This window comes from Homalodisca vitripennis, chromosome X, assembly GCF_021130785.1.
Source record: "Homalodisca vitripennis isolate AUS2020 chromosome X, UT_GWSS_2.1, whole genome shotgun sequence".
Lineage (NCBI taxonomy): Eukaryota > Metazoa > Arthropoda > Insecta > Hemiptera > Cicadellidae > Homalodisca > Homalodisca vitripennis.
In genome coordinates this window covers 58,375,148-58,519,326 of record NC_060215.1, presented here as the reverse complement: position 1 = coordinate 58,519,326, position 144,179 = coordinate 58,375,148, and the positions used below count along the sequence as shown (strand labels likewise).

At 33.6% G+C, this 144,179-nt stretch overlaps 1 protein-coding gene across 4 annotated transcripts; it reads right to left on the bottom strand.

Annotated features, from left to right (window-relative positions):
• Positions 1-34,622: 34,622 nt before the first annotated feature.
• LOC124369044 (Fanconi anemia group J protein homolog) lies at positions 34,623-115,093 on the bottom strand. Of its 4 annotated transcripts, none has more exons than XM_046826732.1 (20): positions 115,017-115,093; positions 106,074-106,297; positions 96,846-96,957; positions 93,745-93,777; positions 91,839-91,877; positions 87,138-87,212; positions 85,578-85,639; positions 84,671-84,816; positions 77,479-77,571; positions 71,574-71,676; positions 62,417-62,635; positions 60,746-60,919; positions 58,194-58,352; positions 57,684-57,878; positions 52,857-53,099; positions 51,249-51,433; positions 47,359-47,587; positions 40,474-40,589; positions 37,202-37,328; positions 34,623-35,776 (listed from the first exon to the last, which is right to left on the bottom strand). In XM_046826732.1, the coding sequence occupies exons 2-20, from the start codon at positions 106,221-106,223 to the stop codon at positions 35,678-35,680; spliced, it is 2,559 nt and encodes an 852-aa protein (XP_046682688.1). In that variant the 5' UTR covers positions 106,224-106,297; positions 115,017-115,093; the 3' UTR covers positions 34,623-35,677. The 4 variants fall into 4 exon arrangements, with proteins under 4 accessions (XP_046682688.1, XP_046682686.1, XP_046682685.1 ...); XM_046826730.1 differs by having other exon boundaries at positions 106,074-106,736; positions 115,017-115,046; XM_046826729.1 differs by lacking the exon at positions 115,017-115,093 and having other exon boundaries at positions 106,074-108,174.
• Positions 115,094-144,179: the final 29,086 nt, after the last annotated feature.

Sequence of the window (144,179 nt, the reverse complement as noted above, 5' to 3'; positions counted from 1 at the left end):
AATTATGGCTAATTCTTTCCTGCAATAAAGAATATTATTATTACTATCAATAAAGGCGCTGCACTAGAGAGAGGGAAAAGTATAGAGTTCGTTCTATCCCGCAGAAGAAGAAAGAAATCAAAGCAGAATAAGAAAGTTAAAGCGGAAGAAGATAGACTATTACAGGGATCTAGGGTACTACAGACGGGGAATAGCCCCCGGACGAATCCTGAGCTCAACGGTTTATCAAGGAAAGTTAACAAGTCAGACAGACTACACCCAGCTATCCGTTGGCATGGCGCAGCTACCACGGATGCGTCCCACCACTCCAAGGAATCACCTTGTGTAAAGGCCAAGCAAACGCACCCTAGGACACCGCGGACTGGACCGGTTTTACACGATCTTTTTTATTACATTTTACTGGGCAAGTCAATCACTTCGATCTTAGCCAAAAGGTCGAGAAGCGAGCACACTCTGCATCTCCAAACCCTCCTTTCTTAATCATTCTTTCAAGAAATCCCCGCCTACTTGTAACAAGAAAACTGTATGCCAATCAAGGATAGCTTCTGCTTGTAGTACCAGCAAGAATCAATCGACAACAAGCTAATTATCCGGCTCAGCCTTCTGTGTCAGCAAACGTTGTATCTAATGAAACATCTACAGTATTCTACTACCAGGCTCAACATACTTACTAGCTTCCATCAATTAGGAGGTCCAAACTGATAAATGTGTAGACAAAAGTGACTAAAAAAATTAGACGCTCTCACCTATACCGGAGTAAACGCTGACTATCCTGGATAAGGAATCCTTTATCTATCCCAGAGAGAGGTTAGATTTAATACAATTATTCTTCTGAGAGAGCAAAGTCAATTGTAATTACAACTACTTTAATAAGACCGGCTTCGGCAAAAGAGGACTGTACATGACGAACCCTCCTCCTTCTGGGACAGACTCTGTGAGGAACAAGAGGGTGACACCTCGATTAACCCTAGAGGAGCTGAGTCTCTTTCGTCTTATTACGAGTAACAAGACAAATAATCGAGTAGCTTGGAGCAGATCCATTGTCAGGACAAAAGGAACACAAGTGGCATTGCAGCATCAACAGATGATAACACAAACAGGCTATTTGACCATCAACTACATTTATGCCACTTGCATTCCGTTTGCCTGTTACGTAAAGATGAACTTATTTTAAGATTTATGAATTATTAACAGGAAATCAATCCTGAGAGAAATCCTTAACCAAAACTATGCGAACGATACAATATCTCTACAATTAGAGTATTTAAAATATGCTCCTGATAATTAAACATGATCAATTCCATCCAATAAAAATTGGCGAGTGCTTCGGATAATTGATCTTCTTACTAATCTTCACACTAAGGACCATTACCGTCAAGATCTTTAACTAAACAGTTCTAGCCATTTCAGCTGTGCACGGTGTATCAAAGCGTACAAAGTATTACTACATGGAGAATGTTTGACATGGATAGACTGGAAAGATTTATTGTTCTATATAAGTCGTGAATGAAGAATAAAATAGCAATTGATATTGGACAAGGGAATAATTTACCCGAATGCTACAAATCATACATCTAAAGAAGGAACTTCGTAATTTGCTGTTAAATGAAGCCAAAATAGAAGTTTGACTTAGAAAATTTAACTAAAATCCTTCGGGGAGGCTTCAAACCAGGATGGTACAACGCCATCCTTATATCTATACTTAATCTGAGTGTTGACAATTGTAACGGGAAAATTACTTTTAGTGAACCATAGAACATACTTAGAAGGAATATCATGCAAGGAACTGACCAACGCCATAAGCGTCGGGAAGTATAATCCTCAACAACATGGGTACTTGGCCGAGGGCCAACCTGTGTAAGTCCTATTGAAAGAGATAACTTCGGATTTAAAGAATTTTATCTTCGTTATTCCGAAATTACCGGTACCGAAAAACGATAGTTGATCGGTGAAAAAACATATTTATTATTCACTATACCAACAATGTAGCAGATTGGAAATGGAAACATATTATGTCTAATCTGTTATATCCCATCGTTGGGAACCATCCTGTTACTTGACCAATGTATCTACATTACTGTAAATCGAAAAGCGAACCACTTAAATTAGTACAATTCAAAATAAATACTTATTGGTGTTGAAGATTATGATAAAGCACAATTCAAATTCAAATTCCTTTAATGTCGTAAGACAACTTTTGTTGTATGACAGAGTCAAGTACATGCTGTATATACATAGCTTATAAAGTAAAACAATAAAAATACAATGGTTAAACAACAGTAAGTATTATACTAAAAATTTTTTATTAGTACACATAATTATAATTATTGTAAAAAAACTAAAAATGTAAAACGAGTCACAACTTTACAATTGTTAGTTTACGCCCGATTAAAAAGAAGTTTACAATTCCAACTAATAATGCAAGAAAAACAAAACAATATTATACTAGAAACTCTCCCACCGTGTAAAAACAACCCGCCACTAAATGCTCCTTTAGTTTTCTTTTAAATTCTTCCTTATTTTGGATGCACTTCAGCGGTTCAGGAAGTCTCCAAAAGCACCTGGCACCGACATTGTGCGGTAAACTCGCTGCCCAAACGGTCTGGTGTGGAGTTTGGCGGAGGTTTACTCGAGCCCGGGTGTTGTGCTCGTGTACTGCGGATCCATCAGTAACTGCTACACTGTTAAATCTTGCAAACATTATTGTTTCAAATATATACAATGACGGTAGCGTTAAGAGGTTCAATTCTTTAAAAGCAATTTTGCATGATTCTCGTTTTTTCAGTCCAGCGAGTACACGAACAGCACGTTTTTGCAACACAAACTCTCTATTAATTTGTGCTAGTGTAGCTGAGCCCCAGACCAGCAGGCCATATCTCAAGCGAGACTCAACCAGAGAGAGCAGTATACAAGTTTAAGAAGAAACTTGTTACGGTATTTGGCAAGTTGGGACATTAGGAATACAGTCGAAGACAGCGACTGACATACACAGTTGATATGAGTACGCCAGCTGAGGTCATCATCTATTTATACCCCCAAATATTTGATACACCTTCTTTGTTGTACTACTGAATTATTAATTAGAATAAAAGGTGAATTATCTTTCATACGTTTAGAAAATTCAAAAAAAAACTGTTTTTTTGAAGTTCAAATGCAAATTTAAATTATTTAAAAATTGGTACAGCTGTGTCAAAACTATATGACTATTAATTTCTAAGTCCTCGACTGTCCCGCTAGAAAACCCGAGGGCTATGTCGTCAGCGTACATAACAAGCTGGTTATGTGGGATCGCCTGGGGTAAGTTGTTTACATATAGGTTGTAGAGTACTGGTCCCAAGATCGAACCCTGAGGGACACCAAAATTGACTGGAGCCCACGATGAACGATTACCCTCAACCTGCACACACTGCTCTCTCTGAGTTAGGTAAGAGCTCAGCCACTATAGAGCCAAGCGCCCCAGACCGAGACACCTTAGACACTCCAGAAGCTGTGGGTGACCGACACAGTCGAACGCTTTTGTCAAATCCATCATCACCCCCACAGTCCGCCGATTTTGATCCAGCTCGGTCACAATATCCGACACGAAAAAACTTATTGCCTCTCCGGTACTTTTACCCGTCGTGAATCCAAATTGTTTCTTATGTAGAAGTTCATTCGAACTCAAGAAAAAATTTAATCGGCCAAGAAAAATTAGCTCAAAAACCTTACTAAAGGTAGAAATTTGAGAAATGGGACGATAAGAATCCAGAGTATTACAATGCCCACCCTTGTGTATTGGAATCGCAACTGTGCTCTTCAGTGCCTGAGGGTACCGGCCCTGTCCGAAAGAAGCTGAAAACTATGTTAGACAAAGGTTGGCTTATGGTTTGAATGCAAGATTTTACTACTTTACTTGATATACCGTTATGTCTAATAAACAAATGAAGTGTTTTATTGGATATTTCTAATTCAATCACCTTATCGATCCTGTACATTGTGACTTACTGTACATTGCCTTGTAGATTTCTTTAACAATATGTTATCGTAGGGCTGAATTCTAATATTACCATGAGATTAAAATGGTCTTATATATCATGGGTACAGGATTTGAGTAGTATATTTATTATGGCAAGAGAATGTTTTAATGTTGGAAGGGATGCTACCTTATACTTTATTTATGTACATAGAGTAGCACTCGTGAGGGAGGATTTTACAATCTGTTCTATCACTCTGGAAATTAACACAGTAGGTAGATGAAAATGACAGTTTAAAATTTTTATAAAACAATTTTGTAACCCATGTCTCTTTATATTGAAGGAAACCCGTTGTGAGAAATTATTATTTGCTAGTCTTTTGCGAGGAGCGTTTGACTCTGAAAGAAACGATAAAGTTACCGGTAGTTGCAAAATAGCTCAAACAATTCATTTAAATTTAGTATATTGTTTAACTTTGAATATTTTTAAAACGGCTTAATTATTAAATTACCTAAAAATTATAAATTTTCTCAGAAGAATAATTAAGCAGAGAAGCAGGAAAGCATCAACTGTAAAAAATAAAGCACAGTGATACTTATACCCTCATTCATCAGCAGATCATCTAACATTTAGTCTGTGATCAGACGAGGATACAAAATTCGTATACACTTCCCGTTATATTTGAGCCGTGTTAAAATTCATTTTAGAAGGTAAGATAAAAATGACATGCTAGAGATCCCAAGTTGGCAAGAAAGGTTAAAATCTCTCTTGGGCAAAACATTTTAATGATCAGTGGAAATATTTATAACTTCCATATATAGTACTACAGAAATGTCTGGATGATGCAGATTACGTACTAAGAGATGTGAAGAAATTTATTACAAAAAATGTAGATGATGAGAATTTATAAGATATGAATAGGCATTCAGTGTTCATATTTTATGGTGCAATCTGCGTACAAGCAATATGACAAAGAATAGCAATCGATGTTCCACCTTTACTGATTTTAGCGAGATTGATCCTATAGCATCTGAAGGGAGAAAACCTGTGAAACTAATTTCAGCGTCATTGTTTGGTGTAAAATTTGTTTCAAAGATGAAAATAGCGTCATAAGAGCAAGTTGGTGCATTTAGGAAATGTGGTTAGCTTGCTCATTAGACAACCAACATTCTGAAATTTCCATGGAATTGGGCCGCCACCGTTGGGATAGTTTTTTTACACTTTGATTATAGATGAAACATTGTTTTAAAATTTCATTATACAATTTTCTTTCAACTCTATCTTTAATGATTTCATAAGTTTCTGCTCTTGTGAAGTCCTATTCTTACCAACCTTGGCTGAAGAGAAAATTTGTTTAGTATTAATTGAAGCTTCAAGAAAAAAGTTCAAGACAAGACGCATTCTAACTTTTTAAAATAATATTTTCTAAGCTTTATGTACCGTATTGAACCTTGGCGATACGAAACATTTTGGCATATTTACTGTAAAAATTGGGTTGGAACGATTTCACCAAGTCTGTTATGAGAATAAGGTGATCAGATATTCTGTTTTTGACAATAAAGTTGTCATATTCAGAGAGTCTATAGACCATCACATTTGAGCCATATCGCGCTGGATCATTGATATCAGCCTTAATGCATTCTAAATCAAGTGTTTGTACATTTGAGGGTTCTTTATCATTTTATCCTCTAGGCAGTTAATTTTAGTTTCATTATCAGATCCATTTGTCAAGCGTTATTAGCGATTTGTCAGGTCGTCTACATTTTCATTAAAGTGATCTATTTAACAGGGGAGAGATAAACATATCAACTCTTCTGGTGAGATCACTAATATTAGTAATTATTACCTAGATGGCTATAAATGGAAGAAATATACAAGATTATGACTGATGGAGAAAATGGTATTTTTGATAATACTTGTCATCTCACAGTAGCTACCTAGTTCATCATTATAAAGCATCGACGTGCAAAGCCTAATTCTTCTCAATGAGAAAGACTACAGGCTTGACAGGCACACGAATGCCAAGCCAACCACCATAATACCGGTATATGTCCAACATCCTAATGAGCATGAAATGCAAATAGTATTGGTGAACAGTAGTATGGGCTGTCTTCTGCTTACAATGATAAGGAACATAACTCTTGTACTCAGACAAACACGAAAAAGTGAAGCACGGATTTCAATCAACTCAAACACACTTCCCAGAAGGTCACCCCATAGAAATTTAAAAGCATCATCGCTAAAACTACTGTTGTGATTATCATTTTAAAATGTTGTTCAGAGACTAAATTAGCTTTTAGTTGAACCTGAACTTGTAAATGAAGGCAAAAATCCAAATAATGTGATATCAACGAAGACAAGAGAATATATCCACAGTACTTCCCCTTTCACATATCCATCTTTATACACATTTCATACAGTACCGGGTTAGATAATATAAGACCGTCACGTCATATCAAGATGGAAACATTTCGTGTGAAAAGTAGGTGGGTGGGGGCATTCGAATCCATTGCGTGACATGGAAGAAACGTAGCTGAACATAAAAACCTGGCCCGTTAATACTAAGAAGATATTTATGGGACACAGCGAATACTGAAGGATTATACTATCCGTCCATCCAGATAGAGACTATAAGCGGGTCATAAGACAGTCTCGTAATAGAAACTGGTTGGATCCACCATCATTTAGTCTTAAAAATATAATTCGGATATGGAGAGGCATAAATGGCAACGCCACCAAATGAACAGTCAACTAGGATGGTAACAATAATAATACTAATTTATAATACCAATATCTTTGTAGATGATATAAAACGAGTTTATTTTAATCATAGATATAATATATAACATGATTATCTAAGAATAAATTTCATATAATATGTGCATTACAAACACGTAAACGTGGTCATAGTATATCATAGTGATACAGTTTTATTCAACATCTTCACTGCAACCCTATACTGAGTGGTCCTGATTCCACGTAATAGTTTATGGCACACTTGCGGTCAATCGCAATGGTTTTAATATTACTTATTTGCTATCTAATAACAGAATTGGTGAGAAACTTATCAATACAATACAATATGTTTTAAACCATTTTCATTTAAAGAATCAATGCTTGGGCTGCACTTATTTATTGATTCTAGAAGTAGTTACAATATTTTGGCCGAAGAAAGGTATATTTTCTAAAACACTTTAGCATCATAAATGGGTACAAGAAGAATATCCATGTGTCTCGTGAGATACTAGTATTGATGTCCTGGAAAGTTATGTAAATTTGTATTGTATACAGTGAAACGGAGAATGTAAAGAGCGATGAAAATATTGCTCTACCCTTCAAGCTCATATACTGGCTCAGTATCTTTAAACATACACCAACTGCCTTCATGTTTAGTCTTACGATTCTGGTAAGTCAACTTAAGAATTTCTTTCTCCAGAAAGAGTAAATATATCTAAAGAAAAAAATACAACTAGTCAACCCTGAGCAAAGTTAATCAATGTGTCCACCACTCCACATTCCATAATTGATACTTCATCAACTACTGCAACCATTCCTGATTGAGTCTAATGAGGACAAAGCTATTACCTTAGTTTTAGGTCAATTTTCAGTTTTAAATGTTCAGACGACAACCAAGCGTTTATAAATGTAGAAGATATTTTCTTTGCAAGAACTTATGATAATTTTGTGTGAACAACAATGTTGTATTTCTCGTATTTTGAAAATTAGAACGTGTATGTAATTTATTAATATACACAAAGTGAGTCTAAGGATTGAGCTTTGTGGTATGCCATGAAAAATAGGCAAATAATCGGATATAGATTTTCATAACGGTTAACGATTTGAAACATCGTTGTCAGCCAGAAAGATACGAGAAACAGTTGAAGACCAACCATGGTATTTCAAAGTACGTCAGCAGCAAACACACGGTTAAACTCTCTTGGAAGTCAAAGGATGATGGTTCATCTCTGTTTAATATAATCCGAGGTGTTCTTGAACCTTCAATCGATGAACGTTTAGTTTAAAACCTGGGAACGGGGTAATGGTTTGCATACAAGAGTACATATCCGAATGACCAGCTTTCACAGAGGACGGTGTCAGCCAAGAACATATTTTTGTTCAGATCTGATCAAAAATGTCGGACCTGGGAACAACACTGCAGAAAAGATTTGAAATAATGCTACTTATGTGGTATAAGGTCTACTGTATCATAGACACCCCCAAATAATGCTACTTATGTGGTATAAGGTCTACTGTATCATGGATACCCCGAAATAATGCTACTTATGTGGTATAAGGTCTACTGTATCATGGACACCCCGAAATAATGCTACTTATGTGGTATAAGGTCTACTGTATCATGGACACCCAGAAATAATGCTACTTATGTGGTATAAGGTCTACTGTATCATGGACACCCCGAAATAATGCTACTTATGTGGTATAAGGTCTACTGTATCATGGACACCCCGAAATAATGTTACTTATGTGGTATAAGGTCTACTGTATCATGGATACCCCGAAATAATGCTACTTATGTGGTATAAGGTCTACTGTATCATGGACACCCCGAAATAATGTTACTTGTGTGGTATAAGGTCTACTGTGTCATGGATACCCCGAAATAATGCTACTTATGTGGTATAAGGTCTACTGTATCATGGACACCCCGAAATAATGTTACTTATGTGGTATAAGGTCTACTGTATCATGGACACCCCGAAATAATGCTACTTATGTGGTATAAGGTCTACTGTATCATGGACACCCCGAAATAATGTTACTTGTGTGGTATAAGGTCTACTGTGTCATGGATACCCCGAAATAATGCTACTTATGTGGTATAAGGTCTACTGTATCATGGACACCCCGAAATAATGTTACTTATGTGGTATAAGGTCTACTGTATCATGGATACCCCGAAATAATGCTACTTATGTGGTATAAGGTCTACTGTATCATGGACACCCCGAAATAACAATATGAGAGTACTTCGACTTTGCATGACACAGATTCTGCGACGACACCAACTGCGACATCTTTTACTGGCAAAGTTCTGGCTTGCGAGCAACTTCCTGAATTTTTCCTTCACCACGTCGCACAACAGAAACATTTATTGGGGATTGTGCGTGGAATGTAAAATGCACAAGCAAACAAAATCCCTTTCCCTCCTATTGCCAGGACCTAAAAATCTGATCCTACTTAATATGTCCTATTAACACCAACATGATTTTTTTCTTGACCCTATCCATTAACTCCTTGAATTGTGTAAAAGTTATTTTAATACATTATATTAGACCACACTTTACCACATAAGGGAACGTCGTGGTCTGTGGTGGCTTACAGAATCAAAAACAATTATTTGAAATAAACATACAAAATCTTGTATCCCCACAAATTACAGATAATTTATCGTTGCGTTCCCATTTTTACTGTAAAAAATACCCTAATACAAATTCTTTCTAATTTACGAAAAGAACGCGCTTCTGGCGTCGATGCTTGCAGCCATTAACAATGGATGGTAGCCTATATTTTCGAAAACTATGCTGGTTTAAAAATTTTATTGTTATTTTCTTCCAAGTATCTGTTTAAATAAGATGCAACGTATTTCTTGAATACTTTATCCACAACCGATAAAAAAGCTATAGGTCGATAATTTGATATTAAGCTTTTGGATCTAGACTTGAAAATTGGTCTTATAATATGAACTATATCCAGGATCCTTTAGCTAGGATCGGATCTAATCTAAACATGGTCGATGCACGATGAGACCAAAACGTTATTTCAAATTTCTTCTCTTGTGTTAATATCGATGCAATTCACGAGTCCATAAGAGGTTAAAATCTATTCATTTTTAACTATTGTGAGGTGATACAGCATGATTTAAATTAAGCATGATTTAATGTCGCCGACTAATATAAGCCTCTCCTTGATGTCACATCAACTCAACAACATATTTATACCATCCAAAAATGACCATTCATTGGTGTCTGATTGTCTGTAGCTGTGTATAATTTGTTTGAATTGGTTTTTTTAAATTTACATTAACCGCCATGAACTCACATTTAGTTATGTTGATATCAGACAAAACCGGAGAAACAGTTTTTTTTATGAATTTGCGCAGCTGGCCCCCTCCACTTCTTGATTCTCTGCATCTAAACCAACAGTTATAATCCGGTATTTGGAAGATATCGGTTAGCGATGAATCGATGTTAATTTCTGATATTAACAACACAACAAAGTTACACCCATGTAAGAAAACCCTTAGGTCGTCAAAATGCTTCCGAATAGACCGCAAATTTGTGTGTAATATTAGTGGAGAACCAATTAATGCTTCGTTAGTTGATAAGAAAGAACCAATATCAGGGTAATAACGGCATTTATCTATATTTAAATCAGAGAGTTCATCCTCAGTAATTATGTGGCGTCTGTCATGTGTTTTAATTATCTAACGACCAGCGACGTGATCGTGTCCCTGACCTGTCTCTGGTGCCTGTAAGTTAAACATACACATATACCTACTCATTTGAATATTGATTAGTATTTTTGTTACTACATGCCGTAGTTACAAAAATACAGCATGTATAAACTATTTTAACTATATATCTTTGCCATACATTACACTAAAAACTAATATACATTTTATTGTTATTATTTGGACAGATTCCTACATCAATAGCATAAATTATGCTATGATGGCCCCTAAATTTACCAGTGGTGAACAATTTTCTTATAGAATAAGTTAGTTCTACTAGGAATGTACATTGATAGAAGGCTGACTTGGAGTGATCACATCGACGTGCTATATTCCATAATTGCCAATTACATATCTTTGCTCTACGGAACCTAGCAAACTTTTGGTCTGAAAATGTTATTCAAATATTCTATTAGGGGCTAGTATACCCACACTTTTCTTTGAGGGGTGGTTGCGCAAAATAAAAATTTAAAAAAATTCTTTCGGCTCCAAAAGAAGGCAGTCAGATTCATTGCAAATTTAAAATTTAGAGAGTTGTGCAGAGATGTCTTCAGGAGTTTGGGATTACTGAATTTGCCCTGCCTCTATATCCTGCATGTGGCCCTGTATTGTAGATACAAATGCGATTTGACACAGGGTGCTGACGTCCACGGATATATTACGAATAGAAGGGACAACTTAAGAATTCAGTTTCACAGAACGATGGCTTATGGACAACTCTCATCTCAGGTTGGCATCAAAGTGATCAACTGACTCCCGGAGTGCACCAAAGAATTGGCAACAAAGAAAAGTTTCAAAGCTCGATTAAGAGACCTTTTAGTGTCGAGTGCATTTATTTCCGTTGATTTCATGACGAATCACTGGAAACAATTTTTTTTTTATTCTGTTGCCGAAATAAACGAAATTTTGATATTAACGATTATAAAAAAGAGTGGTGCAATTAATGCAACTTGAGTCAAAATGAATGTTTTATACTTAACACAAATATACATAATTGCGTTGATATAAATTATATGACAGACGTATACAATATAATATTGTATAAATTGTCTAATGCAGTACAATTTTAATTGAATTTTCGTTAAAAACTTTTGCCTTCTTTAAGCCAATTTTTGAAGTGTGCATGTCTGTTATGATTGTAGAGATTAAATATCTGGATTCTCTATTAACATGAATTAGGTATTTTACGCCGAAATCTAAATTGTGCACTCTATTTTACTCTACTTCTATTTTACACTACTTGGATTTTAAATCTCTTGCATTGATACTGAAAATGTGTTAACGAAACTCGGCCAGTGCAGGAAACAGTTAACTTACGTACTGGACAAGTTGGAATAGAATGATGGAACATGTCCAGCGTTCCAATACTAAATAGAGTGGTGACCACAAACGTAATCCATCATTAGGATCAGTTCATTTCAGGCTTTTAGTTTGAACACTGACTCTCTCTCTCTTTTCATGACCATCCGATAATGGATGTTTCCATATAACAGAATAGAACTAGGGGATACCTCTGCAATCCTTTCGTTACCATTCTCATATCGATTATAGAACAAAACCCATGAAAATATGCAATCAAGTTATTAACAATGTTTGTGGATTATTGACAGTTTTGTTGATAATATGACAAATCTTGAACAAACGTAATCAAACTCCTTAACAAAAATTCATATTTTAGTAAAGTTGGGATTGGTTTATCAAGTTTTCATTGAATTTGATCACATTTCTATCAGATACGATATATATTTCATTTTTCATTGGATATATAGAATCAAGTTTTAATACCTTAAGATACTTATGAATTAAATTTTAAGCCTTAGTATTAAATCATTTAATTTGTGTGTGCTTTTTCTTTCCAGACAGGTCATTCCTATTTCTGCTCAACAAGTTATTAAAAAAGGCTTTTGTTCGAAAATGTGAGAGGAAGAGACGCTGTCTATTTAGCGAAGAGTGGCATAGAGGATGCAGGTCAGGTGCCGAGCACGCAAGGGTAAGTATTCATAGCACACTTTTGTACATAATAACATTACTGACTTTGGACTCATTGTTCCGTACGGGTGGCATTTTGTTCATTTGTTATACATCTTATCATTCTATATTCAAATTTTTAAGACAATCGTATCAGACTCACCTTGCAAATTGCACTTATAAATTTTGTTAGTATATTAAAATAGTGTTACATCGCTTTCATGTGGAAGTTCGCAATGTAGAGGTAATTCAGTAGCAATGAGGAGTAACACGAGGATTATAACAATAAAAAAAATTTGCGATTAAAAGAAGTAGCTCAGATTCATGAAGCTGATTCACAAAACAGGTAAATCATAATTATTAGCTGTGTTCTCATCATAGCCTACGATTTTAGATAATTAGCTAGGCTTGCACTAGCAGGGTGATCGGGTGCGTGTATGTCTTTAGCAAGAGGTTAAGATTGAAATTGGAATGACGAGGAAGGACTAAGGTAGCAAAACATTTTATATTACATTACTGACTAGTTTTGGGATTGAGCCCATGATCACAGTCGTAGTAATAGCCTCAGCATATAATAAGAAATGTAAGAAACAAATAACATTAATACACATGTTGGATTAAACTATGGGGTTAAGTCAGTAGAATTTTATGTTGGTCTAAAAGATGCAATTATTAAAGGCTTTGATATAAATACAGCTGTGTACGCTGGTGCTGTGGGTGACGCTAAAGCGTTAGTAAAGTGCGATCCGTGTTACATGTGAAGAGGTGACGCAAGATGACGTAGCAAGATGAAAGAAGACGGGGACAAAAGGGCCATTTGAAAAGACACTCAGAAGAGAAAGTAGACGCTAAACAATGGGGACGCACTCTAGGTGTAAGAATGATAATCCCGGGGTCGTATATGTGACGCTGGGAACTAGTGATATCAATGGAAGCATCCTAACAAAGGTCTCAATATCGGAATGCGAGGCAGGCAGAGGGAAGTCAACGCAAGAACAGTGAAGGTGAGATTACGAGTTTAGAAAACAAACGAAAAAATATAGAATAAACTGAATTATGGCAATAAATTTAACTTAAAGTTAAATTATAGCTATTTAATTTTACAATACATGTTCATTATTTACCTTGACTATTTTTCATTTATCTTGGATAGATTAATACGTTTTTGTTCCTTTCAATACGACTGTGAAATATCTGATTAGATCTTCATTTTTGAATTAAAATTAACTTGAAACTTTAATACAAAGGTAATGTCAGCTTTATTTCGTTCTTCTTACATAGCATTTTAAACTTTAATCTTTTAATTTTTGAAACTTATTTTTTTTACGCAAAGTTTTAGGTCTGAGTCTTAGCGAGTGAAAATAATCATTAATACATGGTAAATTTAGAAAGTACGCAATTAATGTAACGCAATCGTAAAAACTGCACTTCACGAAGATTGAAATTTTCTTATTGACAAGATAAAAAATAGATGATTTAGCTTTTGAATTGTATTGTTATATTTATATTAATTACAGTATTAACTAAAACTGGGGTTTTACAATTCAAGGATACACAATTCGGTTCCTAATTAATAATCCTACATTACCATATGGTTAAGTAACATCACCCTCAAAGAATAATTAGCATATTGTAAATCAATTTTGTTTAGGGCTGTAAATAATTTTGGGGAAATGGGTACTTGACAACTGAGTCTTGGAACAAATGGGCAAATCATACTATTCCCATACAGTCATCACGTAAAATGTCATGTTGCTATACAGATTTGATTAGTTGGAGCTCCACATTTTTCTAAGTTTGACCTGAATAGTGTAAAAGACATACAATACAAAACAAGATACAGATCGCAGTGACAAAATACATTTACGTTCTTTACACATATCGTAACTCGCTTTTCGGTGCCACAAAGCAAATTCCATAAGGGAATATAAACAGAATCAATGTAGCTGTAAGATAATATATTTTCACTGTCAAACGTCTCTATCTTTTTCATATTTATAGATGAAATTTTTAAAACATACATAATTACAGATGTTACAGATGCACAAAACTACTGAGATACGTGACCTCGAACTCGTCGCAGAAATACAATGTTCGTTTTCTTGCTCAATTTTGTTGCTCAGAATGCACATATGCTTCATTATACTCGTACAAAATGAGTGTTTAAAAATTCTAGAATTCTAATAAAAATTAATATTTAAGAGATAGCCCTTTCCGGCATGTTTAACCAATGAATACAAAAAAGGTTTGTATTCATTGGTTTAACCTTCTTTTAATAGCTCAGTCAATAAAGGCCAAAAACCACTCAATTTTAACAATTTTTCGGGAAGGTAATAATAATGATCTATCTATTATTTATGACTTCACCCTTGTGTTTTAAAGATACATTATTTAAAAAAATTCCCCGCTTTACTGTATCACTCATAAATCGGTTATTTTTTCGTAGTGGGTTAGTCGTTTTTTTATTATTCTATGTATTAAATTTTATAACTATAATTTTATCAAAAATTGTTCTTAAATTATATAAAAAAAGAATATAACACTATCATTAGTCTAAATTTTATTATTATTATTTTTTTATTTATTTTTTAAGGCAAAGCAATTGCAAATCTTAAAATGTAGGCTGCATAGAGAGAGCGATTGCTCATACCTCCGGGTAGAGTGAATTTTTATTTTTACAGTAACAATCAAGTTACATCTTGTGAATCGTAATGCAATTTGTAATATCTCTAGGAGTAATAGACATTACATGAATATTACTTACTTGGTTCATTTCTACGCTCCTTAATGACTGCATTATGAAACGAAACAGTTTCTTTTATTATAAAGGCAGTAATTAGCCTAAAAATATTTTAAAAGTTCTCTTTAATTTATTTGTTATGAATAATTATTTATGAATTATTCTTTAATCTTGAAAACATTTAGATCTTATTACCATTGATATTTAAGAATGGCCGGTGCGAAATTATTTGTTGTGCTTTCTTTAATACAACTTTATAGCGATTTACCAGTTCTCACGGGATGCTGAGAAACGGGAACTATTAATGAATCAATACTAAGAAGAAACACTGTTTACTTGATAACTGAAAGAAAGAAAGTCGACTGGAGTTCATGACTATTGCAGGAAATATAATAACCAAAATATACTAGGCCTTCAATAATTCAAGTATCGCTGCTTTCAGAACCATCAGCTTCATCTGATACTGTATCACTCTCATAAGCACCGAAAGAAATGTTCAGTTCAAAAGTTATTGGTTTTATGTGGAGATGAAGCTGTCGTCGACTCAAAGTACAGTAAGCGAGTCACAAGATGACCCCTCTGCATACCGGCAAATTCAAGTCTAATCACTTTTCTTGAGACTAACTAAATCGTGTGTGCACTAAAATGTTGCACTGACTTAAGTGCCTGCAAAATAATGTGATACCGCTACAATACACAGCTGTATCGTGTACGACCAGTGGTCGTATCATAACAGTACCATCACATAGACAATCTACATAATGTAGAGTTACTTCACAAATAAGGCAGTCAGTATTAAGACAATGCAATTTCTGAGATAACGAATGGGGAAAAAGAGTAAAAGCCAGGATTCTAAATGCTAAATGACTTGGTGAAACGTGAAGCTCGTTATCGTAGTTAATGTAATACACAATTTTTTTAATGGGGAAACTTGAATTATTTTAGTTAGACCAGCAAATGCAGCATAGTTTAAGGTACTTTGTTTTCAGACGTTTGTAGATATATTTAAAATATTGATAACTTCCAGTTTGCACTAAAAACGCAAAGATGTTATAAAAAATATAATCCAAAGAAAATTAAATACGTGAACCTACAGTTCCTACTACTATTTAAAAATATGTCTTTACAAATTTTAAGAGATTCGTAATTTCAGACATAAAGGAAATGTGAATTTTTTGTCTGAAATAATAGAAATGTGGTACAAAGATAATATAAACAAACGACGGAAAATTTTACAGACAGCTTCTAACATCTTATGATGTTACGTATTCAACAACATATTCAGAAAAGATCTATGATTCGATAGGGTATCAAGATTTAGAGTAAATAAAATCATGTGGCAAAACTTTTGTTCCGCAATCACTGAAACCTTTTACAAAAAGTATTTTAAACATAGGTCTTTAGAACAGCTGTCGAGGATAAAAATATATATTGTCATCAACCGTGCAATAATATCGGGGTTTCGGCCAAGGGCATTTTTATCCCTTGTTTCAATCGGACTTCCTTTGACTCTTCGTCGTATGTATGGATCAAAACACCTTATTGATCTGCTATCATCAATGGGCATATGCACCATATCATGAGACTTCCACTTGCCTTATCCCTATCATACGTGCAGGATTGCATGAAGTTAAAGACGTCGGATGTTGTAGCACGTTTACTATAATTCTGATGTCGACATGCACACCTTAGATGGTTTGAATATACTCCACGCCAATGTGTAATTCAGTTCATAGTACAGGGACAAATAGTAGGTAATCAAAGTTGCACAATATATTCTGATTAGTTTGATTGTAGCAAAACAACAAAGCGGGTCTTGCCTTATAAAAAAAGAAAACCTTTTTACGTTTACTAGTGGAAGACGTTTATGATTAGAGGTAATCACTTATTTAAAAGTTCGGTAGTGACGATTCCATGTTGGTGGACGATGGCAAGACACAGAGGACAGCCCCTCCCACACGAATCAAAACTGGCATTCAACAGTGTTGCTAACTACTCTTAGTTTATACTTACTTAATATTCATAAAAATAAACCCTTCCTGTGAAGTAATTTAACATAAATACTGTGACGATTCCATGTTGGTGGACGATGGCAAGACACAGAGGACAGCCCCTCCCACACGAATCAAAACTGGCATTCAACAGTGTTGCTAACTACTCTTACTTTATACTTACTTAATATTCATAAAAATAAACCCTTCCTGTGAAGTAATTTAACATAAATACTGTTTAAGCAGTTATTAATGGTAGTAAACTGTTCTTTTTAAAATTATATATATATTTGATACTATTTATTTGGTAATCTGAATTGGCTTTTTGGCTTAAAAATTAGTGTTTAATAAATTGAATAAAACATATTAGTTATATATTGATAATCATCAAACACTTTTTGCCGAACTGCAAAGAAACCCGTACGGCGACGTCTAATTAATTCTACACTAAGCCTAAAATACTAATGGACACAGTCAGAATGAAACCTATATATTTGGAAAGATACAATTAAGTACTACAATTTTGTTTACATATTTTTCTTTAATTTTGTATTGAAAACAAAAAAGCGCGTTATTTCGACGAAAGAGTAATAAATTTCTGGATAGGTATTTTTTCCTCAACCGTTAAAATTTGAGAAAAAAACTATACTATCCCTAAAGTTATAACATTTAATACAGAGTATAGTGCAAACACGACTAGCCCACTACGACTTTTAATATTTGCGTGGGGGGGGGGGAGTTTGCAAAAGGGAAAAGGCAAGTACTTTTGAGAAAATATACCTTTCATAAGAGTATAAGACCTAAGAAATATTCTCAGCTTCCCCGGACTTATTCGACAGAAACCCTTTTACTCGGTTATAAATAATGTAGTATATCCCAGGGAGTAGTATATCCTAGTATATGAAGACTCCCCCATGTAGGGAGTCGTTTAGCTGGTTTAAAGATAATCCGGGATATAATTTCCAAACAGAAATACCTAATCTAGTTATTCGATCGTTATTAGTTTCCGAGAAAATTTTATTTTTATTACTAGGCCCTATATACGAGTAAAATAAACCACGGGACAATTAAATATGACTTTTAATGACTAGTATTATGTACTATAATTTTTATAGAGAGAAATCTGTAAAAACTAAATTGGGCTTAGCCAGCTTCTTTGCCACCTTTATTAATATATTTTACACACATTTAAATTTAGGAATTTGTATTACCGCTAGAATCCGACTCAGAGATATCCCCAAACAGAAAAACTAGTGGCAGATAGAAAGACTGCTATAATGGTAAAAATACACTTTTTCGTCAACATCTGGACCCCAGGAGGGATCACTTCTGGCTGGTTTATACCTGTCGGTAGAACCTATTGGGTGCAACAAACTACTAGTAGCTTACATTTGGATTAAGCAATGACTGTTCAATAGCCTCTAACCACGTAATAATACTAGGGCGGTTTGTTAAGTCAGCAACTTTTTTAATTTCCCGCGCAGTATCTTTAGTACTGCAGTCAACTGTAATCTATCAGTGGACAACTTTATAATTTTGAGCATGTTGCGTCGTGCAGTTGGTGTTTGATAGCCGTTCCAAGCAGACAGCCTCGTGAATGTTCACGGAAAAAAGTGAATTTCGTGTGCTGATTAAGCATTACTTTTTCGTCAAAACTCCGTCACTGAGACTAAGGAAAGACTTGATCGGTACCTTCAATTTCAATGGTTAAGAAGTTGTTTACAGAGTTCCGTTGTGGCGCACTAGCACTGGTGCCGAACGTTCAGGTCGCCCAAAAGAAGTGATCACGCCGGTTATCGTCGATAAAATCCATGGAATTATATTTCATTCTCCGATTGGACGATCGGAGAATGAAAGTGCGTGAATTAGCTGTAGGTATCTCAACCGAATGGGTATATCGCATTTTACACGAATATTTGGACATGAAAAAACTTTTCGCGAGATGGGTGCCGCGATTACTCACACTCGCCACGTTTTGTAACTGTGGACGAAACATGGATTCATCACAACAGGCCAGATATCAAGGAACAATCGAAACAGTGGGTTGCTCGAGGGTGAACGTGGACCAAAGAAGCCCAAGGTGAGTCCGTCAGTCAACAAGTCATGGCCACAGTTTTTGGGATGCATGGGATCTCATTCACGTCGATTACCTTGAGAAGGGTAAAACGATCACTGGCGAATATTATTCAGAGCTTTTGGACAATTTCGACGTTGATTTGAAGCAAAACGCCCGCATTTGGCGAAGAAGTTCCATCCAGACAATGCACGTGTGCATACTTGTCTAGTCACGATAGCAAAAATCCATGAATCCTACGAACTGATACCCCATCCAGCATATTATCCAGATCTAGCCCCCTGCGACTATTTCTGTTTCCAAACCTAAAGAAATGGAGATTTAGGTCGAATGAAGAAGTCATTACTGAAACAAATGCCTATTTTTAGAGCCTTGAAAAAAACATATTATTTGGAGGGAATTAAAAATTAGAAAAACGCTGGGCTAAATGTATCGAGCTAAAAGGTGTTTATGCGGAAAAATAAAATGTTTCTTTGCCGAATAAAATTTATTTCCTTCAAAAAGTCATTGACTTATAAAACCGTCCTCGTAATTAGTCAAACCACATTGAACAACAACTTAAATAATTACGACCAATGCAGAGTCTGTATTCAGCAACTCTATGGTTGGAAAAGAGGAATCAAGACACCGTCAGGAGCAGGAGGCATGTGATGATCATGGGAACACTGCCCTCTGTAGTACAGCGGTTGGCGCGTTCAGCCGAACACCGCGGTATGATATTAACAATGCATGTTCAATTAAAACAGTATCAGAAATTTTCATTTTCAAAATGACACGACCAAGATATTGAATTTAAGAGCTTCATCATAATGACCTATGCCGAATGTTTTGAACTAGCCATTCAAGAATAAAAAGTAAGATGGACAATAATAACAACTTTATATACTGAAATGTACAATTTTAAACTCAGAAAAAAACACATGTAGCTAATTTGTGTAAAATTTAGGTTTTAATCGGATCAGTTATGAATGTTCAAATTTTAATTTTGATTGAAAAGCTCTTAAACTTGTACCAGTTCTCGTTGTCTTCGAAATAAAACTTGAAATTATTGTGTGGAAACTATTTTTGTTACTAAACTCAGAAATAAACAAGTTAAATTTTAATGTAACCATTATTTTTGCTCTACTGGTTAAATTGTGGTTAAATTTCAAACTCAGGTATCTAAGCTATTTGATCCAAGGGTAGTTTTCACTTGATCCAAAGGAAGAACCCAAAAGGAGGAGATCAAAAGGCAGTCATCCCGTCTGTCCGATAACTCTCGATAGAAAGTCCTAGAGACTTGAAACTTTTTACACGTGTTCATCTTGGTCCAAAAGTACCTATTGATTTTGGGGTCAAAGGGCATTTCGTCCGTCAGTGCGATAACTCTTTCGTTACTTACTGTCGGGACCTTAGATCCTCGTTGAGGATGCAGGTCAAGTGCCGAGCACGCAAGGATAAGTATTCATAGCACACTTTTATAAATAATAACTGACTTTGGACTTATTGTTCCGTACGGGTGGCATTTTGTTAATTTGTTATACATCTTATCGTTCTCTATTCAAATTTTTAAGACAATCGTATCAGACTCACCTTGCACATTCCATTTATGCATTTAGTTAATGTATTCAAATATTGTTACGTCCCTTTCATATATGGAAGTGCACAAAGTAAAGATATACTTCAGTCGCAATGGGGAATGATGCGAGGATCATAAAAATAACAAAATTTTGGGATTAAAAGAAGTAGCTCAGTTTCGTAAATCTGATTCACAAAACAGGTTAATTCATTATGGGGGCAGAAGAGCTACTGTTTTAAATCTGATTGTTATGGCCCAGCGATATGCTGTTAGGAATGTTTTTAGTTTGAGGAAATTTGAAAGATCTACAATAGTGTCATATCTATTTATACATAACAATATTTTATATACTAGTATATAGATAGATACGAAATAAAAAGATATAATATCAATACAAGATTATCACACAAAATTTCTATAAAAGTTCCTTGTTATTCCAAAGAAATTGCACGAACACAGTTCAGCAATATGGGCCCCTTGATCATAAACAAATGCTTATCAAATGTGGGAAATGATCAAATTTTTGAAACAAAACCAAAATTTAAAATAAAAATAAAAGAGTATGTTGTAAATAATAGCAAATCAAATTATTGTTTTTATTTTAATTTATTTATTCACTGCAATTGATTTATTATTAGATATTTATTGTTTATTATTTGTTATCTTTTATATTCTTATATATAATTAATGAGTTTGTTAAATATTTATTATTGTTATGTTTACTTTGTTATTCCACTTTATAGGCATGTTGACAGGCCCGTGCGCACGGGGGGGTTCAAACCCCCCCTTGAAGATTGGGATATATCATATTGTTTCCATATATCAGTTTAATTGTGCTCTATTGCGCCGTCAGTTTACGCGCATGCGTGATGTGAACTCAGTATTAGATGAATTTTTTTCTGTACTTCGACGCATCAACTTATTGAAAGAGTAGATCACATATGTTTTTATTTGAAAAAGTTTTTACTTTGTTTAAAGAATGAGTTACAAATGTATTAAAAGTATGTAGTTTTACAATTTTATAATAAACTCATTTTCCATACGTATTAATTTTTAATCTATTACTTATTTAAGTTTCTTCTTTTTTATTTCATAAAATAAGTATAGAACCCCCCCTAAATAAAATTCTGCGCACGGCCCTGCATGTTGATATTGTTAATTTTTTGTTGAATTGGGTAATTTTTAATAATGTGATTGGAGAATGGATACTTGTGTCAGTTTATTGTTAAAGATTTTTTCAAGCCTATAGTGAGGGACAGAACTTCCCCCCCTCCCCCGCTATACGTGAGGGACAGCACTTCTTTGCTGCTTTGACTGTCAGAGGTTGAAACAGAGAAAGCCTCCTCTTTTTCCGAGGTGTCACGATTTAGATAGTAGCCATTACCCATTCTAATGGTGGTTGTACCATGGAATCTCGGCAGCAGGCGGTCCCAATCACCGAACAGAAGACGGTTTAAGTGTATGTGAAGGTTTCCTCAGTTTCTTGTCATAAGTCAATAAAGGATTTCACACGTTAGTCCTAAGCCGGATATCTTCAAGCCAGTACTCTATCATTTCTTGCTGTAACAGTATGGAAACATGTCGCCTCTAGTAGGGGCTAATTTAGATATCTTAGCATATAGTGTGGGATTTCCCCAAGCATTATCAATTTTAGTGATGGCTACCAGGAAAGTAATTCGAATCAATAAGGATTATTAGGGGCAATTTCAGAGAAAACTCCTAATCCAACCACTATTTTGCATTGGGCCGGAAACTCCATACCACAAACTTGGAGAACCGCTAGAAAAAAATCATCATGAGACTCATAATAACATAACAGAAAGCAACGTGAGTTGAGTGGTAATAGTTGGAAGTCCTCACCACCACAACCTCTCTATTCACATGCTTGGGAGCTATAAATGTTCTGAAACCAGTTATGACTTTTGGAAGAAACCACTAAATCCAGACTTTTTAATTCTCCTTGAAATGGAACATATTGTTTATGCAATTGGGACAGATCACAAATTATCGCAAACGGTTAGTTATCTCTAAGAAGTCCTGAGCTAATATCTTATGAGAAATGGTTATAACTGCACTCCATTATGTTTTGCTGCGCCATCATTTTATTCTCGTGGCCTCCAACAGCAACATCAACAGTAATCGCTACTTAGACTACTACATCACTATATGTAGACCAATTTTGATGCGTTAGAAGGAATTTTTATGAATGCACTCCTTCATGTCTTCCTGTGCCAGACTTGGGATGTTCATGGCCTCCAACTGCATTATTAACAGTAACCCTTACTTTGCTCAATCTCTAGACAGTCCTAAGGTCAATGACTAAGTGAAATGCTAATTACTTCATTCCATCATGTTTTGTTGAATCAAGCCTGAGTTCTCGTGGCTTCCAACCGCAAGAACACTTACTTGCACCCTTATTTACCCTGCCACATCCTCAAGTAGATGAAACATTAATGGTTATTATAAATACTCATCACTGCAACTCCACCATGTCTCAATGAAACCAGGCTTGAATTTTCGTGGTCTTAATCAGGACGATCTACATAAATGACCCTTACTTGGTATACCACATCTTCAAGTATACTTCTTCTGTACATGAGAGGATACCTTCAGAATACTCTCGACGTATACTGTGTGGGGTAGAAGGCTGTCCATAAGAAAAGGGCCCTGAATCTTCTCTTCTCCTTGGCCTTTATCAGTAACCAGAAGTATTCTTGATTCTATTCGCGGTGTCTCTTTATACCTTACTATTGTGGGTGTATAATGTTGAAGCGAGCGACCAAGACATCGTGCAGGGTTAGACACGTTAAACGTGCACGATAAGGCCATGGAGCAACCATAATCCTTATTTACATATATTCTCCTGCCAGCTTAGATAAATTAAATAATATTGTATTAAATAAAAAACTAAAAGATTTTAAACCATTAATTAAATCAAAGCGGACAAAATAAGATTACACACACTTACCATCACCACGCCGATCCCAAATTATGTTAAAACCCATCCCTACATATTTTAATTTAGAAAACCAATTAACCCCTCATAATTTTCTGGCACCTACCCCCTCCCTACTAATTAAATTATTTCATAATACTGCTTGTATCTACTATGCAAATAATTAAGGTGGCTTGCGGTATCCTTGGCCTCTGAAATGAAACACCCTAGTCGATCACTCATTCGCGACTGCCCTCTGGTTCCCTCCCCAGATCTCCTTATATGATAAGTCTGGTTCCAAACGTGTATTAGATCCTCTGATATAAGTGGTGATTAGTCACCACATTTTTAACAATCTGTGCTATCTCTCCAACTATTGATCAGCTGCTTCACAAAAAGCTCCTTAAAAGATGATAAAAGCACAAAAAGAGAAAAATGTTTGCTCTAGAGGCTGGGTGGTACGAACCAACAATAGATTGGAAACTAACTCCCACAAGAATGTTCTCCTGCAATACTAATTAGGTGGCTTTTCTCTGTCATGCAAGGATTGCCGGATGTCTTTGGGACCTCCCTTGTACTCTGGTCAAGATGAAATTTAGAGGGGACACCTTATATATAACTTTTGAACCTGAGCTTGGAGGCTCAGCAGGGACAAGTAAGCAGTCCAAAAAAAATTTGATTTTGATTTGTTTTTTGCATGCTGAAAGCAACATATCAAAATTGCCAGAATCTAATTAAGTAAATATGGGCATATTCCTACTCCCTTCTACAGGTGTTATACAGGTTTAGTGCTACCCGAGGAAGTTCAACCTCATTGGCTCAAGACCAGATGAAGATGTTGAACAATTGGCTGTAAGTTCCTACGAACCGTGGAGCCTGGTAGGACCATTTGAAACCAGACTTAATGTAAAGAGAATTAATGAAATCAGAAATGGAATAGTAATGAGGCAGAGGAAGAAGAGAATTCAGAGATGCTGCTGAAAAGTGATACTAGTCTGAGTGTGACTAAGCTAGTGAGGAAGAAGCAGGCTGTAATGGTGTATGAAGTAAAATCATAACTAACTAATCATAAATTAAAGGAAGAAAGGTTTAACAAAAAAATAGAAATAAACAAAATAAGGGAAGATTTCAAAAAAGGATTTTAATACTAAGCATAAACTGAGGAATGCTTACTTGTACTACCATCTCAGTCTTAAGGTCAGTTCTTGGGTGGATAGGTAATCACTCCACTCCATTATATTTCGCTATACGAGGCCCAGATTTTTGCCTTCAAACATATCATTGCACAATACAGATTAATTACATAACACGATTCACACACCAGAATAGGTGAGAAACTTTGGGGGGGGGGATCAATATTGGCATGTTTTATGAAATAGCAATACATCATCTGAAATAAAAATAGGACATCAATAGTAAAGAAGAGGAAAGGACATACCACTTTGCCCGTACATCTTGTTCTTATCTAAAGTCATAATGCATTGTCAAAATTTATTAGATGTGGTTTTTTTATTGTTACAGTTTGTTAGATTTCCTAGTTAATTCTCTTTTTAAATATTGGTAGCCAATCAGGCAAAGTAACTAAAGTAACCCTTATTTGGGCTATGAAATCCCTAATTATATCTGAGGTAAATTATTTTATTATATACAATTTGAGATAACATTTCAGTTAACCAAACTTTTTCTTCAATATTTAGAATTTGTTCAATTGGTGATAATAATTTATGGCGTAAACAAATTGCTTTCTTACTCAATAAATTAAGGAAGCAATACATTTACTCAATTTTACTCAATATATTTACAAATTTCTACTCAATTATAACTTTGTCTCATGTACTTGACCATCACGTTCTAAGACAAGAGTATTTTGCTTATTTCAATTTAATAATATCATATGGTCTGATGTTCTGGAACAACTCCAGTAAGTCTTTTGTATTTCTACTGTAGTCAGGATTCTGGCAAGTTCGAGAACTTTGCAGGCAAATTTTTAAATAAAAAAGAAAACGTTACTACTTTCGTGTGTGCTACTTGTTGCAATGTGTGTTTTTTGTGAGATGTAACTTTGTCCAGTTTTATAACAGGAATCATGAGCATTCCCATTTTACTACAAAATCTTCACTACTAATATCCAATTCACAAAACTAGCTTCTTTGAAAAAATCTCCTCATTACAGCTCCATCACCATGTATAATCATTTCCCAGCCAGAATTAAAAATGAACAATCACTTAAGAAGTTTAAAACAGAAACTTTTTATGTAGAGTATCTCTTTGATCACTGTTTTTATAGTATTGAAAAATATTTGACACTTACATCATAACTATTATCATGCCATGGGGCTGAGACTATTACAACTTTTTAGACATTTAAAATCTTTTAAATTTTAACTTTACATTTTTAAATTTAGAATTTTAATCCTTTTCCTTTAAGTAGGAGACAATTTTTAAATCATAAAAAAAATGTTGTAGCCTTTTTAATATTATTAGTGTTAACCCCACCAACCCTACCATGTTTGCCTTAACAAGAAGGCATCAGTTGGTCGGTATTGGTCTATTCTCAATGATAGGCTCTTCCAATGTGTTAAAGTCTGAGTGAGGTCAAGTACCCGAGTGTCATCCTTGATATGGGTCTGAACTGGGGACCCCATCACGAAAGGGTTGTCACCAGAAGGAAATGGTCCCTGTTGCAATAAAGACGTGATAGGTGGGTATAAGGGACTTAATCCAAAGCTCCTGTATTGGCTTTATGTTTCCTTGTTTTGACTTGCATTGATGTCTGAGGATATTGTCTGGTGTCCAAAGAATGGAGGCCAGAATGGTGGTAGCTAGTCTGGTTAGCACCCAAAGGATGGCTGGCCTTATTATCAATGGGGCCTTTCCAAATTGTACCAGGCACAGCTCTAAACTGCTGTCTCATCCTCTCACCCCTGGACATTGTCATTCAGGCTATAGCCAGTAGGATTGCCTACTGTCTTCAGCAGGTGGGGCTTTGGTTGGCCTCTGACTGTAACAGCAGGTACTGCAAAATTAGCATCCTGATTCAATGGAATGCTTTTTACATGATCTCTGATCAGATGCCTCAAAAATTTTCCTTGGACAAATCCTGTGATATTTTATAGAGAGGCTTGATTGAAGGGAAAGAAACCTCTTCCACCAACAGAGCTTGAAAGGTTTACAGACGGCTCTAAAACAAAGAGTGGCAAAGGCACTGGCACTGGGATTGTGGGAGAGAGACCATGCAAGAAGCTGGTGGTCTCTATCAGTCCCTATCCCACAGTTTTTTTCAGGCAGAAGTCACAGCCATTATGGAATAAGCTTGTGAGAATCTTTGTCTGCAGTATAGAAGTAAGACAATTAGCATTTTTACAGATAGCTAGGCAGCATTGAAGGCGTTGTACTCTTATGTGTTTAACTCCCACCTTGTCTGAGATTGTTATTGTTGTCTCTTACCCTTGGCAGAATTAAAAATGTGACTATTTGGTGGGTTCCTGGTCATGATGGGGTCTGTGAGAGCGAAAGAGCTGATGCTCTGGCCAACGTAGGCTCAGCATCCTGCATGACAAGGTCTCAGCCGTTCTCTGGTATTTCTAGGTATGAATCCTTTAGGGCTATCTCGAAGCAGATTCAAGCTGAACATGAGAGAAAGTGGAGACCATCCGGGTCTAAGGATGAGCAGAATGGTCCTGCAGTCGCCTTGGTCCTGCAGTCGCCTTCCTCCAGAGTGACATCTGACCTTCTCTCATTAAATATATTGGCGTTTTCTCAGATTGTAGGTCTAATTACATAACATGGTCACCTGAGAAGCATCTTCACAGAGTCGGCACTCTCCGGTATGGGAGGATCCACTCTGTAGAATATGTCCACTCTGAAATCTTAAACTAGTTGGCCTCATGGTATACTTCTGGGGTGCACAAAAGGCCCTTGAGGCTTAAGTGCATACCAATAGGCCGCCCCTTAGAAGAAGAATATTATGACATTATTTCAGTTTAGTATATGTATACAAATATATTTATTAAAGTCTGTGATAGCTCTGTATATAAATTAATCTATTTATTTCTTTATCATCATTGACTGTGTCAGATGCATTATGGTACAGAGGCTGAGACTTAAGTTCAATGTCACTTAGTATAGACCAGCATTGAAGGTATTAAAATAGTATGTACATTACTTATAAAATACTAGGTCCATTTCCAAAAACCATAGGATGAATACAGACTGGGAATAATTACTGCAACGTTCATTAAAGACCATGAAAATAACATTACAATTACAATTACTTGATAATACTCTCAAATGTACTTGCCAATGTGTATCTACTTGTCCTTTTTTTTTGAGATGACCTTTCTCAAGTTATCACACATAGGTGTCACTTACTCCGTAGTATTAAAAATATATTAACATTTTTTCTATAGACTAAATTAAACACATTCACAGCACCAATGTTCTCTAATTTAGGACTTCAAGGCAGGTGTAATAAAGGTCAGTTTTAAGTTATATATAAGATTTTCGTCCACTATTATAAATGTATAGAACAAAAATTGTTTTAACAACTGTGATGTGACATTAATATTGGTCAGATCCACAGACCAAGCAACTTACAGCAACCATGGGTCTCCCATATCCCCTCCCCACTAGTTCTGTGTCTTTATAAACTATTACAGGTTTTCCAATGTAATAATGTGTTTTTCCAACACACTGTGTATTTGGAAAAACATTCTTGAAGGACAAAAGGTCAACACCACAAGTGTGCGACATCAATCTATTTCAATATGACCATGAACTGCTAGAGTCTATAGCTAGTTACTGTACATTTACAGCATCTGATCTAATTTCAAACTTTATTTACATGGCAGTAACAAATGTGCTAAAGTTTAAAATTTATTATAGGATATGCTACAATTAAAATTCAGATACTCTATCTATTAAATTGAATGTATGAGGCTAATGCTATCATACATTCCTTTGTTTAATTGACCTGTAACTGGTCAATAGGATCAAAACAAACTAGGCCAAAGATTTAACCCTTTTAACCCCAGCCTATTTTCATAGTATTGCCAAAAAGCCCAGGGTGAGAATGATCTGTAGTGTGGAGTTAAGAAAGAGTACATGTAATGTTCTAATTTTGTACAGTAACTTTTAAATTATAATAAATAAGTGTACTTTTAGATAAAATAATTGAAAATGTAATTTTACAAAAGCATAAATTACAAGTAAAACACTTTACATATACATAAAAAATATATATTTTCAAAAATATTTTTTATACAAAAAGAAGAAAGTGGTTTTTCCTTAAAATTGTTATACAGTTGAACACATATATCTTACTACATATACAAAATTTGAAGGACTGACTTTGATGAATAGAGGAGGTATAGCTAATTCTTTGTATTGCTATGGAAACACTTCTGTATGTATGTATGTATATATATATATATATATATATATATATATATATATATATATATATATATATATATATATATATATTGTCTATCTATATACAGGGTCTACAAAGAGTCCATAAACAACATTTTATTTCTTGAACTATTGCAGATAAATTAACGAAACTTTACACAAAAGTAATAAAAAATCTACTTTTTTAAGCAATCATACTGGGGATGGGCCACAAGGAGACAGAAGAAATCTTAAATGAGAGCATAGGTCAGATTGTACATTCAATTAAAGGTCTCTATTAGGAGAACACAATGACACAAACCTGACCTCAAAAGATTCACCCTAGCCAAAATAGCGGCAGTTTAAAGTTACAAACTTGAGCTTGTTGAATAAAGCTTGGTTTTCATTCCATGTGTTAGATCAAATAATTAAACCCCAAAAACCTCAAAGCATACAAGAAACAATTTTCTGAGTTGTGAATGACTTTATACCACGTTCATAAATTGTCTAGGAGGAAGCCTTTGAGAATTTTCTGCATGTTACAAAATAATAAAACTTTCAGTAGTTCCAAATGAGCTTACTTTTTTTACAATAGATGCTCAAATTGTTTTCCCTCAGCAGTTTCACAGTGAGCAAGGCGGTTGTAGTAGTCATCCATAACACTTTGTAGCATCTTGGCAAACATGACAACTGCTTCATGTAGTATTCTTTGTTAGTGGGCTTAGTCTCATAAACTTTGCTTTTTAAATTACCCCAAAAAAAGTAGTTCAAAGGTAAGTCAGGTGACCTAGCAGGCCATTCAACTAGATCTCTCCCATTGTTCTTGAAACATATGGTTTAAAACATTGCGTTCTACTACATAGTGAGGGGGCGCTCCATCTTATTGGAACCAAACAAAATCACAGTTTAATCCTTCTAAATTCATGTTGGCAGGGATAATTCTATTAACCAACATGTAGTGGTAACCTCCATTCAAATTTCCATAAATAATAAAAATATCAGTAATATTTTGTCCTACAATGCCTGCCCACACATTCAACTTTTGGGGATGCTGGGTATGGAACTCTATCATCCAGTGAGGTTTTGTATCAGCCTAATATCTACTCAATTGACATTTCCTTTAATGTAAAACTTGCTTCATCAGTAAAACCTACGTTGTTCACACAATTCAGGTCTGCACCCGATTTTCGCATCACTGTATTCTATACGCAGATCAAAATTGTCTTCAAATAGTTCATGCTCAAGTAGTACTTTGTAAGGGTGGTATTTGTTACATTTCAAAATATTAACCACAAAACTGTTACTGATGTCATGTTCAGTACAAACTTTTGTAATTGAAGAGTGTGGATCTTCAACGAAATATTGAAGCTCATCATAGCCATCTTATCCCAGGTCCGTTATTTTAGGCCTACCACTGTGATCTTTTATACTTCCAAATTCTACGAAGCGGCATACTGTGGCATAAACTGCATGTTTTGTAAGAGGTGATCTTTTCTTAAATCTAACATTAAATAGATCAGCTACCTGTTGGTATGATATCTGTAGATCATAGTATCCTCTCATAATGAGTACATTAACTGTTTCATCTTCAGATAATGCCATTTTGGTTTTTTATTATTCGACTATTTTCTTGACACTATAAAGTAGAATTAATTACAATAATCAACTAGAGGTGCACACACTCCACAAGAACTAATCAGGATACGAGTAGACGAGAAATTTTCCCCTAAGAACAATGATGTACAATGTACATAATAATAATAATAATAGCAACAATAACAATAATAGCGTATTGTTGGCCACAACCCCAACTGATAAGGAGCATATCTACATCAGTATGTTAAAGATGCCTGATAAAGCCAGGTTGACTGTCGAGTCGATGTTATTTATGTTTATTTTAAAATCGTCAAAACATTTCTTAAATTTGTGATCTAAGTCATAGCTGGCTATGTTATTCTTTTCATGTTGTTTAACTGAAATGGCAGTTTCATTTAAGGCAGCGACCCCCAGAGGGTTCACGAGCTGTTCGGAATGTATTCAATTAATGGTGAACCATCTACTTAAACTTAGACGGCCATCGGGAGTTTAAATTAAATGACTTTTTTTTATTGTTTATTTACAAAATATCAATATATTTGCAGATTTTTTCAAAACAAAACAAAATCATTTAATAATTTTTATATATAATGGTTAATACATTTTAAGGAAAAAAGGCTTCTTTAGTGAGAAACATGGGCCTGTTTTTTGTCAAAAAGTGTCCTAAAATTTGGCTTAGTTTTAGATACGCATACAATTAGATTCTACGTTCAGTCGATTTCTTGCCTTGGTTTTAATGTTTACCAATAAAGAATATCTGAGTTCACAGATGTAGGATGTTGCAAAAAAACATGATGATTCTCAGAGCAACTGATATTAAGTTTGGATACTCAGTTCTTGTTAGTAGCCAGAACTTGTCAACATCTTGGGTGCTGAAGGACAGTTGCAAAGTCTTGTCACAGGATAGCTCAATGAGTATGTCATAAATCAGTGAGTTTAAGACTGCCTCATTCACAACCTGCCCATTTAAGGAGCCAAGTACCCAGTTCCAACCGGTGTGTTGATCATCGGGAATGTAGCTAAGGATCTACTCTCATAGACCTTACAAGTTAGTAGTAACCAGTTCGGACAGGTTGCCAATGTTGGGATAATTGTAATCACTTTGATCAAGTGATGTGATGAGCTCATTTGTCAGTTCTTTTCAAATATATTCTTCTCAAGCCTGGTTGACCAAGTAGCTAATTTCCTTACAAACAAGTTGAATTTGTCTTGTACAAAAAGTATGGTTTTGTCTCTTCTCTGCAAGGAAACGTTGAGATTGTTCAGATGATGAAATATGTGTGTTAATAAGCAAGTTTTAACAGCCATTCATTGTCACTAAAAACCGGTGAGGTCTTTATTTGCAACTTAAAAAAATGTCTTAAGCCCAGAGCGCAAAACGAACACTTGAGAAAACACCTACCCACGTGACAGCCACCTTGCCTCTGTGTGAAGCAAGAGGCATTTGTACTGTGCCTCCACTTCTTCACATAACTGTGAAAACAGTCCACACTTTAATGGCCTTTTACAAAATTAACCAACTTAACAGTTTTGTTTAACACTGTTTTTAGCTCAGTGGGCATGACCTTGGTAGCTAATGCCTGGTGATGCAAACATCAATGAACCCAAGTGACATTAGGCATGAAATTTTTCATCCATCTCATGAAACCGCTGTCTTTCCCAGTCATTGCTTTGGCACCATCACTGCAGATTGAAATACACTTTTGAAAGTCAATTTGAAGCGAATCAGTTGCAGACATGATCAATTTAAACATTTCCTCACCTGTTGCGTGACCAGGTACAGGTTTGCAAAATAAAATGTCTTCTTCCACACTACCCTCTCAAAAATATTCTTATTATATTTATAAATTATTGTTATTAGGTATTAATTATAGTTTTTGGTTCTTATTAAAAATGGAAGTTGTAATATTATTTTGTGTTATGATTGTATAATTATATTTTTATTTATTTTTATTTAGAAGTATCATATTTATAATTTTTTAGTGTTTAGATTAATGTTTAATTTAATGTATTTAGTAAGGTAGATTAGTGTTAATATTAATTTGGTTAATATTTGTTAATAATTATTGATCAGACAGGTTAAGTGTAAGAAAGGGCCATGAGGCCCTAACTTTGCCTGTTTAAATAAACGAATTTTCATTTCATTTCATTTGTCACTTTCAAAGTGAACAAAGCACATAAAATGCACCAAACTCGATACGTCCGTAGACTCGTCAACTTGAATGGAAATGTCCTCACTTTTCTGCAACTTTGTTTTCAACTGATCCTTTATGTCTTGAGCCATTTCGGTAATGCGCCTTTCCATCGAATTGTTCAACACAGGAGTGGTGTGTGGAAAGCTTCTTAACTGCAACCGGCTGATCATAGTTGAAACCATATTCTGAGCAACAGCTAGAATGAGCTCTTCAGCAGTCATGTGTGGCTTATATTTCTTTGCTGTTTATAAAGCCACTTAATACGATGCTAACAAAGCACTTTTGCTCATATTAATTCCACTTAACTGAATTTTTCTGGTAATCTAAAGCAGTTAACTCACATTCAAAAAAGTCTGCTGGCTTATTTTAAAAACTTGGATGTTAACTTTCTAAATGGCGAATCATCTTGGAAGGTTTCATAATCTCGGCCGATAACAACTCGCCGCAAATAACACTGTGGCTGATTTTCGAGCACCGTAAACCCATACTTGATATACACTTAACCACATGACAGCCACCTTGCCTCTGTGTGAAGCAAGAGGCATTTGTACTGTGCCTCCACTTCTTCACATAACTGTGAAAACAGTCCACACTGTTAGTATTCTTTCTCACCTTTCCTTTCTTCTGTTCATGATCACTATAAGAAGTCGAAGGTCATGCACACTTAACAAACTTATTCATAGTTAGAACAAAATCAAACAATACGCGACCGTACAGAACAAGAGATGTATATGATCAAGCCACTACACAACTAGAACTGGATGCTCCCCACCCTGCCAACTGTCTATTCCAGTACCATAGCTAGCCCCTCCAACTCTATCCGCCTTTGTTTTGTTTTGGACAACTCCCCCCCCCCCCACCACCTCACAACCAGGTGCAAGTTATTTACAGTGGGTCGTAGCTAAAGCGTATAGGCTGAAAAGGGTCCTGGAAAGAAAAAGTTCGGTAATTTAAATTAATTTTTGGTAAAGATCTACATTAAAGATTTGCATAGGCCAACTCCTAGACTGTTTCGGAATGAGGAGTAAAGTAATTCACATTTCGGAAACATTGCTGTGAGGTTTAAAGAGTTTCATTCTTTTATCTACCACAAGGAATGACAATCAAGCTTATTAAACTAGTTCAAATTTGTAACTTTAAACTGCCGCCATTTTGGCTAGGGCGAATCTTTGGATGTTAGGTTTGTGGCATTGTGTTCTCCTAATAGAGACCTTCAAATTAATGTACAACACATGCTCTCATTTGAAATTTTCTTCTTAACTTCTTGTGGACCGTCCACAGTATGATAGATACAATTGATATTTAGTTAAAAAAGTATATTTTTAGATATAGTACTTATGTGTAAATTTTGTTGCTTTATCTATAATAGTATAAAATAAAAAAATGCCTTTCCCGAACTTTATGGTCACTGTATTTTATGTATATATTTATATGTATATTTTTAATATTTACATTTTATGTACACAATGTTTATATAGAGCCTAAAGTTTGAATTGAGACTCATTGTTACAATTCTTGCATTCTTCCATTCTTATCTTTACTCACTGGAGATTTTTTCTACAAGGTTTACTCGTATTTCAATAGTAAAAACAAAAGAGGGAATGTGGAGGTATTGCAAGTTAACTTTGCCCTGAATAGGACAAAAGTATAGAAAGACTTAAAAATCTATGTTTACAACTAATCAAAGTCCTAGTTCATAAGCTCGCATGGTCTCATAACTAAGCAAAGGTTTGAAATAGAATATATACATTTTTTTATAAAAACAAGTATTTTTATTCCAAAAATAAAACAATATAGCCTTATGTATAGTATTGTTTGGTCCTTGTAAGGACCTACTTATTTTTAGTATAAAATTAATTACTTACATAAGCTTTAAAAAAGGCCTTATTTTAAACTCAAATTTTTGTTTAACAGTATATATTACAGAGAAGTTTTTTCACACAAGTAATAAAACCACAAATTTTACGGAATAGTACTATTATTTATCAGTTGGATTTTAATGTTCTATCACAACATTTCCATTAACCAAGTGTTATGCTATATTTAATACCCTTTCTAACTATTGCTACTTACTGACTTGTAGTTAAAAATGCCAAGACCCAGATACTCATATGTGGTGTGTCATTATAATTGTCCGATCAGTGTGAGAAAAACTAAGTTTATTACAAATTGTTCTAGTTCAATAACAGTATTTATTTTTTATTACAGTTGTTACAGTAATGTTCTCCACTTTAATTAGGGTATGCAAGGTCAGTAGACACTTGCCTGCCTCAACTTAGCTTGTTGATGGTTTTAAGACTATGACAGCAACTCACTCTATGACTGAAATATAAAATTATAGTGTATTTTACTAACTACAAATACAATTTTTAATTGTGTGACAGAATTCTTCTAAATAATACATGAAAGAAACTTTTGAAAGTGATGCCCACACACCTGATGCTAAGGTTGAGCATTAAGACCCTCACGAGATTTGTGATGTAGGCTAATCATCTTCCCATTCTTTGTAAAACATTACATTAACGATGTAAACAAAGCAACATGCTTCAGATCCGACCTGAGACAAAAGAATCAGCTGTTTGGCTAAACCAATTAACAAAAGCAGAAAATTTACACAATTGACATACTATAAATGATTTGACATTGAAATTATTATACATGTTAGTGCATGAGTAGATAAGACCTAAGGCATCAACCAAGAATACTTAGTTTATAAAAACAAGGAGTAAATACAGAGAAATAAAAGTACCTTTAGTTAATATTATCACAAAAAAGGTTACAACTTCCTTATGCTATAGGTAACATTATAAAAGACTAGATTTTGGTTCATTACTTTGCTGCATCCTTTTGCAAAAAGCTGTTAAGTTCTTCAAATATGTGTCCCAGCTCTGATAATTCTGCAACTACAAAAAGATCAACATTAGCATCAACATTGGCTAGTACATATATTATAAAAATGAAATAAACATTTCTTGCTATTTAAAGAAGTTTACATTAATTTACAGAATAAATTAAAAAGGAATACACCACTGAAAACTCTAAATGAAATATAAACATTTCTATACTTTTTTTGTGATTTTGAAATATATATTGGATTGCTTAAGCTTGATACACATCTCTTCCCCCTCAAATTCCTATTGTGTACGAGATAAATACAAAACTTAAAGACTATATCTGAAAACACATAATTGATGATACCTTGTAACCTTTTTTGCTAGCTTTCTATGAGCTGCCATCAAAACATCATTAGTATTTTCATTCAGTAAGCAGAGGGATATATCACAGAATCATGTGTATATCACCTCTTTGTGGAAAAGGACATCCTATTTGATATTATGTTGTGCCTCTGACATAAATTTATTGTTCCTCTATTTTAACTCAGCTAACTCTACTCTACTTTTATGTATAGTTTGAAAATATTATTAAGATGAGTATTCATAAATAAAATATATAAAAAAACCAAAATTTGTATTTTTACAAAAATTATTCTTTTCAAAACATAGGTAATTTCTTACTGTTGGGTCACAATAACACCATTTGAAATGAAATGAAATATGCCTTTATTTAAGAGGCGAAGGTAGGGCTATTTAGCCCTCTCTACCACTCAACCTCACCATTTGTGTTCTTACATTGTATATGTTAGTGTTCAAAATTATATTTACTATTAAAAATCACAGTTTATAACAATGACTTATAACTGTAACCCTGGAAAAGTACAATTTATTTTGAAATTATAGCATAATGCTTTAATCGCTATCCAAATAACCCAAAGTGCACAGAAAAACTAGTTTCAGGTTACACACACAAAACTCAGAATAAATAAAAAAGTAAGCAATAGTTTTGAATTGTATTTATACATATTTACAAACAATTTAATCAGCTGACTTAAGTATACAGCTGGGGCGTCACGGTCTACTTGACATTTTCCAATGTTCAATCACTCTTAGGTATACTAATTTTATGTTTATTGGTAAAACATAACCATACAGAAAAATAATATGCAAAGCCAATGTAATCTTCCCGTGGCGGACTTCAAATCAAATCTGACGGCCGATCAGATTGGTCTATGTCAATACAAGGGTTAAACCTTACCAGGTTTTTTTTTATTAAATACTCTGTCTTTGGTATAACTTTTTTACATTTTATACGAATGCAGAAGAAAGATAATATTTTTTCATATTGCAGGAAAACATTACTAGAAAAATAGTAAATACAATTATATTAAATATGATCATAAATAAAAAGGTACCAAAACACTCCAACACTAAGAGAACTTTGACTGCCTGTTCAAGGATTAAAGTAATTATATTCTTTTATAAATAACCAACCTGCTGCTGGATCCAATTGGGCAGATTATCCTGCACATCTCTGTTTGAGAATCTAGAGTCCAACAAAATCACAGCTCCCCAGTCATTCTTGTGCCTAATACACCTTCCAAGAGCTTGATTTAAGGCCCTGCAACATTGATAACATTTATTTACGTAATCAAAGTGAACAGAAAAATGTATATACTTTTATACAATAAAAAAAAAACACATGCATAGGTAAATCATGCAAAAATTACTTTTACAGAACTTGATCATTTGTCATAAATGATTAACTATTGCAGAAAATAATGAAATAAATAGGTACAGACGTGTTAGACAGGCAGAAGTAAAGCTCAAAATGAATATGTAGACCTAATTCGACTTAACAATAGCCCTAGATACAAAGATGAATAACTGAATGTAGATGAAAAAGAAAGAAAGAAGAAGAACTGTAGACTTTTATACACTTTTTGTCTGAAGAAGTACACATGTCTGATGTATGAAAATGTATAATTCAACCTAGTTTGGTTCATTTATTTTGTATTTCTTTTAGTATAAACAGGGTATTTGGCAAGTTTTGCAAATTAAAGTTGTTCAAAATCCTTTAAAGGGAAATACTGCAACGGTTTTTTCCTACATAGAAGAAAACTCAAAACTATTGATAGGAATGTTTAAAGGCCAGGGTCCTATTTAAAAACATCTCAGGAGACTCAGAGGTCTGTAGATTTGGTGAAGAGGAAGAGTCAGCAAAATACTGCTAACAGGACTGTCCAGTCATTTCAAGCATCTGTAGAAGTGGATAGAAAAATATTTTCCTAAGCCCTCGGGCGTGAAAGAGGCAGACCCCAGGAAGGTGATTTAATATTGTCTGCAACTTAATACCACTTATTTTAGGAGAACAACAAATGACCCCAGATTGTAATGCTATAGCCAAAACAACTGATACGACAGAAGAGGGAGGAAGAGACACAGGGAAGAGAAGAGAGGAAGAAAGAGATTAAAGAGAGAGTTTGGCAATTGAGTGTCGAATGTATAGGGTAATAACAATACTGGACATTTCCACTCACCATGTTACACTTCAATTGGAGTGACTTCAACTATTAACAGAGAATGATTTACCTGCAAATAACAGTACACAGTTTAAAGGCACTGGATTCTTATTTTCAGGTCAAAACTTATTCAGGAATGCTTTCAGCAGGATCAACACTGTTAAAGTTGCTTGGGTTTCAAGAAGTTTAGTGGAAATTGCTGGTATTTAAGACAGATACTCTGACAAATTTGGACTCAATTCCTTTTTATTTAAGTCCTGTACAGGACCTCTAAAGTTCTATTGAATTCCTAAGTGTGTGGTGTGAGTGGATATACTCAGAATTGGCAAGAAAATGGGAGTCATTACTTTATACAAAGATGAGTAAGCTTTTTCTGCACTCACCATCACAAAAGGTTCCATCTGACATTCTTTGGTCAGGTGTACACCTAAGGGGGTGGGTAAGATCATGGGTCTTGGATGTCACCTTAAAGGGTGTATTTTCACATAGTAAGTATTTTCGTATACAATGAACTTTGAAGACAAAGTAAGAGAAAATTGCATTGTAGCTGTTTAACTGCCCAAACATTTATAGGTAAGACAGGTAAATTGGACTTTGCCACTTAAATAAAGTGGGTCTGACTGACCACCTTACTTGATTTGTTATTTTTAACAAGGTTGTGATTTTCTTCAACAGGACCTAATTAGTTATTTTCTGCGATTCATGGGACTTTTGGAGCTATTATTAAGTAACTCCAACCATTTCTCACATACAGGGTGCGCAATAAACTCTTCTGCAGCTAATATGCAAAAAGTACTACACTGAAGAGGTAGAGAGAGCTTCAGGACATCAAACTCCAGCTCATCAACATCAAAACATACAACATTCAAACATTCAAATCATATAATACATTGTATATAATTTAACATTTCATCCAGCATCAAGAAAACAACAACAGACGCATACCCCTAGAAACTAATCTAAATAACAATACAAGGATAAATAGATAAATAATCTTAATAGTATAAATAAATAACAATACTTATAACAAAGCAAGATACAATTCTTTTAGGTACTTCAGAACATATTTAGATGCTTAGATACAACAGTCATATTCAGCCATAAATTAAAAAAAAAAACTTTTAATGGTTAGGAAATTTAGGACCTCATAGGTAATACCTGCTTTGAGGTTCCCTCAAAAATTAGTTAATTTCTTTTATCAGTACTTTACTTTTATAACAAATTTTTTAAGTTAGTAAAAAACAAAATATAGATTATTCCATAAATTTCCATGTTATTCGTTATTTACTCAATAAAATTTGATTTGATCCCCTTAATGTATAAAAATATGATATGCATAGCAATTCAATATAGTACAGCATAATATAGGAACAATATATGTCTCAATGTATCCTAGAATATATTAGACCCTCAATATCATCCTGCAAGAATAGCCATTTCTTAAGTTCTGTTTTAAATCTCCTACTAGCCTTAATTCTTTTCAAAGGTTCAGGTAATATGTTAAAAATCTTTGGTGCTACATAAAAGTACGTTCTCTGGAAAAAGGTTAAAAACGGTCTTGGAGTTTGCAACAGATTTGGCCTTCTTAGTCTAGATCGATAACTTCCATCATTACTGGGCAAATTTCCACTCTGCATATAAAACATAATTAACACCTTAAATACAAACAAATATCTAACTGGTAATATTTTCATGCTCAAAAAGAGAGGAAAGGATGGTTCATATCTATTTTTCCCTAAAATAATTCTTATTAGCTGCTTCTGCTGAGTGACAATCGGATAAATATTTGAATAGTACGAGCTTCCCCAACAAACAATCAAAACATCTCTGTTAAAAAGGTCTGACATAGAGCTATGTTAAATCGATTGTGAAAATCATCATTAAAAATTATATTCAAGAGAAAATCATTAGTTTTTAATTTGTGTGAAATATTACTTATTAAAATGTTTCATTAATGGTATAAATTTGTGTTAACTGCATAACTGTTGTGTGATTTAAATGATTAAATGACATAAAACAGTGCTTTGCATTAAAAATAAAACTTTGAGTATGTCAAATCATTTGTTAAACAATCGATGTAACAAATAAAGACACATTAACAATCTAATAATAGTATGTAGGTACTTATATTAAAATTATATAATTTAAAATTATTACATTATATTAAAATGCAGCTAGAACTTAAAGCTAAAAGTTGAAGCATAACACTTCTAATGGTCTAAATAATATGAATGGACTAAATACCTGTATGCCTGGATTTTATACCACCGATTTCCATTAATCAAACTTTTATTCTCATCATTGAATTTTATTTTTAGACTTGTTTCATTTACAAATCTATTTTGGTACGGTATTCCCACCTGGAAAAAAAAAAGTAATAAATAGCTTATATAACAATATCTTGAGTTTACATAATTTTCAAATTACTTTTAAAATGATTTTTAGTTTATTAAACACTTAGATACTAATTAAAAAACCAACTGCTTGAAATGAAAAACAAATATATGACTTCCCATTTTAGAGACAGTGCTCAAACGCCTTAAATGTTAAAGGCTACTATAACCCATACATTTACTCAATTACTTTGTGTATTTAGTAATTATGTAATAATCATACGTATCTATATTTGTCAGATTTATGTGCTCTTTTGTGTGACTAATTTATTGAATGTACATACAGTTATTTGTACATAGGTTCCATGTAATTATTTATCTTTAATTTTATTTAACATGTATACGTATATGTATGGTGATATAAAATCGGTAAATATTCTGTTGTGTGCAGTAACAAAATATTTATATGTATAATGTGGCAAAGTATGTAGTTGAAAGCTGCATAATGGAATGATGAATTCAAAGAAATTCAAACAAAATATTAGATCCAATTTTGATATATTATAAGATATCTAAATATTTTAAATTTAAATACAACATTTTCTCAAAATATTAACTGATTTATGTTAATATAAAATTTAAGGCTATTCTACTTTTCAACATTTTAGTAATACAAATACCTCTGTGGTTATAACATATTGAAACCCCTGTTGTTATCAGATTGCTGATGAGTCGGGACCTCTTATCCTCTTATCTCTCTTATCTTCCTTCCAGCCTTATCTGATTGCAAGATTTTACCTATCCAGCTGAGGTTATTACCTGCCATTCTAGTTTTCTTTTATTTGTGCCGCTTACTATTTGTATTATTTAAAAATGTCAGAAAAGTGTGATACAAATTTTGTTGCTTCTGATGTTGTGGCAAAGTGTGTTGAGTGTAAGCGCTGCTTTCACCACGCGTATTAACGTGCCGGTTCGACGCAAACTTTTACGGAGGGCAAGCATAGGTCCCATACATGGAAGTGTGACAAATGTGTGGAGGAAACTGCCTCGGTTTCATCGGTTTGTAGCAACAAGGATGCCGATATAAAAAAAGTCATTACAGAACTTCTTCAGTCTTTCAAAAAAGACGTCAACAAGAAGACAGACAAAAAAATCAACACGGTTTTAGAATTTGTCAATTGTTTATCGGTAGAGGTTAAAAAAATTACAGTCCAGGGTGTTCAAGTTGCAAAATTCTCAGCAGAAGTTGGAAGCCTGTTGCAATGAGTTAGAACAAATAAACAGCAAGCTAAATGGGGAGGTGCACAATTTAAACAATCAGCTACAAGACATCGAGCAGCATTCACGCTCGGCCAACACCAAGATCGTCAGACTGCCAAGTACACATGGAGGAGATATATACTTTTGTCTTCTCGCATCATCAATATCCCCTTCAGAAAAGAGGATTTCTCTATCGCTCACCAGCTGCGTCTCTTATCAAAAATGCAGATCCATCCGTCAATAATCGCGCAGCACCAGGAAGGTGAGAGAAGAATGGTTGACGGCTGCAAGAGACAGGAAGAACATCAACGCCTCTGATATCGTCCCAGCGCTGATCAACAGTCCGGTGTTTATTAATGAGCACTTTACCGCATAACAAGACGATTCTCAGGCGAGCACGGAGACTCCAGCGAGAGAAGATCAGTTTCGCTGGGTTCTTCAACGGAAAGATTCTTGTCAAGGTGTCTGAGGGTGCTGAGACTAAGAGAATTACTTCTCTCGCCGACCTCGACAAGTTTGACCAGTAAATAACTCTATTCCGCACAAGGTACACATTTTAGTTATGTTATTGTATTTTTGTTAATGTTAATTTAAATACCTGGCATACACAATTTTTATTCTATTTGTTTCTATTAACTTAGAGAAAGTTTTTTATCTTTTACAAGAATTAATCGTTTTATTTTGATAAGAATACATATCTGTATAAAAAAGAGTATATTTTATATTATTATTCTTTCATCAATAGTTTAAATAGTTTATTTCAGTCTTTTTAACCATGTGTTTATATTATGTTGTGTCCATTGTTTAGTTTATATTCGCAAATTCTTAGTTTTATTAATTTATGTCAATTGTATTTGATTTGTGTTAAAATATTTGAGTAAATAGCATATAAATAGAATTTTGTTAATTTAAATTAATTTCTTCCTTCAAATTAAATTAATCTCAAACAAAAAGTATAATTAACTTATTAATAATTAATGAATGTTTATATTTATATTTTGTTTGCATTTCATCTTATTTTATGTAATAAGTAAATACTAGTACGAATGCTATCAGTTCGGTTGATGTAAATTTACCATCCAATAATATATATTTTTCAGATCTTACTTATTGTGACTATTTTTTCATAACATTTAACAACTTTATTTATAGCTTTAATTAAGTATATACCTAATGGACTATTTTTTAATATCATATGTAAAACATTCAAGTTCTTAGTCCAATTAAATTTATCTTTATGTACTACGGCTAAACCATACAATCCTATATTTACAACCATAACAGTATATAGACTGATATTAGATGTATTATATTCCAGGACTAATGTTATAGAAAACTTGTTTTTTTAAATGTATTGATGATTACCTCGTTCTTTATTTCATTGTTATATTTAACTGTAAAGGATGATGTGTGCTCAGCTGGGGAGTAGTCTGTGTCGGGGGTCCTCAATTTATTTAAGAGAATCTCGTAAGGAGTTCCATAATCTACACGCAGTGATGGTGAAGGACCGGTTATAGGTTGTGGTTCTGAGTATTGGAATTCTGAGACTTAGTGTTTTTCTTGTGCCACTCCCTGCCAAAAACTGAATGTTTTCAGATAAATATTTTGGTGAATTTGTATTAATAATAGATTTCAACAATGACAATATGAATCAATCTTGAATTGGCTAATTTTAGAATTGATGACTGAATAAAATATAAAAGTGGTTGAAATAAATCACACAAGCAGAGGGAGTATAAAAAAGATTAGATCAGTACCTAAATTTGTCTCACGTGGAGTTCCACAGAGATCAGTATTGGGTCCAGTTTTATTCATGACTTTCCTAACTATATACAAGACTACAGTAAAGGACTTATGTATGCTGATGACACAGTTTTATTACTAGGAGAAAAATTACCAAAAGATCTCGAAGTAAACGTATTTATAGCACTCAACATGGCCATTCAATATTGCCATAGAAATGAATTGGTTGTCAATGAAAGAAAAACAAAACAGTTAGTACTAGGAAAATACAAAGAGGATACAGGGAGGCTGACTGAATTAGAAGAAGTCACTTCCACTAAATACTTAAGACCTCTAGACGATGACCTCTCATGGACTCCACACATTGATTCTGTGTGCAAAAAAATCAACACAGCACTGTATGTAATACGGCGAGTGAAAAGCATAGGTGACTTGGTTACAGCAAAAGTTGCCTACTATGCGCTGCTTGAGACACACCTCCGATATGGAATCATCATATGGGGAGGCACCACAGCAGGAAACATACAAAGGTTACTGGTGCTGCAAAATCGAGCTATAAGAATTCTGGGAAGTCTTCAATACAGGGAAACATGCAGGGATTCCTTCAAACAACTTAGAATACTAACTGTTGTAAATTTATACATCCTAGAAGCTGTGATGTATGTTCACATCAAAGCACCAGAGGCAGATAGGATCTATGCACAAATGCGTCAATATAACACAAGACATGCATCTGATTACATCTGATTTGACTTTGACTTATGGCGTAACATGATCCCTTCAACGTAAATCAAACAGAAAGCGAATGCAGTAATTTTGTGCTCTTTGCAGTTTAGTGCTAAGGGCTACAGTCATGTCATTGATTACAATTGCAGTAGTTAAAGTAGGGAAACACAAGTGATTTGATCAACAGAAGTTTAATGTGAAATGGTAGAAGTTCTTGCATTCGTGTCAGTGTGTGCACAGTAGTGAACACTCTGTTACAGGTGTACACCATTGCATCGGTCCATCTAAGGGTGTTGATTATGATTTGTCCGAGACTATTCACCCTTTCAATGTATGGTAAGTTTTACATCTACAGTTATTTTCAGCATATTTTATAGGTAAATGGAGTTGGCAAGTCATTGATAACAGACAATCATGGGTTGCGTTTTGTCCGGGTTATTTATAGAACACCTCAATGGTTTGGGTTAAATTTATATGATTACTAGCAGTTACCCACGCCTTCCCACACAATTCCATATGGAACAACTGGGACATAGGAGCCATATTTCTTTTGAATGTCTTTATTACTTTCCTGAGATAAATGATAGTCACTGAAAAATATTCCTAGCTCATGAATCATTTAAGGTTTAAATTTAAAACAAGTCTTTATAAGCACCTGTGAAATAACTCGAATTTCTCTACAATATTCTATTACTTTTTTGTGGACACAATTGAACTATATTAGCCCAGCATGGACAGGAATCATAAAGTCGAAGTCATTACCTTTCAGTTAACGCACATACGATGAAATAAATGATGGCGCTCAATGTAATTTTGAAACAAAAGTAGGTATATTTTAGGTACATATTATTACAGTGCTCATGGTTAAGAGCTTCAGATGTTAAGTGAAATTGCGTATGGTTTTTATTTTAGGCTTTGCACGTGTATGAGCACTTCTGGATCAAATTAATTATATTTCCAATACCATGATTGAGCTTGCTTTGTTGTCCCCATCAAGAAAATATGTACACACTAAGTTCTGAGAACCATACTTCGCTCAAAAAACAACTAAGGTGGGTTTTATAACATTCTTTATATTTGTAGCGTAAGATATCTGCATTACTCTACTGATCAAGTATGGGCATAGTTTATATTAGCTAAATTTTACTGTTAAAGGTGTATTTTTACTTAAAATTTGAATTGTATTATCTGGATGGTAAAGTCTGTGCTCAACAGTGATTGCAGGAACAGTTTAAATAAATTGTGTTGTTACTTTAAAGCTTGCTCTAAGTTTTCAAACTATAAATGTAAAGAAATTTAAAATGGTAATTAAATAACGTATACATATAATTATTTTGTGAAACTATATATGTTTACAAAGAACAACGGTTTAAATTTTAACAGGCTTTTTCACTTAATAACATATGTTTGCTGCAATGCATTTCTTATGGATATTTCCGCAACTTTTAGCTGCGCAAGTGGGGCAGAATCCTGTGAACTTTTGTGATATTTTAATACTTATTATCCTATTTACAATGAGGACGAGTCCAAAAACACAAAAATCATAAAAATTGGTCCAACCGTTCTCGAGTTATAAATGGTGTAACTAACACGTTAAAGGAATACACTAGTTGTTATTACACTGTTTTTATATATTGTAATTTATTCACTAACAGGTATTTATGAAGGGTTTCACAAGTATGCTGCTTCTATAATACAAGGTTATAGCGCTTTTTTTTGTGCAAAACTTTCTGGACCTTTACAAAGTTGAATACACTGAATAAAATGCCTAAGTTGTCTATGAGAAAACAGGGGATTTTGCTCCAAAGCTCTAAATACAAGTTTTAAGTAAAAGAATGCATACCATCATACAAGATGGTAGAATTCTATACACAGAATTGAAATAAGGATTCAGGTTGAAAGGACACAAACATATTTCACTGTTGAATTATTGCACAGTTAAACATTGGTACACATTGGAAAGTTACACACATGAGGCTATAGGATACACAAACAGATAACATTACACTGAGTATAGACATTTTCAGGAAATAACAAAAGCAATAAACACTGAACACGCAATCCCAAGAAAACACTAAAAATTGGTTGACTGGAAATTAATGTTGAGAAAATATTTATTCATCAATTCAGAATTCTTTCATAACCTCCAAACATATTCAGCATACAAATTTCTATGTGGTAACAGAATGGTCAGCAACTAGCTGCACGGCAATGTGTCAACATTGTAAAGGGGTAAAACAATTTCCTCATGAATGAAAAGTTCCTATACCATACCTGATGGAGCACTTTATATTACTGGATTCCTTGATACATTATAACTTTTAATGCATCATGTGTAGTACATATAAGATTTCCTTCATTTAAATAAATTTCCAACCAACGTAAATATGATATTGAAATTGCTAATCAAAAGTGAATTTATTAAGTCCTTCCTTGCAGTGATTACTGAATAGTTTTGGTTTTATAATGCCTACATGTGCCATTGTATAGTAAGATTTTTTTGAAAAGATTTAAGATGGAGCAACAAACCATGGTAAAAGGTTACTGGACATGAAAATCTAATTTAACACATATCCAATGACCCGCTACTTCCTCATGGCCCACAAGGAGTCAGAAGAAATCTTAAATGTAAGCATAAGCTGGTGTGTAAATCAAATAAAAGGTCTATTAGTACAGTACAATGCTGAAAACTCAAGCTCAAATAGATAACTAAGCCAGACAAGGGTCTATGTCAATCTGAAGCTGCTATGGTTAAAATTAATTAATCATATTTTAATGTTGTTGACATGTATGACAAAATTCAACTTGTAATAAGATTCATTATAGCAAACAAATGTGACAATAATAATGATCTGAAGTATTAACAAAAAGTTATACTAAGGTCAGTTTATTTAAAAATTACTATATACTTTAGTAAACACTTTTTTTAGCTTTTAGGATATCAAATTTAAATATGTTTTTAATTAATTTTGAAATGTTCCCAAAAAACATTAACCTCTCTTAAGAAATATTTGAATACAGTTTAAAATATAAACAAATAAAAATTAGTATTATTTTGAAACTTTACCGCTATAACAATTCGTGCACTGTCATCACTGAAGTCTATTCCTTCAGCTATTTTTCCACGGAAAACCCCAAACATAATTGCACCAACTTCTTCATTAGGAAATTCAGTGGAAATTTTTATTCTTGCATTGAAGTCATCCATTACAGAGTTCATATCTTGTTTTCTTCTGGGCTCCCAAAATATTTCTTTTACTTCACTTAATTCTTCCAAGAGTCCAGTTGACGTCCATCTTGAAAATAATCAATGTATTAGAAACAATTTTATGAATGATATACATTTAATATTTAATCCATATATACAGGGTGTTCAGAAATTTCTAAACCTATATTCACCAGATGATTTTTTTTTATGTCCAAACTAATAAGTAATGTTATATCATGTAAACAATGAATGCCGTGTTAACTGGGCCACAGTTTTAAGCCATTGATTTTGCCAATAGAATCACTCCCTTTGAACTGGCAGTTTTTTGTAGTTGTTATTTTTACTAAGAATCCACTTATAACGTTCAACAAGAACTGGACAGCGGTAATGCTTCACCAACTCTCAACTCATGACTCAAACTGATTTTACACAGCATGTTTATTCAGTCTTAGCCTATTATAGTGCTATATCCTATTAATTGTTCCACAACCATCCACTGAGTTGACTTTTAAAAAACAGTTCCAGAATAAATCACTAATCCGTTTAGCCCTATACATTTTTAAACTTCAAATAAATACTGGAATTGATCCCCAGAATCAATGTCTAGAGATGCCAGTGTGGTACCGGTTAGAATTTTGTTGTGGATCACTAGATATCACTCCTGGAGAGGGGAGTTTGGCTATGCAGATATAGTTCAGTTGCTATAGTTAACCTATAGAGTGCTTTTCACGTGTTTGTATGTTAACGTTAATATTGTCCATTTAAAAAATGTAATTTAATGAGCAAACATGAAATTATTATACATTGCTAAAGGAATATGCGGATGCTGAGGTTATCAAACAAAATGTGACAGAAACATTGAAAGACATTTCATAATATGAGTTCTAAAAGTGTTTTGAAAGATTGTAAGATCATTGAGAAGTGTATTTGTACAGGAGAGTATTTTGAAGGAATTGGTTAACAAAGTTTTTTATTTTTTTCCAATAAATATATTTAAACTGATTTCAGAAACGTTTTCACTTTACCTCATAGAGGGATTTAAATAATTGGTTTATCCCTTAATAATAGTAATAATCAAAGAAAAATAATCAAATTTATAAAACTTTATTGTAAGTTTTTTGTGATCAAAGTACAGTTAAACATGTCATATCTTAAAATTAAAATTTTAAAATGTGTTGTAATTCACTAGGGGTATTAATTGTCATATCTAGCCTAATTTGGTGATGGGGTACGCTGGCTGGCTATCATTAGAGCCGGATATGGAATTGTGGTATGAAGAATGTTAAGTTACTTGTATAACAAATGCACTACTGTTGTTATTGTTTACTTTTTGAAGGTAGTATTTGTATTTATGAAAATTTTTAATACTGCACTGGAACTTTTTCCATGAAGTTTTATAAATTTATAATACAAAAAAGTGTATTCTATTTCACTTTAAAATTAAACTAAGATGCAAGATAGTTTTAATTTTTGTGGTTACGTATGCACAATAGAATACAATTCATACAGGTATAACTTGAAATTTATTTTAGAAAAATTAAACATTCAGCAATGTAGAATATTTAAAATTCTGACTTAATCTTAATGAAATAGTATATAGCAACTATCGCACCACTGCATGTCTAATTGTATATTAAAAACTTGCACAACAGCACTGATACCAAAATTTCACAAAAGTCATTTTTAGAAATAGCATGAACAAGATCTTTGTAAGAGAAAACTAAGTCCCATCCCTCTCTACACCCTCTCCCGCCCCCACTACACCAGTGTAGAAGAAACTGATCAGCTTCACAGCTTGCCCTAATGGCAATTCTTGCTCATAACACAATTACTAAAGTTTTATTGTTTATCACTAGGCCGGGTAGTGCAGGGCTGGATGTAGCAGGTTGTATTGTATGAATTTAACCTTGTAGATTAGATTGCAAATACACTCTTAATTAGTTAATTATAATGACAACAAAATAAATGGAAAACGATTAAGTAAAAATTATACATATTCCTTATTGACACACCACAACAATCAGTGAAAGCATTGGAGAATAAAACGCAATTTTGTTTTCAAATTGTAGTGTCATTTAAAGAATCATCGAATATCAAACTACTATTTATATTGTTTTTAAGACAATATCAATTTAACTGTTCTTGAATTGGTTATTTTTTTTCTTAGCCCAATACAAGAATCAAGAATCAAGAATCATTTTATTGTCGTCCCACATTACAATGCCATGACAAAGTCAAAGAAATTAGATAATACTAGAATACTAGGTTTAGCACTTATGGTCATAAGTACATGTCAGAAAACATAAAAAACTAAATTAAAATACAATGTCAATACTGCCTGATAACATCTCATCAACAGAATAAAAAGCTACTGTTATTATGCAATGCAGAATAAAAATACATGTTAGGCAATGACAATTGCACTTTATTTTCCATGTTCCATTTAAATAATACACATTTAGAACAACATTTTTTTAATCAGAATATAAAGAGAAACTGAAGATGACTGTGTTAAATTGAGCAATCAGATCAGCCCAATACTGAAGTATACTGTTTATATGGAACTCGTCTAATTTTCAGATTGGGCAGTATGAACCTAATCAACTTAGATCAAATTTACTTCAATTTCAGTTTTGCAGGTTTTGGGGAAAGATGCCTTAAGTTAATTAAGACCAATATCATTAAGCTTTTCATAGTTAATGGCACAATACACTACATAAATTAAAAACGGATAACATAGACTTTGCTCCTTACTAAAATGTTTGCATAGTTTCAGAATATTGACCAAACAATATGGTGCATTCATAAACTGCCAATACCTTATTTGATTATAGCCAACTATTAATCAATTACTGTATGAGAAACGTAAGTGGCTGCTTACAGTATAAATCAACACATTATATGCCACATTTTGGGGATGTACTTTGATATCAACTTCGTTTTCCAACTTTCTTTGTACTTGACCTTTTAGACCAGTGAGGAATGGAATAAAGACTAATTTGTTCCCTGTTACATACATATGGCATATACACTTCAGCCTTTTATTCAGACTATATTGTTAACGGGTTACTGAATTTTTCTTCTACTTTGAGTGCTGGTATATTTACAGGCTACAAATGCAATATCAGGTGTACATATAGGACGAAAACCACAAGACCTATAATATAGCACTTACAAATAGACCTGAAAAAATCAGTGTCAACAAAAAAATAGAATTTGTTTACACAAATACTATTGTATTTGGAAGTAGGACTCTTTCAGTTCCAAAAATTCATGCCCAAGTTATTTGAAGAATTTTTACTGTTTCACTTATGTAGACTTCCTATCATATAGCTAATAGGGGAGTAAAGTTTACTGCATACACATGTTATGTGTGTTTTTTTATGAAGAAAATCTGATACTTTGTGTATTTATGATATTTGTTGTTTCATACACATCTCTGGAGCAATGCATTTGTGTTGTACGGTTGAAATATTTTACTACTACATGCACATATTGACTTGCATGAACAATAACAAACTCTTGTCTTATATTAAATACTGTCTACATATGTTTAATAATAATGTTTTAATGCTAATAAGGTTCTTTAATTACTGAAATTGATTTTATTCTTCTAATCAAAACATTACAACTTCAATCAACTAACATAATTAAGAGCAGTCTTTTATGCTTTTGTAATTATTATTAAATATTAAAATTGGATTCAAACACAAGATTTTAAGTAAAATAGAAAAGCAGATAAATCTAACCTTTGTTGTAGTCTGTCCATTAAAGAGTAAGATGTGAAAAAACATAAAACACCATGGGGAACAACTTTTGAAGTTTCCAGGATAGTCCTCCCTAACTCATCTTGGTAATCATACCTGTTTACATTCTCAAATACACCTTTCAGATCAACTCTTTGTGGACCAGAAGACACAGTTGAAGCAAATAACTGAAACAATACAACCAATTAATTACACTCCACAAAAACAAAGAAAGATTCTGATATGTTAAAGCTCTACATAACTATACTTAGTATTCTTTGTATTGAAGTATTCTTTGCCCACGTTCACTGAACTAAAACTAACATTTTTTAATTACAATATAAAATTAACCCTTTCTGTGCCAATGACCGATTTTAATAAACGTTTTAATATGTGCAAACAGTGTCAGATTTGACTAAATATTTGATAATGGGAGAATATAAAGTCTTCCAATACATATTTAAGATTTCGATTTACATAATTTTGTTCATAAAGAAACAAGTCATTGTTTATTTATCATTTGGTACAAAACAGAGTATGGTTCAAAGATTAAATTAACATCAAACTATGATCACATCATGCACTCACTGATGAACAAGGCAGCTGTTTTGGGGCTTCATTTGTCATGATATTTTTATTTGCAGATGGTTTGTTTAGTATATTTATTTAATTATGCTTCAGCTTATTATTTTATATTGCTCAACATCATTCTTGAGAAAAAAACACAATAAGGAGTGTTGTTTATAACAATAATCTTGATGACAGGGAAGACGAAAAAGTTAATATTGTTTACAATTATACATTGTAAGCTGACAATAGCTTTAACCCATTCTGTGATACATAAATTATAAATACATTTTAGGTGTTTCCATGTGTTTCCTTTGTGATTTTAAGAATTTGGGAAGTTTTACATTTATAAAGTACTTGATGTGCTTCCAACTAAACTTGAAGCTTCATTAAAAGGGTTATGTTTCCAAACAGTTATAATAAATAAAAAAAACAAATATATACAGGTACTTTTTTTACTTCAGTGATATATTACATCATAATAGCTTAATACGTACAAATAAGTACTCATCACTTGAAAGTATAATGATGTGGTGCATCATAGTTCTTGCCATATGGCTATAAATTTGATAAGAAATGCTACTTGGAGGTAATGCGTTGTTTGTGTGAAAAAAATATGAGGAAAACAACCAGAAGCGTGAAAAAACTAGTTGGGTAAAATTCATTACGCTAATGTTTTTACTCATAACTTACTTGTTTCATAATTTTTTTGGCAATTAACATAATTATGTTGCCTCAGTCATCATATTCGCCAATATGACCCCTGCAACTTCTTTTTTGCCATTATTGATCAGATAAATCATAATCATTGAAGAAGCAATACCAAAAAATGAGTTCTAAGATTGAAAATAGTGCTTGCACAAATTCAATACATCTATGGGTGATTGCTTTGAAGGGGACAAAATTAAAATTGATAAGTAGATAAATATTCTTAACAAATAACAAAAATTACCATAATTTTAATTGGTACATTAAAAGCCATTGTACAGTATTTATTTATTTGATTTTTAAAATTTGAACATGTGGATATAAGAAATTACTTACATTTTGCCCTGGTACCACATGTCTTCCCTTGACAACCCAGGGGAACTTGACTGCCAGTTCAGCTTGAAAGGAGTCGAGAGGTGACAGGGTACCAGATGCTAGCACTATAGTTCTCGCTCCCAAAAGTTCGCTGAACACTATATTCGGACTTAGGCACAACAAGTGAAGGGAGTACTTCCATACCCTCTCCTCCTCCCTCCCTGACTGTCCTCTCCTCCCGCTGGGCTTTGTGAACCATTCATTCTGGATAACAGACTTGTGCCACATTATAGGATATCATACAGGCTTTTACCCTTATGATTAGCTATACAATCCCTCTAAAATCTATTATCAATTTGTACATGGAATACTGATAACAATAATCTCGAGAATATACTGCAAGAAAAATATAAAGATACATTATTATTAACTGTAAACAAAATTGTAGTTATTTTTTATAATTAAAATCAAAAATTGTTTATTTCATAGAAGAAAATATATGTAAGATTGATTATTAGCTTTTGCTATTAGGTATTTACTGAAATGTACCTCCCACATAAATATAGCTTGTGGGTGACAAGTGTTACTATCAATTGCATTGTAATTGTTACATGAATTTATAAGACTGCTGCCACATTAAAAAAAGAGGAATGAATGAATGTAAAACGATTGAATAAAGACCGTAATATAGAGGACAGTTATAATCTGTACTAACAGTTGTAAGCTAAGGTGCCAAGAACGTCTGGAAATCAGTTGATAATAAATGAGATAATCTGTTATCTATTACTTAATATTTATTCTATTATGTTTGATTATGAAAGCATGGTGTTTGAGGATAGTAAAATTAAGTACTTATTTATAAAGATAAAAAGTAAACTATTAAAAAAATTCTTAAAATAGCTCATTTCTGTGTTTGAATTTTAATTGTGTAATTAATTATTATTGTAAGTCATAGATAAAATGTGGCTTAAATGCCCTGGCTATATAAGTTTAGATAAATGAATAAAAAACCTCTCTTTCTCTAACCCTGCACTCAGGCTCAATTAAAATGCTTACAAACAAATGAACGAACGCAAATGCACATGTGCACACACACGTCATATGTAGCTATAGCACGCAGTGATCTTCAAGTAATCAAACCCGAAGATGAGGTCCACCATACGGAGTGGTTATTTAACAGAAATGTTCGACACTTTTATTAACTTTGTCCAGGGAACATGCAGATCTACTCAAAATTGTATAAATAAATTTTGTTCTAGTACATAATTTCTTATCTCTATGAGGTCTGGTATGTAAAGAACAGTGTGCACCACGCAGTGATCGATTACAGACCTAGTTGGCTACATTCATATTGAGATCCTGCGGTACGAGGTTGCTAAATTGCTTATCACAATATTGCCCTCACTCCCTGCCTATCCAAGGCCGTAAATCTTGAATGCAAATGGATGTATTCTTGCCCTGATACACATGTATTAACAATGCACAGTTAAACTGGGAACAATGTTACTTTCATTGTTAAGCTTGAGAATTACTACCTCAAAGTATATTACAGTTAATTTGGTATACAACAATGGCAAAGATTTTATATTATGAAGACGTAAATATGGATGGTTTCAACACAAAATAAAGTTAGCATTTTGATAAATTAAAATATAAAAGTTAATTGTTAACAATTATTGCAAAGGTATGTGTAAATAGAACTATTAGATTTTTTCGCTATTTCACATTTAATAATTAATTGTGTTGCAGACAATTATTTACAGTTTACAGGTATTAGCTAAAAAGTGCAAATTAGCTGCATAAACAAACTGTAACTTTGTGGTTTTTTAGTGGTACAAATTTCTTCTAAATAATCTTTGTTAGGTCTTTCAAACCAATAACAAAATCCTTGAATTTTGGAATATTTATACTATGAAAAAATATGTAACAAGTATAACCATTTATATAAATAGAGGACATTTTCATAGTTCAGTTAAAATTAAAATTTAGTACGAAATGTGGAACACATTAGAATAAAAGTGTTTGTATACAACAATAATTAAACACACTCCTGACACAAAAGTAATTTTAAGTTTGTCCTTCAGTTTTTTTGGCTGCCTTCTTACTCTTAAAATAGTAGAGGAATAGGTTCTATGAAGTCTTGAAAAACAAATTCCCACGTTAACTGCAGTCCTCATCTTATACTGATTTGTCACTTGATCAAAAGGTTCCTCTGAATGCTTAAAGATAGCTTTTTGTTTTGTCACTAAAGATTGCATTGTTGTTTTACACGTAACAATTGTTGTTTAATGTGCAGTCCGCTCTCAAAGACAGATGCATATACACACAAAACACTGCTATTCTCAACTCTAATATTAAAAAATTTACCAAGGTGGTAAAATGCAAATATCATTTTCCTTAACTTTTTTGTTTATATTTTAATGATGACTAGGATGGTTTGAAATTGTTCAAATATTTTAAGTTAAAAATATTTTTATTTATTAATCTGCAGCAATTAAATGGCTTCCAGAATATAACAAAAACTTTTTGTATATATTCTGGAACCCCATATTCAGGGTTGCTACAGGAGTCCAATAATGAAATTCCCTGACTTTTCCCTGATTTCCAGACCAAATTTTTCATTTTTCCCTGACTTTTTTCGACGCAATCCCCAGGGTTTTTGGCAATTAATGGGTGGAAAAAAGCGGTGATGAGGCTAACAGGGTGGCAAATATAAAAAAGCAAAAAATAAAGTGAACACAGTTTAATACGTACAAAAAGATTGACTTAAATGATCTTTTACAATACAGCGGCAGTAAGTTTATTTGTGTAAAGGGATTTTATATTTTTCCCTGACCAACATCGAAATTCCCTGACTTTTCCCTGACTTGAGACCGGATTCCCTGACTTTTCCCTGATTTCCAGTCCTGTTTTTTTTCCCTGACTTTTCCCTGACTTCCCTGATTTCCCTGACCTGTAGCATCCCTGATATTATAGTCTATAAAATTAAAGTAGAATGAAGGTGATAAAATATAGCTATTTCTTTGAATCTCTGCAAATCTCTCTACAATCTTTTGTCTCTAGTGAGTGGTATTCTTTAACTACCTTTTATATTATCATACACAAGGTTTTTTGGGGGGGAGAAGGTTAAAATACTTTTTCACACAATGAGAGGCTCATCGTCCCCTCAATAGTGGTGGACTCCACAAGCTGTTTAGCACATTACTTCGGGCTAGCCCTGTGAAGTTATGCCACTAGGGCTTTCCTCATCAGGGGGAATTAGACAGTTAAGGCCTCCTGGCTGATGGTTCTCTGTCATAGAGTTGCAGCCTTTATCACCGCTAATGAGCTCAAACATTTGAGAAGATGCCCCTCCTCCTCCTTCTCCCCAGCAAGAGCAATGACAGCCTCGTAGGGCGTTGGTTTTGCTGACGCCCACTCATGGGGAGGGGGCCTGAAGCCGTGGATTGTGCGGTTACCGAGGAGGGCGGTGTTTCGCCAATACTCAGCGTCTGGTTGGTGTTGACCGGCGATATCGACAACCGGGACCTGCATTCGAAGGGATTTACAATCTCTTCAGCATTCCCGAGTTGACTGGGAGGAGGCGGAGTTGAGAGCTCCTCCCGTGAGGAAGTGTTTGGGGTTAGGGAACCCCGGGATGGTTCTTGCACCTTTTTTATTAAGTAAGCGTCCATAATGTCTGGCTTAGCCCCCACGACTATGCGATTCTTCCTCTTGCACTGTACCCAAATGTGAAAGTCAGAACAGTCAGCCGCAAACGCAACTTAATCTGCATCGAACTGCCTCCAAAACACAGCCAGTCCCGATGAGCAGTGGCCTCGGTAAAGCTCCCCCAAGATCGTAGCATGGCCCTTTACCAGTTGCCAAACAGCACTACTACGACTAAGAGGATTTTTGCGGCAGAAAGGGCAGCCAGGTCATTGCTGGCTAAGCTCACCCGGGTTCCTGTACTATCCAGCAAGCTGGGAAGTGCAAGAAAAACTCAGTTTTTAAGTTGTACCCTCTGCCACACAAAGGTGTTCAAGGTCACGGAGGTTGAATACCACAGAGCTATGCCCGCAAGTAACCGGAACAGTTTTGTGTAGAACGCCAGGCTATTGCGCTATAGTCAGAATATGGAACTTTGAAAAGGATACGCGTGAAACAGACAGGTGCGCTCCGTCCTTTCAGTTGCTTCTTAAGACAAGTTGGAATACTGCTGTCTATTCTAACATGAAGCCGCCCGGGGAACACAGAAGGTTAAACAATTAACAGAAATTGGATTGATGGTAATTTTAATGAAATCATACTGAAATTCGAGAATCAAATTTTTAAGATGTGGAACAGGATTTGAGATTTGAAAATTCTGTATTGACCAAAAGTGTAGTATTTTTACACAATAACGCCCGACCATATTCTGGCCAGTAAATACAATAATTTTAACTATTTTAGAATAAATGTTTAAATCGGTGTTGTGAGCATGTAGAAAATAGCAGAAATACAGTGTTGGAATATAAATACTAAATGTCCCATATATATATATATATATATATATATATATATATATATATATATATATAAACTATAAATATTCTAGTTTTGATTTCATTGTAAGCTAATGGAATTTACTTTCTAGTAAACTGTTTTGCAATATTTGGCATAGTTTTTTTCTGTCCTATTTATTAAATTTAAAAATAAAACATTTGAAGTATGTTTAATATTAATTTACAAGAATTGCATTGATCAAGAAATCAGAACAAAAATGCAATTTATAAACTCACATTTTGAACAAAACTGATTAAATAACCAAAACATACTATCGTGTTACTTAATTTTACTCTATCTATTAATTATTTATAATTATTTTACCTTTTTTTGCTCCTTTCGTTCATTGCTCCCTACTTCTCGGTTCAGGTAAGCTTTATACTTGCTAATGTTCTTGGGATTATACAGATAATTTAGTACCACCACAATGTCATCACATAGTAGTTTAATTTTTCCACTAATTCCGTAATTCAAATCAGGTTGTTCAGCCTTAGTAGTTTCTATTTTCTCCAAATTATCCTGTTCATGAAAACAAAAATCAAATCATTACAATCAAATTGTAAAAACATTTAAAAAAAAACTACTCGTTTTTATGATCAGAACATGTTTCGTACATATATATTTTTCTCCATAGGCATAAGTAGGGGCGATTTAGAGATTTCAACTCCTACTCATAATACCACTGTTAATTGAGTTATTATGCTAGTTTCATTTTTTATAAGATTAAATTTGAGATATAATTAATATTTTTAATAAATTTGAATTATTAGTTATTTAAAAATAAAACTTTCAATTAGTAAGAACTAATAATGAAGTAATATCAAGTTTTATTACCTGAAATATTTGGAAATTTTCTTGTGAAACGTTGCTTAAGTGTAGTCTGTTTACAACATCTTCTCCTGTCATGGTTGTTTTGGCTTCATTCATGTCCGAGTACTGAACAGTGGGTCCTAATGAATCCAACCAAGAGTATAAACTCTGTAGAAAGTCTTCCTGTATGCAATAAGAACTTCAATAATTTATCTTGCTCAACAATTACTTATACCTCCAAATAAATATATTTAAATTTATACGTTATCGAGCCAAGAAATGTTAACTGATATCTGAATTTCTTAGATTTGGTAATAAATTGAAATGTGGATAGTTCAAACTTTTAAAATTATAAATAGCAGATATTTCTAACAATTTCTTCTAGTCCCTGAGTTTTGTACTATGTATAATGTTAAAATAGGGTAGTGAATTTGAATTAATATTTTGTTTTTGATCGTTCAAAATTATTATGTCCATCTTATATTAGTTATGAGGTAGTACTTCTAAGGGTAAACAAAGCATTAAAATGCATTGTTTTATTCTGCAGATGACTCATTATTAGGCTGCATAAGATGATGCTTTATCGACTGAGTAGAGTAAATCACTTCAGGACTATATGTTTAACCCTTCCTCTCACACCACAATGCGAGCAAACTGAATGTATCAAACTTGCCTACCACTGCCGGGCTCACTCTAACCCCTTCAATGAGTAATGCCTCAACACATTTTTGTTTAGGCAAGGACTCCGAACTTGGCACAGTTATGCCTTAATCAGGTAATGATTCGGGTCAATGCCTGGATGACGAGCCATGGACTTGAGCTGGCGGTCGCCAAGACCGAAATTGTTATGCTCACTCGACGGAGAATCCCCACTCTGATCTCTATGAATGTGGGGGGTGTCGAGGTTCGGACAAGGACTGCGGCGAAGTACCTGGGTGTGTTACTCGACTGCCGTCTTCGGTATTGGGAGCACATTCAGGCGGTGTGTGACAAAGCCTCTAAGGTGATTATGTCTCTCGGCAGGCTGATGGCTAACGTAGGAAGCCCTAGGTCAAGTAAGAGACGCCTCCTCATGTCTACTGTAAACTCAACCCTTCTGTAAAACACAGAGGTTTGGGCGGGTGTCATGAGGATAAGGCGATACAGTCAAAAGCTGTTATCGGTTCAGAGAAGAGCGGCACTTTGGGTCGCCTGCGCCTATCGCACCGTTTCCGGTTCGGCCGTGGCAGGGGTGATTCCTATTGATCTGCTGGCCATCGAGAGACAGACCGTCTTCCGGGAGGCTGCCGAGCGGGGTAGAGAAGATGCCTTGGCTGCTGCCAAGGTGGAGACTCTGCAGGTTTGGCAGTGGACGGAAGGATCGGACGGTCGCTGGACCTTCTGTCTCATTCGAGAGCTTCAACCCTGGATAGATCGTGGCCACGGGGAGATAGATTTCTACCTGTGTCAGTTCCTGACAGGGCACGGTTACTTTAGGAAGTACCTCTACAGGATGGGAAAAGTCAGGTCACCTCGGTGTGCTTACTGCCCGGAGGAAAATGATGATGTTCATCACACCTTCTTCGCTTGCGGGCGCTTCACCGAGGCCAGGCGAACGCTCGCCACCACAGCTGGCGATGTTTCGGCAGACGCCATTGTGGAGATGATGCTGCAGAGTGAGGACGCCTGGAATGCAGTCACCACTTATGTACATGGGATCCTTCATCAGAAGCGTGAAGACGGATGCCTGGCTGACCCCTAGCTTCCGAAACAAGTAGTTTTGTCCTGGATGGGACATAAGACACACGGACCAGGCAAGATGTCATCCGAAAGGGTTCCGGCCTGGGCCCTCCATGGCCCGTAGGGGGTTTAGTGGGTAGTCCGCAAGGGAGTCCCACACTCTGTGCGCAAACGCATTCCCCCTATGTTAAAAATTAAAAAACACACATCTTTGTTTCGCTACCACTGTTACAACCCATCTGTCAAAGTGAATACATACGACTCATGAGAAGTGATTTTTTTAATAAATAAGACTAGATTGTGCTTATAGCTTGTTACAGTATATCAAATATATAGTATAAAGAATATTTAACTATGTTTCTAGCAGTAACATTTTTTGCAGCACACACACACACACACACACACACACACATATATATATATATATATATATATATATATATATATATATATATATTAAAATTATTTTAAGACACCTGTATAATTTTAACTTTTGGATAATTATAATTTGTTCACTAGTCCTTTGAGGTTTGAAATATTCATATTCTAGTAGATATATTACAAGGTGGATTCATGCCTAAATTCAGTTATTCCAGGGAACATTTTGGTACATAATACAATGTTATAGTGTAAACATACAAGGTTCAGTGGTAGGGAGGGCTTAATAGCCCTAACTCCACCTCTCTAATAAAGGCATTTTTCATTCATTTTTTCATTTCATTCAAACCTTCAGCAGTTATCATGTGCACAAACACACAAAAAGAATCTGAATCTTCCTATCAATCTGTGGGAGAGGCTTCACTTATGCTCAACCAATAGCTTCACAGGGCATCTTTAAATGGAATAAGAATACTTACAATGATTTTATACTCTTCGGGATTTCTATCTTTCTTAATGTTATCCCTGCATTCCGACATAGCCTCTTCCAGGTCTGATTGCTTCAGTAGAAGGCTTCCTGCCTCTCTACAGATGTCTTCAATATTGTGAGCTTCATCCATTATCACAATGCTCTTGGTTAGGTTTACATTCATCTAAACAGAAATTAAAATGCTAAAAAATGTCTCATGAATATTATGTGTATTACTAAAAAATGTCCAACATTTCATAATTTGTAAAAGGCTACTTAATGTTGTGGAACTTTTTCAATACGAACCGCCAAACATAAACTTGTTATCAATTATATTGAAAGATTAACCCTTTCTGTATCCAATTAACTAAGACCAAGTTATGTGATGAACCGATAAATCTTGTCATTATTAAGTTATTATTTGCAATGAACATTATTTAAGAACAGAACTAAAGTAAAACAACATAGCTTACAACAGGATTGTTAAGATTGCAACATGTCCTGTCACATTCTCCAGTTTTTCACTATGTAATTCTAGTAAAACCTGTCACAAAAATTTCAACCTACATTGGGTAATTAGAATTTAAATGATTTTAAATTAAATTAATTTAATATTAAAACTTTAAATTACCAATGCACAAACATAATAACTGACCTACTTTAACATTTAAAGCTATTAAAAAATCTCTTAAAGCTTAATTATATATGCTGTTATCTGATCTAAATTCAAACTAGCTGATGTTACATTCTGACTATAGACATTACAAAAATAAAATAAATCTATCTCATGTTCAACCCTCCAACATCAGTTTTGTACAAATTTTATCTTGCTGTAGGAAACATTGATTTATCAAAAGAATATTTGTTTTAAATTAGCTATATAATAATAAAAATATAGTTTAATATTGCCAAGATGTTTATCAAACAACTTCAATGGCACATAAGTCAGTAATTTAACCAGAATGTATTCTGGAAAGGGGTATATCAGAGAGATTGTGAGATTCTAAACTCCCACTCTGGATATTTGACGAAGTAAAAATGTGCACACCATGAACAAGGCAATCTATAGAAATAAAACAAACGACTTTAGTACGATCAAATGCTAAACTTGATGTAGCATAAAGATTATAGTACAAATAAAAACGAAACTTGATGAATATGGATGTGCACATTGTAAATAATAGACACAGAACAATTAACCGTTGAAAGAGGAGAGCTGACTTTGAGATAATGCAGTTTTGAATCCTGTCTGTGATTGTCACTCTTTATATCAGCACTGTCAACCTTGTGCTATATTAACAATCCCACCTTATTCCATTTGATAAGATGCTCACACAGGCAAGTGGCCCATGAGGATGGGTAGAGTAAGGCTAAAAAGGGATGGCCCTCTTTTTTTTAAAAAAAAAGGTAATTTTAAACTTACATGAACTTTACGGATTATTTATACCATATCAAGGTTCAGATCTGATTTTTCTGAAAACCAAACCAGACTCAGATCTAATGATCCTGATAATCAAAAGATCAAATATATTCTTAATTAAATAACTCAAAACAAAATGAAAATTATCCAGCAGGCTGAAAATATGATGTACTTATACAATAAGGTGAAACCACTTTCAGAATAAACTTTATTTTAAAACAAAAGGTAATAAGTTAACTACTTAAAGTTTTTCTTACTTACAGATGATCGAATCCTGGGATCTATTAGATAGTTATAAGGACAAAAGATAATGCCCGCTTGAGTAACTAAGTTGCGAAGTGTAAAGTAAGGACAGACTCTCCTTTTCTTCCCTACACAGACCATATCTTCAATGTCATAAACTATGGGAAGACCATAATTTGACAGGGATTCAAAATTTGAAATCTTTGAAGATCCACCATAATATAAACAGCTTACACCCTGAAAAGAAAAGGTTAATAATTGTAAGTCAATACATCGAAAGAGTACAATCATTCTGTTTCTACACATAAAATCTACGTGGTTTATACTTGTTGTAGATTGGCTTAAAAAATTAATTTATGCAAAAAATTATATAAAGAGTTAGGAAAATGTTTAGTCCGAAGCTATTAATTTTATCAAGTAGAATCAAGCATTGACTAGGAATAAAGTAACTGTAAACTAAGAACCAGAATTTATCACTATGTTTCAGTTTGTTCTAGAACCGTATTTAGCTTCAAGCTACCCTTAGGCTATCCTAAGACTTGCAATCCTCCCACACAAACACAATTTACAGATAAGACAACATTTGAACCAATTGTCACTGATGGGGAGAGGGGGAGTAGAGAGATAAAAACATTGCCTTAAAAAAATAGAACTTTGCCAGCTATTTTTGTACCACTTCAACAAACAGGCTGAATTTTTAGAAGTAACTACAACTATTTTATTATTACAGTACGAGACACATCATGGCAAGACTGGCCATATGGACAGTTACTGCACCCCACTTCCCCCTCGCCATGCAGTGTTGCCACATTGTCATATCAGCTGATTTTCAGTATAAGGTGATGCAATGATGTCTAGCTTCATTTTAGTTGCTTACATCCATTTTGTTCTTAGACATTTGATTATTCTGTATTTTTTATATTATTATTATTATTTTTTCTCACGTACTATGTCATAGTGTAAACACATGTTAATTTACATCGTGAAGGTAAAGTATTCAGGAAGACAAATGAGAAGTAAAGATGAGCAATAACAGTCACTTGATTGTTGAATTCAACTGATTAACCCATCACTAGTTATTCTTTTGTTACAGCTGGCAACATAGCAACTACAACCTAGGCTCGCATTGATATGTCTCATACTATAATTGACTAAATGCCTTCTTAAATACGTTTATCTGTTTTTTACCTTCTTAACAGGTTTTTGTTTTACTTTTGGTTATAATCAGTTTTCACCAATAAAAGCCATGTTTCTATTACACATTTTTATGTTGGCTACTATAATAAAAACGTATGATGGACCGGTAAACTTTTTTCATTTTTACTTTACACATCTACATTTTATATACCAAGAAAAATTAAGATACATTTCTTAACTGAAAAAAAATATTTCTTGTATTTGCCTACATACAGTATTATGATGAGCATAAATTTAATAACAACTTCATATAAGATGTATAAGTGATAACTAATATATTTCTTACGTTTACCTAAAATACTATTCATTTTAAAAATATGTTTACCATTGTTACATGTTACCAACAGTAAATTCTTTACAGATTCAAGGTTGCAGGTAACCTGATTTATCTTTTTACCTCTGGTCAGCCTCTTCTAAACCCATTTATATGAAACAAGGAGATCTTTTTATCAATATTCAAGAATTTATTTGGAATCCACTAGAACTGTAGTATACCAGAACTGTGTGTATGCTAGGTAGTATTTATTGGTGATGGGGAAGTGTAGAGTAGAGGAGTACAGCGCAATCTAAGGCCATCTAGGGCCAACCGAGTTTTCTATTCATAATCTAGCTATATTGGAAAGAGTCGATTCAATGTGAATGTTGAGTTTGGCCCCATTTCACCTACCGCTTACAGGAGTGTCATAACTCTAACCCTGTGTAGAAAACCGGGTTGCTAAATCATGCTTGGGGACTGCACATAAAATACTGTAATGCACTCAATTGTGCAACTGTGAGAAAATGAGAACACCTCTTCATCTAGATTACAATAGATGGCTCCTGGGTAAACCAGACATACCACTTTTGTAGTCTAGGTGTTTCTGAAATCGAAACTATGCAGAGATTATCTTAAAGACCATTTTTTTTATATTTTCAGACAGACGTGAACTCCAGATTCCATGAATAAAGTCTGTGACAGTGTCAGATTTTAGATGCTGCATTAAGCAGAAGGTAAAATGAAGCTATAGGATGCTTCCTATATTATTGAATTATTTATAGGGAATATTTTTATTTTTTAATTAAAGAGAATTGTAAACTTTTATAGTAATTGAATTGTAAGATTGTGAACCTTCCAGCAGTGCTGAATTTCTTGTCCAATTCGGGTTCAAGGAATGCTAGAAGCTTCCTTTTGTATGTAGGTATTGAGCACAGGTTACATGTCTGGGTTGGATAGGTACCATTCAACTCAGACATTGTGTTGCTCAATTTTGATTGGCCAATGTTAGCTTGATTAAATGGTGGGAGGGACTTCTAGATCCTTCCGGTGGCTTCAACCGCGTTTTCAGGAGATTCTTTGCTGTGTGCTCAGAGAGTGTAGACGTATTAAGGTTTAGCCTACTCTTGCCGTTTTGATTTTTCGGGAAGAAGGTTTGAGTTTGTTGAGTTGTAAGATTAAAATTTAGTTTCAAAATTTAAAGTCTCAAGTTTGAATTAAATTAATCTATAATAGTCATTTTAGTTACTTGGAGAAGTCTTCAGCAGATGTGCGAGGGTACTGTGAAAGTTAGAATTTAATATTGAAATTAGAAAATTACTTGATGATCTTTTTCCTGTTCAATTTGGTTTAATCAGGAATAATCTACTGCAAAAGAAAATTTATTTAATCTTCTGAGATTCTATATATATTTTAACAAGTTCCTAAATTTAACATTCAAAGCCAAGCGGATAATTCTAGATAATTCAATAATTTGTAAATTGGAAAATTTACAGAAAATAAGTAGTTTGAAATTGATACAATTTTGACTTTAACTGGTTGGACATTGTCTTTGTTCATAAATTAAATATTAATATTATCTTATTTTGTTTTGATTTTTATTTTGAGAAGAAGTCGTATTTTATTATTTGTTGTATTTTTATATTATAAGAAGATTGTTTTATTTTGAAGTTTAATGAAGATTTTTATTTTGAGTTTGTGTTGAAACATTAGCACTGAGAACTTGAAGGACACAATTATTGAATGATTGATTGATTGTTAGTTTTAAAGACTGGACTTGTGAACTTTTGATGGGTTAAAAACATGAAAATAATTGAGAATAAAATTCTAAGTAAAAAAGATAGCTTGGCGTTGCTGTATTATTGATTTTAAATTTTTATTAAAATTACTATTATTTTATACTGAGTTTAATTATTGAATTCCATTGGAACTTGTGCATTCTTAAAATAAAGGGTTATTAGTTCAGAACACAATTAATCGCTCTTATACTAAAACAAAAATAGTTGTGATTTGTTTATAGAAGATAACCTTACTATAGACACGTTACATAATTGCGCCACTCTGCTTGGTATAATTGAGCGGTTGATGTGAAGGAGATTTGAACAGTGATTGGTGTTGTGTGAACTTTTAAGGAAGATTAAATTAATTGATAAATTATTTTTAATAAAAAATAATTCTGTTAGGAATAAACTCTAATATAAAGTGAACTTTTGTGAACAGTACTGAACTTTAATTAGTGAACGATGTCGCTGAAGGTGGACCTACTTAGTAAAGACGAACTTTTGTTTGAAGTTAAACTTAAGGGTGTTTATCGTAAACCGGTCTGTGGTAGTAGAGTCAAGAAAAAGATTATGCCAACTTATTAAATTAAAGGTATTAGTCAATGTGGAACATCTTAGAGGGACATCAATATATATGATTGTTATGGAAGATATGAATATATTCGCTTTGTTCCTTCCACTGCGTGAAATAAGAACAGGTAATGTGATAAGAGCCTTAGAAAAATAGTATTACTTAATAATTACTCATTACCTGAATGTATAGTGAAAGACAAACGCTACTTGTTTAACTGGTGAAAAAATGCAAAGCTTATTTTAATTAAAAGGGGAGTGTCTACCTACGAAGTTTAAATCAAGTTTTAATTGGTTATTATTCTGATAATAAAGGAGGATTGGGAAAAATTTAAATTATCAATAAATTATACATTTAATGAAAGTGTGAAATCGACCCCCTTTGAACTGATGTTTTTAATTATAAACCAAATAATAGTTTAAGTTTGAGGTGGAATCTGAAGGACTTGATAGATAACGAATTACGGGGAAAGAATAAAAATAAATTAATCAGTGCAGTCAAAAATTTGAAGCAACAATGTTTGAAAAATCAGAAACTAAGTAAATTATGGTAACAATGTTAGATTTAAGAAGGGTGATATTGTGTTTTGTAAAGTTAATTTTCAGAGAAAGAAGTTGGATGCCATTTACGAAGGACCCTACAAAATTATTGCAGTAATTTCAGATGTCAGTTTTGTGGTGCAAGATCTGAGAGATGCAAATATATATATAAGCGAGTCACAGCATGAACATGAAGCTGGTAAAACAATGATGGTAAAATGAATATAGGTGTAGAAAGTGTATGGTGTAAATTTCAGGGTAGGACATGGACTGTGAGTCTTTAATACATGAAACTTGTACTATTAATGAATATGTGATAATGTGAGATTTGATAAACAAACCAATTATAGTTATAGATATTACTAATGTTTTATTAAATCTACGTACATTTTGCCATATGAGTGAAAGTACAATGAGACATGTGTGCGATTGGGTTGGACATGGACTGTGAGTGTTTAATACATGAAACTTGTACGATTAATGAGTATGTAATAATGTGGGATTTTATAAACAAACCAATTAGTTTATAGATATTACTAATGTTTTATGAAATCGACATACATGTTACCATATGAGTGAAAGTACAATGAGACATGTGTTTATTTCACGCATACAGACACACTATATATATTTGGTGAATGTGAGTCCTATCCTACCGATTGTAATAACAAATTTGGATGGAAAAATAATCTGTATTTGTTGTGGAAATCCCAGGTTGTGGTCTATAACATGAAATGTTCCAACAACCCTGAGTAAATGTTTACACAGTGAGAGTGAGAAAGAACAACATGATATTACATCATTATAAGCACTAAACTAAGATTAAAATAATTAGTGAAAAAGGATACAGCTTATATATAATTGTTACCTGGATTGGTTATCCATAATAACTTAACAAGTAACTAGCACTGAGTAAAATTAAAATAAAAAGAATTTAACTTGTATTAATTTGCACCACAATGATTACCAAAATTTTTAAAGAAAGAACATTATTTTAACAGAACTGCACTGCACAGTTAAAGATGAGAAGAGATGATCTTGTAGAAAGCTCCTTATGGTAAAGATTTGTGCTGTGGATTGATGAAGTTGTTGACTGACGAAATAAATGTATTTATGAAATAACTTAAACGTTTTGGGGGTATACAAAGAATTCTACTGAGTGAGTAAAAAGGGACATTTGATGATTTAACCTTTACAGATATACTTTTAAAAGGGTTCTAAATAAATGTTTCATATGGAACCATTGCTGAGAACGAGACAAATTCAAAACCAGGGAACGAAGTCATGGGGTGTGAGCGAGGTGAAGGAGATGACCGAGCTGGAACCAGGAGCAGTCTGCAGAATAACCTGCTTCGGAAGGGACTGTCGTTTATCAGCGGGCCTCACAAACAAAGGACCGAGATAAGATTGTTAACTGCTCTCGATCAATAAACCAGGACCGTTATCTACAGACTTTCCATTTCTAAATTCATCGAAATAGTTAGTTTTAGAATACTTACTTTACATTTAAATTAATGAATTATGTAAAAATATGAGTCTTTGTATTTGCTTAAAATGATTTCAAAATTAATCAATTGTTTATGTACTGACTAATATTTTATTGATTGTTGAACTAAAGTTGTAATAATTAAAATAATTACTTCTAAAGATCTTTTAAAATTTTGATTTAATGATAATAAATATAAAACATCATTGTATTTGCATCATTTGTATATTAAATCATTGTATTTGCTTAAATTCATTTTAAAATTAATCAATTGTTTATACACTGACTAGTATCTTATTGATTGTTAAAAGTAAACTTGTTATAATTAAATAATTAGTTTTAAGGATCTTTAAAACTTTTGACTTAATTGTAATAAATTCAAAATAGGTTATTATACTTTATGTACTTTTAAGGTACAAAAAACAAACTTGGAGAATTAAGGTTTTAAAATTCAAAGATTTGTAACAATAAATAATATTTTGTCTAATATTATTAATAGTCTAATTGATGTTAAGAAACATAGTATATATATTTAACTTTCATTAATAATTCTTGTTTGTTTACATTTTAAAACTTTGTTTTTAAACATATGTTCATCAGTTTTGGACTTAACCAAACATTAAATGTAAATATTTGATTTATATATAGCTGAGTCTGTTAGGTAACAAGATTATAGTGATTCTAAAATATTGATTGTTTTTGATGTAGTGTAATTAAATTAACAGAATAAATTATGGTTTTCAATTGAATAATGTTTAGAGAAGTAACTTAGTGTTTTTAAAACTGTAAACTTAATTGATGATGTACTAATTTAAATATTCTGAACTTAAATTGAATTTAACTTGTTTTTATTGTAGGTGATTAGGTAAACATATTGTAAGTAATTGTAAGTAAACATATTGTAGGAAGAAATTATTCTTTGATCTGCTTGGGTTTAAGGGATATTCAAGCTTGAACTTTGTAAGGTGAATGTTGTATAAAAAAATTTTTTTTTTTATTTTCTGGTAAAAGGTAGGTGAGGTCTAAAGCCTCTTGCTAATTGATGTTAGTAGTTTGTCCTCATTATTACTAAAGCCTCTTAGCTAATTGATGTTAGTAGTTTGTCCTCATTATTAATAAAGCCCCCTTGCTAATTGATGTTAGTAGTTTGCCCGTATTATTACTAGAAGCCTTGCTTCTAGCATTGAAGGTAGGAGGATATAGGATGCTTCCTATATTATTGAATTATTTATAGGAATATTTTTATTTTTAATTAAGAGAATTGTAAACTTATATAGTAATTGAATTGTAAGATTGTGAACCTTCCAGCAGTGCTGAATTTTCTTGTCAATTCGGGTTCAAGGAATGCTAGAAGCTTTCCTTTTGTATGTAGGTATTGAGCACAGGTTACATGTCTGGGTTGGATAGGTACCATTCAACTCAGACATTGTGTTGCTCAATTTTGATTGGCCAATGTTAGCTTGATTAAATGGTGGGAGGGACTTCTAGATCCTTTCCGGTGGCTTCAACCGCGTTTTCAGGAGATTCTTTGCTGTGTGCTCAGAGAGTGTAGACGTATTAATGGTTTAGCCTACTCTTGCCGTTTTGATTTTTCGGGGAAGAAGGTTGAGTTTGTTGAGTTGTAAGATTAAAATTTAGTTTCAAAATTTAAAGTCTCAAGTTTGAATTAATTAATCTATAATAGTCATTTTAGTTACTTGGAGAAGTCTTCAGCAGATGTGCGAGGTACTGTGAAAGTTAGAATTTAATATTGAAATAGAAAATTACTTGATGATCTTTTCCTGTTCAATTTGGTTTAATCAGGAATAATCTACTGCAAAAGAAAATTATTTAATCTTCTGAGATTCTATATATATTTTTAACAAGTTCCTAAATTTAACATTCAAAGCCAAGCGGATAATTCTAGATAATTCAATAATTTGTAAATATGGAAATTTACAGAAAATAAGTAGTTTGAAATTGATACAATTTTGACTTTAACTGGTTGGACATTGTCTTTGTTCATAAAATTAAATATTAATATTATCTTATTTTGTTTGATTTTTATTTTGAGAAGAAGTCGTATTTTATTATTTGTTGTATTTTATATATAAGAAGATTGTTTTATTTTGAAGTTTTAATGAAGATTTTTTATTTTGAGTTTTGTGTTGAAACATTAGCACTGAGAACTTGAAGGACACAATTATTGAATGATTGATTGATTGTTAGTTTTAAGACTGGACTTGTGAACTTTTGATGGGTTAAAAACATGAAATAATTGAGAATAAATTCTAAGTAAAAAAGATAGCTTGGCGTTGCTGTATTATTGATTTTAAATTTTATTAAAATTACTATTATTTTATACTGAGTTTAATTATTGAATTCCATTGGAACTTGTGCATTCTTAAAATAAAGGGTTATTAGTTCAGAACACAATTAATCGCTCTTATACTAAAACAAAAATAGTTGTGATTTGTTTATAGAAGATAACCTTACTATAGACACGTTACAGAAGCCAAACTCAATTGCTTGTATTATTGGTCTGTGCTTCGAACACAGCCTGTCACCATGCGTGGCTTGTTGAGCTAGAGGACAGATATCTGTGATTTCACCTCAGCTCTGCAAGACATCAATTACGGCCACAATTAGTGATCTACAGATTCCTAAGGGTTAAATGTTTATACTACTCTCTACTTCCGTCTCAGATGTAGCTATTATTCTGTGTAAGTCTAGATGTTATGACTCTAATACATGGCTGCTTAGTGTTGGCTGCTATGTAGTTTTTTATCCTCAGCTACGTTTGAGAGAAAGTTGTTAAATTCTTCTGCTGTTTCTTCGTACCTCTCTACAGTTTATCTTCCCACACTTATTTTATATCAGGCTTCTTAGGTATTCCTTTCTTTGTATACTTTTGATTCACAATTTTTCAGATATTTTACAATAGTTTGTGTTTAACCAATTGTTTGGTCTTACCGAGTACTATAATATTTAACTCAGATGAAAAGCTAAGTGCTCACACCAGATACATTGCCAAGAGGTGCATTATAGAAGTTAAACCTACCTTACCATTATGAAACTTACACAAGCCCAAAAATATGAAGTAATAGACAAAAAGTAACACCCTATAGCACTTGAAAGGTTTAAAATAATCTAAGTTCTCTATATTTAAGATAGCTTACATTCATATGTTTTTGCTGGGAGTGTTCATTATTTGTATATACATATACTCCTGGAAACCCACTCCACCCCCATTTAAAAATCCTGATTATGCTACTGGTTCACACATCCCTGATTGAATATATCTAACACAACTATATAAATAGTACTAAACTGCTCTGATAAAGATTCAGATTTATCTAAGCTACTGACCATAACAGGGTCAATGGCAGCTTTGCAGAGTTCGGTGACATTTGGTTTACCTCTCACCATGTCATTAACACAGGTGTGGTCTCTAGCTGCTAAGATGGTCATACTGAAACACATACATCTTTGTCAACTCAACATAACTCACTACAAATCAGTAATAAATAACACCTTAAATTATTTTATTTTATTTTCATTATGTTATGGAGTGCTACTTCAACGAAATTTTGCTGTATTGTGAATCAATATATTTCACTACATTACTAGGTTTAGCTTGAAACAAAATTTAACTGTGATAAAATGGTAAACTATAACGTTTGTTTAAACTTGTAGGATCGAATTACATACGACCGGTGTAAAAATGAATAAAGCAAATATTAACTGTATAACTGAGGGTGAGGGCGAGATGTGTATTTTGTGCTTCTGAGAGAAGGAAGAGCATGAGATTTGAAGTAGTGATTGGATAGGGTAAGCTAAAATTAGAAGATATTATGAAGGTATTTAGAGAGATTTGTGACAATCAGATGAAAAAGGTAAAAGACTTCACACTTCCTATGAGGTTTTGAATAACAAATTCCAACAAAACGTTCACCTCATGAATAAACTAAATTAGTAGATAAATAACTGAGCCTGGTTGAATATTTGGCCAAGGAGAATTAGGTGTTGAAGAGAGAGGTTTATGCTCTTAAGAGTCGTATTGAAAACATAGAGCAATATTTTCGCCTGAATACAGTTAAAATTCATGGTATTCCACATTACAAGACCAAATATACTTTTAACATGGTACATAAAATTAGGAAGGCAGTAAGAATGGACATCAATGACTCGTTGATTGACATGTGTCATAAGATGGAAAGTAAAGGCTGCAACTACAATCGGCCACTGGTGATTATTGTCAAGTTTGTCTGTCATCTGGATAAACATGAGTGGCAAACGCAATTTGAGAAGAGGGACTTGTCAACCAGACACATGAACCTGCCCATAGACAAGCTAATATTCATTATTGATGCACTGTCACCAGCAAGGATGGGATGGTGGGAAACATCAAGAAAGGGAAAAATTACAAGTATCTCTGGATCCATGTTGGCAAGATATTTATTCACAAAGTGGATAACAGACCAGTAACAAATATACTTTGCCAATATGATATACAGGGTGTACATAAAGTCCTGCACAGGTATAATATTTTTTGAACGATAAACAGATAAATCAACAAGATTTGGTACATCAACACTACACCTAAAAAATCTACTTTTTGAACGAACTATCAGTTTTCTGTAATATCATGGGGACGTCCCGCAAGGAGTCACAAGGAAATCTTAAATAGGAGCATAGGTCAATATGCACATCATTTTAAAGGGCTTATCTAGCAGAGTTTAATGCCGCAAACCGCACTCAAAAAGATTGATCCAGTACAAAATGGCGGCTGTTCAAAGGTTTTATTTAAAAAAGATGTTTACTTACCAAATGTTTTCAGAGTAAATGTTCGAATTGTTCACCTCCGGTTATTTGACAGTTGGAAAGATGCACATAAAAAAACTATTAACAGAATTTTGCAGGGCAACTTGACGAATCATCTGACATTCTTGAAGTATTCTTTGTCTCAGTTCATTTAAATTTTGAGGCTTTGTTTTGTAGACGTTGTCCTTAAGGTAACCCCAAACAAAATAGTCTAATGGAGACAGATCTGGTGAACGCGCTGGCCATTCTCATTCTACAGACCCCTGCCTTCCGATTCACCTTTGCCAAAAAACAGTGTTTAAATAGGCTCTTACGTCGATGCCGTAGTGTGGGGTGCTCCGTCCTGTTGGAACCAGATATTCTGGAAATGTTCTCCAAACATGTTTCGAAGTGCTGGTGTAATTTCATTTTCCAGCAAACGTCGGTATGATATTGCATTTAAAATTTCCTTCAATAAAGAAAGGACCCTACCAACTGGGTACCTATCACACCAAGCCAGACATTCACCTTTAGTGGATATTGCGTATGTGCCTCCCACATCCAGGGAGGATATTTGCTACTCCAGTAACGGCAATTGTGCCTGTTTACGCTTTCCATTCAGCATAATGAATGAACACTTGTCTGAAAACACAATATTGTTTACATCAATTTCGTTGCGATCTATTTTTGGCCATCATTAGTTTCACAAAATTCTATACGTCGATCGAAATCATCTTCGTTGAGTTTGTGCACCAAATGAACTTTATAAGGCTTAAAATTAGACCCTTTCAGAATTTTTTTAAACAGACGTAACAGAGATGTCATGAGTTTTGTGCTGTTGAGCGTAGGGACTCTTGCGGGTTTCTCAATAAATGACTGCAAATACATCTAAAGAGTTGTCTTCGGTTGTCGCAATAGCGGGCCTTCCTGAAGTATTCCTACGATCGGAAACACTTCCTGTTTCCATAAAGCGTTGAACAGTTCTCCCTACAGTTGTTCTAGAAATTAGCTGCCTATGGTGAAAGTAGTCATTAAATAAATGGCATACTTCCTCGTGTGATCGTCTGTTTGTTTCCCCAACCAACCATCATAAGAAGTGTTGTACGTTCACGTTCGTCAAGCGACATAGTGTAGTTGAAGAACTACAAGCAATACGACAAACTCTTTTGTACTAAAGCGCACTGATAGAAAGGTTGGACAGCACTACTAAAACAAGAAAACTAGAATAGCCTACTATGAATAGACTGGCTAATAGGAAAGTCCAAACTGCAACCCTAAGATAAGAGCTTTCTAATTATTGTTACTGTTTACTAGTTTTTCCCCGTTATCAATATAATAGGACCAAATTTGTAACCTTGAGGATGAGTAATGTCATAATTCACTTCTGTACAACTGACAAGCATAATGTAGTATTTAGCTGCAGTATTCGTTTGGTTGCAGTTTTGGGGTTATGGCTACTAATAAAATGTAACCAAGTAAAAGCTTTGAACAGCCGCGATTTTGTACTGGATCAATCTTTTTGAGTGCGCTTTGCGGCATTAAATTCTGCTAGATAAGCCCTTTAAAATGATGTGCATATTGACCTATGCTCCTATTTAAGATTTCCTTGTGACTCCCTACGGGACGTCCCCATGATACTACAGAAAACTGATAATTCCTTCAAAAAGTATATTTTTAGGTGTAGTGTTTGATGTTACCAAATCTTGTTGATTTTATCTGTTATCGTTCAGAAAATATTATACCTGTGCAGGACTTTATGTACACCCTGTATAGACAAATTATGGCATTCTGTAACCACAAACATTTTGTGACATTTTTAAATTATTAGAATAAGCGCATTTTAGGAATATAGATAAATATATCATATCAAAATTCTTGCTGACTATTTTTAAATTTTTATAACAATGTCAAGGGTATTTTTTACAATGGAATCCGTCTACGCCTAAGCGAGTACAACTACTTTAAGAATATGCTTACACAAGCCATGAGCGCAAAACACACCACAGTTGAGAGGTAACACACCAAAGTTGAGTGGCATCAGTTGATTGTTGCCCCTGGCTTATGCAAACATATCTTTAAAGTGGTCGTGCTCGCTTATGCGTTGACGGATTTTGTTGGAAAAAGTACCGTTGGAATTGCTATAAAAATTGAAAATTAGTTGGTGTTTAATAAATTTTTATAACTATACTGGTTCTTTAGTTATTTGACTTTAAAAATTTCAAACAGACACTATTTTTTTTAATATTAAAGAGAATAGTACAATTATTTTATTTATTTTTCTCTTATGCTGAACTGAAGCATGCATTGTTGTGTTGCTGCACATTGAGCAGCATTTGTAACTTTAAATCTTAATGTAAATTCTATGTAAAAATAAAACTTCTTATCCATATACACGTTTCACTTGATTTAAAACAACTGTTGTCATGCAAAGACCAATAAATAACAATTAGGACGAAATATAAAAATTGGGAGCTTAAAAAGCCAAAAAGCTATAACCCCACCTCATCAATTTTAACATTCTCAAAGACTTTATAAAAAGCTTGAATACCTGTTGAACTCTCATGAACAAAATTAAATACCTATCCAAAATAACAAACGTTATAATGTAACAACAATATCTGTCACAAAGCTAGTCGATAACATTACTGAAAAACTGGAGAACAGCTAAAACACACACAGGCCATCCTTGATTTCAGCAAGGTCTTTGATTATTAAGTGCAAAGGTTAACAGTACAGAATCGAAAAATTAATCCAATGAGAGTTGAAGATAAAAAGGGAATTGGTGCAAGAGCTATCTGAGTAACAGAAAAAAACTAGTAGAACTTTCAAGTATGAACAATGTAATAATGAAAAAGTAAACTACTTCCAGTCTAGATATGGATCAGTTCTCACACCAGTTCTCTACAGACTTTTAACAATGGCTTCTTACAATGACTGGATGAAGGTACGATGTAGATGTTGATGACACAGTGTTTATCATTAATGGAAAAACAGATAAACCTGACATCAATTTATAACTTCTGGTAAGGCATGTCAATACTGTCACACAAATGATCTTGTACTAAATGAGAGCGAGAATATCAACTAATTTTCACTAGATCACAGTACCATTTAGTAGACCCCAGAGCTAGAGAATACAAACTCTATAAAGCACCTAAGCCTTACTATAGATAATACATTATCCTGAAAGCCTCTTTTAGACAATTTTGCACAATAAATCATATCTTTATGTTGCAAAAAAAATTAAACAAATTATCAATATACAAGTGGCTTAAACAGCCTGATATTCCCATCTATGTGTGAATTGATCAAACGGGGAGATCAGTGACAAACCTGCAAACAGTTTCAACTTTAAAGATGGCCGTCTGAATTTTTTCTGCACTTGGACCACGAGACCGCTGCTGGGAGGTATTTAGAGAACAAAGGATTCTAAAAATGGTAGGTAGCATTCAATATTTACGTACATACAAGAAAACCCCAATCAAAAATTGTATAACAAATAAAAACACTAACAAACTGACTTATCCAGTAGCCCTTCTACACCACTCAGGCTTTCCTGGACTGATGATAATGCATTGACCATAGATAAACAAAAAAACTACATATTATTGTATATTCATTAGAACAAATATTGTCTATAAACTTCCTGATTAGTGTGCATTGCAAAAACTTAAAACCTATATTATGCAATCATTCCTTCAGCATATTACAAGTTCTTCAATAAGAAAATTGTTACAAATCATATCTAGCTATGTTTATTCCTAAATGCCATTCAGAATTAGAAAATAATGAAACTATATGAGGTAAATTCTAATATCTTGTAACATACTAATGTAAACTGTTATAATATCATTTTTGGTAAGAAATTAATTAAAATAATTAATTATTGGTTGTGCATGTATAATATGTATTATTATGTACATAATCAATTCAAGTTATGAAGGTAGACTTTGCTAAAAAATACTACTATCTTTATTATATTATATCTTTATTACACTTCTTTTACATATTGTGCTTACAATTCAACAATGCATCAATAAACATTATTGATGAGAAAATTGATTCTCATTGTTATTAGTATAAAGTATATCATATTAGTAATTGTTTACAATTACTGCAGTCTATTTAGCTTAATTTGAAGCATTTTAATAAGAATATATTATTTAATGCATTCTGTGAGAATTTAATGACTTTATATAGTGTACAAAAATATTTTCCTTCCCCTAAATTGATTTATATTTCCATTTAAAATTATTAAACCTTTACACACAGTGCTACAATTTTGTCTTAAAACTTTAACTGTTGTACTTAGATACAGTTGACCATACATTTGTATGCTATGAGTTTAGTCTTTTAACTTTAATCTGTACAGTACAGCACAATTGGAAATTATTGCATCACGTATTGTATGATATGAACAAACAAAAATAAACAAAAATATTTTGAAATGAAATATTTTAAACATACTTACTTGATGTCCTTAGCATATGGAGATCTCTTGAGCTGGTCTACCACTTGAGCAATTTGTTTGTGAGTTCTTGTCCCATAAAATATTTGTGTAGCCCTATAAATATTTCCTTTTTTATAAATAGATGTAAATAAAATTATAATTTGTAGCTCAAAACAAATTAAAGTAGTTGTATTTAATGCTAATAATAGTCTATGATACGGGTATGACAGACAGCTTAAAGTAAAGACGATATATAAATACAGACTGGTTTCAAGTACAAGTGATATATATTCGATAAATATTGTATAACAAAAAGTACTTGCTCCAGCCGGACTCGAACCCTGGTCTCTCACTTGCCGGGCGAGCATGTTATACAGCATATATAGCGAGAAATATATGCAGCATATATTAGCGAGCATACATACAGGGTGATTCATGAAGTTCTCCCCCCATTTCTACAGCACATTGTACTAGTAAAAATAATGAAAAAATGTTATATAAACATAGGTCCGAAAACGCTTCGTTAGCGAGTTACAGCTAGCGAAAGATTTCGCCTGAATTCCTGGGTAAAGAGTAAAATAAAGCCGTACTGAACTTTTGGAAAGGTTAATTAAGTAAGAAATATCGTGGATTCTTATGTATTTTTACCTGATAAAGCTAATAAAATAGGTTTCAAAACTGTACCTGTAGTAGTTTTTGAGCGATTCAGGGTTAAATGCAAAAAATTGGGGCACGAAACAATGTTTTTTTTAATTTTGATGTACAATAACTTTGTTAAATTGGTAATAAATACATAAAATCAACAAACATTAACTGTAGAGAATTTAATTCTGAGAAAATTGATATAATCAAAGTCTAAAATAAAACAGAAATAAGTACCAAAAAATCGATTTTATTCAGTATAATACATTACTAGCTGTAAAGAAATACCGTACGGTATTTAGTTAAAATAAAACAAAAACAAAATGTTTGTTCCTTAATGATGAGATAAATTGAGAAAACAAGATTAACTGTTAAATAAATTTGTTTGTAAATAAAAATATCATGTTTTATTACGCTGTATTTTTTTTAATAAAAATTTACATCAAATGTTTGAAAATAAACGAAGCAAACATTTTCCCATTATTGTTTACTAATCATCGAAATGCAGTTTTTTGTTTTATTAATTTCTAAGTTGGTAACGCACAAATAACAGCTGATCAACAGTGGTATTCTGTACTGTTACGTTAGAACTGTGTATTAGTGGTGTTTTGCAAGCTACAGCAGGAGATCGGGTTCTGTGAATCGTGTTATTAAATGCAATTTTTCTGTGAGTTATAATTCGATTGTTTATTGAGCGAAAAAAATGCCTTACTTATTTACATCAGAGGAATACGCTGATATGGTTTTTAATTTGGGTTACTGTAATGGTAATGCTAGAGCTGCTGTAGAAGAATATGAACTATGTTACCCTAATAGGAGGATTCCAGATACCAAAACAATTTCAGGAACTTTTCGTACTCTTCGGGAAACAGTATTACTACCAAGTACTAGAACCAATTATGAACGAGCTGTCCAACTTGATGATGATATTGTTATTAATGCTGTTCATCGCAGTCCAGGTGTAAGTACACGACGTATTTCTAGGCGGATAGGAGTTTCGCAGTCAACGGTGTGGAGGTCACTTAATCGAAACAAATTTTATCCGTTTCATAAACAAAAGGTTCAACATCTACAGCTAGGGGATGGTCCGCTTCGCTTGGAGTTTTGCAACTTTTTGAATATTAATAATCAACTCTACAAGTGTATTTTGTTTACGGATGAGGCACAATTCACTCGGGATGGTGTCAATAACTTGCACAATGAACACTCATGGGCAGAAGAAAATCCACATGAGGTAGTGGAACAGAACTTTCAACACCGATTTAGCGTCAATGTCTGGTGTGGCCTTTTGCACAATCGGCTGATTGGACCTTTCATATTACCTGGACGCCTAAATGCTGAGTTCTATTAGCATTTCCTTCAAGAAGAGTTGCCGCAGCTGTTAGAGAATGTTCCTTTACATCTCAGACAAAATTTGTACTTCCAGCAGCATGACGGAGCACCTCCCCACTTTTCACGTGCCGTTTCTGCTTACTTAAATCATCAATTTCCTGGACACTGGATTGGTCGTGGAGGGCCTCACCCTTGGCCACCAAGATCACCAGATCTATCTCCATTGAATTATTGCATCTGGGGATGGATGAAAGACATTGTATACAAGACAAAAGTGAATTCTCTTGATGAATTAATTGCCCGTATTATGGATTCGGCTGTGCAGATACAGGGAAGTCCTGAAAAATTAAGAAACGCAACAAAAGCAATACACAAACGTGCTGCAAAATGTATTGATAATGATGGCCTCATTTTCGAACATCTATTATAAAAAGGTGCGTACGGTTGGCCCAACCTGATTAATTTTGCTTAAAACTAGTAATGTATTATACTGAATAAAATCGATTTTTTGGTACTTATTTCTGTTTTATTTTAGACTTTGATTATATCAATTTTCTCAGAATTAAATTCTCTACAATTAATGTTTGTTGATTTTATGTATTTATTACCAATTTAACAAAGTTATTGTACATCAAAATTAAAAAAACATTGTTTCGTGCCCCAATTTTTTGCATTTAACCCTGAATCGCTCAAAAACTACTACAGGTACAGTTCTGAAACCTATTTTATTAGCTTTATCAGGTAAAAATACATAAGAATCCACGATATTTCTTACTTAATTAACCTTTCCAAAAGTTCAGTACGGCTTTATTTTACTCTTTACCCAGGAATTCAGGCGAAATCTTTCGCTAGCTGTAACTCGCTAACGAAGCGTTTTCGGACCTATGTTTATATAACATTTTTTCATTATTTTTACTAGTACAATGTACTGTAGAAGTGGGGGGAGAACTTCATGAATCACCCTGTATATTGCAATTTAAAAATAATGTGATGATTAGCCCAGTGTTGAAAAGATTCAGCAACTTTTAACAATTATTTAATTTGTATAAGCGGCAATAGTCTGATTTAATACAAAAAAAACACACACACAAATATATATATATATATATATATATTGATTGCAATTTTAAAATTATGTGATAATTACCCCAGTATCAAAAAGGTTCAGCAAAGATCTCTCCATCACTCTCCAACCTAATGAGGAAGATCCGTTCTGACTAATGGTAAAGTTGGATCAGACACTAAAGTTTTGTTTTGTCTCTCAAACATATCTTATTTGAAATATCCAGCTGGCATTTAAGTGGTGGTCTATGAAAGCAGAATCTGCTCTACTTACTACACTACACTAGGGGGTCTACTGACTGCTTTTCCACTATGGGTTTTTGTATGATTGAGAAATGTTCTCATAACACTATGTATGAGAACAATATGCTAAAGCTCAGCCAATCAAAATAATTATTATTTGTTGTACTATAGTTATATTTTAATATGCTATTATTTTATTTTCACAAATTTTCATTAATGTTTGTACTTTTCTTGTTAAATAGATATAATTTTGTATTACTGTCAAAAGGATTTTAAATTTGTATCCATCAGAAACTCATCAGTGTTATAGTCTCTTAACAATGTAGAAAACTGAAATAGCTACGCCAACTAGTATTAGCGTTTTTTCCATTGTTTGATTAAAAATATTAGGGACTTTTTAAAGAAAGGCAACAGGCTGTGAAAGCACATGTCAGTAGCAACTCTGCGACTAACTATAAGTGCCACTGTGTGTATTTAACATGTTTAAGATTCACAATAACTAACTCCTACCATAGATTACAAAAAAATTCTTGTTGATAAGCACAGCGATGATTATAGCTTAACTACAAAGCTGCAACTGACACCTGTCAAGAAATGCAGGAGACGGTTATGCTCGTTATGTCAATCACATGAACTACAGGATGACAGAGAGACACGACTCTTACTTTTAAATTGTCCCTAGTTACAATATTTAAAAAGCTCATATTTGTAGAAATAACACATTAAATACAGTTTTATACAGTTCATATGAAATATTTTTTTTTACAAGCAAATACTTTACTTCCATCATAAGAGTTCTTGGAGGAAGAAAACCCCCCACATCTTTTCCATATCAACATAGGCCTTGTGTATTGTACAAAAAAACTAAGAATGGAATAGAATAAACAAGTTTTTGTTGGATAGGAATTTGCCTAAAATCTTGTGGCATGTACGAGTAATACTTCCATGATAAACCTTATCCATATGCAGTTTTATACACTATTACAAGAATACTGTTCATATTCCAAGGCTTCACCCCCTCTGATCAAGTCTTGGAATAGACCTATAAAATTACTATGTCAAGTTTTAAGAAGAACAAAATACAATAGTTCTGTGCACGCTGAATTTTATTAGAAAGCTCTACAGTCATGTCATTGATCAACACATCACAGTAACTGAAGTGAGGCAAAACTAGAGTCTTCACCAGCATCACTTTGACATATAACGGTAAGTATTAAGCAAAACGCTTGAGACCATGTATACAAACAAAAACCCTGTTAAACATTAGCGACACCTACTCAGCCCATCCTAGGTTTTTGTTGATAATTATTCCCAGGTCTTTTACTTTTTCGTTGTAAACTAATTCTTTGTTGTTAAATATCAGTTTTGGAACAGTATTGATGTCGATTGTATTAATAAGCCTATTAAAATGCAGTTAGTTTTGGTTTCATTTAGTTTTAGTCCATGTTTGCAAGTCCAGTTGAGTCAATATCAGAGTAAATGGTTGTTTTTAATAGAAATTTGTTTTGAGCATTGACAACACTGCCGCCGGATATATCAGCTGCAGCCTTTCTTTGCCATAAAACTGCCAACAAAATTATTTGGTTCAAATTTACTACCACACATTAAGTTTTACATCACAATATGTCAGAAAAACATGTTTCTATAAAAATAATTTTACCCCGAGCCTTGACAAAACTTGACATATTTTGCCAAATTTCAGCAGTCCATGATGGGTTAGCATAATTATTTTTTTTTATTTGAAATGATGTTTCTATAAGATATATTTTAACACACAAAGAGACTTTATCCCATAACTGAAACAAATTTCACCCATTCCTTGTATGTTATATCAAAAACTAATGTGGACAGCTACAAAATACTTCATCTCAAGCTCACTTTTTCATTTCATTAATGCCTTCCTCCACTGCAAAATTTGTTCTGTTTTTATTTATCTGAAAATGTTACCTGCCTTTTATATTACAATATATTAGACCCTCTCCTACTCTTCCTTTAAAAAATTTAATACAGCCGTTCTTCATGGACCAGAAATAATTATATTTAAATAATTTAATTTAATTTCTTCTTCAAGGATAAAGCAATATGAAACATCTTTCTGTAGGTATTCTACTTATATAAAAAAATCAATACCACACTCTAACTTTCAGTTTTTGGTAACATGTGACAGAAACATTTATTTTTTCACAGCAGTTCACTTAAATCACATTATTACATAAATCACCACCTGATAAAAATGTATTGCAATCTCTTACATGTTGATATTTTTTTTAAAATTCACTTAGATCTTTTCCTGTGGCAGAAGAAGACTGTACATACAACTTTTAATTATAGTTATAGCGATACTTATAAATAATATATCATAGAACATGATATTCTTAAGCTCCCCTCTATTTTTGACTTGATTTTAATGTATGCAAACAAAACTTTAGAATTATTTAATTTTAGAAGCTCAATCCACAATCATTATAAATGAAACCAAGACTCGATCAATCAGAAGTTTAGTATGTTGTCAAAAACACATAATATATGTCTGTATAATATACTATTGTTAGCAAGAGACATTGTTTTAACTTTTAAAACATATGTGTCTAAATGGTTAAAACAAAAGGTTTTTTATTCTACCAAAGAAATATATTCCTGTACTGTAAGTGATTGTATTTTCAGGTAATCTGTGCTTTTTTCTTTGTGGTTTCTTATGTACTAGATAATTTTATAAGCTTTATTTTTGTACATCATTGTTTAAATTTATGGGTTTATATTTATATTTTAACGTATGTATCCTAGGCATATTTTACTAAACTATGACTTTGTCAATACATTATTATGTAGGATGACAATAAAATATTCTTGACTCCTCACATCTAATAATAATGTTTATGAGCATGTAGTTTTTGAGAACAAGCAGCTGATCAAGAAGTTACTACAGTAACAAATCTTCTGTTATGCTGGAGGAGGCATTTTGATACAGCAGCCACCACTACCAACCTTCTCAAGTTTGTGCATGTGCACTACATCTGCTATTTTAAAATCAGATGTTAAAGACACTTTTAGAAAAATATTAGTGCACAATGGTACGAAATATAATAATTGGAAGAAAGACATTGCTATTGACATAATTTTAAATAGGAGTTTTTTGTGCACTCCATTCAAGTGTGTCTTTGCCCTTAACCTTTCAACCGCCACGCCCGAGATGTGCCGTGCAATTTTAGTTTTGTTAACAAACGCCAAGCTCGAGTATACTAATTTTCATATTATCAGCTGGTTTAATTTTGTTATATCAGCTGTTATATTGTGTTACTTGGTGTTCTATTATGTTGAAAATGACTATTAGATAGCTGTGCAGTTAGTGGTGCAATCTTGTGGACATTACTCAAACTACTTTGACACCACATGCTTTGTATTGTACACCAGTTTGGGAATGGTTATGTAATACGTTGATATTTTACGAGGTGTTTTCCAATGTTTAATCGTAGAATGTTGTGTGATAGTTAATGTTGTAATTATTTGACAAATTGATATTATTTGAGATATTTGTAAACATTGTTAATTGTTTACTCTATTTATTACACTTTAAATAAAGTGTAACATGTTATGTAAAAAATTTTTTTAAATAGGAAACATATTCGGTCCTGGTGGGTCTTAGTATGTAACTAAGCCTGGCACACTGGTGTCGCCGCAAACCCTAGAACGCAGCGATTTAAGGGTTAAGCCACATCTTACATGATCCGGTTGCTATAAGGAGTTATTTTTTATCATGTCCCCCACTACATAATCTACTGTGTTGATTTTAATACATAAATAATTCTGTCAAGCCTGCAATTTTGTTTTGGCTGTAAAATATAATATAGCCAAGAACTAATCTTAAAATAAAGTTAATTTAGGGCAGCTGGTTCTATGGAGTTAAATATGCTAAAATATGAAAATATAGTACTACCTGAATTTCTTTGGATCAGCATAATCTTTTTCTATTAGTGAAAAATGTTCTATTGGTTTTACTATGTCAATATCACAGGTTTCGGAGGGGCCAGTTTCTTTGGTTGCAGTCACTGTATCCTTGGGCTCCTCACTGCCCAAACTCCTCTATAGGAAAAAACCAAAATTAGTTAAAAAGTTATATAATAATTAAGTTCCACTCACCCTATAATCTAAAATCTCGCCACTCACCAAGTGTATCCAGCTAGTAGAATTTTCAGAGAATTACATTTTCTTTTAATGTCTTGAGATCCCAAGGAACCAAAATTTGACCCTTAAAACCTAGTTGAAGGCAATACGAAAATCCAATCTGACTGGATTAACTGTAAAACACTTTCACTTCCCACCAGAACTTGTCAGATCATTCTCCAATGAGATGTCATGGCAAAAAGACAAAGATAGAAGTTTATTGTAGATATTACATAATTTATAATCAGCAAGGAAACAACAAGTTTAAGTTCATTTTAGTATTTAATACACACCCAACAATAGAACATTATAAACAGAATCTAGGAAACTATAGTTTGATACTGTACTGAAGACAAGGATTTCATCCAGTGAATAGAACCAAAAAAAACATCTGAAGGTTGTAAACTGTCTCAAAAAGACTTGCTTAAAACTTCCAAAAGGTAATATTTTGAAATTTGTTTCTGGTTAAATTACTTTTTAACACACACAGTACATTACAACCAGTACACACTTTAGCTTGTAACGAAACCTAAAACCAACAGACTTTGATGATGTGTTCATAAGTTCAAATAATCCACTACTGGTAGCCAATCAGTTTTATTTATTAATAAAAAAATTATTATTTAAATTTATCAAAGATCTAAAGGCCTAATATGAAACAAACAACTCTTTACACTTACTTTTGTTCTTTTCGGTGCTTGAAATATGTCATCATCAGAAGAACTCTCACTACTAGGATGTACTGAAACAGTACAGTAAAAATTATATATTATATAACATTAATTATATAACAATAGTATGTCATCAAATTATTATAGTTTAAAACTTATGTACAGTTAAGTTCATGTGATTATTCTGAAAATTGGATCAACTTATTTATTTGTTCAACTTGACTCAAAACTTTCCCAAGTTATATATACCAGATTGGTCCTCCCAATGGCTAATAACACCATGACAGTAGACCTTTCAACAGCCAAATGTCAAAAACAGCTTTCAGCCCCAAGCATATACCAGCTGAACAGATTTCTGTATAAGTTGTAAGGATTACATATCTAGGTAAAGTTAGTATTAATAGACATTCTTAGAAAGTTTACTAGACATTGTAAATCTACATCTGATAGTTCTGTTATATATTTTCTCATTCCAAAGTGTATTTATTTGGTTTATAAGGTATTTTCAGCAAGATATACATTAAAATATTGATATGCCACTTTTAAGCTTAAACATGAGCGCATGTCTAGTCCATCGGCTGTATTTTGGTGAGTTATATAGTATGGCGAGTGTGGTATCATTTCCATATATTAACCCACTGGCATGCTGTGACAAACGTAAACTGCTGGTAAAAGCAGCACAACAATCACACCATGATAAAACAGTTTTGCCATGAACCTTGGACTTGTAGCTGCACTGTTGTCTACTAGATAGCAGCACTGAAAATGCTGTGAACTCTTCCTAATCTTATCCATCATATAGTTTACTTTTCTGGTCAGCACTACTACGTAAAATATTAATTTTTATTATAGACTACTGACGTTTGTTGTTGTATAACACTAAATACTGAGGATTGAAATTTACCCTCATCCTCAGGTGTAAAAGCTTAATAAATAAACATGCACCTAAAAACTATAACAGCACAAACAACACGTCACACAAGCACAAGTGTTCCACTTGCATTAGGTGAATGTGATGTATTGTTAGTGTTCTTGACTTTTGTGCAGTAACATCACATTTTCTCCAGTCTGGACTTCAAGATGTTGGTGTAAGACACATGCGATACCCATTTTATTGAGTAACAGTCTAATTTGTTTAGGTTTTAAATGCATGTTTATGTATTAAGTTTTTTTTACATTTGAAGAAGAGGGTGAATTAAAATTCTCAAAATGTATACATTTAATAACATATAACAATGGTAAATATCTGAAATCATATTATCTAAGAACTTTTTGGTTGGATCATTGTAACTCTATAAAAAAATCAAGTAAGCTGCAATATGAGCCAATGAAGTTTCTGTCATACAACTAATCCAACAAGCTCTAAAACTTGCAAAAACATTATTTTACAGATAGCAGATGACAAGTCAGAGCCAATTTCATTTTAAAGTTACGGAGTACATAGTCTAAAAGAAAATGTTTTACTTTATTTACAAAATTCTTCGTCAATCTCAGTTCTGAGTAACAGTAAAAGCTAAATCAATAGAAATATCCCATTATGAGTAACTAAATCATTCTCTTCTGGCTTACCTGAAGGAGTGTTGTTTTTTGTTTCTTGTTGTCCTGTTTCCCTTCTCATAGGTGTTTTTTTAATATTGCTTTCACCTGTGAACAAAAAATATTCCTAAGACCAGAGAATCAAAATTAACATACTTCATAGATTCCATTTTCAAAAATATAAAGAACTCATTATAGCCTTCTTACAGTATTATATAATCATCAACAGTAATAATAATAAACTTAACTTGTTTCATGAGGAAAAGTTAAATCTCAGTTAGCCACTCTCCGCTATCGACTGTCACTTAGAAAATACTTAAGAGCAGCCCCATTGGCTAGCACGGTTGTTTATTAATAATAAGTTCAGAGACTGAATTTTACATACAGCAAGCAGATTATTTAACGTTGTGAATGTATGTCAAAGAATCAAAAGGAGGATTATATAATGCAGAGTGTAGTGGATTCCATTATTAGTGACCAATTTGAAACGATCAGCTGAATAGTTTAGTAATTTTGTTTGTTTGTATATTTCAGGTCACAATACTTCTGTGCCATGCTCACTGCAATGTAGGTGATAATGTCCAAGAGCTCTGTGGAGTTACTGCCACAGGACAGTATCATCAACATACATGATGGGATAGCATATATTTCCGAGGTAGTTTGGAAGATCTGAAGTAAATAATACAAACGAAACTGGGTCCAATACAGTACCTTGAGAGACACCTTTTATGACTACTTGTGGTTTTGATTTTTAAATTCTCTCAGTCTCATTTTGTGCTTGTATTATTTCAACTATTTGCTTCATCCCTATAAAATAACTTTTAAAACATGAAAGATGAATAAATTACTAATATTAAAATCATATTGAATATATAATGACAAACTCATATGATTTCAGTTAACAGATGAACAAGGTGATTCATATAAGATGTCCCAAACAGGTACAAGCAAAGTAATTGATGAAAAAGTTAAAATTAAATTTTGAATCACAAGTAAATAAACTCCCGAATTATACTTGTAAATTACTCCTGGAAGCGCAGTAAAAAGAAATGAGGTGTGTTTGTATGTTTTTAGTCTTATTTGATGTTTAGTCTGTTGTCATCTGCCGTTTTGTGGGTCACATGTCACAAAGGGTCACATGTGTTTTGATACAATTGTCAATTTTCTTTATTTGTTTAAAAACCGGGTCAGAAAAATTTTATAAAACTTTTAAGTAAGAATTAAATAGTATGTAGGAATGTTTCATAAATATTGAATACTGCTTTCAGTGAATCTGTTATGAGTAAAAAGGGGATTATAAGTGATATATACATTTTCAAGGAAGTTTTGAAGACATTGATGTTGACACTCCTGCTTATTAACAATTGATACAAATATAAAAGCAATAAATGGTTATCAATAATCACCAAATCGCATTAAGAGATGTCACTGATGATAATGTTATATCAATCAGCCCATATCTTGAAAATGTTCTGATATTTTGGGCTTAAAACATGGTGCAACAAAATTTGTTTTGATATTATTGAATTTTGAAAAACAGAACAGGTATTGAAGTTGCTCAAGAATTACTAAATAAAGCAAATAATCTATTTTAAAATTTGCTTTTGAATTCAAAGTGGTAGTAGATAGAGTCAATATTTACAGTGCAAAATTGTATTTAAATAATTAATGATTACATACATCTTGAAATATTCTTATTGTGTTAGCAATCTTTCAATGCGATGTGAACCACAAAACTTTGGTGATTATTGTTTACATCACTGGTTTATTGATTCTATAACTATCTTAAGTTTATTTGTATTGAGCAAGATTAACAAATAACGATCACAGCTTACTAATCCCAATGGAATTGAGCATTCAGGCCTTACATCCTGTTAGGTACAGATATTATGTCTGAATTAACTGTTTTATATGGATTTTGACAGTAGCTGCTCAAATACGCAACCAAATGCTATTGAATAATTGGTAACACTTGATATAAAGCTCAATCGTCCTAGTGGAGGCATTATGGATCACAAACACTTAAAAAACTCACTACATGAATCACATGTAAAGATTATGCTTACCATATTGTTTGATTTTGGTGGTATATTGCATCATAAGTCTGCCACAAAGTCAAATGATTAATAAGCATCACTTACAAATTCAATGCCATTTGAGTGAACTAATCAGAAAAAACAATTTAAGTATTTGTAACGAAATAACTCATGACTGCATGACAACAATGCACTTTCTTACACCTCAAGACTGTTCATGAATTCTTAGCCAAAAACAAAACTGTAACGATACTCCAGCCCCAAATTCGACCAACATGGTTCTTAGTGACGACTTCTCTTCCCAAAAATAAATAAAACCAAGAAAGAACACCGTTTTATCATTACTGATAAAATAATAACAGAATGAAGGAGCTATTAGGTCCCTGAAAAGTGAGTTCCAGAAATGCTTTGAGGATTGGAAGAAGCATTGGTACAAGTGTATGAGCGAATAGAATAAAATGTAGTGGATCTAGGTAGTTGTTTCTACCTAGTATGAGCTCTTTCTTTAAATTTGATGGATAACAAAATACTAGTTTCTGGTGTCAAGTATTAGGCAGTTTAGAATATTTCAGAAAACTCTAGTATTTATCAGTGGTGGTAGTCGATACACTGTACGATCTTCAAGCTGTTAGGCCCCATCCTAGCTGGATGGCAAGAGCGACATGATTGACAAGCGCAATGGTCACTGCTGTTGGTGGCAAAATGTGTGTCCACACTGAGCAGCAGGACAAGGCGGCAGGTCAGGAGCGCACAGCATTCGCGCACGGTTATTGGGAAAATATTTTCTGTGCGTATGAAAGGTGTAATGCTGCACCAAGAGCTTGTGTAGACATTGGAAAAGCTTGTTTATACAAACATTAGAGATTAATCGTGGTTTGATTTCATGTAAATTTATACATTTTTTCCTTAAGTAATCACTTATGTTTGAAGTGTGTATACAATAAATCGTGTATGGTTTTTTAAAATCAGTCTTCGTTATGCCATCCATTTTTGTAGACCAAATTTAAGGTGAGGAAAACAAAATGTACAACATATAGCGTTATTTGTATGCGTGGGTTTAAAATTTCAAAATATAGCCTTTATTATTAAAAAAGTTGGTTATTGTTCATTTTCAATTCGTTGTTCTAAATAAAATTTTCTTTGCAGCATTAATGCGTTTAAAAATGCTATAATTTACAATGTGTAGTATGATTTGATGTAGCATTGTTTTAGGCTACAACAATCTGTCTTGTTTATTACATCATATATTCAAAGGGAAAAATTCAAAAATGAATAATATCCTGACAACCAAACTATAAACACTTGTACTCGGTATGTACTAATATTTATTTTTTGCAAATCAAAGTGAATCTTACTAATTTTAATTTTTAGTATAATTAATTGTTTACCATATACCAATTTTATTCATTCTATAATTGTTTTGTTATTTTTACTTCCACAGCTTCATTATTATCAGAGTTTTTCTCTATCAGATGTGGTGTCAGTCACAACTACCTTGGATAATCACAGATCAAACTATACAACCTTACCTTATTTGTAATAAAACCAAATACCTTAGTAAATTCTCACCTCTTCTACTGAAGCTCACAATCGATCATTCATCAGCCTGTTTTGGTAGTTTACGTCGTTCAAATTACATAAACTGGGGTGCTTTTGCACCTCTTATATGAATAATTCTTATATGAACTTAGTTCACTAGACATCACTAGAGCAGTCACAAAACGACTCACATCAAAGATCACCTGACGAAGAGGTGACCTGAGGCAGATGACGATGCTCTGTTGTGTCGCCGGTGTATCGCTACCAAATACAAACCTGTTTGTATCTTGAAGTGCTTGTAACGCGACTGACAATAGCAACAGTCACTCTTGCTGCTCAGCTAGGACACTCACATTACTTACCATTTTTTCTATCTGTCACAATTGTAGGTTTGTCGCTCTTGCCGTCCAGCTAGGAAGGGGTCTTCTGCAAACAAGCCGTATTTGTTGTTCCCCCTCCCCTTCCCATCACTGACACTAACATACTCTGTTCTTTCTGCAGTAAGCCCTTGTAAGTTGGTTCTGTAATTTTTTAGTCATTAACGACCGACTAAAAGTTATGTCTTCAAGGGACGAAAAATGCATGCCATATGACAATGAGAAGGTAGAGAAGAAACTGTGTGTGAGACTGTCAGCCTAACATAAAATTATAGTGCAAAGTCAAAGATTCCTTCAAAGCAAAAAAAGGTTGGACTAAACTTTGTGAGGACTATTCACTCGCTAGTGGAAAGCAAGAAGAAGAATAAATAATATTTATTTTTTTACATTTCCACAATTCTTTATACTTCTGAAAACAACTTCTATTTATAACCGTTTTAAAATACAAAAAGTAACAAAAATCAAAGGTAATATGTCTAAATTTAAGCATTTTCATGTGTATGTCATTTAAAAATTTACTATTATTCTAACATTTTGATAAAAAATTATTTTAAAACAATCAACCACTTCACACACATGTACACGCGCGTGCACACACACTCAAACAAACGCATGCAAATATAGACACGTGTGCACACACACACACACACACACATATATATTACACTTAAGACACTTATGAAGCACCGAGTTTTGATTAAAACTTATGAAAAATTAATAGTTATGGTCTATACTAACAAATAACACAAATAACATAATAACATGTAGAATTAAACTATTACCTTTGTTTATAGCCGTTTCTGTGTCTTCAAAAGCTTTGTCTGAAACAAAACAAATTATCCCATAAGAATTTTAAAATATTTAAATTTTTATATTTATTTTTACTTTTATTATAATAATCTGTAACACATAACTGCCATAAATTTGATTTTTATTTGTCTAAAACATTCATGTTCTATATAATTAAAAAATTGCATATTAAACTAAAAAATGCAAATATTTCATTTATAGTCAACTTATTTCATGTATATTGCATCAGTAGCCAGGCATATATTAACTAAAAGATATTTATTAACTTTCATTGACAATATAATGAATTAAACTCAACTGTTGTACCACTTTAGTATTCTTCCAGTCTACTTGCCAGCTTTCAAATCAACACAAAATGTAGTGTGTCTTTTCAACGTTTACAAAGTAGTGTCACCAAGAAGAGAAATTGTATTTAAATTTTGCTAAAATTATTGTGAACAGTAATTCACAAGCATAATTACAGAAAATTTCATTATTTTAGAAGCTTGATTTTCAAAATGATGGCTTCCTAAAAACTAAGTGTAAATATTGTAAAAACATTATATAATTAAAAAAGTACAGTTTTTATGTTTTAGTTAGACGATTTAATTACGAATTCAACAATACCACGTTTAAGAAAATCGGTTGATAAATAAGGAAAGTAATGCAGTTTTAATAAACCAAGTACTAAACAATGTCCACTGTGATTATGTGACCCCATTGTTTGTGAGCCACACAATCAACAGTTTTAATTTTAGCTGCTCTAATCAGCTGATTATAACATTGCATTGTTGAACTGTATTCATAATATCCTTATATATTGTAGGATTTAGGTTTCTTTTGGTTAAACATAAGGAAATAAGAATGTTTATAATCTACATAAAAAGAACTTTATTTACATAGGACTTCTAATGAATTTACAAAAATTACGCATTATAACAGAGTGCAAAATACTTTTCAATTAAAATACTGATTTCTGCTGCCGGAAGAACAGTTCAGTCCAATATTTAAAAATCAGTGTTCAATATTCCTACAGCCAGTTTTATTGCATATACTAAACTGTATCAATAGAGTTAGCCCCACATGTCCAAATTTGATTTTATACCTTTTTTATACAAAACTTAAGGATTTATTAGCAGCCTTATTTAAGTTATCATTTTGAAGATTATAAACATTTTTATTTTCTTATGTTTGAATCAAAATAAACCTAAATCCTGCAATATTAAGGATATTAAGACCACAGTTCAACAACTTAATATTATAATCAGGTGATTAGAGCAGGTAAAATTAAAACAGCTGATTGTTGTGGCTCACAAACAGTACTGTGACATAACCACAGTAGACATTGTTAAGTACTTGGTCTTTTAAAAGCATATTATCTCCCTTATTTAGCAACCGATTTTCTTAAACTTGGTTTTGTTGGATTTGTAATTACACTGACTACACTAACTAACTAAAGTGTAATAATTGAGCCGTTTTTATCAATGAACGCCGTTCCTGAACGCCTGCAATGGAGAATGGAGACTACAAAAACCTTGACTTTGTTTCATCATAAGCTAACTTTTTGTAATAATATGTGACTCTATTACTATTCTTTAAGAATATGTCAATAAAGAAAATAGTCTATTGTCTAAAGATGTATCAACAACATTTCATGCTGAAGCATTTATAATACATATGAGAGTACAGATTGAGTACAGCATTTCTTGCAGTATTAAGGGATACAAATATAAAAAACATGAAGACGAGATTTTAGAAACCCATACCATAACACTGAATGAGCTAAATTAAATATTTTGATGCATCTTTGTTCTTCCAGTATCGTAACGGCGGTAACTTGGTAGTTTTTGGTGCTTCTTTGTGAAAATGGGAAAAAAGTTAATAATTTTCATTACTTACCCAGTGCTTCCAACTCAAGCTGTTTCACCAGCTCTAAAAACACAAACACAAATTACACAGAATAGTTTATCTCACACCATGTTTATATTCTAATTTGTAAAAATAAGTACATACATTTACAAATCAAAATGACAATGTATTTTTATTTATTACCATGCAAATTTAAAATGGTGCAATAAAATATGCTGAACAATAAATTGTTACATGATATTTTGCTTTCTTATTTTAAAAATAGTTCCTGTATATTCAAATGGTTCAGATAGCCTATTTATAAAAACATGGAAGTTTACAAATATAACAAATAATAATAGATTTTTTTGAAATATACATTCATAAAAATGAGCCACAAATGAAAATGCACCTTGTAATACGTCTAGAGCTACACGATTTATTCCTAACCATGTAATACAGGTTAGGATTTTAGTTACACATTAAATTAAGTTTGGATTTGTTACAATCAATACTTTAATAGTTCAGTGATATACAAATCAGTAACACTACGTTTTGAGATCAGCAATCTGATCTCTTCTTCAGGTAAATAACTAACCTAACACATAATTACAAACTAGGTTAAAATAAACACATCATACCAGAGCGTTGTGACATACCTAAGTCAGGAATCACAACCACCATTTTGTGTGTCGACTTCACTAACTCTAAAACTGCACTTAATAAAAAACTAAACACAACACTAATCATTAAAACTTAACTACAGAATACAGGTCACAATACGTCTGCATTTGTTGACCGACCACCTACGACTGACTAGAGGCCAATAGCAAATGGCGATCGTCACGGCAGAAACAAGATCGCGGCAATAAAAAGGAATAGGGACAGGAATGGGTCCTTTTTTTATTATTGATTCATGCTAGATGAACTTGTTAAAACCATACTGTGACTCCGCATTGGTTTATGTATTGGTTATTGTTCTCCATGTATTCTATATGTCTGACAAGAGTTTTCATGAAAAACAGTTTTTGTACTGATGGACGCTTGCTAAATAAAGACCTTATTTATTTATTTATTTATTACAAATATCTAATTTGTTTGATACTTTTGGTTTTCTTTTTAGTTCATTTTTTAGAATTGGCAACCAAAGCGGCATAATCTTGATTGATGACTGATGACTCGCTCTGATGATCGACTGACTGATTGGTTGGTTTGCCAATTTAATGTATATTACCTCTATTAATTTCCTTTTGATGAAATGTGGTTCCCGATGTATTATATTTGGCTTCATCCCAATTCATATGATGGTCTTCGGATCAACAACGGTGTACATTTTTTTTACTTTTGTGTGAGACCCTTTCTTGTGTTTTCTTTGTGTTCTTTTAGCCTTAGGTTTAATGGTCTTTTTGTCTTCCGTATGTATTCCCTATTGCAACTACATTTTATACTGTAAACACAGTTTTTGAAAACCTGTGTGCTATTTTTTGGTTTTTTGTTTTTACGAGTACCTATTGTATGTTTTAAATGCGGTTCTAATGTTGTACTTTCAACCTATTCTTTTAATTTTCTCCGATAATCCCAGCATTTAAGGGATTGACATAAACATAAATTTATCACTATTCTGTTTTTCTGACTCAGAAATGATTCTTCTGGTTCGTTTGGACTTATTTATTACTAATTGAGGGTAAACATTGCGTATAAGATCCAATTCAACTTTCTTAAATTTCTCATTTAATCCATCTTTATCTGAGCATAAGCTCTTTGCTCTATCAAATAACAAGTAGGCCACTCCTTCTTTGACAGATTTTTGATGGTTTGATTGATAATTTAAATATTTTCCTGTGTGTGTTTTCTTTTGAAAAACAGTAGTCTTAAGGACATTCCTATCTCTTAATACACACACATCCAAAAAGGGAAGCTTGTTTTGGACTTCCACTTCCATAAGTGGATGGAAGGAGAAATAGAATACTGTTAATGTGATTCAAAAACTCATTCAATTCAGTGTCTCCATGAGGAAAAATAACAAAGGTATCATACATACATGCCTCCACCAAATCTTCGGTTTGAACTGAGCTGAAGCCAAATCTTTTTGCTCAAATTCCTCCATAAAGATATTGGCGAAAATAGGAAACAGTGGAGAACCCATTACCATCACCTCAATGCATTTGCTAATAATGCAGACCTATTGTGACCTGTATTCTATAGCAAAGTTTTAATGATGAGTTTTGTCTTTAGTTTTTTATTAAGTGAAGGTTTTAGAGTTAGTAAAGTTGACACACAACATGGTGGTTGTGATTCTTGACTTAGGCGTGTCACAACGCTCTGGCATGATTTGTTTATTTTAACCTAGTTTGTAATTATGTGTTAGGTTATTTATTTACCTCAAGAAGAGATCATATTGCAGATCTCGAAACGTTGTCTTACTGATGTTTTGTTTCATTGAACGATGGCAAATATCCGGAAAAATCCTGTTTCCTTCACAATCCTTCCATCGTCAAAAATAAACTTCAAACAAACAATACTTTAAATAGATACAAATGCATCTAAAAGAACTAAACCATAAGATATCAATTCATAAACATGAACTCATATAGTTTCAAAGTCTCATTTTCTCAAACCTGACACTTTTAATGATTTTTTTTGTCTCTTCTGTGGAAGATACTTGTAAAAACATTGGTAAGAGTACCTATGATTATTTTTATTATCTTGACAAGTCCTGTAACTCAGAGACTATAAATTTTAACTTTAGTTTTAAGGAAATTAGGGTGTACACACTGCATTTGCACATGCTACATTGTGTTCAATCTTTGTTATGTAATTATCAATATCACGTCAGTCTTTGCTCATTAGGTTAACATCTTATGGTCTTGACACCTTTCAAATCTTAATGATTTTGAATAATGTTATTCTCTCTTGCTCTATTTCTCTCTCTCTCTCTCTCTCTCTCTCTCTCTCTCTCTCTCTCTCTCTCTCTCTCTCTCTCTCTCTCTCTCTCTCTCTCTCTCTCTCTAACAATTCTTTGGTAGGTCCAAATTAGTTAGGTTGTACAGTATTTAATCTATTTTTTACACAATCATGGCTTGTTTAAAATACTTGGTTGAAGAAAAGGTTGGGAACTGTAACAGTCTACATGAGAGTGTAGGTTTACTCACTAAGTTCTTGTTGCTGCCAGGCTAAACACGAAGAGAGGAGTGCCATAGTTTTGCCAGTACCCGTTGGGCTCTCCAGTAGACAGTTCTCAGCTTTCTTGATCGCCTGTAAGACCTAAACAGGGCACTGGTCACTAACTACTTAACAGTTTATCAAACAATAAAAATAACAATCTTAATGACTCCTGAAAATGTTTAAAGCTACCTAATCTATGTAATGATCAATTACTAAGGAGGAATCATGATAACAAAAAATTTTATTATTCACAGATTTCAAATACTGCTGTAGTTAGAACATTTGAACTGTAAGTTAAAATATTAGTCTTCATTTTTCATACTGTTTGAAGGAGTTGTTACAATATCTTAAAAACAAATCAATATTATTTTGACAATATGTACATGTATGTGCATATGTATGCACGTTTGTGTATGTGTGAGTGTGCTCGTGAGTGTAGATGTGTGTATATATTTGTTTTATTATGTATATAGCTATAATTTGGATGATTATTACAGTTGTAAACCAACAGCGTTTTATTTTAAAATTTTCTTCAATGTCTTATCCTATATTATTTTATATGATATAATATAATATAATATGATAATATTGCTATCTTAAACTTATAATCATATTAGGGCGGGCAGGCAGCCTGTGATAATAATGATTGATGACAGTGGTGATAATGATTTACAAAAGGAATGTTTAGAGATTGATAGCCCACTTAAATTTAAAGATTTTCTACAGTTTTACGGAGAGTAACAGGGTTATCAGTAGTAACATTAACTTTTTCCATTCTAATATTAGAAGTTTTTTCTAAAAACTTTGATGAGTTAAAGGTATATTTTGAGTTTGATAGTAAGCAATGTAGATGTAATTGTTCTAACGGAGTGTTGGCTGAAGGAGGGGGAGGAGGGAGTTGAACATTGAGGGGTTTGACCTTGTACTGAGTGATAAATTACGGAACCAGAATGACGGCGTCATTGTTTATGTAAATAAGCGACTTTCTGCAGTTACATCACAAGCTACTTTGGGTGACGTTTACGGCATTTCACTTAACTTCACTTACCTAAATACTCATTACAACATTTTGGCACTATACAGAACATTTGACACTGACGTTGGTAGTTTTATAGATGGTCTCGACAGCTATTATAACAATGTAGAACGTAATAAAAAATGCATTTTACTAGGAGACATGAATATTAACCTTTTTGCACCTGACGATATTACTAACAGATATTTTAAACTGCCTTATTGGTCATGGACCTTGTACAATGTGTGGACAATGCGACTCGGGTTACGGAGCACAGCACGACCTGCCTGGACCACGTGTTTGTGAGATACAACGACATGCAGAGTGTGCAGGCCGCCGTGCTGCACACCACCGTCACTGACCACTACAGCACCGGCCTCAGGATCACAACAGTCCACGCGACTGCCACTGACACACCACTAGCACCGATTACGTATACTGACGAAAAAACTGTTTACCGAGTGTCTTATCACCTCAAACTGGGATCCCGTCCTGAATTGTTATGATGTCAACGAATGTTCAGCCAATTTTTCGGGCGTGATTACTGAATCTTTATCTATCGCTAAAAAAGAAATAAAACATCCCACAACACGGAAGAAAAAACTTAAAAAACTTAAGCCATGGATTTTCCAATGACTTAGTAAACTTGATTCGTAAAAGGGATAAAAATTAGTAAAATCTTAAAAAAACAACCTTTTAATCGTGAACTTAGAACTTATTATAGTATGTTAAGACGTGATTTAAGCAACTAAATAAAATCTACAAAGCGGGATTACTATAGAATGAAATTAAATGACTGTAGAAAAAATGCTAAATTGTTTTTGGGGAATTATTAAACGAATTAATTGGGAGGAATAAATGTAGGATAACTTTCCTATTCAAAGATTTCTACCAGGTGCACCTATATTGAGCAAGGAGGTTTTAAAACAGGTTGCCAATGATTTCAATGATTTTTTTTCGGCTGTTGGCAAAACCCTGGCCGACGAGATTGATTCAGGGGGGGTATCCGGTGGTACGTGACTCTGATTACTGGCTGAACACTGAATTCTCACTACAGACTGTGACTGAACATGACGTAATACGCCAGGGTCAATGACCTGAGGGGTGGATCCGCACCGGGATGGACGGGTCTCGCTAACCTCTTCAAGGCTAATATCCATGTTATTTCTCAACAGTTAACACATTTAAATTAACTTAAGTATCTCAACTGGTGTATTTCCCGATAATTTTAAGCTAGCAAAAATCTTTCCTCTTTTCAAATCTAATGAATTTACAAACAAAAAACAACTTCCGTCCCATCTCATTGTTAAGCGTTTTCTCTAAGGTTTTAGAACGAATAGTTAAGGATCAACTCGTCTCATTTTTACAAAACCATAACATTTTAAGTGAGTGTCAGTATGGTTTTAGGCCGGACAAAAGTATCAATGACGCATTTATTTGATATCAACAGAGATTTAAACAAAAGTATTTCAAAAAATAATAGGTGCATGCTTGTTTTTTTGGATTTAAAAAAAGCATTCGACTCTGTGGATCGCACTATTTTGTTAACAAAATTAGAAATGATAGGAGTCCGCGGCATTGCGCTAGCGTGGTTCCGCAGCTACCTGAGCGAGAGGCGACAGGTTGTGTCCATCTGCGGAAGAGAACAGTGATCCTCAAAATGTGGATTATGGTGTGATTCAAGGTAGTACATTGGGACCTATTTTGTTTTTAATATATATAAACAATATTTTCTAAACTAAATCTGTATGGAAAACTCTTTTTGTTTGCGGATGACAGCTTAATTTTTATTTCTGGTAACAACTGGATGGAAGTACAGGAAAAGGCTACAAACGACTTAATGATTTTGAAAAAAAATGGTTAGATCAAAATTTTCTCTCACTAAATATATCTAAGACAAAATTTCTACCTATTTCTTTGAAACAATAATTCAGATTACAATTTAAAATAGTTTGAGAATTCATCAATGCGGCAATTCTGCAAATTTAACATGTGGATGTAAAAGTATTGAACGTGTTACAAGTTACAAATATCTAGGTGTAATTTTCGATCATCGCCTTAAATGGTCTGATCATATAGCCTATATTCAAGCAAAAGTAAGAAAATATATTTTCGCTTTCAGAAGATTAAGTGATTGTTTTAAATGAAAAGGAAATTAAAATAACGTACTGCGCTTATGTCCAATCCCTCTTCTTACATTTGGTAACATTGCTTGGGGCGGTGCCAGTTTTGGAGCCCCTTTACATAACACAAAAATGTATCTTAAAAGCAGGATTAAGGAAAAAATAAGCGTTATCCTACTGACACTCTTTTTCACGAATCTTCACTCCTTTCCTTGCGACAGTTGTACATAAAGCATCTTTTAATTCATATTTATAAATATTACAACATAATTTTCCCAGAAACATCACATTCTTATAATACCAGGCATGCAGTTAATGTCGGTATACCTGTTACAAGGTTAGTTAAAATCATTTTCAATAACAAATTCCTTTTATATTTCCCATGTATTATTCAGAAACATTTGCAAAAACTTCAGTCACTTCAAATTATTCGAATCAACTTCAATTTCAATTTTTAAGAAAAACGTTAATTTTTTCCTTCTACAGATTGGCCTCGAGGGAGCCGAGGCCCTAATCTTATCAGAATATGGGCGGGCTTGACCTTGGTCCTTTCTCTCATCCCTCCCCCCTCCGATATCATCTGTCATTCATCTACATTTCAAAGTGATAACTATTTCAAATAAATTATATATAAATTTTTTGGTCGGTTTGTTTAATTTAATTTATTATTGTTATTGTTGCTCTTTCGTTTGCGTCTGAACCATACCCGGCAAAACAAACTAACATTAATTTTCTGTAAAAGATAGCGTCTCTAGCCTACGCACAGGCTGCTTGCCCATGTAGGCTAATTTCCTACAAATATATATTAAGAAATTACAATGTTTAAAATTTCATTGTTAACAAAAATTTGCAAACGCATTTGTAATCTCTGTACCTATAAGAAGATTGTGGAAATAAATTTATATTTCATATTTCACTCTTGTGTGATTAGCGAGATGATCTACGAGATAATAGCAATTAATTAATACTGAAATACTGCATAAACTTTCCCTCTTTACACATTAAACAATGTTCTTTCTTCCTTCCCTTCTAACAGAGACTTCTGAGAATAAAAACAAAACATTTTAGATAACAGTAATCATTTATCTTATGTTAAAATTATTTAAATACAAATTATTAAAAACTATTAATAAGGCTTGCTAAACATATTTATAAATTTCAATTAAATTTAATCAAAATCAGATTATCAATATGGTTTTCTTATGATTTTAATTATATTTCATCCACAATTCAGCTTACAGGTATAATTAACGTTTTGAACAAGATTTTTAAAGAAATTAAATTTAGCCATTTTAGCATCTGATGGGCTAAAAATAGTACATACTTAGTAAAGATTGGCAATGGATCATTCTCCCACCATCTGCCGATTTAAATAATCTTCTTTTTACACGGGGTTATGCCTACCCAATTACAACTATATGTTTAGGCCTTTCAATCCCAGAAATGTTATGCAAAGCTCTCTCAAAAATGCCATGTCCTCTCATATTTGAATACATCCTGTTAAACTGCAGAGTTTGGCTAAAGTACAACATTTTTTTATTTATTGCCAACTTGTCATGTTTTTATTTATTTCTTATAATCTAGGGTAAAATACAGAATATAATAGGATCTTTGTTATATACATACATAACTATTTGTGTAATAAAAGCTACACTTGTGAAACAAATTCTTTTCCAACATTTTAAATAAATTGTTCCATCATGGATCAAAGTATCACAAAATTAGGGCAGCGAGAAATAAAGGAATGAAAGTGACAAAACTAAAGGGTGATTCAGTTAGAGGTTACAATTTTAAGTTGGCAGCACTGTTCTCTTATGCAAAGATAAACAGCTAATGTTTTGTAATTGGGCATTGTTGTTTAATGACATTTGTTGTTATGGAGCTTTATTCAATTGAAGAATGTGTTTTAATAGTTAAAACATTTTTTAAACATGGGGAATATTTTACTAACATGATTTGAGCACTGCAAAATGATTTTGGTAATCATAACCGTCTGTCACATGTGGCATACAAAATGTTAAAAACTTATTGATAAATATAATGTAATGGGTGTTAGATGTTCAAAGATTAGTAAGCACTCAGAGTGGCCGATCAGTAGCAAATATTTCCGCAACAAACGCAAGCGATCGAGAAAATCAGTCAACCTCAAGCCATTTTCATTCCCAGCAATTTGGCCTTTCCTACAGTACAACGAAGTGCATTTTGATTAAAGATCTGCATTTGCATGCATACAAGATCCAACTGATTCAAGAATTTTAACTGGTACATCATCGACAGAGGTGTGAATTTGTTACAGGGTGGTGAATAACCAGAATATGAGAAATTTCAAAACAAAATCATCTTTTCTGATACAGCTCATTTTCATCTTAATAATGGCTATGTAAACAATGTTTACGCAAATAGCCCAACTCCATTCTGGAGCTGAAGGGTGACATTCACAAAGTTATATATTATAAAATTTCACAAAAATTTAATGAGACAGTAATGGAAAATCTCATCAAAAGGGCTGGAGGGTACCTCACATGGTTGTCAATTGAAGGATATAATTTTTCATGTCTAATGTCAATAACAAATGTGTCTAAATAAAAAATACACCAAGTAAGTAAACTACTGTGCATATTACTTAATTTTTAAATTGTAACCTCTAACAGAATCACCCTTTAAAATATTGGAGTTAAATATTGGAAACGGAAGGGAAACCAATCTGTATAGTGGCAAATAAATGTTAGTTATCTCCCAACCTCACAGGTTTGCTACCTATGGTTTGATGAAAACTGAGTACTTATGATGTGCATAATCTTTTTGGTAACAGAAGGATAGGTCATTCTCCTGAGTAAAGCACCTTATCGCGTTTAGAGACAACTGTGGGGGACGAAATAAAAATCAGCTTATTTTTGGATGATCTTGTAAATAGCACATGTTTTAACCAGGACTTTGAACTGATTGAAAAAACTAAAAACTCTCCAATATGTGTTTGTCCCAGATGACTGGGTAAAAGCATTTGCAGAAGTAAATAGATACGTTTAAGTGGTTGGGATGACTAGACAAGATTTCTTGTCATCCCAAACCATAAATGAAAATTTAAAATATGGTATTGACGCATAAGCCAACTTCAGTGGCATGGATTCAAAAAGGAAGATTCTCTCACCATTTTCTACAAGACGCTACTTAACGATGATCTTGAATAAGAAAAATGTTCCATGATCAAACCCAAAATTGGGCAACCCCAAAATAAGATTGACACAGAAATCACTGAAACACGCCCAAAAATAACAAAAATACCTATTAACTCTTCTGCAGTTTTTGCCTTCAATTTACAATGCATGACTTTTATCATTACTTGATACATGCATTCAAAGAAAAATCTTTTAAAAAACACATAAAAAAATCTAGAATTAAATTATATGGATAAATTAAAGATAGATTAAAATATTTAAAGATGAACTGTTATGTGTTCTTTGTGTATCAATGATAACTATTTTGTCACATCATTTTTAAGTTCATAATACAAATTTTTGAGAAGACAGTCTGCTTTTGATTACCCTGCAATTATCAACAAAATATACTGATCGCTATGTAGCAAAGGGGTGTACGTAACAAAGTGGGAAGCAAAAGAGCATAATTATTATTTACAAGGTATATACAGTGTCGCTAAAAAGTTTAGGGACAGGCTTAAAAAAAACACAAATTTCTGACAAAAGTTTGTTTTTAATGGAAACAAATATTTAAATTATACAAAATAGTAAAATGGACATGAATACATACAAATCAGTAATCAATAGGTCCTCCATTAGCTTTATAACATTCTTTGATCCGTTTTGGCATCGAATCAATGAGTGTCAGACAGTCTTCCTTCTTGATACTCCGCCATATCTGTGCCAACATGAACTTCAGTTCAGCTTTGTTCTTGGGTTTGTTCTTCGCTAGACGACTGGCCATGGTATTCCATAAATTTTCTATCGGATTAAGATCCGGGCTTCGTGGTGGCCACTTCAGAACCTCAACATCATGATTACTGAACCATTCTTGTGTGTGTCTTGATTTGTGGCACGGTGCATTGTCTTGTTGAAAGATGTAATTTTCACCAAGCAATTTATTGGCAGATGGTAACATGAATTCTTCTAGAGTTTGACAATATTTAATACTGTTCATTGTGCCTTCAACGAACTGAAGCTCCCCAGGACCCTCACTTGAAATGCAACCCCATATCATTACTGCTTCGCCACCGGCCTGAACTGCAGGCGCTACACATGCTGGTAGAAATTTTTCAGTATTGGTACGTCGTACCCTAACTCTGCGCCTTGGAAATAGTTCAAAACGGCTTTCATCAGAAAACAAAACACGCCGCCAAGCTTCTTTTGTCCACCCTAATCGAGCCTTGCACCAAACTTGGCGTGTCTTTTTGGCCTTGTCATTTAACAAAGGTTTGCGGATAGCGTAAAATGATTTCATACCTGCATCTCTAAGTCTGGAACTCACAGTTGCTACACTCACATTGTAACGATCATCATCTTGTTTCATGCTGCTTAGTAAATCAGGTGCACTTACATTTCGGTCCTTTTTGCTCATCACGAGTAGCTTACGATCCTGCCGAGGCGTGGTTTTACGTGGCCTACCACTCCGCGGGGCATCAATCACGGTACCGGCTAGGTTAAAACGTCGCACTGTATTTTCAACACATGTTTTAGACACATGTAAACTTGGATGCAATTGTTCGGTATGAACTACCGGTTTTATACATACCGATAACTTGCCATTTAATGTCCTCGGACACAGATGAGCGGCCCATAATCACAGCTTTAACTTTCACAAAACAGCTAAATAAACAAATCACAAAGAAGATTGCAGTACAACTGTCACAATGGCAGTGTGGAATGCGCGCGCAGGCTTGTTTCACAAAACAACCGCCAGAGGAACAATGACGTGCAGACCGCATGTCTGTAAATGAAGGCGTCTACTTGTAGAAGCGAAATTAAAACTCACATTTTTTGTTATAAAATGTTCGAAAATAAAATTTTATTTGTACCCTGACCAGTTGAGTACAAAATTTATTTGTAACATGACATATTTTTTTAAATGATCATCATATTATAATAAAAGTACTGTGCAAGTTTCATTACAATATGGCAAGCCGTTAAGAAGTTATAAAAATAAAATATCTAAAAAAACAAGGTTTTTTTGGCAGTTCCTTAAAATACATTAATGCATGCTTCTTCCACATTTTTGGAGATAAAATATTGAAATTTTGAATAAAAACTTGAATTGATGTCCTTAAAACAGCCAACAATCAATAGCATTGAGAAATTAGTTAGTTTAGGGCCAACTGTAACATTTCTCTTTCAGACAGGTGTCCCTAAACTTTCTAGCGACACTGTAAAACATCCTATTTAATATTAAATTGCCAGAAAGACATGAAATCGCATACTTAAAATAAATCATATATCTAGAAAATAACTGTAAAGAAAACATTAGTTAATAGTCAACTGTAGAATTTTCCATATCCATTAAACTTTTAATTAGTTTTAACCACAATTTTACTTTTGACACATTCACCCCCTATCCTTTTCGTTGCTTCAATTGTAGATACAAAACAGAAACTACCAATACTATAATAGTTCTAATATAAGTGCATTTAATTAACAATGAATTAGTACACAAAATATCATTTGGATATTATTTAAGTAACTGATAGGTATTACAACAAAAACTGTAAAACAAAATGCAAACATACATTTTCTAATTGAATGTAAGTCAAACCTAAACAATACAGTTTTGTCAAAAAAAACTTAAACACCTAAAAGTTATTATAATTTTGTAGCTGTATTTTTCTGGTTAATCTGATGTTTACATGTATTATAAGACATTTAGTCTAATTTTTTATTTGGATTTACACCAAGGTTAGATTACAAACGCAAGTGTAACTATAACATTTCTCTAGATAAATTAGTAATCAAATGATAAGGAAAATCTACTGTACAACATTTTTTCTACCCGGATTATGAAAGACAGAGATTAGCTAGTTCAATTGCAAGAGATAAAAAGCATAGCATATTAACTTTAGTAAAATTACAACGTACCTGGTTCATCATATATATCTGAGTTGGATACGGCTGAAATGGAAACTCTACTTCAACACCAGCTATGGGCATCTTCACTCCTCCAATACATCCTCGTCCCTTGGTTCGTGACGTGCCTGGTGTCATGGAGGGGATAGATGTTCGGTCCATCTTGATAGATCGCTTTGAAGTGTTCGGGTCTAAGTTTGACAATAACGGTGTACTTGATGTTCTTCTGTGTCTGTCTGGTGAAGCAGTCATACTAGGTGTTACAGGGCCATGAGAAGTAAAATCAATCTTATGAGATACATTTGATGAACTTTGTATTTCATCACAATTATTAACCATTCTTGACAGATATTCTTTTGATGGTAGATTTGATAATTCTTGAGAAGAAAGTGGCTCACATGCAGTTGCAGTGCAGTCAACACTCAGACCTGATGGCCTGTCACTCAACTTTGTATTGACTGATTTACAACAAAATTTACTAGGAGAATCTTGAGTATATTTGTTATGACTAGGGCTACTCTCAGTGGATTCTACAGGTCTTTCACACTTTTTGGGGCTTACTAAGGAATAAAGAATTGGCCTGTTGTATTTTTCAGGTGAAATACTTTTGTCCATCTTAAACTTATCCATTTCCAGTTATTCAAACATTAAAATAAAATTTTTTATTTCAATTACCTGAAAATCAATATTAATAATCATTAATCAATATTTAATTATGTTAATTACAGACTGTCTTACATAAGATAGCACTTCTGAAAATAGATTTTTTTAACAGAAAACTGTGTTAAATACAAACTGTAAACTTTAGTTCTATTGATGGTTTTATTGGTGGCTGTTTGTTACTTTCATATACTTCTGTAGATGAATTGTCTTTTAGGTTACGAATGAGGAGATAAAACTTATTTGGCAACTTTAATTAAGACATTGGGGATTTACCTATTTGATTTTACTAATTTATTTCATGTTTTATAAGTATTTCATATTTTAAACACCGTTTATGATGTTAAGAGTTAGTGATTTTCACTAAAACTTCACAGATGTTTTCTACCAGGCCAACAAGATGGAAGACTTGCTACATAAATGAGGAATAAGGTCCCGATATTAAACTCTGTGGTCATGGTCATTCAAAATTACTCTTCCCAAGGATGAAAAATTAACATAAAAGCCATATTAAACGGCGAATGTTTTAAGTTATGGAAAGGATTATGAAATGTCGAGTATTGAAATAAAACTTACCGATTTCAAAAATAATTTTATTTGGTATATCATTTTTTAAAGTATAAAGGTTTGGAGTTGTATAAAGTATAAAGGTTATCAAACATTTCTTATTGATAACTCCGAAAGCCTTTCCTGGATTCTACATATTCTGTCAAAGTTGTACCACCCCAGATTGCCAGCCCAAATATCATGATACTATGAAAATTAATAAAGTAAACTGTTTTTTATATGTTATATATACAATCCAATAATACTTTTATTGAAAAGCAAGCTGAATTTAGTATCTATAGAAAAATCTTGAAATTTTACTCCATCAGTGATTGATAAATCTCTACAAGTACGGCAATTCTGTCCAGACTTGAAAGATACTATTTGGGGTTTTTTCATTAATTTTTAATCTATTGTTATTATTCCAATTATTTAATTACTTATACAATCTTTTACATGGGTATATGCAGTCTGCAGATCACACTCCCTGACTACTGCAGACATATCTGCTAACTGTATAACTTTACAGGCGTTTTCTGCTAGCCCAATATTAGAACACCAACATTAGAACAAGCTAACATTTTTGTTCTTTGATAACTGTCACTAAAGAGTTAAATAGGTTCAGAGCAACAAACACATCTAATCCCATACAACTCGTTTTTATAAAAGTAGTGGTCTATTCATTGTATCGAATGCCTTTGAGAGGTCGCAAGAAATGGTAAAATTTTACTTTCTCCTGCCAAAAATCCCATACACAATATCTTTAAGGATATTACGACATTAATAGTACATCATTTTTCAGTAAAGACAAAGTGATTATATTTTAAAAAATCGCAATAATCAATTTAAAATCAATCTCACCAGAACACCAAAAAACAGAGTAATAAAATCATATTTACATTCTCTAGGGAGGAATTACCTGTTTTTTTTTTTTTTTTTTCCTTAATTGGGGTTATCATAGAATATTTAACTAAATTTGGAAAACAGCCAAATTTTTATGTAAAAAAATCAACAAAAATCAAACATGGACTAACTTAAATGAAGAAATAAGTTTTTTTAATAAGAAAATGGGATCTTCTCCCAGCTGGGTATTTTATCATTTATCTTTCAGTCAGGAAGAGTGAATATCTAACACGGGTTTTATAACAAGCTGTAGCTTTTAAGGAATTTTGCAACATCTTTCAGTATTAGGTTTACAGCTAAATTTTCTACAATTTGATAAAATTATTGTTCAAACAGTCAGCTGCCTTTGAATTCTCTTCTGTAATCACCTATGGATTTTCTACTTGAAATTTTTATTTCATTACTAAGTTCCTGGTTTATTCTTTTTCCAAGACATTTGAACATCAGCCATATCTGACTAATTTATTTAATTTCTGTTAATTAGTACAAATTTTGACAAATTAATTTTACTTTTGAGAGCCCTTTGTACCTTAGTTCCAATCCGATATTGTTTTTTTTTTGTTGTTCTCACTCTAAATAAAAGTTTCTTTTCTTATTAATAACTTCAATAATTTTTTTTGTAACTGCATCAACTAGTTCATGATATATTACTGTGCCTTATAGATAACCATGTCAATTACACAACTAACACAAGTCTCACTATAATATAATCAACTAATGACACAAGTTTGGAAAATACTGTGTAAGTTTCAGTGGTGAGTATGTGAGCAGTTGAAGATTGTTAAATTAATTAATTAATTAACTTTAAAATTAAACATTGTGTTTTTAAAGTGTGAGAATGTGAGTTTATACTGGTAATATTAACATTAGTATAAAGACTAATACAAAGAAATGGTCAGGTGAATTTACAATATTTATTTGCTACATCTAAGTTGTCTGTAAGTTGAAATGGAAATATCATTTTGTGGTTATATGTGTACACTGTATTTCTTGTTAACTATTCAGCATTATCTGTGCCCAATAATTAAAATTGAGTGTTCTGGGATCAGAGCAGCTTAGTAATTACAGTATCAACAACCATCCCGGCAGTAGTGCCTTTACTGCCTTTTGGCTACGCATGGCATCTATTACTCAACTACTGCAGCACGTTAATACTAATACTGTCATTTAGTTCAAAAAATTATGTATGTATTTAAATGTATTAAATTTCTTCATTTATTAATTGGTTGTGTATTTCCAGAGTTTGTCATAATTTTGTGTTGTTTTAAAATCAGAAAACCAATATTTTGATGTGATTGAAGATTACGAGGTGGGTTATACTTACATTTGAAATTAGTAAGTTATGATTACTTATTTTATGGTTTCACTTATTTATCAAATTAATATTTTTAAACATTATTTATTACATTTGTAGAAAGATAGGTTAAATTTGTTTGCATTAGACTATTTTCAAAGTTGTTTCTATCCACACCAGTAAAGAAATTCGCCTTGTTAACTTGCAACTCTGTTGCAATCATCTTGAAAAACACATAAAGGTTTAATGGGATGAAAAAGACAAATAACGAATTTGTAGAACATTTAAAGGGTATCTATTTTTATTGCAAGATAGGAAGTTATGGTTAGGTGAATTCAATAATTGTTTGCTTTGTTAAGTTGCGTTTCCCAGCTCCCAGTAATAGATAGAGGCATTTGTGACCAGACCCTCTATAATTTGATCTTTAATTAATAGGTACTGCCTCAATAGATGATTTTCTTTTGTTACTATCAACGCAGGGAGCACTGTTGGCAGGAAGCACTCATATCAGCCCAATATGAACTTTAATTACCAGAAGGCCTATATGAATAAAATCCCTACAATTTCAATATATTATTTTACGTATCCAAAGATGGCACAACAGCTGACGTCAGCAGGAATCAATACAAGACTGACTCACGGTTACAACAAGATCACGTGATGCCAAGCGAAAATATAGAACAAGGAAATATTGCTCTATATTAGAAAAGTAGTTTCATTTTTAACGTTCTACAACTTTGTTATTTGTTATTTCCATCCCATGAAACCTTATAATGTTTTGATCATAATAGAACGATAGTAGTAGGTTAATAAAAGTAGGGGAACCAGTAAAGGGGCCAAGGCCCCCTCCAATATTTTGAAAAAGACATTTCTATCAGAATAAAACTTAATTACTCTTGTAATGTAACCATAAAAAATAAAACTAACTTATCTTTATGAAATCAATTTTAGTATGAGTAATTTTCTTTCTAAACATTGTATTTTTATCGAAATGCAAAATTGCCTGTTACAACACTGATAATTGTAAACTAAAACTCAGGTGGCCCCCTCTGAAAATGAGGACTAGGTCCGCCCTTGGTTAGTAAGGAGAAACTCAAACTATGCCACTTCGGCCTCTTGCCTGCAAAATTAAAATAATTGTTCCTGCTTTTATCAAAATAGACCAGTATAAATTATATATTCCTGATATAAGCATATATTCAACAAAAAATGTCTTTTGGATTTATTGCTGTACACACTTTAATTACTTACAGGACAGAATTTAGACATAAATTATGAATTAGAAATATTTATATGCTATCAGACATGTTTACTCTGTAAAAAATATTTGTAAGTAATGCGCTGCTCAAACTTAGTATTTATACTAAGTACATTATTTATAAAGTTATGTTATTTTGTATAATCTAAAATGCACCTATTTATTTTACATATAAAAATATAGCTCACTATAATACAATCTTAAAAGTCTATTACATAATTCAGTTCGACATTATTGTTCCAAATTAAATCACACAAAGTTAAATCATGTGTTTCGTATTTGAGTAATGGCCACTAGAGACGGCAAATACTACTGTTTGTTAATAACCTATTACAAAATAATGTTTTGAGGTATTAAGTTCCAGTAACCTGTTACCGTGGTAACATATGAGTATACCAAAATTTAACTAACTCACTACAATGTAACATTGGCTGCAGTATAATAAGTGACCACCAAAACAATGGGATGATGATTATCAAATGATTTGAAACATCGATATTCATTACCATCAAAGAACTGAAAGCAAAATACCGGACAAAATAACGTAAGGCCGGCCACACACGTAACGGTATACATGACAGGTAAACCTGCGCAGGTGTACCTGTCATGTATACCTGTGCAAACTAGAGTCCACACACGTAATGGTATACCGTACGTTTAGCTCAGTTGAGAGATGGCGAGCCAGCAAGATGAAGATGATATGATAGCTTTAGTCAGATTGTGTGTGGTTTTAAACAGTAAGAAGAAGAAGAAGTTTAAACGTAAAATGTGGAGTAAAAAGTGGCTTACTAAAAGAAATGAATACACTCATACAAGATTATTGAAAGACTTGGGTGGTGAGCCTTCAGACTTCCGTAATTATTTGCGGATGGATGAAGACGCCTATGAACAGCTGTTGTTACTCGTGACTCCATTAATTGAAAAGAAATATGAAATAGATCATTAAATGAAATAGATATTTTAAGGAACAGTATAATCTTCCTAGTTTTCAATACTAGAAATTAATGTATAAATATCAACATAATTTACAAATTATAATGTAATATATAATTACAACAAAACACTACATTTACTTACCTTATGTATTTTCTAGGATAAACGTGACTGCTTGTGAAACAAAGAAAATGCTTACATCACTGTTCTTGCCACCATTAGCCAATAAAAAAAACATGATTTTAATCTGGAATTTACTTACAAACTCGATTTTACTTTGTATTACTTTTGAGCGAAATGTCGAACTGACATTAGGTTAATAATAAATAGATTAGGTTTTACACTTCCTTTTAAAATCGTATTATAGTGAAGCTATACTTTAATATATAAAATAAATGTATTTGTTTCAGATTAGGCTACATAAAATAATTAATCTTTATTTCAATGACGTTTGAGCAGCATAGTACTTACGATTACTTTAGCCAATCTGAAATGGTATTTCTGCACATACTGATGCTGTCAAAAGTAGGCTACAATAATTAATACAAAAAGTCAGTTTGTTTGATTTTAACTAAAATAGTACATGATTTTTCATTTTATTCATAATACTAAATTTAAAATGTTCAGAAAAGTCTTCTCAAGATTGTTTTTAGATATGCTGTGTTTGTTCTTACTTTTCTTGCAGCGAAACACTATTTGATTTCCGCCTTTAATTCTAGTTTTCATTTAGTCAATACAAACTGGACATGGATTTCAAGGAGCAAGATCATTATTTTGTAACCATTTAAAACGTTGCTCAGTGTTTATAAATACATGTTGAGCCAATATCTGCATATTCATCATTCATCACCATTGTTCTTGTCGCTGTCACTAGCCTTCTCTTACATAAACGAAATAACAGCTGGTAATGACATCACTAGTCTAAATAAAGAAAGCTAGCAATGATTAATTATGAATATATAGGTCAAATGTTGTATTGGATAGTATCGATATATAAAATCGATAAACATAATCCGATTGTGTTGGTGGTCGCTTTATTGTACTGTGGACATAACAATTAGACAGATAAACTAATAAAATGATAAACTTATTATTTCAAATTTTGACTATACATCACAATTATTGGGTACTATGGAATTCTTATCTACTATTTGTTATTAGGCTATACATACGTACGCATTAAAAATATAAAAAGTAATGGAAAAAATAAAATACATCTCTCAAGAAAATACCCACATTCAAGCTCAGATCATGTGAGCAATTAATTGTAAAGATTATCTTTAACTTAACATAGTTACGATAACTTAATCTAAACCTACTTATATCGCATAATAACAATCCACAGTGAAATATTTCCATTCCTAGCCTTATTGCTTACACAAAAATGGCCTCGGCTGTTACTGGTTACTGAGTAACCTAAACCAGAAAGTCATTATTAGAACACCAAACCATTCAACCCAGTTTTTACTGAAATAAGTGTCACGGTAGTGGTTACCAATGAAAAACCTGTTACTGTCACTAATACTGCCCATCTGTAATGGCAGCAAGTTCAATGGTTATGTACACGTTTTATTTATGTCACAAGGTTTCAGACACGTTTATCCTTCAAAGTAGTAAAAAGTAAGTAAATGTTACAATGTTTCGTATTGGAAATTATAAGCTTAAAGGTCGACCTGGCAAATCACGAATTTGACATTATCAACGTAATCTGCTCATCCTCCTGAACAAAAAATATATATCGTTTTAGGGGGTGCAAATGACAAATAACATGATTTTAGAGGGTATATACATAAATAGTTAAGTTCTTAATGTTTTAATGTTCTGTTTGTGTGCTGTGTCTGGATATCTATAAATATTATCTGCAGGTGAGACTGATAGCGTATCTGTTATCTGAGCACTCTCGGGTAGAAGTCAGATATAACGTGTACTGTAGGTTGGATCGAGTGAGTGCGTGACAATCATGGATTAACCATCTACTAGTTCGACCAATCGTAGTGAATTGGTGTGTCGTAAATATTATCTGCGGCTGGGACTGTGTATCTGTTATCTGAACGCTCCGGGGCAGAAGTCAGTGCTTCACTAGATACCGTGTACTGTAGTTTGGATCGAGTGAGTGTGTGACGATCATGGATCAACCATCCACTAGTTCGACCAATCGAAGTGAATTGATATGTCAGAATGTTTTGTCGGGCATGTTAAGAGTTTACGTTTCGACCGAAACGAGATTATTTAGTTTCTGTACATTCTATGGAACACACTAATGGTACTGTAAGTGTTCTCTATTAATGTCCATTTATATACGTATTCATATTAGGGGTATTAATGATTTATTAAGTTTTTTACGCGGTACATAATTGCCTTTCCATTACAATTCAATTTATATTTCTGATCAGCCCCTCTAGAATTTGATATTTTACTGTTAGGTACCATCTCGAAGGATGTTTTTCTTTCTTTGGTACTGCCCCGTGCTGATGCCGGAGGCTCTCGTCTCAACTCGATAACAACTAATTAATTTGTAGCTCGAAATTTAAGAAAAACATTGTTCATTTGGATCAAAATTCTGCTCATTTCAGTATTATTTTTCATTTACGTTTGAAAAGATGGCACCGCATCTGATGACGTCATCACGAATCATGGTCACAAAAGGTCACATGATGCCCGATGTGGATGTAGAACATGGAAATATTGCTCCGCGCTTGAACAGTTGTTCCATTTTTGAGGTTCTAGAACTTCGTTATTTCTCATTTCCAACCCGTCAAACCTTATATTGTTTTGTTCTGTAGGACGATTCCAATGAGTTAATAACGCGAAACTCGTATTTTGCCGCTCCAGCTGTTAATGTGACAATTACCTTCATATATTATATTTTATAAATTCACATAGCCTATAATATAGTGTTTTAATCACCACAACATCATTACTTTTTATACTGTAATGTGAAATACCTACAAGGTAATTTGTTTAAGTAGTTATATCAAAGATTCTTTACTCATAAATATTGATGATAGATAAGATTATCGATCAATCCAGTGTTGGCCGCTTATTATACTGCAGCTAAATTCTTAGGTTTTTTTTACTTCTTTCTAAAACCTATTCTGACGAGAATATACATAGACCTAGCATATTACATTTGGAAGTGAGGTTTGAGATGCACTTATATAAGATGCACTCAACATGTATTTTAATAATCAACAACATAAAACCAACCATAAAATTAAAATACGATATAGAGGAAACAGCCAGTAAGTAATTGCTGAATCCCTGATGCCTTAGACAAACATATTTAAATATCAAATAAATAAGAATATAATAGTTATTTGCCTCTAAAATAGTTAAAAAAATACACTAGTATGATATTAACCTTAAATTTCAATGTAAACTTATCAACAATCAACAAGCTATTAACACCGATCAAAGGATACCATACTGGCGGCAAGGCAGAATCACATTTCCAGATTCTCAATACGACTATCGTACCAACATTGAAATATATAGTACTCTTGGGTAAAAATATATATATAGCACACACACTATGAAAAATTAAGATATGTTTATATAAAGAATCACGTTACTCTTACTGGTTATTTTTTCGGATAGGAATGAAACAATACCAGTTTATTTATTTTCGGAGAAACACACATACACACAAAATACTGCGCAGGATTTTTCCGGACATTTGCCATCGTTCAGTGAAACAAGAAATCAGTAACACTACGTTTCGAGATCTGCAATCTGATCTCTTCTTCAGGTAAAGAACTAACATAATACATAATTACAAACTAGGTTGAAATAAACAAATCTTACCAAAGCGTTGTGGCACGCCTATAAGTCAGGAATTACAAGTTCGCAAGTCATAAGGCAACGCTACTGTTGTACTTTAAATACTGGCAAATATACAGTTTTAAATAAAGACCCGACTGATTCATTTGAACGTAAAGTAGCAAACACCTTAAGAAAACATAAGGAATTTTTTCAGATAAATTTAGATCTAAATTAACTCCTCACCACTCCAAAATCCCCCATATGTATGGCCTTCCCAAAATCCACAAACCTACCATCCCTCTCCGGCCCATCATTAGTTCTCGTGATTCACCTTGCAGGGAATTGTCTAAAGTCCTCTTTGACATCTTAACGCCATTGGTAGGAAAAACTGACTCTTTCATCAAAAATTCCAGGGATTTTGTAGAGAAGTCAAAATCCCTAAAGTTGACTGAAACTGACAAACTGGTAAGTTTTGATGTCGAAAGTCTATTTACAAATGTACCAGTTCCAGAAACTCTCGGAATTATTAAATCACGTCTCAAAGAAGACCAAACATTAAAGGATAGAACTAAACTTCCCGTGCCATTAATTATGGAACTGTTAGAACTATGCCCTCAATGCAATTATTTTGAGTTAGAGGGTAAAATTTACCGTCAAGATGAGGGGATGGCAATGGGTTCTCCACTGTCTCCTATTTTCGCCAATATCTTTATGGAGGAATTTGAGCGAAAAGCTTTGGCTTCAGCTCAGTTCAAACCGAAGATGTGGTGGAGGTATGTGGATGATACCTATGTTATTTTTTCTCATGGAGACATTGAATTAAATATTTTTTTTTAATCACATTAATAGTATTTCTCCTTCCATCCGCCTCACAATGGAAGTGGAAGTCCAAAACAAGCTTCCCTTTTTGGATGTGTTTGTATTAAGAGATAGGGATGTCCTTAAGACAACTGTTTTTCGAAAGATAACACACACAGGAAAATATTTAAATTATTAATCCAACCGTCAAAAATCTGTCAAAGAAGGAGTAGCCTACTCGTTGTTTCACAGAACAAAGAGCTTGTGCTCAGATAAAGATGGACTAAAAGAAGAATTTAAGAAAATTGAATCGGATCTCAGAAGCAATAGATAACCTCAATTAGTAATAAATAAGGGCAAACGAACCATAAGAATCATTTCTGAGTCAGAAAAATAGAATTGTGATAATTTGCGTTTATGTCAATCCCTTATGTGCCGGGATTATCGGAGAAAATTAGAAGAGTAGGTAGAAAGTACAACATTAGAACCGCGTTTAAAACACACAACACTCTTAGACAAAGTCTCGTAAAAACAAAACCAAAAATGTCACACAGGATTCTAAAAACTGTGTTTACAGTATAAAATGTAGTTGCAATAGGGAATACATAGGCGAGAAAAAAATACCACTAAACGTAAGGATAAAAGAGCACAAAGAAAACACGAGAAAGGGTCTCACAGAAAAGTCAAAAATTGCACACCACTGTTGTTCCGAAGACCATCATATGAATTGGGATGAAGCCAACATAATACATCGGGAACCACATTTCTTCAAAAGGAAATTAATTGAGGCAACATACATTAAATTGGCAGACCAACCAATCAGTCAACCATCAGTCGAGATTAGGCCGCTTCGGTTGCCAATTCTACAAAATGAACTAAAGAGAAAATCAAAATTATCAAACGGATCAGATATTTGTAATAAACCAATGCGGAGTCACAATATGGTTTTAAGAAGTTCATCTCGTATGAACCAATAATAACGAAAGGGCCCATTCCTGTCCCCCTTCCTTTTTATTTCCGCCATCTTGTTTTAGCCAGCCGTGACGATTACCGTTGGCTAGTCCCTCTGGTCAATCGTAGGTGGTTAGTAGACGAATGAAGACATATTGTGGCCTGTATTCCGTAGTTAAGTTTTAATGATTAGTGTTTTGTATAGTTTTTTACTAAGTGCATGTTTATAGAGTTAGTGAAGTTGACAAACAACGTGTAGGTTGTGATTCCTGACTTATAGGCGCGCCACAACACTTTGGTAATATTTGTTTATTTTAATTTGTATTGTAATTATGTATTAGGTTAGTTCTTTACCTGAAGAAGAGATCAGATTGCAGATCTCGAAACGTAGTGTTACTGATTTCTTGTTTCACTGAACGATGGCAAATGTCCGGAAAAATCATGTTTCCTTCACAATCCTTCCATCGTCAGAAATAACCTTCAAACAAAGAATACTACGCAGATTACTAAATCCAATGAAGGGAGGTGGATTGACAAATTACTTACTATCGTCCACATCAACACTTTATTCGACTGTTAGTTCACTGCTATCGCTGATTTTATTATTTCCAGCAACTTCCACATCTCGCCCTTTGTATAAATCGATATAAATTACGAGTGTTGTTCAATAAAGCCTGAGGCATATAATATACTGTAAAATATGTATTTGTTCAATCATGTACACAACCTATTGTTTCCTTCTATACACTCTCTGTTGAGTGTAGTGCACTTGGCCAACTATTTCAGCCACACAAAAAAACACGTCTGTGAAAACGCCTCCAGTGCCTTAAATGTGTCCTACTTTGAGTCAAAATAACATTCCTTTAAGTATGGGAGATCACGTCGTAGAGCTAGGTAAGGGCTATAGGGATGACTAGAGAATGTTTAGATGGCGCATGGAACCCGAAATTAAGTCATTGTGTTTGCAGCATCGGACCGTGCATTTTCATCGTTAAACTTCCACTTTCCCATTAGTTCCGTACGTTTCCTTAAAATTAGATCTTTAAACAATATATCCAACATTCGTTTTTAGTACTGTGTATTGACTGTTTACGATGAGGTACTGTAGACCACTCCCTCACATTAAAAAAACATTATATATTTCTGCATACTTAAATTTTAGGACGAGCCTGCCCCTTTAAAACCATTTAGCGCTTTGACACTTCATTACTGGCTCATAAGAGTACGCTCAGGTCTCATCAGCAGTAATGACAATCTAGTAAATGTTACATATCAGTAAGATAAGTACTCATTACGTGATACTCTTTACGTTACACAGTACTTATGAGTACGCAGGCGGGGTATCAAGTTTGCGCAAACACTATACATGTTAAGAAGATCTTTCAAAATGATATGAGTGCTTCCGAATGACACTGAATTCTTACTATAACTCAGCTGCTATGTTGATGATTTTCTCGGTAAGGAACGATACTATCTCCTTCTTGTACTCTGGCGTGTAGTACGTGACATGATTCAGTCACCAAACCAACAAATAATATTATCTTGGGTTTCAATAGCCATTTTTAAGCCAAGAATAATACTTTATTGCACAACTCTTCTAGCGTAAACTTACCACGATCCGCAGGCGACCACTTTTTACGTAAAATACTTCAGTACCTAGCTATTGATACTGTTATGACTGAGATAGAATGTTGTAGTGACTGGTAATAAACAATATGGTCCAAATGTTGCAACAAGCTCCTCACGCAGCAGCAAAATGGGGTGATCGCAACCGGCGGAGAGAAAGAGTGGGGGGCAGTACCGATAAATCCCGAAAATTCGTCGTCGACTGGTCAGAGCCAAGCAGTTCCGACAAACACGTTTTCACCTCAAACATTATTAATAAGCATAAATGTGTATGGACATTTATATATCAATATTCCGTGCAGGTATTAGAAGCATTTATTAAATAAACTTCAAGTGTCAACTTTATTCAATCCACAAAGTAAATTATTTATAAATTAAGAGATATAGATAAAGTTAATAACATATTGAAATTAGAAGAGGAGTGAACGAAAAATAAAATAAAAATTTTGCTGTGAACAGCACTAAAATTCTATTCATTCATTTAAATATTAAAAATAAACCAATTTTATAAAATGATATATTTATTTGGCATGAATTGTATAGTTTATATAGAGAATCAAACTAATTCGTAAAAATGTAACATAGGATTTTGAAGTGTTATGAACATTTACGTTTTAATAATTCATTGTATATAAGCTAAATTACTTATTATTTTCAAAATTACATGTCATTTTTATCTATTATTATTAATTTGATCTATATTCTTGATATTTAGAATTGCTATTTATCGTTACAATTTCCATTTTAATATTTATTTGTATTCCATTTTTATCACTCTTACTTGGTAATGTGTTATCATTACTGCTTATAAAGTATATCTGTATCCGCTAAAGGGGGTTTATATTAATATAGTTTTAAATGAATACAAAACAAATTATTACATTTTGTAAATTTATAGTGGCAAGAGAATAATGTACGCTACATCAATACGAGCGCAACATTCAGTGCCGTACGACTGGTGCGCGGCAACATCTCGCCACATTGTCCGGCTGCACGCAGTTGACACATAGACCCTAGTAGACTAAAAGAACCTCTGAACAGTTTAAAGTAGGTCGTTGTCTCAACTACCCTCTTACTATATTTGATCCATTTAGTTGAAAAATGGGTTGTTGTCGCTACGACCCTTCTTCACATTGCTTATACATTTCTCCATTTTGGTCCGTTGACACAAAGAATGGTTGAGTAAAAGACCTGGTTCTCTCAATATAAACATTTAATATAATTTAGGGTCGTTGAGACAACGACCCGTCTTTTGAAATATTCAACTAAACAGCCAAAAAGTGGCGTTGTTGCTACGAACCCAGTTGAGTAATTGACCCTTTTCATTCATTTTACTGGGTCGTTGTCACAACGAACCTATGTAGAAAATCTTAAATATCAAAATAGGGTCGTTGTCTCAACGACCCGTAGACTAAATGACCCTGTCTTATTTGTTATTTTCTCAGAAAGGGTCGTTGAGTCAACGATTAGTAGTGTAAAAGACCTGTCACCACTCTGAACATGCGGCTGATAGCGACCTCAGTTCGGAACGGTTCTGATTTTTATTATCTATTACGAATTAATGAGTCGTTTTATATCCGAACATATTTGCAAAACATAGAAATTTATATCGAATTAATTATATTAATACTGAACTTTCTTTATAACTCCAAAGACACTTTACAAAATGTGAGATGGTGCACAACGAATAAAATGTCATAATCTCATCATATTTTGAATATAGGCTTAAAACGACGGTAAATATATTTTTTGTGCTATTGGAAAGCTATTCAAATTAATAGGGCAAAAGCAACATATATTATGTGGAGTCATTAATTGGTAGTAAATAAATTAATAATTACCCTACAAAAGCTGTAATAAGAGTTATGTAATAGCTGTAATAAACTAAGGGGATTAAAAAAGAAACTTGCGAGTAAATATTCAACCAAAAACATAATTATAGAAATATGACAAAATCAATGACAACTACCTGACTTAAATACATAAGCCTAAGTTTATTAAACATAAGCAAATACATACATAGCACGTGACATCATTAATAAATACAAAATTTTCCTATTTACATTATAGTAATGTAACTGGCAAATTTAGTTTAAGATCATACATGAGTATATGTTTTAATAGGTTTGCCAGGTACCTACTGAACTAAATTTAATTCAGAAGAGTACGGAGCGATAACGCGCTCGTAAAGGTTGCAGGAAATCTTGTCGGGTTATTAGTTAACTTGTACTCAATTTGAAATTCCAAAGCCAGCTTAAATCCGTATTGAACAACGCTCTCGAACTTTCACGGAACGATAATTAATGATCAACGTCGTGTATAGTGCATTAAGTTATCGTATTAGAATAATAATTAATAATCGCATAATAAAAACGGAGTATTGACTTATTTTTTACAATTACCAAACTAGGCATATAAATAATTGCGTTTATAATGCAGCAAGATTAAAACTCAGTTCTGAATTAAATAACTCATTATATGTTGTCCAAATAGTGTGCAGGAATTTACCGTGTGAAATAAAACCCATGAAGGAGGGTTTACGCCCACGGTTCCATGCGAAAGGTACCATCGTGAAGCTATCGTCACTTTATCGTCGAGACCGTGAAGTTATCTTCCCTTTGTAGTCTGTGCGACAATGTTGCAGTACTCAACCTGAAGGCGCTGCCAAAAATTCAAATACTGGAATAAATTGTAAAAAACTAATTATTAAAAAGCGATCTTTCACAAAATCTACACAGTTTTTGTATTAAAAAATTCCACAAAGGTTTTCTGTTAGATTTATACTAAATAAAAATACTGCAAAATATTTGCTAAATATATATTTATGCTTACTATAATATTGCAAACTAAAAGGTACTTGTGGTTTATTGATTTTTTGTGTGAAAAATCATTTCATTTTTGTTTACTTGTAAATTAATTTTTGACGTCGCAGAATGCCGACGTCATTTACGACTGGTCTCTTTGCTTTTGTGTATTATACTTCACTTAAGTATATTTAAACGTTAATGTTTGTAAATATTTTTCACTTCTTGCTGTCTGTATACTGGATAATTGGACAGTATTTTTTCCGATAAGTACTATGTTGTAACCTTGTAAACTTTAGATCGAAAATAGATCATTATTATCATATCATACATTCTTTTTGGTTACAGTTCAAGAAAAAAACCATTATTGAGATCTAAAAGAGGAAGCACGGTATTGATAACATCCACGAATGGCAATAAGAATGACTTAAGTATTAAGTATACTGAACTTAAAAATCAAACTAAACATTTGTATTAGAAAACCAAATAAAACTTTCAGAAAATACTGCAACTAGAATATATGAAACAGTGTTATCAATAAAACAGATGTCTAAAATAATTTCAACAGCAGGGCATTTTCTATAATTCACAAAACAATATCAGTTTACAATGGCCAAAAATTTTTAAGTCATAAAACTAAAAATAACAGACTCCCTTTTTTATCATAATTTGACTCCCTTTTTTAGGTAAATATGGCTCTTGAAGTTGTTGACCATGGACTGTCATGTTTATTTTAAGATAGATTATTTGAGTTCAGGATGAGATATGGTATAGTTTTCTGGAATTTTTCCTTGGAATTTCAATAGAATATTATGAACGAGTATAATTTTAGTTTCACACAAGTTAATATATATATATATATATATATATATATATATATATATATATATATATATATATATATATATATATTAGAATATATTTATCAATGGGGGAGTCGTTACAACCCCCAAACCTTCACACCTGGATACACTTATGGTTGCAACTAATATACAGTTTTAACTGAATAGACCAAGTTGACAAATCTGCTAACTAATATCCACAATCGTACAAAAAAGCATCAGGTGTTACTGAGCATTGGGAGCAAAGCCCCGGCTTAGAAGTCCATTTAAATTAAAATATCTCTATGGATATAAGACGATTCAATAAACCTATGCAGTGCATGATTTTTCAGTGCAGTTTTTAATTCCAATGGAGGGGGCCTACAAGGGGCGCTCTGTGAGACCCAATGGTATATTCTCTTCTGCTTCTTCGTGGCGAACCCACAAAGGCACAAAGGAAACGAAAATGGCTGGAAGTGTTATAATTTGTGTGATTTATATTATTTAGCGGCTGATGAGTGTTTCTTATATTCACCCTTCAATAAAACTATTCCAGCAGTTTATTGTAAACATTAGGTCTATTTTAAAATTTAAAGCTGAGCGATTACACTGCACACGAAACCATCATGTAACCTAGAAAATAAGTACTGACCAACATGCTTTTGCTGTAGAAACGTGTTTAAAGTTATTTTTATGTAAAAACTCATAGATGTTGTACAACTCACTTTAACATAGGTCGGTATGGCGCTGTTCAAGATCTAAAAACAATTAAAATATTGGTAAGATCATTTACAAATACGGCCTCTACCCAAAAGAAAACTGAGGGAAGTCTACAAAGTGTTCAAACACCGAACAATGTGGAAAGAGTGAGAGTTGCATTTAGTCGCAGACCAAGCAGACGACACAGATCCCCGCTGAGGATTTAGCACCAGACATTCATTTGTATACTTACAAAATTCATAAAAAAAGTCATTAAAAATTATGATATACAGATTATCTTGAAACTCCTCCTCTAGATAATTTCTTAGATTAAAATATACTGGAAATATTACATTATCTATGATCCTACCAATTCCTTAGTTTTCTCTCTTTGTATACTTGTCCTTGAAAAATACATAGCTCAAAAATATTTGTTGTGATGTTATTTGGCAAGAATAATTTATCGTAACAAATTATTGCTTAGACGATAGTTATAAAATTGAGTAAGAGCCATATGCTATGTGACGTCATACATTTCTTTGTCTTAACAAATTAATCGTAAGGTAGCCAATTATAAACCAATAATAACAATTATACTAATAAACACTTTGGATGCTGTTATTATATTTTTAGTGTTTCTATTTTGATAAACATAATTATCTGGTATGATATATTTTCTTGTGTGTTCTTGTGCTTATCGATTTAGAATTCTTAGTTATGTCTAAATCTACACAATTAAATATATTTTGACCGTTTTCAAATACATAAATTAATATTATATATAATAAAAGTATTTTGTATGAATCCGTAAATTAAGGACATACATATATATATATATATATATATATATATATATATATATATATATATATACATACATACAATGTTCGAGGCTATTACGCTTAATAATGGGCCGCTAGCAGGAAGTGAACTGAATGTCAAAAGTAGGGTGAGAGAGAATCAATAAATTTTGTTATTTTTCTCTCGTTTTTGTCTTGTCTTGTAGTTAAGTAAACTTGTTTTATCTATCAATGACGTGATCTCCACATATATTTACCATGAATGTAGTATTTTGTTTTTGTTATTACTAAATACATACAATATTACTGAGTATTGTTAATTTTAGTATGTACTAATATAAGTTCAGGTCTAGTACGCTAGATAGGTATCTGAACGTCCGGCCATTAAACAATAACTGTATTCTTCCTTCAAGTACGCATGTTATTCATGGAAAAATGTTAAAATCTGATACTTTAAAAAAGGTATAGGTACATAATTTGTTTTAAACTAAAACCAAAAAGTATTCACATAGCCCACACGTAGTTCAAAATAGCATGTTAACAACAATTATGCATGTACGAGTATGAGGACTAATTTTAAAGCTAAAATTCAATATACAACATGCAGAATCTTAATAACACAAAGCTGATGCGTACAGAAAATACCAAAATTACAATCAATTGGTAATACAGTAATACTTGTTCTACTATTTTTTTAAATAAAATAACAATCTATTTTTAAACATTATAAATACAGAAATGCACACAAAGGTTAACAAAAACGTGATTACCACATAATAGGTTTTAACATATCGATTCAAACAATAGAAACAATTATGCTTGGTTATCACGGGAATTATAACTTTGGAGGTTGGTACAGGGGAAGGTGGGTTACCCCTCCAGCGGGGTGTTTCCCCCACACTCCTGCGTGTTGGCACTATGAGCTGTGGCGCTGTGAGCATGGATCCGATTATTTATTCGGTTGTTTTGCGCTTGTGAGCACTCGACCAATTTTGGCGCTATGATTAGGCACTATGAGCTGTGGCGCTGTGAGCATGGGTCCGATTATCTATTCGGTTGGGTTGGCGCTGTGAGCATTTGGCCAATTCTGTGGCGCCATGGGCTGTGGCCCTGTGAGATTAGGCATTGTGAGCCACTACCCTTTTAACTGAACGTGCCATTAATACAAATCTTCCTACAAAGAGAGTTGAAAGAGGCGGAGCTTATCGCAGTTGGCTAAAGCTTAAGCAATCAACAACAACTATGATCAAACAGTGATCAGTTTGCTTTTTATATCAATTACTGCTAGCTGTTTAATAATTCTACACTCTCTTCTGTTGTTATGTATTAATACTGTTTTATTATCAATGGCAGTACCAAAAAAACATATTAAAAGTAATAAAAGATGGATAACCTGTGCTTAATCTAGCCTGTCTAATCCAACAATACAGCACGGTTATGATTGTTATATGATTATTAATATGAATACATATGTGTAATAGAAATGGATTACAATGATGTCATACATAGTATCTCGTATGTTACAGGACAACCATTTGACGAAAGGTCTAGGCGTTGGACATTGGGTCTGTGTTAGACATAGCGCAGGTTCAAATAATGCATGTGGACCGTTTGAAATTTTACCAGGACCTTTCTTTTGTTTTATTTAATTTGAGAAAGAAAGAATTTAAGATAAAGAATAAAGTAAAAAATTAATTAAAGTAAAGTAAAGAATGTCTTATTTTACCAAGCGAAGTTAAGACTAAACAAACCCCTCTCTAATATTATCATGGGGACCAACGGCTTAAAGGTAACTCCCGAACCACCACCAAACGTCAGGGCAGGCGGGCTGCTTGCAAGGACAGGATCGCTCAGCGGTCACCTATCCAAGCAACAGCCACGCTCGACGTTGCTTGATCCGGTTATCTTCCAAGTATTTGAATGAAAATAAAAAAACAATAATTTTTTAAGGAGAATCCGTTCCCCTTTTTTGCCTTATTCTGTCTGTCCTCATGGCCTACTGGACTGTGCGAGGATCTTTCTTATCAAACAGAGTAAGAGGGGAGTCGATACAGTACAAGGTCGATTAGTACTGATAAAAAGTGCTAAGGTCACAGACAAGATTTGATCTCGTGCTATATATTTTACAAATATTTACTATGTGTTACTAAGTTGTAATAAAAAAGACTTACAAAATAACTAAGTAAACTACTTTTTTTACTTGCTGAAAAGTTTTGTAAGTATCTGTAATTTTTAAAATCCAAAAGAAATATACTCTAGTACAAACAGTGCGATTTTTGTGCTCGGACTGTGTACTGACAAGTGTGGCCTCACAGTAACCGAGCCGAGCCCGCACCGACACTCGGCCGATTCACGTGTCCTCTACTGTAACGTGACTCGTGATCGGACTCATCACGCTCTACTCTTGACGTGACTGCTGTATTGACTCATCCACTGACACCTTTCCCCTTTCGAACCACTGGGATAGATTCCAGACTAATTGCATGATTTAGTATTAATATCACAATATTTAAATACATAAAACATCCAAAGGTTAAACAAACTAAATACGCTCTATAATTCTATAAAACTATTTATTTTTATGATTATAAAGTATAGATATATTCCTGGAAAATACAATAAATGTTACAAAACTCATAATTAAAGTAAAATAAAATCAAGGATTTAAGGATTTATTCTGAGTCCTAAGCTTGTTTGTTCGTAGCTAAACACATAAATAAACACCAGTTAGATATTGTAAAAATGAGCTACACTTATTTTAGAATAACAAAATAAACTAAAATGTTACTACCGTACTTAGCAATAAAAATAACAATTACATATAAGTTTTTCAGGTTGTAAGAACTTTCAAAAAAATAGCCCACACCAAACTCGGCAACAGGATATTTTTAATCTCAGCTGTTCATTGAATTAAATTAAAAACACGTAAAAAAAATAAAAATACATAAATTTGATTTGATGATTCCAACAACAATTCTTATTCTGCATTAATATTTCAACTTTAAACATTATTTTTCTCAAAAAGTTGGATAGGTCTACGTATTGACTGTCTTCATAATATCTCGTTGAATATTTGTTATGCACATAATTAAATCGTTTTACAATGATGGCCTTTTTCTTGTGTTGGTTTTAATCGTTACCAGTATTGATAACGCAGATTCACATTAATATAATATAGCACATGGAATCATTAGTTTTAATGCTTGAGACACCAAATCCGGATACTCGTTTTTTATAATTAGTCAAAATCCACATAATCGCTCTCGTACCGCAGTTTATTTATTGGTTTATTGACAACTTTCTCAGTTTGTAGCATTGCACAGAACTGAAATTTGCTTTTTCCACCATCTTCTCATTGAATAAATATAAAATTCGTTGTGAACCAGAAGTGTCTTCATTTGGAATATAGTCCAAAAACTGGGGTTTCAAACCTTCCAGGTGATTAGACACTAACAGCAATGAACAGGTCAAGCGAATTACATGTACACCAGAAACAAATTCTATAAATTAAACCCTAAAAGAAATGATTCTAATTCGTTTACTTTACTCGCTTGGTCTAAAGTGATATTTTGTGCGAACCCTTTTACTTTGCTTGGTGGATATAAAATTGTTTTATCTGGGCCTTGCAATGTCATGTTCAAAATATTTATATGGAAAAAAATAACGGCCAAATACTTAAGTTTGATTAACCATTCTTCATAATAAATAATAATAATAATAATAAATATTTTATTGCAATTGACATTTACAATTAAATGTATGCAACCGTCACTTGATTTTTTTTTTAACTAAAATTTTCCATTCAATCTTACATCGAGGTCTCATTCAAACTTACAATGTTTTCATTCACTCTCTCTCGTTCATTCGAATTATTCCACTCTCATCCGGTGGTCAGTGTGTTTGTAGCGCGTTCTCCCAGTCGTGTGTCATAAACTCGTCTGTGTTGTAAAAGGCTTCTGCGATCAATATTTTTTTTAGATGAGCTTTAAATGCCTTGAGCATTGGGACACTTTTAATTGAATTTGGTAGCCTGTTGACCAGATGAACTCCTACCTGTGAGGGCAAACGTTTATGGACTACCGTTCTGTGTCTCCCAGTTCGGCAGTCCTCCCTTCCTCTGGTTTCATAGTTGTGAATTTCACTTCCTCTTATATGATCGCACTTTGACCTAAAGAAAAGACAAGTTTCTAAAATATAGAGGGAAGGTAAGGTCAAGATTTTTAAATTTTTGAAAGCTGGTCTGCACGACTCTCTCCTATGTAGTTTAGCGATTATCCGAACAGCCCTTTTCTGCAGAGTGAAAATTTGTTTAATGTTAGCGGCTGAGCACCCTCCCCACAAGACCAATCCGTAGGAAAGGTGTGGATAGATTACTCCGAAGTATGCCGTCATCAGTACCTGAGTTGGGCAATACTTCGACAGTTGTTTTAAAACATAAACGCCTGATGCTAGTTTGGCACAGACATTGTCTACATGACAATTCCAAGTCAAACCTCGGTCGAGGTGAATTCCAAGGAATTTGGTCGTGCAGACTTCCTCAACCTCACTTTCATCCAACATGACTGTGGCAGTGGAAGTTGAGTCTGCCTGTCGTAGGCTGAAGTGGATGAAAGATGATTTTGTCGGGTTTGTTTTGAAGTTTAGCTCATTGAAATTTTGGATTACGTTGTTGAGTTCTATGAACGTATTTTTTTCTAACTGTGTTATCGACTTGGAGCTAATGCAGAGAGTCGTGTCATCTGCGTACTGGACTATTCGTCCATGTTGTAAAGATGACCCAACGTCGTTGGCGTAAATCAAAAATAGTAAAGGACTTAGTATGGATCCCTGAGGGACTCCATAGCGAAGCTCTCTTTCCATCGATTTGACGTCTGAAATTGTTACAAATTGTTGCCTTTTACTAAGATATGATTCGAGCCAGGCGTGTGGCACTCCTCGAATCCCGTAATGCTCTAGTTTTTGAAGCAGGATGTCATGATCAACACAGTCGAAAGCTTTAGATAAGTCAAGGAAAACACTTAGTGTTGTACTTCGACTTTCTATTTCCTCTACTATCATCTCGACTAGACAAGCGACTGCGTCTATGGTCGATTTTCCGCTTCGGAACCCGAATTGGTTTGCTGATAGTAGGTTTTGCCTTTCTAAGAAATCTCCGATTCTCATGAGAAAAGCCTTCTCAAAAATCTTGCTAAAGGCCGGTAAGATTGAAATTGGGCGATAATTTTGAAAAGAAAAAGGGTCGCCCTTCTTAAAAATTGGCGTTACTTTTGCCGTTTTTAGAGAAGAGGGAAAAGTCCCTGAGTTGAAAGAGAGGTTAATCAAGTGTTCAAGTGGCCTCAACAAGTGCTTAGAGCATTGTTTCAGAAGCCACGTTGAGACATGATTGGAGTCGTTCGTTTTTTTTCGTTGAAAAATTCCTAATAACCCGGGCAATTTCCTCTTCTGATACCGGAGCAAGAGCCATGGAGGCTGCTGGGCTCGGCACTAAGGTAAGAAGAGGCTGACTACTAGGCGAGTGGAGGCCTTGGTCAGCCCCTACCGAAGCAAAGAAACTGTTAAATGCGTCTGCAACCCTTAAAGGGTCTTTGACTTTCTCGTTGTCAATTTTTAGCTCTATTTGTTTTTTTGTTTGAATTTTGTTGTTAATTATGGTCCAGGCAGTTTTTGAAACGTTCTTCGACGTGAGCAATGCTTTATTGACATCGTAAGCTTTCGCAGCTTAGATGACTTTTCTATATATACGTTTGTAATTTTTGAAGAAGATTTTGAACTCTTCATTAGTAGTGTGCTTCTTGATTTCGGAGTAAAATAATAATTTTTTTCTCGAGACCAGGATACCTTTGGTAATCCATTGGCACTTCTGTTGCTTCGGGGTTTTTTTTAACTGTTTTAAGGGGACAGCTCACGTCTAAATGGAATTTGAAAGTCTCTTCGAATTTCTTGAACTGTACATCAACAGGATCCTTAAAATTTAGAAATCTCCAACTTTCTTGCGAAAGCAGATAGTTAAGGAGCGTTATGTTTGTGGACCTTGTGTCTCTAATTGTTTTGTTGATAACTGGATCCAACTTTGGCTCATGATCACTAATAGTAACCTGTTGGCCGTAGTGATCAGATATGGCGGTGTTGATCACTTTCACCCTTACGTCAGTCATGTTCGTAACAACGTTATCAATGGCCGTTGCTGAGTGGTGGGTGACTCTCGTTGGCGAGTTCACCGACCAATCAAGACCAAACGACCTGAGCAAGTCGTCAAACCGTTTTACCATGGGGCTGTTTACGTCTAAAACGTCTATGTTGAAGTCACCCATAATAATGAAGTACTGACTTTTTATAGTCAGATTTGACAACAGTTGTTCAAATTTGGAAAAAAAGAGGTTTCGTTTCCACTGGGAGCTCGATACAATCCGATGATTGTAAGGTGTAGTCGGGTCATTTGGAGTTTTACCGCGGTAATTTCGAAATCTGTGTCAGTAGAAGCAGTGAGTATGTCAGGAATGTAAGATAGATTGTTGTTTACGAGGATTGCTGTGCCTCCTCTTTTGGTGGAGGCCCGGCAGTGGGAGTTAGCCAACTGATAATTTTGAATTTGGAACTGGTTGATATTGCTGTTGTTGAACCCGTGTTCGGTAACAACAAGCACGTCGGGATTGAGTTCCTCGCACACGAGAGTTAGCTCATCCCGCTTGTTCGTGGCCATTTGTGCATTTTGATGAATTATTGTCACTTTTTTGTCAGAAATGTTTTTCAGATTTTGAATTTTTAAGGTTTTGCTTTTGTTGGCTAGTTTTGTGTCATGCTTGAGAGTAGATTCCCTAAAAAAGTATTTATGTCATTTGTCTGTAATGAGTTAGTCTGTCGTGTAGGTGAGGCGGCTGTGTTGGTTTTCACGGCGTCCGCAAAGGTCTCGTGAGGCAGTGTTCTCGGTGAATCTTGGGTCGAAGGAGACTCACAATCAGCAGCAGGCTCGGGACCGCGAGGTGGAGTCCGGACCCTGGGCGCTGCCGGAGCCGGGGGGCGACGTGGTAGAGACATACCGGCCAGCCCTCTCACTATGGCGTCAGCAAGCAGAATCTTTCCGGAAGCTCTCAGGTGAAGTCCGTGCTGTGTGAAGTGCTTGCGTCTTATGTGTCGGATGTTAACAAGCTCCGCACCCTTGTAGCGAACACACAGCTCTTCTAGGTAGTGATTTACAAGGGATACGGCGTCATGAATGTGGCTGGAGGGTGGCAGATCGTGTCTATGAGGCAAAGGAGTTACCAGAATCCTGGAGGTCTGCTCGTACTGTTTGATGATTTATTTATTTATTTATTTATTTATTTATTTATTTATTTATTTTTCCAACGGCAGCAGCCAATTTACAAATACAAACATAGATAGTAGATACAGCGGAAAATAAAATTAATACGAACAGATGAAAAATCTACATAAAGTAATAAAATAGGTATCATACAAAATTTGATAATAAATAATTAGTAATTCAAAGATGTAACAGTTATAAATATCCAAAACATAACAAAAAATAAAAAATAGATTAACAAACAACAATAATTAATTCAAGTATGGAGCGAAACATAGATAAATTGTGCTAATAAATTAAAATATAATATATAACATTTAACAAATAACAGTGAAATTAAATAAATACAACATTATAATACAATGAACATGCACTTAACACAGATTAAAGCTAACTACTGTAGGTCTTAATCACTAGTCCCTCACAGAAAGAAGAGAGAAGGCCTGCCGGCGAACCTGGTGAAGTCCATCGAAAGAACAGGTCACACCCAGACGCAACCTGATTTCCCAGGCGAATAAACCTTGCGAAAGGACTGTTGAAGTCGAAGTTAGTTGAGTGGTATCTTCGACCCCAGCAGATCTCGAGATCTTGTGTTTGCCGGAACTCTGAGGTCGATTTCAGCTAGGAGATCTGGAGAGTTCATGCGACCATTTACTATCTTCCAGAGAAGGACAACATCAGCCACGTCACGTCGCAGGGCAAGAGGGTGACAAGTTCAGATTGCCGGACAGTTTCCTCCACAGGCACATCAAGATAGGCAAAGCCCAGCCGGACACCAATCAAGCGAAGAAAACGCCTTTTGTAGAGCCTCCAGTCTTGTCCTATTGCCAACAGTGTAAGGCGACACACGGGACTTGCATATTCCACAAGCTGGTCTCACAAGGGAACAATACAGAGAGCGAAGAGCAGAAGGGTTGTCGATGCCTCTGGAGAATCTTGCTATGAAACCAAGCATCTTGTTTGCTTTGCTACTGATGTGGTTCTATATGTCCAGAAAATCCCATGTCGCTGGCAAATTATAACGCCTAGGTCTTTTATACACTGGGACCGTGGAATGGATGTACCAAAAATGGAGTATACGTATATGACTGGATATTTGATGCGGTGATAAGTTATACAAGAGCACTTACTGGGATTTACAGACATGTTATTCCTGACACACCAATCCTCAATTCCGGAAAGGCTATTTTGAATTTCTTGAGAGTCTTCTGGTGTAGACACAGCGATGAAAATCTTCAGGTCGTCAGCAAATTGTAAGGCCTTTACAGTTAATTTGTCTAGTAGGTCATTGACAAAGACATTGAAGAGGCAAGGTCCCAGCAAAGAACCTTGTGGAACTCCTGAAGAAGGTGAGAACTGAGTGGAAGTGGCGGAAACCAATCCTCACGACCAGAGAACGTTTTTGGAAGATAACTAGAAATCCATGACAAAAGAGGTTCAGCCACTCCGTAACCCAGCAACTTAGACACAAGAATTGTGTGGTCGACCTTGTCGAAGGCTTTTTTGCCATATCGATGTAGGCTGTATCAACTTGGTAGTTCTTGCGAAAAAGCAGACAAAACATATTCTTGAAAGAGCAGGGAGGTTGGAGACAGTAGACTTGCCCTTCATAAAACCATGTTGGGAAGGATGGATTATTTTGGATAGAAAAGGATTCAGTCTATCTAACCACGATACTTTCAAAAACTTTGCCAATTGCCGGCAGAATAGTGATTGGGACGGTAGTTCCGTATGTCGCTGGGATCTTTTGCTTTATGTAAAGGAATGATGAAGCCCAACTTTAAAGAGCTAGGGAAGATTCCTTTGTTAAGTGATTCATTGAACAACACTGTGAGGGGTTCAGCTAAGAGAGATCGGCAGTGATGAAGCATAGATGGCGGTATATTGTCAATTTCCAGCTCCCTTTGTAGTGTCCAGGTTCTTAAGCTTGCTGAGAACTTCTTCTGTTGAGGTTGTTATGACACAAAGAGAATCGAAGACGGGATAGCTAAAGCTAGGTGAAACTCGTAACGAGGGAGAGTAGACTGAGTTGAAATAACTGGAGAAACAGCTGACAAATGCTTGTTGTGTCACTGGCCACTTCATCATCTAAATGCAGACTAGATGGCATATCAGGAGTATTTCTTTGAGCTTTAAACTAGTCCCCAGAAAGCTCGTGGATTAGAAGATATGTTTGATTGAACATTGGACAAATATCGAATGTGGCATTCACGAGACAGCGACCTACAAGCATCTCTCAGCCTCGAGAACTCATAATAATGGGCAAGATTGAAACTTTCTCTTGAAACGTGCATGCGCCAGCTTTCTTTTCGATAATGCATTTTTTTAGGTCATTATTAAACCACCTAGGGAAGCGTGAGATACCAAATTTCTTCAACGGACTTGCATTTTTGACGATTTTCTCTAAGGAACTTTCCAGAATGTCGAACTTTTCATCAACTGAGATCGGCTGGTGAATAAATCCCATATCTGCCTCCTGTAGGGCTGTAAAAGCAGCTGGGAGGTCACATTTCCCCAAGTTGTAGCCGCTGTAGCTGTTGTCATAAGTAGAGGGCATATAGCACTCAAGAGTAAGGGACAGAGGAGGATGATGAATTTCAGGTTTAATCAACCAATCACTAGCCCTGCTAACTTGCACCTCACTATCAGAATGAAAGACCAAGTCCAATGTTACTCCTCTATGGTTTTGAACATGATTTATCTGGAAGAGAGAGTGCAGAGAAGACATGTCACGGAGGTATTCGCTGCAATGTTGAGGGAGGCCAGATACAGGTAAATTGACATCGAAGTGAGGCAAGTTGAAGCCTCCAAAAATGAGTGTCTTCTTTGGGAAATTTGCCAATTCGACTGTCTCAGTAACCGCATCACAGAATTCACGGTAAAACAGAAAGAGGACTTGAAGGGGGGATGTAGACACAGGCCAGAAGAAGATCAAAACCAAATCCTGATTTCACAAAGGGCAAAGACGCTTTCGATGTTGAATCCAGAGTATAGTCGCTTAGACAAAAGCTTCTTACGAACTGCAAGTAGGGTTCCTCCACCAGAACTTTTGTGACTTGTAGCAGCAGACCTATCACATCTATGAACAATGAAGTCAGTATCACCAACAACTTCGGAGTCGGGGATATCAGGAGAGAGATTTGTTTCACATAGTAGAATAACATCATCAAGGCATACAGATAAACTATTTTCCTCGAAGTGTTGGAAAATGTCGGTCTGTCTTCCTGCAGTCAAATCATTTGTCCCCGCAAGCAGCACAAGGCACCCCTGTGGGTCCGGTGGTGGGATGGAGGTGGAGGAGATAGTGAGAAGGCCGTCTCCCGGCCTGCAGACCCCGTTGACTCTGGTCCGGTGAGATGTTCTCTCGGAGATGAGAGGCGCCAGGTGACGGGCATGACTGTCTCCTACCACTGACACGTTAAGGAATGTGATTTTTGTTGGGTAAATTGTAGATTTAGAGTTTAGAGCCGATTGCAAGGATTTCCGGTTTTTGTGATTATTTAGGGCAGGTTTTTTGTTTGGTTTTGTTTTTTGGTTTTTTTTATAACTGACTGTTTTGAAATCTTCTTCTAGGGCTAGGAGGGATTCAAAACTATTAGACAAAGGAAGTAAAAGGTGTGGGGAATCGGCTTGATTGGATTTGTCAGGAAAGAGGGAAGCCGTCGGTTGAGATGGGTGTGGATATTTTTCTTCTTATTTTTTCAGTTCTTCTTGTAGTTTTAGTATGGTTTCTTCTTTAAATTTTAAGTCATTTTCCAGGCTTCGTATTGCATTGATCATATTTTTTACTTCATCGTTTAGTATTTTATTTTTTGTGCGGAGGTTTGAATTGGAGTTTTCTAACTCTTCGATGTTCGGGAAGGAATTGCTGGAATGGGGCGTAGAAGGGTAAGTGGAAAGGGGTGTGGTTTGTACTGATTTTTCTTCTTTGGTACATGGCAAAGGGGTTTGGGACGGTTCATTAGAAAATGTGTTTTGTTCTGAGGGTTTAGGAGTTTGAGTGAGTGAAGTGTTAGGGTCCGATTGAATTTCTGTACTAGAAAGATACATAGAATTTGATGGTCGAGAAGTGTCTATGGAGATGCTAGCCTGTTTTGGCGTGGATGCTGCAGGGTTTAAAAGGCTATGTGAAGGCGTGACGGGGCTTGAAATGTTCGGTGAAGGCGTGTCAGTGGCGGTACATCGGGTCCGGCGAGATGTTCTCCGTTGCGGTACCGCTGCGACCGATGATTTATTGGAGGTTGTTGGTGACGAGTGGTTGTGGTCATTATTTAGCTCCAGTATTTTAGTCTTATTGCTATCAGTCTTGATTGAACATTTACAGGTTTTAACACAACAGCGCCAAGATATGTTACCGTTTGCAAGAGTTCTTACATCCCGAAATTTAAAGTCAATCAGGACCAAATAGCGTTTGCCTGCATTTGTAATAATTTTTAATGTCATTTTCACAATTTAAATAAGGGATAGAATAATAAATTGGTGGCAAGACTAACAAAGTTCCAGAATATTAGACTAACAACATTAAAAACAACATAACAATGTGCAGAATAAGTAAACTCAATAAATTAATAAAGTAATTGACTCTATACACACTTCCACTAATTTATTTACACTTGCAAGTGGAGCTATTGAGTTTTTGGGAGTGCCTACAGCCTAGAGATACAACTGAACACACGAGTGATGGACAGTTGAGTCGAAGATAAGAAGCAACAGCAGCAGCTGATAAGAGGTGTGGTCACTGATAAGAGGCGCTCATTGACAACCAAGTTCAGTTATCAGTGGTCAACTACAGATGGCGTTTAAAGTCTGATGGCTGGCACACTCTATCGTTGCCTAATCGCACTAAGTTAGGTCAATCTTGCATTGTAATGTTGGCAACACTGTTGAAGATTTGAGCGTGCGCTAAGTTGAGAAACAGATTCCCGCTCTGGTTGTTGAAGTGCTCAGATCGTTGACTTGTAATTTTAGGTTAAACCTCTGTGCATACGTCCAGATCAATTACTCTGTTAGTAGTGGTAACTACTTTGTGTATAACTGTTTGTCTAACATCACACTGACCTCTAACTCAAACTAGAAATATTTAATACTTTATATATTTTGTAAATATCTTAACATATAAGCTATTAACTTTGAGCCTGTTCAGGCTGGACCTGTCATGTCGACAGGTTCAGCCTCGCCCATGGAAGCTCATGTCGAGAGCGACATGGAAATACAAAAGGCAGTAAGTACTGTTTTGCCCACAGATCATGACTATTCTAACCTAAATCTAAATAACAGGGGAAACAAAAGGGCACAAGAAAATAATGACACAGATGGTTCAGAACAAATTCAATCTACCAATGATTTTAATCCACCATTACTTAAAAAGCCTCACATACAACGTCTCTATAAACCTGAAAATTCAGGGCCTTTTGAGGTAATCATACAGGATAAAAAAAGAACACAATAAACCCATTTACAGTAGGAAAAATAATTAAAAAACATTATATGGACATTGACCACATTACACGAGCTGGTAAGAATATATCTGTTATTTGTAAAAACTATATAGCAGCCAATAATTTAGTAAATTCACCACATCTGTTAGAATTTAATGTATTTGTACCTTCAATTAGAGTACACACTCTCGGTGTAGTCTATGCAGAGCCCGAGGTAAGTGAATTAGAAATTTTATTTGAGGCATCGTCAATATACCCAATCATTCAGGCTGAAAGGATCAGACGTAGAGTGAATGGTAATGACCAACTCACTAACACTCATTTTGTTAAAATAACCTTCGAGTCTGAAAAATTACCAGATTTTGTGTACCTTAATTATGTTCGTATGATAGGTAGACCCCTACATGATCAGAGTGAAACAATGTTATCGTTGTTTTGCCTATGGACACGTAGCTAACTCACCTTGTAATAAACCTAGAATATGTAGGGACTGTGCTGGACCCTTCCACACAGATCCTTGACAGGCTCACCGCAAGTGTGTTCACTGCGGTGATTCACATAGCAGTAACTCTAAATATTGCCCAGAGTATATAAGGCAAAAAAAATATTAAAGATCGGATGAGTCTCATGAAAGAAGGTTATCATGTGGCAGCACAATATTTTCCTATTACTTATAAAAAACAAGGTAAACCATCTCGATTACTAGGCCTATCTTATTCACAGGTCGCCCAATTAGACTTCACTGATGATGAAATCTACCCAACACTACCAAGCTCACAGGCATCAACACCTATCAGTCAATTAAATGTAAGTACAGTAATAGGTATACACCACTGCTTGCAGTCTCAGAACCAAGTTCATCCCTCCAGCAACCGTTTTCGTCACAGTTTAAGGTTAGTAGAACTAGCTATCGTAGGCCCATCAGAAATAGTAGTTTATATAAACCTAAAGAAATAAGTAGGCCTATTGTAGATAAAACCAATTCGCCTACCAAACCAGTTCAGGATGATAAACTTAGTGTTCAAGATAAGTCCCACCTCACATCACTCCTAAAAATAAAAATTGAGGAAATTAGAAATACATTGAACTCTATAAACATTACCAATCTCAAACAAGTTGATGAAATTTTACTAAGCTATTTAAAGACTGGTACAACAGTTCAACAGAAAATAAATTCACCAAATATCAAAATAAAATCTACTCCCGGAACATTGCCAGGCAACAAACAGTTAGGTCTATCTCAACAAACGAAATTAGTAAATAAGAATGGTAACAAATAAACTTAACATAGTACAATGGAATGCAAGGTCTCTTAAGCCTAAATGGCCTGAGGTCATGCATTTATTTACAAAAAAAGAGATCCACATAGGTATTATCCAAGAATCTTGGTTACAAAAAAATGATAACCTATTAGATAATAATTACATTGTACATAACTTTAACAGACCTGATGGATATGGAGGAACCTCCTTTATTATACATAAGTCAATTTCATATAATGTTGTTACAGAATATAACGATAACTATACACAAATGCAAGCAATACAGGTAAATAATTACAATAGACCTATTATCATTTATAATATTTACTGCACAAATAATAAGATTAGGAATAGTTTTTGGCACGAACTATTTAGCCAAGATGAAGGTTATACTTTGTTATGTGGTGATTTTAATGCCCATCACCCTTACTGGAATTCGAGCAAAGCAAATCACAGAGGTAATATAATTTTCAAGGAGTATAATGAATCAAAATTCATACTATTAAATAATAAAAACCATACAACATTACCAACCCTTTACCACCAAGCATCTACAATAGATCTGGCCTTCGCCACACCCAATCTTCATTCCTTAGTAGACGTATGGGAGGTAGGTAAGGATTCGTTAGGCAGCAATCACCTGCCTATATTCATGCAATTTAATATTAATTCCCTATCTAATGACTTCAATGTACATACAAGTTATTTTAATACTAATAATAAATGGAACTTTAAAAAGGCAAATTGGTCTCTATATACAGAGACTGTTGAAAAATTGACTAATGAACCATTGGAAAAACAATGGGATGAAATGTATAGAATAATTAAATTAGCAGCAGACAAAGCAATACCAAAGTACAATACAGCAATTAATAGGCCTAAATTTACACCAAAACAATGGTGGAATGAAGCTTGCTCTCAAGCTGTTGCCAGCAGAAGGCTTGCATTTAGTAAATTTAAAAACTGTATGACTGCTCTCAATTATCAAAATTATCAAGCTGCACAAATTAAAGCTAGGGAAGTAATTAGAATAGCTAAAAAACAAGGTTGGGAAAATTTATGTCAAAAAATTAATGACAAAAATAACTCCTCATTTGCATAGAAAATAATTAAAAAACTTAAAACTAATAATAATGCAAATACAATTTCTTCAACCATTGAAGACAACGATCTTTGTGACAAATTCATGTGCCATATAGTTCCGGATTCAGTTCCCATGGAAAGCGAGATAATTATTCCTAGGTACACCTTCTATGAAAATGCTTCTCCTATAGAAACTAATTTTAGTATTAAAGAACTAAATGTAGCCATAGATTTTAAGAGGAAAGATACAACACCTGGTTTAGATGGAGTATCTTACAGCATGTTAAGACATTTACCACTCGTTGCTCGATTATATATCCTAAATATATTCAATAATATATGGAATGGAAGTATAGAATTACCAAGTAAGTGGAAACAAAGCAGAATTATAGCTATCTTGAAACCGGAAAAAATAAACATTTGGAGACTTCATATAGGCCTATATCGTTAATACCCTGCATACTAAAATTATTTAATAGTATTATTAAAAGTAGACTGGAATGGTTTGTTAAAAACTCTAACATTCTACCAAATACCCAATATGGATTTAGGAAAAGAATAGGATGTAATGATTATTTAATTAACTTTGTTTCAGAAATTTAAACTGCACTGACTTACAATGAAACTACTATTGCTGCCTCTTTAGATTTATCAAATGCTTATGATACAGTACACATACCAGAATTAATAGGAAAGCTGAAGTGTTATAATATTCCATGGAAGTTTATTTCTCATATTAATTCATGGCTAATCAATAGACAATTAATTTTAATTAGCTCTAAGTCAACTATAACTAGGGTCACAAATAAGGGATTACCGCAAGGTAGTGTTCTAAGTCCCTTGTTGTTCGCACTGTACATAGCGCACATTAATGATTATATTCCTAATTATGTCAAATCACTTCAATTTGCAGATGACATTGTTTTATACTCCTCTGGAAAATATATCGAGACAGTCTACACAAACATGCAACACACTCTCAGCACAGTACAATCAAACTTCAGTCAACTCCATCTGGAATTCAATGCAACCAAAAGTAAGGTAATAATATTCACACGGAAAAAAACATTAACACTGATAAACAAATTACAATTAATAATCAAATAATACCTGTAGTAAGTTCTATTAAACTATTAGGTATGATTATAGACAATAAGTAAGATTTCAAAATTCATATTAATAAATTGCTTGTAAAATGCCAAAAACACGTTGATATAATAAAGTCTGTAGTTTGTGGCACTAACGGTGCAACACCTGAGTTTGCAATGATTATATATAAAAGCTTAGTAAGAGCAAAATTAGATTATGGGTCATTTCTTTATGGACATGCATGTAGAAAAGAATTAAAAAAATTAGATTCAATCCAAAACCAAGCCATAAGAATATCATTAGGTGCTTTTAAAACAACACCAATTATTGCTCTACAAGCAGAAGCCGGTATTCAATCCTTAAGCAACAGAAGGAAGTTTCTATGTGATAAATTTATTTATAAAATCTTAACTCATGAAAATCATCCAGCATACAGAAGTTTAATGTTTCTTAAAATGTTGACAGACTGTATGTGATACTGGAAGAAAAAAAATCAGCCACTGTACATACAATCTATATCAAAAATTCATTCCTTAGATTTAAATATATTAAAAAAGGAAAGTTACAAAACCTTTTGAGATTTCAACAATCCAATATTAATGATGACCAACAATATTAAATTTAAGCACAATATAGACAATCCTCATACTTCAAAAAAGGTAAGCCATACCACAATTACCAAACAAACCTTTTTGGAACTAATCAATACCAACTATGAACAACATTTGCACTTCTACACTGATGGATCAAAATTCACATTGGGGACAGGTGCAGCTTACTATGTCCCAGAGCTGGACATCACAGGTAAGTTTTCATTAGAAAATCAGGTTTCTAGTTACTCAGCTGAACTACTTGCTATTTTAAAAGCAACACAAACCTTTAACTCAATAGAACAACAAGATATAGTAATATTTACTGATTCACAAGCAGCTATACAAGCACTCGATAAAGTCTATAACAGCTATAAAGGAGAAGGCATTCCAGTGAGTATTATCTATGAAGTTATTAAAAGTGGTAAAAATGTAACATTTCAATGGATCCCGGGACACTCAGGTATTTATTGTAATGAATATGTAGATAGCCTAGCCAAAGACTCAATAACAAACGGCAACAAGATAACAAATATTTACATTCCACCAGATGATTTCAAAGCCTACCAACGGAGAAAATCTGCAGCAGAAAATGAACAGGAGTACCAACTATCACAAAAAGCGCAATGGTATAAACAAATTCAGACAACGACTATTCATAATCGATGGTATAGTATTGCAGACTTCAACAGAAGGGAAATGGTAAATATTATTAGATTAAGGTTTGGACATGCCAAGGTAAACGCAAGACTATATGATATTAAAAAATATTTCACACCATTGTGTCTAAGCTGCACTCAAGCTCAATGCGAAACACTAGACCATGTAATTTTACAATGCCCAGCCTACGAATATGCAAGAGATCGGTGCTTTAAGGTAATTAAAAATTTAACATCAGTATCTAATATTAACTTAACGTATTTAATGAAATTAGAAGACATAAACGTATATAAAGAAATAAATAACTTTCTCATGACCATAAACAAATACATTTAATAATAAATCAACAAAACACAATACATATATGTATCCTGGTTTTGGCCTTTATATCCGTGGTCCATATTTCGGATTAGGAATGCCTGAAGGACCCCTGGCGGGAAGACTCCCCAAATCCTGAATATCTATTTATAGAATCCCATAGTAATCCCGCTATTTATTAACAAACACAAACGGTATAGGTACACAAAACATATATGTCCAATACATTAAACCCAAACTAATAATAATAACTAATTCTTCCCAATTAAATTACCACAGAGGTTTAAACAACACAGTGAACCACGAGGCTGCATGGGATTATGCCCGAGCCTTTATTATAAACAGAAAAAAAAGTTGATAATCAGCCGTTTCAACTAAGTTAATTCTTAGGTTAAGTTCTAATCACACATTCCATTCCCGCTCTGGTTGTTGAAGTGCTCAGATCGTTGACTTGTAATTTTAGGTTAAAACTCTGTGCATACGTCCAGATCAATTACTCTGGTAGTGGTAACTACTTTGTGTATAACTGTTTGTCTAACATCACACTGACCTCTAACTCAAACTAGAAATATTTAATACTTTATATATTTTGTAAATATCTTAACATATAAGCTATTAACTTTTAGCCTGTTCAGGCTGGACCTGTCATGTCGACAGGTTCAGCCTCGCCCATGGAAGCTCATGTCGAGAGCGACATGGAAATACAAAAGGCAGTAAGTACTATTTTGCCCACAGAGCATGACTATTCTAACCTAAATCTAAATAACAGGGGAAACAAAAGGGTACAAGAAAATAATGACACAGATTGTTCAGAACAAATTCAATCTACCAATGATTTTAATCCACCACTTAAAAAGCCTCACATACAACGTCTCTATAAACCTGAAAATTCAGGACCTTTTGAGGTAATCATACAGGATAAAAAAAGAACAAAATAAACCCATTTACAGTAGGAAAAATACTTAAAAAACATCATATGGACATTGACCACATTACACGAGCTGGTAAGAATATATCTGTTATTTGTAAAAACTATATAGCAGCCAATAATTTAGTAAATTCACCACATCTGTTAGAATTTAATGTATTTGTACCCTCAATTAGAGTACACACTCTCGGTGTAGTCTATGCAGAGCCCGAGGTAAGTTAATTAGAAATTTTATCTGAGGCATCGTCAATATACCCAATCATTCAGGCTGAAAGGATCAGACGTAGAGTGAATGGTAATGACCAACTCACTAACACTCATTTTGTTAAAATAACCTTCGAGGCTGAAAAATTACCAGATTTTGTGTACCTTAATTATGTTCGTATGAAGGTAGACCCCTACATGATCAGAGTGAAACAATGTTATCGTTGTTTTGCCTAAGGACACGTAGCGAACTCACCTTGTAATAAACCTAGAATATGTAGGGACTGTGCTGGACCCTTCCACACAGATCCTTGTCAGGCTCCCCGCAAGTGTGTTCACTGCGGGGATTCACATAGCAGTAACTCTAAATATTGCCCAGAGTACATGAGGCAAAAAAATATTAAAGATCGAATGAGTCTCATGAAAGAAGGTTATCATGTGGCAGCACAGTATTTTCCTATTACTTATAAAAAACAAGGTAAATCATCCCGATTACTAGGTCTATCTTATTCACAGGTCGCCCAATTAGACTTCAATGATGATGAAATCTACCCAACACTACCAAGCTCACAGGCATCAACACCTATCAGTCAATTAAATGTAAGTAATAGGTATACACCACTGCTTGCAGTCTCAGAACCAAGTTCATCCCGCCAGCAATCGTTTTCGCCACATTTTAAGGTTAGTGGAACCAGCTATCGTAGGCCCATCAGAAATAGTAGTTTATATAAACCTAAAGAAATAAGTAGGCCTATTGTAGATAAAACCAATCCGCCTAACAAACCAGTTCAGGATGATAGACTTAGTGTTCAGGATAAGTCCCACCTCACATCACTCCTGAAAATAAAAATTAAGGAAATTAGAAATAAATTGAACTCTACAAACATCACCAATCTTAAACAAGTTGATGAAATCTTACTAAGCTATTTAAAGACTGGTACAACAGTTCAACAGAAAATAAATTCACCAAATATCAAAATAAAATCTACTTCCGGAACATCGCCAGGTAACAAACAGTTAGGCCTATCTCAACAAACGAAATTAGTAAATAAGAATGGTAACAAATAAACTTAACATAGTACAGTGGAATGCAAGGTCTCTTAAGCCTAAATGGCCTGAGGTCATGCATTTATTTACCAAAAAGGAGATCCACATAGGTATTATCCAAGAATCTTGGTTACAAAAAAATGATAACCTATTAGATAATAATTACATTGTACATAACCGTAACAGACCTGATGGATATGGAGGAACCTCCTTCATTATACATAAGTCAATTTCATATAATGTTGTTACAGAATATAGCGATAACTATACACAATTGCAAGCAATACAGGTAAAGAATTACAATAGACCTATTATCATTTATAATATTTACTGCACAAATAATA

What these genes read in the sequence shown, in the direction of transcription:
- LOC124369044 (XM_046826730.1), bottom strand. Translation starts at nt 106,691, where the DNA reads ATGGATAAGTTTAAGATGGACAAAAGTATTTCACCTGAAAAATACAAC. An exon ending in GCTGATCCAAAGAAATTCAG is followed by an intron (nt 77,572 to 84,670) that starts GTAGTACTATAT and finishes AAATATTTATAG; the next exon opens with GGCTACACAAATATTTTATG. An exon ending in CTGCCATTGACCCTGTTATG is followed by an intron (nt 62,636 to 71,573) that starts GTCAGTAGCTTA and finishes TTTTCTTTTCAG; the next exon opens with GGTGTAAGCTGTTTATATTA.